The sequence below is a fragment of the Acinonyx jubatus genome, chromosome C1, assembly GCF_027475565.1.
Source record: "Acinonyx jubatus isolate Ajub_Pintada_27869175 chromosome C1, VMU_Ajub_asm_v1.0, whole genome shotgun sequence".
Taxonomy (NCBI): domain Eukaryota; kingdom Metazoa; phylum Chordata; class Mammalia; order Carnivora; family Felidae; genus Acinonyx; species Acinonyx jubatus.
Window position 1 is genome coordinate 165,997,662 of NC_069381.1, and position 144,179 is coordinate 166,141,840.

The window sequence follows — 144,179 nt, forward strand, 5'->3', positions numbered from 1 at the left end:
TGAACATTTATAGTGAGATGGTGTACATTTATAGTGAGAAAAAAATGAGAATATGCAGGCCAAGTCTGTAGCACACTGTAGGTGCTCAATTTAAAAATGGTAGCAACTCCAAATATGATTCTTAATACTGTGAATATCACTACATGTGGCAGTGGTGGTCATTAGTAACAGTAGTAGTAAAAATTGTTCCGTGGCAACTTTCTGAAAATCAGTGGGATATTTTGGGCTATAGAATTATCAGTATTCTGATATTTTCCAGTTACTGCTGTAGTTTTTATATGACCACAAAGGAGATGTGGATTTTTTTTCTGTGTTTGAGGTAGAGATAGGGGAAAAAGAAAAAGGATTATGGAAGCACTGAGAAAGAAGGTCAGGTAATTGAACACGTGCCCTCTGCCATGTGAACTAAAAATCTTAGGATTTTTCAGGCAACTGGGACCTCAGATGCTTGGTGTTGCTAAGAAATGTGATCATTTCCCACCCTGAATACATGTGGAGATTATTTCTTTATTGTAATACTACAGTATTTTAAATATGAAAATGTCATTCAATGTTCTCAGTTATTGACACTGATTGTGAGAGAGCTGAAGATGAGGCAGACTTTAATTTACGTTTTTCTTTCCCCTTTTATCCTCTTTGAGATCCAGATTTATTTTGGCTATACACCTTGAAGTGGGATTGCTGAATCGCATGGTACCGACTTCTCCTTTTGATTTTTTGAGGAACCTCCATGTTGTTTTCCACAATGGCTGTGCTAATTTACATTCCCACCAAGCAGTACAGTTTCCCTTTTCTCCACAACCTCACGACACTTTATCTTTTGTCTTTTTGAGAAGAGCCATTTTAACAGGTGTGAGATAATATCTCATTGTGGTTTTGATTTGCATTTCCCTGATGACTAGCAATGTTGAGCTTCTTTTCACGTACCTGTTGGCCATTTGTATGTCTTCTTTTAAGACATGTCTATTCACATCCTTTGCCCATTTTTAACCGGGTTATTTTCATACATATTTTATAATTCACATGTTGAAATCCTGACCCCCAGTCTGGTGTTAATAGCAGTAGGGCCTTCAAGAGGTGAGTAGGTCATGAGAGTGGAGCCCTCACAAATGCGATTTTGTTGTTTGTCGTTATGCCAATCTCCCTCTTTTTAGAGGACTCTAAGACCTTCACACTGAAATCAACAAAACACAGCTAATATGGAGATTTGCAAATGTTTGATCCTTAGAATAGTGCTGCTATGGAATATTTTTATTGGTCCTTGGATCAAGTGAGGAAGAGAATGTTTTTTCTAAATTAAATTCATCTAAATATTTGCTCCTATATGTTATATTTATCTTATTATTCTTTTGTAAAGCTATGTGACAATATGCTGATGTCATGTTATAATTCTAAGCAGTTAAGTTTAGAATAAGGCAGCAAAATTAAACACTGGGAATTGGCCCTAACAAGTTTTGGAACTTTTACTGGTCTATTAAATTTATAAGACTAGTAACTATTTACCTAATGCGGATAATCAATCATAAAAATGTTGCTACCTTATCAACCATATTAGTTACTTATTGCTGATATAATAAATTGCCACAAATGTAGTGATTTACACCAACAAACATTTATTATCTTCTTGTTCTGTAGGCTAGAAGTCTGACCTGGATCTTGTTGGGCTAACATCAAGGTATGCTTAGATATCATCCTCCTCTACAGGCTCTGGGGGAGAAATCATCCCCTCGCCTTTGCCTTTGCCTGGTTCCAGAGGCCTCCTGCATTCCTTGATTTGTACCTCTTTCCTCCATCCTCAAAGTCACTAACAGCAGATTGAGTCTCATACCGTGTCTTGTTATTCCAACCTCTTCCTTCCTTATGTTTCCTTTTCAGACCCTTTTCTTCTGCCTCGCTCTTTCCCTTTTAATGATCCTTGTGATTACATTGGGCCCACCTAGATAATCCAGGATACTCTCCCTATTTTAAGATCCACTGATTAGCTACCTTATTCATCCACAACCTTAATTTTCCTTTGTCATGTGACCTTAATAGTCATAGGTTCCAAAGATTAGGATACAGACCTCTGTTTTTGTGTGGGATTTGGGGGCCATTATTCTATCAGATTAACAAATTTGGCCTAAACAGCAACTGAGAGAGAAGTATTCATGTGGTTTGATTTTGATTATTTATTTAGGATGAATTATAAGCAGTGAAATTGTTGGATATATGCACATTGTGAAGGTCTTTGAAGCATATTTGGCAAATTGCTGTACAAAAACCACCACAGATTATTACACAGAATATTTTATCAAATTGAAGTTTAGATTCTAAAATGCATTATTATTTTATGCCAGTACTGCCAGTTAAACTATGACACTATTTTTTATCACTTAGAATTTTTACTTGATAGTTATTTAAAGAATTTTCTTAAATGTACTTGGCCTTGGGTATTTATTATGCATCACGACAATAAGAAGAGCTATGGCCAAGCTCATGCAGTCACAGGCAATGCCAGCCACATCAGAAGTGCTTCCTGGCTGAGAGTGATTTAAGACATCATTGATTGGATGGTACATTTTGATTTCAGAGATGTTAAAACGTGCACATTAGAATCAATGAAATGCAATATATATAGAATCAGGAGATCCTATACTATGATGATTTAACATTCTTGATTCCACTCTTCAGTAGTAACTGAGATAGTCTGTGATGGGAAATGATTTTGGCTTTGCTGAGACATATATTGCATGTTTCCTGTTTGGTCACAGACCCAGTACCTCAGTTTGTGAATGAGCGTGGTGGGTTATACACTCGAGTCACAGAGCTGGGAATGCACCCATGCAGCAACTCACACTCTCCCTGCCACTCTACATCTAAATTTAAGAATATGCAAAGATTTCCTGTAACCTTCATGAATGTCAAGTCTGTGGTGGGTACTTAAAAAAAAAAATAGCATATATTTAAAAACTAGCATACTAGCATTACTCAGGGGAAAAACAGCCCTTCAAAAAACCTGCTTGAATAATTGAAAAATAACTACCATTTATTCAGGGCTTACCATGTACTGGGTATTATGCTATGGGCTCTGTCAACATTCCCCCACTTAATTTCCCAGGACTAACAACCTTGCACAGAAGATATAAATATGCCCCTTTTATAGGAGAGCAAATTGAGTCCTGGACTAGGTGAATGATATGTTCTAGGAAATAGGGCCAGGAGGGGCAGAGCTGGGTTTTGAACCCTGGTTTATTTGAATCCGATCACTGTACTATACTGCCTTCAATATTAATTATATTGTTTCTAGGCAAATAAATCACTGCTTGCAACTTACTGACATTACATTAAAGTTGGGGGAATTTTTCTGTCTCTACTGTGATTCATCCTCCTTGTAGGATAATTCTTTTAAGATAACTCAAGAAAACATACTTTATGAAAATAATTAAACTTCAAGGAGTAACATCACAAAATACAGATTTATTGTTTTTTTCCCCTAAATTGAGAATGGCTAAAATCCACTTCCTAAGGACATCACTGCTAACTCCAACTACCATTTGAAAAATATTCATTTTCATCATTGCATCATGACTATACAATGTATGTATATTATATAGTTTTTTAATTAGTAAAGTATTTTTGGTAAGTATTTAAAACTGCTTCTTTGGAAAAGACACAAATTAGGAATAATTATTATACATTGAGATAGAGGGGAAACATATTACTGGTATATTTCAATCTTAATAAATAGATGAACACTTCTAAAATCTAGAAATGTACCTCTCACATAATAAATGGAAGTGAAGGGTGCCTGGGTGGCTCAGTTGGTTAAGCATCCGACTTTGGCTCAGGTCATGATCTCCCAGTTTGTGAGTTCAAGTCCGATGTCAGGCTCTATGCTGACAGCTCAGAGCCTGGAGCCTGCTTCAGATTCTCTGTCTCCCTTTCTCTCTGCCCCTCCCCTGCTCACACTCTGTCTCTGTCTCTGAAAAATAAATAAATGTTAAAAATAAATAAATAAATGGAACTGAAGATATGATTTTTGAAGTAATCTGAAAAAAAAATAGCCTAATCTTTTCCTACATATCATTGGTGTAAAGCAGTTTGAACAATCACTGACATTTACTTTTTAATTTAGTAAGTAGAGTTTCTTTTCTTCTTCTTTCTCCACTTCACCAATTTTCAGCATCCCTACCATTAAGAAGTTCTCGACCTTGAGCTTATATTGGAATCGTCCAGGAGACCTTTAAAAAACTACGGATGTCTGGATCTCACTCCCAGAGCATATGATTTAATTAATCAGGTGTGTGATCTGTGCATCAGGATTAAAAAAAAATATATTTATTTATGTTTTTATTTTGAGAGAGATACAGAGAGAGTGCACAAGCATAAGTGGGGGAGGGACAGAGACAGAGAGGGAGACAGAATCTGAAGCTGTCTCCAGGCTCTGAGCTATCAGTGCAAAGCCTGATGCACGGGCTTAAATTTGTGAACCTCGAAGTCATGACCTAAACCAAAGTTGAACGCTTAATCGACTGAACCACCCAAGTGCCCCTGTGCATCAGGATTTTTAACAGCTCCCAACCATCACAAGATGATTCTAATGTGCAGCCTAAGGTGAGAATCAGTAAGAAAAGGGTTAGATAATAGAAAACACATCTGTGAGTGTGAGAAAGAAGGCTGACTCTAACGGCTTATAGTGATACTTTTGAATTAGTTACAGATTTTGCAGTATATATTATATCTGTTCTCAACATCATAGATAATTGAGACTTAGTTATGTTGCTAAATACTGTAGGCACTTTATGGACCAAGAAATACAACCAGATCATTACCTCATTGTAACTCTGCTCCTAAAATTGTCTTATTTGTTTCTGGAATTCTATAACAAATTTGTGTTTGAATGGTAGCACCAGGAAATTCGATGGTACTACTGTCTTGGGGGAGGGGAGTGGGAGTGTATAGTAATAAGATTTAAAAATTATAACTTACCATCTTGGGCAGTAATCCTGGCCAATATCCTTAAAAGACAATTTGACACACTAATAAAACTTCTGCCAAAATAATCCTTTGCAGAGCCAAAGTAAATTTAGGTACGATAAACTGGCCGCAATGCATAAATTTATGAAACAAACAATTCTAATAGGCTATGTGTACTTCTGATATTGCTGTTTTCTCTAAAAACACACACGGGGAAAAGCAAGATTTTGTACAGCAAGCGGTAGAGATGCAGCTAGGCCCCAAATAATAATAATTTCCATTCACACAGAATTTTATGATTTTTTTCTAAACCTTCTTCACAATAAAGTTCTCTATTTTGTTTCTATGGTGATTTAAAGTCACCTCACTTCATGGTAATGTTCTTTCTTAAATAAATGTTTTTACAACTCAAGCAATGTACTAATGAGGTAATTTAAAAGAAAATTCATGATTGGCTGATTAGAAGCTATCATGATGCTGTCAAGAAGGATAAGGTAAGTCACTATGATGTTTATACCTGGCGTTATCACTGTTTCTAATTAGCATATTTACCTTGGGTTCAGACTCTACATCATTATACATCAATACTCCACTTTACATCGCTCCTTAGTGTTATGTCTTCTAAATAGACAATTGGCAACCGCAATAGCAAACACTCCGTAAGAGGAAAATATGACCTCTTAAGAGGAAAGTGTCATCTACTGGGATTTGATGTCAGCGAATGAATATTCATTCAAATAAACATCTGTTACTTCCACAAGCCACTGCAGTAAATCAGTTTTAAGAAGCTCTACGGAGATGAATATCACATCCCCTTCCCTCACCCCAAATCAATCTCTTTAAAATGGGATCTCCTTTGTTTGGATTTTACATCGCACATATTATATGCCAAAACACATTGTAGCTACTTAGCTTAGGCAATGTGGAGTCTATGCATATGCTCCTGATGTCAGTCCCCGATACTGGTTTTTACTTTGTCCATGTTTGCAGCACCTAAGTTATGTAGTTTATTAAGTTATGTGGTTGTGAATGCTGCGATGTTAATCCTTATTCTTAGTCTTTAACAAACAAGTGTTTCCTCTTTTGGCAAATTAACTATCTGTGCACACATGCACAATATATGTATGTTTGTATTTGTGCTGTTTTACTAATTAGACTAAGTATGTTCAGATTAAGTCATTAATCCATACACTGTTTGTACCAGAGTAGGCAGAAATTGCCTGGTGATGGTGAGAATTTTCTCTAGACAACTCCTCTTAATGACTCACTATTATTTTCATACATGCACATAGTTAAGTGTACAAATATAGTTTATCAGTGTTTTAGTGGGTTTTTTTTTCAGAAACTGAGAGATTTCAGTGTTCTATAAACAATTCCTTTCCTGATGTTAGGCCCAAGAGAGCTCTTTCTCCCGTTCTAAAAGTGACGAGTCTAATTAAAGTTAAAATGTTCTTAAATCTAAATTTGGAGATACTTTTTAACTTAAAAGAAAATGTTAAATTTCAACATGAGATGCTTAGTACTTAAGATTTGGCAATCTCTTCTAATATTGAATTGATGGAGTGCCAAGATTTATTTTCATGATCTCTTGCTTTTTAAGAATTAGTCTACTTTGGGAGACTTTTCTTCTATTAAGAGTCATTGGCCTGCATTTACTGCACTAATAAGGAATAATTTTGAAATAACTTCAGTGATTTTCACAGAAGTTCAGAGACAGAGTGGGATGATACATACATTTCATTTAATAAGTACAATAATTTAAAATTTCAGCCAACATTAGAACAGCCTAAAAGGGATAGTAGAAGAAAGAGATGGGTACGGGAAAGAAAGGGTACGGCATGAAGAAGGAGGATGAACTAGAAGGAGATTGTCAGAAGAAAAATTGCCCGGAAGGACCACAAATAATTTCTGATTTTTATAGGAGCTTCTTACAAGTCTCTTTCTCACTGGGCAGTCTCTGTCAACTCCACTATCCATAGATTGTCCAAAAGTAACCCCCTTGGTATCCTAAAATCATAACACTTCTCCATTCTTCACCGGCTATCAACGTCTCCAGCCTGTCCCAGAGGCCCCAATTCTTACCTTTCTGATTATGGGGCCAATGATGATGCTATTGATTCCTGCTCCTCCCTCCCATCCTGTCACTTGGAATGCCATTTAGTTATTTAGAAGTAGCAGAGCATAACGGTCAAGAGCGTGGGGGTCCGGGCCAGGGTCCATCGTTTAGCAGTCATATGACTTTGGGCAAGTTGCTTTAATCTCTCTGTGCCTTAGTTTCTTCATCTGCAACTTTAATATATGATAACAGTACCTGCCTCATTGGGGCTATTGGGAATATTAAATCAGTCAATGTATATAAAATACAGCATAAAAGACAGTAAGTATTATAGAAGTGTTTATCGTTCAACAAATTTTTAGTGAACTCCAACAGAGTGCTAGGCACTGAGGATACAGCTGTGATGGGAGGGAGTCAGTGAAAGAGACCAATACCTGAAGTACCTTAGCTGGAAGGTTGAACTCTGAGTTATAGTCTCCTAAAACAAAACAAAACAAAACAAAACAAAATGAAACAAAACAAACAAAAGAATAACTTACTACATTGCAAAAATTAATAAAACTGTTGTTTTTTTCACCATGTAATTACCCTAAGATAGAACTTGTTTTTCATGTACTCAACCAGTGCCTACTTCTTCAGAGCCTGCTTCGTGTGTGTGTGTGTGTGTGTGTGAGAGAGAGAGAGAGAGAGAGAGAGAGAGAGAGTGTCTGTGGTGAAGGGCATGCTATCCACATTCAAAAATACCGTTTTCTTATTTGTGCAACAGGTTCGAAATGTTTGTTTGTTGAGTAAGCATATAAATCCCTCCTTTACATCCTCTGGCTTCTGGTAATGTATTTGAAGGCAGTAAAAGCACAATTCCAAGGCATTGCTTATCACATGAAAAGTAGGTGAATGACATTCTGCTGTTATTTTTTAAGCAAGAAATTTCTGCTCTTCGATTTTGAAGCCCTCCCTCTTAAACTATCGTGCTAGATTATAAACTTTATAGCAGAGATGGTATCCTATCTTGTTTGGCACGTAACTTCTAGCACTGTGCTTTGTCCTTTAAAAGGCATATGTTCCATTTGTTAGATGAGTAAAGTTTCAGATATGCAAATGATTGTATCTGCTAAGTTCAGTTTTGTGGGGGTTTTTGTGGGTGTGGTAAAAATGGCCATTGGTAAGTTATGGACTTCTTAAAATTTTTCTAGGGGCAAAAGAAAATTAATTTTAGAATGAATCTGACCAGGAAGTGGGAATCTCACCTGATGTAAACAACCATATTAAAAATAACATTGATTAAGGGTGGCTGGGTGGTTCAGTCGGTTAAGGGTCTGGCTCTTGATTTTGGGTCAGGTTATGATCTCACAGTTGGTGGGGTTGAGCTCTACACTGGGCTTTGCGCTGACAGCATGGAGCCTGCTTGGGCTTTTCTCTCTTCTGCTCTCTATCTGCTCCTCCCCTGTGCACACACCCACGTGTTTCTCAAAATAAATAAATAAACATTAAAAAATAGATACATAAAAATAACATTGGTTATTTTCTTTACAAAATTTTAAACAACTAGAATTTCAGGTATATATTTTCCCAGTGAAATTAATAGTTGCTTTGGATGCATATATATATTCATATAGCCAAAGTAACTGGGGGATGTCCTGGGGTGGATGTGGAGTAGGTGGCTGGTTACTGTAGCCTTTATTTAAGAAAGACGTTCAAATTTTTAAAAGCCAAATTGAATTTTAGCAGTTAATCAATTCGCGTGGATACATATGGCCTTAAATCACTGCTGGCACAAGTCTTGCCATTAAGCACTCTTAGTGTTTTAAAAAGCACTACCAGCTATGTTAGTTAATTTAGTTTGTTCAACAGGACTTATTTATACAATCACGTAAATCATAAAGATTCCAGAATTGGAAAGAATCTCTGGACTCTTTCATTTTGCTGATGAGGAAACTGGCATCTAGAAGGCTGAAGCAATGTAATCAGAACTAAAACCCAAGATGCCAGGTTTCGGGGTCAATGACCACGATGTTCTGATTAAGAGCTAGAGAAAGTTGGACCAAATCTGTAACAGTTTTATTTTTCCATCAGTCCTTTTAAATATCTCCGCCAATGGGTCTGAGATTGAGGTTGATTGATTTTAATCTTTGTTGCTAAAATTTAGCTTTATAGAACATATGACTTGATCTCTTCTATGTAGACATTTCATAAACAGGAAGAAAAATTTTACTGCCCTACTGTATAAGCCAGTACTCCTTCTCTGACCATGGTTCTGTAAGAAGTTTGGTGAGAAAATGTGGTCATTTTTCTCCTGACATGTATTTCAGAGGTTAGGGTCACATGCCAAACACCCTTGATTTATTTGAATGTATGATCTTAGTGTCTTTTAATTTGTCTAAATACTTTTGCATTCCTGTGTGGTTGGCCTATACTACTTTTCCTAAAAATCAGATCCATAAGTATTAGACACTGTAAAAATTTCTGTTCCTTGCTGTTGTTGTTATTCTATCACATTCCCTTCCATTGATTTTGAGTGTGAAGATATGTTGCCCATTCATCCATTCATTCAATTATTCATTCACTTGGGAATTATTTACTAAATATTATATGCTAGGCACTGTATGGGACATAAAAACCAGATATGGTCCCTGCTCTCATTCAGGGAGAGAAACATATTAAAGAAACAATCACACAAATAAATATTTATTTATAAAATGTGATAAGTATTATAGAAAACATATAGGGTATTAGGAGTGATTATAATAGGATTACCAATATTATATCAATGTGTCAGAGAAGATCATTCTCACGCTTATGAACAAGAGAGAGAAAAGGCTGTTACACTTAAAAGAACTTTCTGATGACATCTTTTTGACATCTCTACAGGAGCTGGTGACTGGGGAAACTGGACTATATGTTCTGGTGGATATGACAGTATAGTGGAATAGGGACAAAATTCCAAAGTTCTATCTCCAATTCTGTCAAGAGCTACATTTAAGACTTTAGGGAAATCATATAGTATTTCTGAGTCCAAGTTGGTTATGCTTCTTACCTCCACCAAACACTGAGTATATATTCTTACTAAAAATTAACACTTTTTTTAACCCACTCATATCATTCTGTGATGTTTATTTTATCCGAGTTATCTTGAGACATTATAATCCAGCGAAGTTAAAATATGCACTCTGACATTTTACTAGGTATACCTTTGAGATCGTCGATAAATGATGACAAACTTCTAGAATTTGGACCCCAAAAAAATGAGGAAAACTCACAACATATTTAGTTAATATCCCCATTTAAAATACATTGTTTTTGGGGGCACCTGGGTGGCTCAGTCGGTTAAGCATCTGACTTTGCTCAGGTCATAATCTTGCAGTTCATGAGTTTGAGCCCCACGTGGGGCTCTGTGCTGACAGCTCAGAGCCTGGAGGCTGCTTCAGATTCTGTCTCCCTCTCTCTGCTCCTCCCCTGCTCGTGCTGTCTCTCTGTCTCAAAAAATAAACATTAAAAAAAAAGTTAACAAAAAAATAAAATACATTATTTTTCTTCTTTAGTTATAAAGGCATTCAACTAAAATGTAAACTTATTTATCATGTCAAATTAAACCATTTTTTTGCAGCCCCACATTAAAGCATATCATTTCTTACTGAATCTCTTCCAAATGGGTAACCACTTGTATAATATAAAAAAAAGTAGCCAGAATCACAAGTAAACAGGCCCTTAAACCCAAAATGATTGTTTGCATTTTTCTTCCAAATCTCTTTTATACATTTTCCAGACAATCATATTGCACATTTTGTTTTCTGAAGCATAAAGCATACACTTAAATTGATTTTACACTTGAGATACTGTAAAGCATCTCAGAAAAATTTAAGTGACATAATGTTAAGTAAAAACATCAGTTAAAAAGTTGATGCACAACATCTTTTGTTAGTCTTATTAACTAACCAGGACATGAGCTGATCTCATAGAAAAGGATTAGCACGAAAAGGATATGACGGTAAAAATGATGCAGTGCTCACTATTTTATATTCATGTATATTCCATTGAGTGAATGGACCATAATTTACTAAAGCATAGCCTTACGTTGGACAGTTTGAGTGGTTTCCATTTTTGTATAGTATAAATTACACTGGGATAAACATGGTCAGGCATATGGCATTTTTTAATATTTTGGATTATTTCCTTAGGATAGATTCCCAGAAGTAGAATTACTAGGTTAAAGGGTATGAACATTTTTATGACTCTTGAAATACATTGCCAAATTGCTTTCCAAAAAAAGGTTGTATCAATTTACAATGCCACCAGCAATATAGGAAAGTGCTCTTCTCATAATATTCTCACAGGTATTTGACATCATAGAATTTCTAGATTTGCAAATTTTGTGGACAAGAATGTAGTGCCTCACTTTAATAGACATTTCTTAGTGGTTTTTTTGGTGTGTTTTTAAGGCAACATATTGTTATGAATAACTTCGAATTTCTAACATGTTCTTTAACTGTCTATACTGAGTTGATAATTTTATAAGCCTATACAGAATTATATGTGATTATATTAAACCTTATAGTGCAAACTATTGTGTCTATTTCGTTGTTTCAACTTGGTGCATGTATGAAAATTTTGACAAATTGTAAAACAGTCTGGTTGAATTTTCATTTCTTTTTGCTTATAAATAACAATTTAAAAAACTGTTCATAAAAATATTAAAAAAACTGTTCAAACAGGATTTTCACCAAATATATGCATCCACAATTATTCGTATCTTTTTTTTATTATAAAAGTAGTACCTGCTTATTTAAAAATAATTAGAAAAATAATATAGAATGAAAAAAGTTATTCATAGTTACTCTAAAATATAATCACAGTTAACCTTTTGGAGAGTATTTGTTTCAGATAGTTTTGCCTTGCTAGTTGTAAAGTTGTGGTACAAATGTATTTGATAGGTATTTATTCTGCACTTCCTTTGTCCCAGATACCTTAATAGGCATCGAGTCAGGCTCTGGCCTCACAAAATAGACAACTCCTGCCCTCATTAACATTTTATCATAATTTATTTTTGTATTTTGCATACTCTTCATATATCTTATTTTAATAACTGCAAATTTCATTATGTCATGCGAATCAGTTTAAGTAATCATTTTCCTAGAATTGGACTTTTCCAATTTTTTAATGTTATTTTTTCCACATTTACAATGTTTCCTTAAGATACATGTCTTCAAATGGAGCAAGTTGGTTAAAGGATATGAACACATGTAAGGTTCTTGACACAAACTTCCAGATTGCTTTTCAAAAGGTTAGTACTAACTTTCATTACTGCTGGAAATGGACAAAGAGAACTTTTTTTAATTTTTATGTTTTTACCAATTTGCAATGATTATATCACTAAAATTGTTTTTGTTGATTATTTTTTAATTTTCCCTTTTTGATAACTAGCAAGATTTGAGTTTGTTTGTTTTTTTAATAAGGTTAAATAAATGTAGTTCTTTGAAAATTTTTCGGATCATGCTTTGGTTCTATTTACCATGCTTATATTTTATTTTCATGTGTATGGGCTCTTTAGGGAATAAAGACATGAGACTTTTTGGCATTTACCCTCCATCAGAGTTCTCTCAAAGGAGAAAAGCAGGAAATGATCACTGAGTTTTTGGCCCCTGAAGTCCTTGGAGTCCAAGGAAGGTGTAAACACCTTTCCATTTCCAGGGCCTAACCTCGGGTCTAGCACACCGCAGGCTTTCCATCCATGATGCAATGGACAGAGCGCACAGATGTCAAGCAGAGTATTGGATCCTGGAGGGCCAGAGCCACTGAGACTCACAATGGCAAACAAACATGGCTTCTGAAACTAGGTCTGGGCCAAGAAATGACTTCCCTGTAAACCAATCCATTTGCATGGATAGAAAGAAAAAAAAAATTATAGTCAGAGGACAAAAGGATACAAGTACCTGGGTAGGCTCTGAAACAGCCTGAGAAAAAGAAAGGGGTAAAATGAAGGGATATGGAGTGGAAAGAAATGAACAAAAGCATTCTGAACACAACAAAACGAATTTAGTTTTATCCTATCTCCATTATGTTGTGAGGTACACTGCTGGCCATGGTGTGTGATTGAAAAAGATCAGTTAGCCTCACCAAAGCTTATACAAGTCATCAATTCAGAAACTGCTTAGGTGATGCAAATGATATATTCCTATAAAATTCTTAGTTACACACACATATACTTATGTACACATATAACACTGAGGCTCATGGAAAGGTTCAAGAGAAAGCATCTCCTATACTAAAGGATTCTGGGGCCTGCCTTTTCTGTCCTTATAATGCCAGGTCCCTTTTGGTCACAAAAAGAGAAGGTTATTATGGCAATATCTGTTGCCATTGGATTTGGTATCTTTCTTCTTACCTCTACCTCTCTCAGGGTTGTAAGAAGTTGGCAGGACCCCATACCAACAAGAGAAAAATAGCAGACTGAGAGGAAACAATCCTCTTGTAGTAGCTGGTGTCTGCTTCGTGGTACTGTTTTGAGGGGTCATATGGGAAAATTTTTATTACATACTTTATGGAATAATTTGCATTAGGTCAAATTTATATGCCCTCAGGAGTGCCTATAAAACATGATCCCTAATTTCAAGGGTAGACATGGCAAATACAAGAAGCAGATAAAATAATTACAAACAAAGGTGTCTTGTGAGGAAGAATTGCATGTTAGAAACAATTCATAATTTACAAGTTGCTATCTTACGTTGCAGAACTGTGAGCTGGAAAGAATCACTTGAATGACACGTTTAGTCATTTAGTCGGGTGAATAAAGGCAACTGGGTACCTAATATTTTGGGGGCAGACCACTACTCTCCCTAACATTAAGGAGCCATTCATTCTCTTTATGGTGACTTTAACAATATGGTAAGTAATACTTATTGAACATCTATTACATCCCAGTTACTTTGCCCAAAGCATTATCTGTATTATCATCCATTCATTCCTTCAGGCCCAGTTCACTGTTACCTCTTTTGACCCACCCAAGACTTATAACCCCAGGCTGAATTAATAATTCCATTACCCATTAATTGATAGTAACACTCTACTAATTCTGTTAACCCCTTTAATGGGCTCCATAGCCTACATTTCCAACTCTCCCACTATGTACTGGGCTCCATAAGAGCAGTGCCCATGTTTCATTCCAATTTCCTAGTATCTGGTAGTTCCTAAGTACCATATTCCGTTGAGTGAAAGTGGAGTGGAACTTCATGACTTCAAACACATTGAGGAATCATGGAATTCAAAACAAAATTTTTTTTAAAGTTTATTTATTTTTTGAGAGAGAGAGAGAGAATCCCAAGAATGCTCTGCATGGTCAGCGCAGAGCCCCCTGCAGGGCTCAAACCCACCAACTCTGAGGCCATGGCCTAAGCAGAAATCAAGAGTCAGACACTTAACGGCCTGAGCCACCCAGGTGCCCCAGAACCACGGAGTTGTTAAGCAAGAGAGTTAGAAACTTTGCAAACTACAAGCTTCTTTTCCATGAGAAAAATTAAGTTAGAACAGGTAACTTACCAGAGGTCACATAAACCTGGTAGAATGAGATTAGAATCCAGTTCTCTAGCTTTTCAGCCCCAAATAGATGCCACCAAAACACAACTAAATATCTTTATCTCCCAATCTCTTAGCTCCACCCAAATCCTATCAGCAATGGGCCTTTGGACCTTCAGGCTATTTCTGTGATACATATTTTCTAAAAGAATCCACTTTTACAAACAGTTTTTCTTTCTTTAAAAAAATTTGTTTTAAACGTTTATTTTTGAGAGAGAGAGAGAGAGAGAGAGAGAGAGAGAGAGAATGGAGGAGGGGCAGAGAGAGAGAGAGGGAGACACAGGACCCAAAGCAGGCTCCAGGCTCTGAGCTGTTAGCACAGAGCCCAACATGGGGCTGGGGACTCACAAACCAGGAGATTGTGACCTGAGATCTGAGCCAAAGTCGACGCTTAACGACTGGGCCACCCAGGCGTCCCCAAATATCTTTTCTTTCATGGCTCCCCCTTCCAAACAAAGCCCAAACTCCAAATTGGCTGGCTTGTCCTGTAGCATCAGTATAAAAGTTGGGGGGTACCTTCTGTCTATATTTACACTAACAAGCTCTTTCCACAAGCACCCTTTGATCCACTCAAATCAAAATGCTTGTCAACACACACACCATACTTTTTATCATTTCTTGAGACATGCTGTTCATTCTGACTAGAGTATCCTTCTTCCTTATCAACCTGGGAACTTTGATGATCTCTTCCCTTTCTGGACTGGGAGCTTCTGGCACAGAACAGAGAGAACTGGCTTTACTCTCACACAGCATTTGAATGAGTGGATTTTGTGTCCAGCACCTAGCGGCACAGCTCTCCATAAAGCTCACTGAATGGCTCTGTGTTTGGAAAATTACAGAAATGTAACTTACTCTTCAGAGTTGTAAGCAACCCTTTACCAAAACTTTTCTGTTTGGAGGAAAAATAAGTAAATATGTTGGCTCATTTAGTCTTTATTTCCTCCTTTTTTTTCTTTTTAGTCTGGTTCATCTGTTATGATTGCCATTCTCACCCCCTCTGTGAACTCCACATTCTCCCAGCACCCCTGCCCCTGGACACTTGTGGGAGAGAAATCCACAAATTCCTCTGGGGCTCCATCACTGGAACAACTTCTCAGTAGCTGGAGGAGATCTGGGTTGCAAACAGGAAGTTTTTGTACTTCTGGCTACTTTATGCCTGGGGCAAAAACTGCAGCGTCCACCTGGACACTGTAAAAGAGAATGGTAGAACAAAACTAACCTTCATTATCCCCATCTGAAGTTTTTTTGTGTGGATGTTCTGACCCAGTATCATCCAGGGATTCTTTTTCCAGAACTGTTGTCTAGCATGCACATCAGAATAGCCCCGCAGTAAAGTCAGGTTTGAGCCCCCCTAACTCCCTTTCTTCACTTTAAAAAATCTGGAGCAGGACATTTAAAATAATGGATTTTGGATTTAAAAAATTTTAAAGCAATCCGAAGGATTGTTGCCTTTGGTAGGCTGAGGGCCAAAGAGAAGCAGAGACTGGTCCCCTAATCTCTAAATCCTTTTTTCCTCCTTCAATGCCCTAGACCTCATCTTGCCCCTTTGGCTCCCAGGGGGCAAGAGGCAGTTTTCCTCCGCGGGCGTGCCTGGCCTCATCAACGACACCCATTAGTTTCCAGGTTTCCAGGGCAGAGGGGGACTCCCGACCACGCGTCCAGGGCCCTTCTCCAAGCGTAGGGGCCTCGAGGTCCACGCCGGTCCCAGCGCAGGCAGAGGGGATGTGGCCAGTCCTGGGGATGACCTCAGCCTGCCTGCCCCTAAGGCACCCCGGCCCCAGCCTGCGGGGCGGGTAGCCCAATGGGCAGCCTCGCTCCGGAGGCGGGCTCAGGCCGGAAGCCACCCCGCGGCACAGCGGCCCCGCGAGACGGCGCCCGCGCCCCCGCCCTCTCCGGCACGGGCTCCACGGCCAAGGGCGGCAGGGGCCAGCCCGCTGGGTCCCCGCCGCGCTCTTTGTCCTGGCCGCGCGCGGGCGGACGCGTGCGCCCCCCGGGTGAAGGGAGGCGCGGAGAGAGCGCGCGGGAGCGCGCAGGAAGAGCTCGCGCCCGCCGGGCGTCGGGGGCGCGCGTCCCTCCGCCAGGCAAGCAGCGAGCACGCGCGCCGCCGCCGCGCCCGCCCCTCCCCCGCCCGCGCTCGCCTCGGAACTTGCTGACTGCGCGGCCGGGAGGAGCCGAGCCGGGCGGCGGCGGCGCGAGGCCACAGCGCGCGGGGGTCTCCCGCGTCCCCTCCGCCTCGCCGGGAGCTCGCGCCCTCGCCCAGCCGAGCTCCTACCCCCCCACCTTTTTTCCGAAGGCGCTGGGCGGCGCCACCCTCCGGCCGGAGCCCGGCACTGCACAACCCCCTCCGACTTTCAATGTTCCACACTCCCCGGCCAGAGCCTCCTCGGCTTCTTTTTTTCCCTCCCCCCCCTTTCCCCCCCCCAGCTGCCTCCATTTCCTTAAGGAAGGGTTTTTTTCTCTCTCCCTCCCCCACACCGTAGCGGCGTGCGAGCGGGCCGGGCGGGCGGCCGAGGTAAGGCGGCGGGGCCGGGGGGCCGCGTGGGGGGCGGCCGGGGCGGCGGCGGCGGCGGCGGCGGCGGTGGGGGAGGGGGCGGGGGCGGGCAGCTTTGTTCGCGCCGGGCGCCCGCGCCGCCGGTGTCCGCGAGCCGCGGCGGGGCCGGCCGGGCTGCTCGCATCACTTGGCGCCCGGCGCGGCGAGCGCTGCCCGCGGCCCCCGCGCGGCCCTCCCCACAAAGGGCCGCGGAGCTGCGTGGCCGCCGCCGCCGGCCGCGGCTCGCCTCCGCGGGCGCGGAAATTTGTTGCACTTCTTGGGGCTTTGTTTGTTTGTTTTGCCTCTGATTTTTTTTTTTCGTTATTTTGGACAAAATGTCGGTGCGTGATGTAAAAATTGAGCGAGGAACCTTGATGGCATTGGGAGCTTTGCAGAAGGTGCAGTTTGGATTCTGCTTTTCCCAGGGTGGCAGCTCGGTCTTGGCCGGATGAATCTTCGCTGCTGGCCGTGGAAACGGCTAGAGCAGCTTGTTAGTTGATTTTTAAATTCCTAAGTGTTGTATTTAAAGGCTTACGTGCACAGAGAAGGAATCGCCACCTTAAATAAGCATATGGGCGATTAACAGGGTATGTTTTCCTCTCGGAAAGGGAATTTGGTAGCTTTGACCAATGTCAGTGTGTAAATATTTAGACGTTATTAGTGACTTTTTAACATTTTTCAGCGAGATCTGTTATTTACAGTGTGTCATATGTTATTAATGCTCATTGCCTAAGTTCCCTGGCAAATCTGCTTCATGCCTTCTGAGAAAGTAGACAATTGATAGATTGTCCAAGGGATGGAAAAAAATGTGAGTGGGTTTTCTAACTTGAGTTCGGTAAATCCTTGAACGCTGGCGTTGTGAGACACATCACCTCCCCTGTAACCTTGCTGTGTGATGAGATAAGTGTGAGCACTTTGAAGTGTTTTCATTAAAATGACAATTTTAGGTGAATATTGAGAGAAGAAAATGCTCCTGGTCTATTTCTTGGACTTAACATTTCCCTTCTCTCCTCCTTTTCTCTTTAAAAGTTTTCCAAGAAATAACTTCACCAAGATGTCCAGTGATAGGCAAAGGTCCGATGATGAGAGCCCCAGCACCAGCAGTGGTAGTTCAGATGCGGACCAGCGAGACCCAGCCGCTCCAGAGCCTGAAGAACAAGAAGAAAGAAAACCTTCTGCCACCCAGCAGAAGAAAAACACCAAACTCTCTAGCAAAACCACTGCTAAGTTATCCACTAGTGCTAAAAGGTAATGTGTAAAAGGATTAAGCACATTATCAGGTTGTCTTCCAAATGGTTGGACGCTTTTGTTGGTTTTACATCTGTAGCAGGAGTTCAAAAATATTTACTTCGTGATCACTTTTATTTGCACTCAAATGAGTTGTCATTCTTTAGGTGGCATATAAGCCACCTCCCTAGAATTGTAATTGTACTTTTCAGCAAACTTACTCTCTACTTTGGTAACTTCAGTAAAGAAGTGTCCTTGAGTAGAGATTGGACCAACGTTTTGACAGATTGTTTTAGGAGTTGGCAAGGAAAATTTGGTGAGCCCAAATTAGCTGGTACATTGAGGATGTTCCTTTTTATGAGTCATACTCTTCTTCATTGAAATTGACACTTCTAGAGATCAGCAGCGCCACTCTTCATGAAACTTAATGATTAGAAATAATTATGGTTGCTAGAAAATTTGTAAATTCAAGGCCTTAACAACATTTGAGAGCAGATTTAAAATTGTGCTCCCAATTTGCTTTCAGTTTTACAAATGTGACTAAGTCATTGCATCCCAGGTTATTACTTTTTGTAGTTAACTTATGGTTATGCCTCTATATTATTGTGAGTGTAAATAAAACTGAAACATAGCCATTTACAATTTTGGGTGGCAGTTGGCTATTGAAAACTTTCATTGTGCTGGTGACTCTTCACTCTAAAACTTGTGGATATGTTTGACATGTTATTACTCAACAGCAGAAGAAACATTTTGTTGGGTATATTTGAAAGGTCATTTGTTTCCTGTTGGTTTATATTATCTTTGATGGCAAAAAAAAGATTATGTCAATGGGACTCCATTGGTAGCAATAGGGAGGGGAATATCCATGCATTCTATTAGTTATATGTCATAAATGTTTTAGTATTAGCCAGTATTGACGTTTTGTTGATTTTTATTGATCACAACGAAAGGAAAAAGAAGTATAAAACCTGTTCAAATATTGAGTTCTCTAAGTGATTTAGAAGAACTCTTATTTTTCTGTGGGTTTTCACCTCTACTATATCAATAATCAAGTATTAATAACTTGAGAATATTTTATTAAATAATAGCAGTCTTTTAAATAATTTAGAATCCTCAATTTGCTGTAATCCTGTTGAGGGACATATAATACACATCTTAAGTTTTGAAAGCATTTTACATTTGAATAAAATCAGAGAACTGTTTTCCCCCTCCTCTTAACTCAAGGCTATATATCTTATTATTTCTTTTCCCCCAAATGTATTCAATTTTAGTGTTGTACTTAAGATTAGGGAAAACAGAATTGGTTAAGTAAGGTCAGAGTCCTTTAGAAGTTTTTCACTGGTCAAGATGTGTGTAAATTTCAAACTTTTTTTTGACACAAAATATTGTCAAAACTGTTACTGTGCTCATGTAATAGCTTGCTAATTCTTACCTCTGTAAAAGTGACTTAAAGTCATTGTCAAAAATTCTAGTGCTTTCCCTCCTCCCTTCTTGTCTCATTTGCATATAAGCTTGAAAAGAGAATTTCTTTGGTAAAAAGTGTTTTAAAATAGATTTTATAGCCTTTATTGAGTACTAGTAGAGGACTATTTCTAAGATCTGGTGTGAATGTCATACTTATTTACAGTAGCAAGTGAGAAAAAAAGCTGCAAAGTTTCTGTTAAGGGATTTGGGTTATGCCTCTGAGAACAAAGAGGAAGCAGCCATGTTAGCATTACTGAAGGCAAAGCGAGCCTTGCATTTAACTGCATGGTGGTAGAGGGCAGTGTAATTCCCCGGTTATTCTGTAGACTATCTCAAATCCTTTTTGTCTGTTCTCATTTCACTAACAGAATTCAGAAGGAGCTAGCTGAAATAACTCTCGATCCTCCTCCTAACTGCAGGTAAGAAACAAATTTTGTTTTTATTTCAAAATGTGCAAAAATAACAAGAGATTAATGTATCAGCTTGGGATATGTGTGCTGCAGAAGATACGTTTGCTTCTTCTCAGCTTTGCAAGTGCATGAAACAAAAATTGTCTAAGGTGAATTAAACAAGTTTGGGGGAAAATACTCTTTAGCATGTATCATACATTTGGAATTTATGAATATACTGATTTTGTGCTTCTTACTGAGATTAGTGTGAATGGTGCTGATTTTGTTCTGTTGTAACATTGCTGTAGAGTGTTTATTCAGAACTATATTGCAGAAACTTCGAAAATTTTGCTAAGCTTTAAAGTTAACTGCTTGTGTGCAATCTGAACTGACCTTCCAAATTTAGAAATTGCTGAATGTGGTGTTACAAAATGTAAATGCAGTAAACAAGGGTATAGTTTCTGTTTGATTTATTCAGTAATGTGCCTTAAGGACAAATTTTATGTGCTAAGCTAATGCTTCTAGTTATTTTCTGGAGAATGCATTGTTGGAATTATTTACATTTTAACCGAATGTCTTAATTACTTGGGAAAATTCTTGGTAATTTTGGTCCTCGAAATACATGTGTGAAAAGCAGTATATGAATTGGAATTTGTAGGAAGAACTCATTTCAGTGAAACTCCTGTAGGATAATTTAAGATTGTCAGTTGGCATATGGTGCATTAAAAGTGACTGGTTGATAATTTTTTTTTTTCGTTAAACGTTTTTTCAGTTTGTCTTACCTATTGCTTTGTTTTTCACCAGTGACTATATGGCTTCCAAAATATATCAGAGTTAGAAAGGACAGTTGTGTAGATAATTTGCATAGAGATATGTGCTCCAGGGTGAGAGTAGCAGCTAGAAATCAGGCAGTGTTATGGTCTAATACGAAAATGTTTTCTTGTCTTACCTATATTTTTGTTACAAGTTGTGTTCACTTGTGATGATCTGACCTATCTCCGAAGTCTACTTGAGATATAATTGGGTATAATTCAATTGCCTCTTGTGTGTATTAACCAGATCCTTAGATAAGGTGATCTTCTGATTTATTCAGTGAATTAACAGTTTTGCTCATATTTGTAATTAGCTATGTCAGCTCAAAAGGTAAACATGAATGTAAACTAATTTTAAACAGGTAGTGGTATGTCAGATCTCAAAGTATTAAGAGCTGTGCTGTCCAGTAATGCAGCCACTCGCCACTTGTGGCTAGTGACCGCTTTAATTGTTGTCCAACATGAGATGTGCTGTAAGTGTAAAACACACATCGAATTTTGGAAAACTTTGTATGAAGCAGAGAATGTAAAATACCTTACTGGGTTTTAGAAGTATCTGTTATGTGTTTAAATGATAATATGTTGGATATGATAAGTTTTATGGAATGTTTTAAAATTTTACTTTTTTACCATTTTAATGTGGTTAGAAAATTTAAAATTATGTATGTGGCATGCATTATATTTCTATGGAACAGTGCTGCTTTAGAGAATAAATAAATCCTTCCACCTTTCTCAATGGTTTGTCAAATCTGTAGCCATTTAGCGAGGTCAAGTTAAATTTGCTCTCTGAAGAATTACTTAACTTGCAGAGGGTGTTCTAATATTTCTCATTATAAAAGATACAAAGATCTATCAATTCAGAACTCTTAAATGTTTTAAAATTGCATGTAATGTCAAACATTTTTAAAGGTTTCACAAACTAGCATACGTGCCTAAGTCTAGAGAACCCAGTAGAGAATGTGTTGAATGCCCTTGGAGCAGTAGTGTAATGTTGCAGTTGCTGAAGAAGTATGCTTTACATGTTTAACCCGGGAATGGTTCCACAAGGTCACTGAGGATTATTTTAGAGGAAGTAGAATGTTTCTAGGAGGCAGAAAGTTTAACTTGTTTATTTTTCTCTCTATATACCATATGTTGTTTCAGTCCATGAAATGCTTCACCTTTAGTGATCAGTGAAATAGCGAACAAACGTGTGGGCTTGCAAACAATAACCTGGAATACATCATCTACACTTTCCCTTGTCACAACTTGGGATGGTTGTAAAGTATGCAAATTATATATTTCAGTTCTCTAGTTCTTTAATATATGAGTTTATTTGTGCTGTGTGACTAAAGAGAAAGCAAACAGAAAGTGATGAGTCGTAACTGGGAACTGGCAGAAGTTGTGTCTTACTAGTTTGGGGACGTTCTTATTCAGGCGCCCGATGTGCAAAATAGATCCTTTTGTGTCTTTTATTTTAAGTGTCTTCAGCTTTTTGGGAGGTGGAATATGATCTAGTCCTGTCCTTGAGCAGGAATTTGGAATATTGAGTGTTTAGTGGAGGCATTTCAGGATTTTGACAGCTAAGTCTGAATTTGTATTGTATTTGTATCTTCACGTCTGATATGTGACAGATTGTGGTGTTCTTGTACTTCACAGGTGCATGGGTGAGAATTTTAGCTATAATTTATAGTGATTGTACAGGTTAAATTTATTAATTTCTGTTATAGCTAAAAATGGGATTCTATATTAAATTCTAAAATGTGTGAATTCATATTGCCTGAAATCTATGAAACCTAATACTTTTCTGACTTTGATGTTGGACTTTCATGTGTAGTTAATTAATCAGAATTCCATTATGGTTTCGAAAATAACTTTTACAAGCTTGTCAGTATTTGACGGATTTAATTTTTCCTCAGGGAAGAAATGTAAAGTATATTTGTGTACCTTCAGGAAAAAGTTGATTGAAATACAAGAAAACTCAGCAAAACCAAAATTACTCCAATGAGACTAAGATTTCTCTTAGATCCCTTCCTCCCTTCCTGTGTTTTATTTATAAAATATTTTTTTTGTTATGTTATATATTCCCTTAGTATATAGCTGTGTCTAACATGTGCACACCATAGGTGATCTTAGGATAGACTTAACTGTTGAATTAAGTGTGTGGCTTTAAACATATTTGAATATATTTCGATAGTAACGATATTTCTTTTCCTAATGGTATAAAAGTTTGATAAAATGTTATTTCCAATGATTTGATGGCATTTCAGTTTTTAGGTGTTGGAATGCCTTAGGCCAGAGCATTCAAAACATAGGGATATAATACTTATATAGTGGCTTTAGTATATATTGTTTGCATACTATATTCTAGATTATGGTATACATAGTTGATACGTCAGTGAGAACGGAGGGAGGTTGTGTTTGGGCATTTTCCTGTTTTTGGAGAAAGTGATTGACTAGAATTGTTGAGTAGTGTGCTCTTAAGACGTTTATGTTCCTTCCATCTGTTTCCCAGGGAGTGCCCTTGTCTGATCACAGTAACCCCTTTTACAAGTGGCAGAAGTTTAGGAAGTTGCTGGATTTTTAACTCCACCTCTGATTCTTTCCATTTATGAGAAAGCACAAATGTACGCTCTTAAAATATTCTTTAATATGTTCAGATTGAATCTGTGTTAAAGGTAGATATTCAGGGGCATTTGTAATAGTTTTTAGATGTGGGAAAAGCCTTATTTGGAGGGAGGTGTAATAGTAGCAAGTATTTATTATAATGTGTTCATTTGCAAAACCTGAAAAGTACTATAGTACTTGTAATTTTGCTAACATCCTTCTTTTAAAAACAAAATTAATAAAAGAAGCAGTTAAGTTCTAAACCAGAAGTTGGCAACCCCTGATTTACTCCTATGCCTCGCATTGTCTAATGGTGGGTGAACTCTACCTCCTTTTGAGGGTTACCACCACTTGCCACCATTTTCTAGGGTAGCTTAGAACTTTGCCGCCCATAGGGTGAATCTTCTGATCAGCAGTGTCTGCATCACACGTAAGATTGTCAGAAATGCAGAATCTTGCCTCCCCCCACTGCAGAAGTACTGAGTCAAAAACTGAATTTCAGGAGGATTCCCAGGGGAATTGTTTGTATATTAAGGTTTCTAAAGCATTGGTGGGTCTGGTCCCAGCTCTGCCTCTTATTAGCTGTGTTATCTTAGATCAGTTAGGATGTATTTCTTTCAGTTTTCTTTTTTTCTTTAAAAAATTTTTTTTTAACATTTATTCATTTATGAGAGACAGCACAAGCAGGGTAGGGGCAGAGAGAGAGGAAGACACAGAATTGAAGCAGGCTCCAGGCTCTGAGCTGTCAGCACAGAGCCCATGCAGGACTCGAACTCAAAAGCTGTGAGATCATGACTTGAGCCAAGTCGGATGCTTAACCGACTGTGAGCTGCGCAGGCACCCCTCTCTTTCGGTTTTCTTAAATGTAAAATGGAGATTAAAATAATTCCCCCTCCCATAGGTTTATTGTGAGGATTAAATGTTAATATGTTTTAAAGTTTGGTAATGGTGTAAATTGGGTCAGTAAAGTGGCCACAGAATGATTAAAGGGAAAGAGGCAGTTTAGCCACATGCCCTCATTCTTGCTAGCATTCTCTCCAGTGCATCAACATCCTACTATAGGAGTAATTTTATTTTAATCAATTTAACAGCTATTTATTTGAGAACATATAAGCAAAAATTTATATGTATATAACTAAAAGGAGTTCCTTGGAACTTAAGTAAAAAAGAAAACCTAAGAATATTGGGCAAAGATGAGGAAATAGTGTATCCTATTTAAAGGAATATGCATAAAGTTAATGATAATTCATAGAGAATGCTCTGTCTCTGTAGTAAATGGTAATGAAAAATTTTAAAATAAGGATGTTATTTTTTCTCTTTTAAATATTGTTATTAAAATTTACAATTGAAGTGAGAATGAAATTATATCAATATTTGGAAAATTAGATTCTGAATTGATGTAGTTTACCACTTACCTAAACAGCAATTTTTTTTCCTTGTCTGTGACTTTGGAAGCTTTTTGTAATTGGTATATGAAGGCAGGTAATAATAAAAATAACATATGATATCTATAGCTTAGTTGGTTGCTTACACACCACTTGATTTTAAAGTCCCCACATATAGATAGCTTTTTTTCTTGTTTACTTATACGTTTGGTTTTTGTTATTGTTGATTTTAGTGTGTGCTAGGTAAAGATTCCCTATTTTATAAAACAAAGTTGTATCCCATTTATCCAGTTAATTCCTTTTATTTTCAACTCTTCAAAAACAATCCTAGAACTCCCCTTTTTTTTTTTTTGATAAAAGTTAAATCTTATTTGGAAGCTTGATTTCTAAAACAGATAAATACACAGCTACTCTGATTGAAGGTGTTTGTTTTCCTTACCACCCCACTGGGGTCATTATTATCCACCCCACTATGGATATTATTTACTAAGTTTTGGCATCGGCACAGTCTCTCAAAAACATGAGGATTTTTTGGAGACTTGGGCATTACTCATAATTTTAAGTGATGTTTTATGTTTCTTGAAGCTAATACTAACCAGCATAGCTGAAATACTATAGTATGTTAATGCTATATACTGTGATTATTTGCTTGTCTACCTTCTGTAAGAGTAAGTGTTCCTTTGAAAGGAGGATGGTCTTATACGTTTTTGTAACTCTTGCTTTACACAGTGTTTTGCATGTGAAGATTTGTTAAATTAATAGATAATCGAAATCTGTCAGACCAACAGGAATAGAACTTTCAGGCAAAATAGTGACTTTGGAGAAAATCAATTAAAAATCCCACATACTCTTTACTTTTTTTCATAGTTAGAATTTTTAATATTATTCAAAGGCATTTAGCTACTGCTTCTATTATAAAAGGAAATTGATAATCATAGTAAGCCTAATTTTTTTCTCTCTTATATGCCGGTGCAGCAGGAAGACCCAGTGCTGTTGTGACTAAAAACTTTTTCCAAAAGAATGATGTGATTGAAAACACTATTCTTCCCCCAAAAGGTCACATTTTTATTAGGGACATACAATGTTCAAAGCAGATAATATAGTTAGAAAGTAGGTGAAAACAGTGTGGACGTTTACTGCCAATTGTTGTCTCTTTCTATAGCTAACCAATTGGTATCTCATTCCCTCCTTGAAAGAGTTGCTGTAACAACAGATGGATATGTTTAGCTATGGGAAAATCAGCAACTCTTTCTTGTTTAGAGTGCAGGGGCATTCAGATTGAGAATGGGGAGTTTGATCCTGCCATTCTCATCGTCCCTACAAAACTGAGATTAAAAACATACGATAAAACCACTTAACAGATCTAGAGAAATAGAATTTTTTTTTCTTCTTTTGACAGGGAAGTATATTTGGCATTTTATTAGAATCTGGAAGAAGAAACCTTTTTTAAGTTTTTTTTTTTTATTATTATTTATTCATTTTTAAGAGACGGAGAAAGACAGAGCGTGAGTGGGGGAAGGACAGAGAGAGAGGGAAACAGAATCTGAAGCAGGCTCCAGGCTCTGAGCTGTCAGCCCAGAGCCACACACGGGACTTGAACTTGTGAACCTTGAGATCATGACCTGAGCTGAAGTCGAATGCTTAACTGACTGAGCCACCCAGGCACCTCTAGAAGAAGAAACTCTTTAAACTTCAAATCTTTCTTCTGCTTCTGGATCCATGATTCTCAGTTAGGGGTAAATTTTGCCTCCCTACTCCTCCCTGCCAGTCCTCTGCCCCCCTCCAAAAAAAAAGCCTAAAGAAGAGTTGGCAGTGCCTGGAGACTTTTGCTTTCACAACTGGGGGAAGAGGGAGTTGCTACTGATACTTCGTGAGTAGAGGTCACAGATGCTGCTAAATGTCCTACAGTGTGTAGAACAACCCCTCTACAGCAAAGAATCATCTGGACTAAAAGTCAGTAGTGCTCAGGTTGAGCAATCCTGCTGTAGACCTTTATTCTGATACCTTGCCTCCTGAGTTGTTGCATAGTTTGCTTTTTACCATTTTCCTGTCTTATTAATAATGACTGCTTAGTACATTGTCCTGCACCTTCCTTAGAGCTGATGGCTCTACCTCTGCTCCTCCTGTACTGTGGTTTACATTCATTGTATATTTTTTGACATATGTGTGTGTTTTTTATGTGAAACCACAGGAATGGCTACCTTGAACACCTGCTAAATTATGGTCTGTTGAGGCCAGAAATGCTTTCGGCGGTATTTTTATTTCTTTTCTGTCTTCTACTAGTTAATTATACCCCTGCATGATCTAGCTTTAGGCTGTTGTATCTGTGTTCTACCAGAAATATTGAAGTACAATGCATCAAGGAGAAACACCTTTGGAAAATCATCAAAATTCAGTTTTACATTGAATTACAAACAGGTTGAAAGCCATGCTCTTGATTTGGTTTTTATTTTCATCATTAAGACAGTACAGAGAATATTCACTTCTATTGTTGTTCTAAGTCCACATTCTTTTATTTCCAACCCTTGGGGCCAGATGTGTTTCAGAGTACAGAAAATTTTAGATTTTAGAAAGGGAATATGATGATGTGTTTGCTGTATCTTATGTAACATCCCCAGTGGGATCTTCAAGCACATCATATTTCTACACCAAAAATGTATGAATATTTATACTAAATGGGATAAGTAGAAACTACAAATAGTTTCAGGTTAGTTCATGATTTTTAGGGCTTTGGGATTTCAGAATTGTGGGCAAGCTAGTGTGGTCCTATACTACCTCTATTACAATGACTATTGACTACAGCCAGTTACAGTGAAAAAGTGTTTTAAAGTTGGTCTGCTTTTCCTTACCTGTTTCCTAATAGTTGTTTTTAGTTTTTCACGTTTTATTTTTGGATAATTGCTTTTTGTTGTTTATGTTGTATAACTTGTATGCTTAACTAGAAAAAAATTTAGACTCTTGATTTTTAGAATTCTTTCCCCTTAAGGTGAACTATAAATATCAGTTTCTTTTTAAGTTGTTTGTGTATGTTGGATTCCTCTTCCAGTTTATTATTAAATATTATCTTTTAATCATTTCCTTTTTTCTAAATATACAAAATTATACTGAAAACAAGATGTCCTTTAATATTAAACAGAGAACTTGCCATTTTTATGTATGCATTTTGTCCTGCAGCATTTGAGTATAATTGGACTATAAGAAGATACATTAAATTTTGCTTTGTTCACAAACCTAGGCGGCTTATAACCATAAACATATAAAGGTTTATTTCTCTTGCTCATATGAAGTCCACTGTAGGTTCAGGAGCTCTCCTGGGTAGCTCTTCCATGTGTGGACTCCTGATTTGTGCTGCTTGCATCTTGTGGCTCTGTCATTTGAAACATGTGTCCGGGCAAAGAGCTAGAGGGTCATGTGCCAGCTTTTAAGTGCTCTGGTCTGGAAGGAAGACATGAATTAATCACATGGCCTCAACTAACTGCAAGGGGGCTGGAAAATGTGGGGGGAGCATATGGATATTCAATGAGAAATCAATTTTTCTGCCACAAAGGATGTATATACTTCCAAGAATAGATGGCTTTCATTCTCACTTCAAAAGAGGAGATAATTGGGCATCCAGCCTGACACTGTCCTGGATTCCATAGCATAGTGCCTACTAATACAGTAACTTGTTCAATTCCCAAAAGAAGCCTATAAAGAATCATTCTTGTTAAGATTTCAAAACTGAATCTTAGAATGGTTGAGAAAATTGCTACATGTCACATATGTAGTGCATATATATAATAGATGCAGGGCAAAAATCTGGGTTTACTTTTTGATATAAAAGTAAGCACTTTTGCTTTTGTACAGTGCTGCTTGAGAAATGTAAAAACATACGAGTTGATTGTGGGTCTGTAGGTGCATGCTTAGTTGAAGTGTGTCCCATTTATTCATAGTTTCTTGAAGGATCCAAGAATACACTTCATGTAGGGTTTAGAAACTGGCAAATAAGGTTCAGATGATGAGTTGGAGAAGAAAAGAATTTCCTTGGGGAGCCTGAGTGGCTCAGTTGGTTAAGCATCTGACTCTTGATTTCTGCTCAGGTCACGATCCCGTGGTTCATGATATTGAGCCTGGCATCGGGCTCTTCTCTGACAACATGGAGCCAGAACCTGGCTTGGGATTCTCTCTCCTCCCTTCCCTGCCTACATGTTCACTCTCTCTCAAAATAAACAAACATTAAAAAAAAAAAAAAAGAGTTTCCTTCTTTGGCTTTGGGGTACTAGACTCTTCTTACCCTTTTTTTTTTTTTTTTTTGAATCATTTAAGCAGTTTCTTTCAGGGAGCATTCCCCCAGTTGTCATCTCTCCAGCCCTGTTCTCTTCCCCTGTAAGAAAGAAGGTCAGGGACTGAGTATGATCATAACGGAAAATGCAAATCTTTGTTCTCTACCATGTAGTTCTTTGTGTATGGCTTTCCTGTGAGCAAAGGAATATCTTCAAATCTACCTCTTCTTTTTTCTCTAGGGTATTGTGAAGCAGTCCATGTTTATGAATTGCTTTGAAGTTGGAAAAATATCCCTCTGCAGATAAGAATTACTGGCTTTATGGAGAAAAGTCTGAATCATATAGGATTTTAGGAGAATTTTAATACTGATTTCTCAGCAGCATGTGCACTTACTATTTTTTAATACTGGCACTAGATCTCACTTTTTAACAACTTTGGCTTCATATTAGATTCCTCTTAATTTTGTCTTTTTATAGTTCATTTAATCACTGTTTTCCCTAAATTTGTGAATTTATACAGAAATTTTTCCCAGATAGTATGGGGATTTGCTTTTCCCTTATGAGTCTTTTTAGAAAAGGAGCTGGTCCAATTAGTAAAATAAAATAGACCTGATGTTCTCAGGGTGACCTGCTAGGTTTATATAGTTCATTTTAGATTAATGAAACTAATGAGTTTCATGTATCATTCTGTGTCTTGCATTTTGTCTAAAGGCAGTATTAAAGTTAAATTCTGAAGTTTTGACATATTTTCTCTGTTGACACTTCATTGGTTTTATATATATGGATAAACAGCATAAACTTATTCATAACACCTGTTTTGGATGTGGTGGTCATAGGATATGATTAACCTAAAAAATAACAGCAGTAAGGCAAAATTTCTAGGATCATTACATTTAAAAAAATTTCAGTCCCCTCTTGATCCTCGGTGTATATAGTAATTATTTTAATTTAATGGTTATTTGCAACAAACAATACTGAAGGGAATTGCAATATTTCCATGTTCATTGTCTGTGGTTTAGCCTGCCTGCTTTGGAGGCATTTGGACCAGTTATAGCATTCCAAAGTTTCTTCGCTGCTTCACTGTCCCAGAGCAAATACACTTTGTCATTCTGTTTAACTTCTAGCTTGTCTGGGGAAAAATAAAGACATCTCTTGTCTGAAATTGCTTTTGGGAGTATAGCTCCACATGTTTTGGTCTGAATGAAAGGCCTAGGGAAACATGAATTTTGTTACCTTTTTATTTTATTTTCCTTTACTTATAAATCATCATGATGATCCTCCCTTTACATCCATGCCTCTCACTTTTTATAAACAACATACATTCCCTCTCTGAGAGTGGTTATTTGTAGTTCGTTTTGCCATTTACAATCTTATAGGTCCTTTACAAATGGATCATTTTTTCACATTAAATTTTAGTAGGTCAAGAATCCATTTATTCAGGGTCCCCAAGAGAATCGATCTTGGAAGATTGTGGCTACATATTTTTTACGGCTTCCTATTGCTTTCTGTAGTCTTCTCAATTTAAACAGTAGCAACAACAAAATATAGAGGGCACCATAAGGCCTTGGCTTTATGGTTTTATTTTTGTTACACACTTGTTTCTAAGGGTATTGGTAATATTTGTTGGATTTGTGATATATATGCTCGTAGTAAATTTACCTGCTATCACAGTGAGGAAAAATCTGGCATTTGATGGGTTTGAACATGAACTTAGATGCATGTGTTCCATATGGAATTGAGTGACAGTTTTAATTAGTATACCTTTACATTTTCTTTATTTTATTTACACCAGTGTCTGTTTACAATTTTAAAAGATATTTCTATTTTCCCAGATGCTTATTATCCCAGTATCCGTTAGAGGACTATGCCAAGCATTCATTTTCTTATTTTTTAAACCCTAGAATAAACATGTTGCAAATGATTACTTTCCCTTCCTGCAGAGGTTTCTTAGCTTTTTTTTTTTTTTGTTGTTGTTGTTGTTGTTTGTTTAATTAACTTTTCATTATGGACAATTTTAAGCACATAAGAAAGTAAACACCCTGGTATGATGAATCCCGATGTAGCTAGCCTTCACCCAGTTTTCAGTAGTTCCCAACCCTTGGCCAGTCTTGTTTCATCTATAATCCCATTCATTTTACCTTCCCATATTACATTGAAGCAAATCTCAGACATCATTTCATATGCATTTTTAAAAGACAAGTATTGCACTGTGCATTTTTGAGAGATAGGGACTCTTCACTTAATTCTCATTCTCTTATTTTTGCAATTTAATGAAAGAACTGGGTGGGGTTTCTGAGAGTCTGGATTTTACTTACTGAAATTTGTATGGTGTAGTTTAAAGCTTTCTTTGGGTTCAGTATTTGCTCTAACTTCGGGTCTTGAGTTAGGTCAAGAGGCTTGATCCAATTCAAGTTTGATCTTTCTTTCTTTCTTTCTTTCTTTCTTTCTTTCTTTCTTTCTTTCTTTCTTATTTTTTTGACACAGTTGCCTCATAAGTGTGCTTTTCTGTCAGGAGATTTGTAAGATCTGATTTTCTTGTTGTGATGTTAGCAGCCATTGGAATAGATCTCTGAAGAGAAACTTACCACATCATTTCTTTGTTTACCTAATGGGGTAAGTTACCTAGTGAATGTAGAGTAAATGCTTAATTTTTTCCCTTGTATACGTTTACTAGTTTATTTTTAGTGTTTTTTTCAAAATAATAGTTGGTTTCCCTAGTATCCTTTTCAGAATCATTGCGAACTCATTATTGTGTTCCAGATCATTGCAGTACTTCTGTATATTGCCATTATAATCCTTATACACTGTCTTAATTTTAAGTAAACTTAAGCTTAAATTGCTGTGCCTTAGGAAACTTTGGGTGTATAAAAATTGCATGGGCATATTTGGTGGTAAAAAATAATGCAAATCGATTCAACTTAACCATTGCCCTAGATATTATTTCAAAAGCGGAATGCAGGGGCGCCTGGGTGGCTCATTCGGTTAAGCATCCACTTTGGCTCAGGTCATGATCTCGCGGTCCGTGAGTTTGAGCCCCGCGTCTGGCTCTGTGCTGACAGCTCAGAGCCTGGAGCCTGTTTCGGATTCTGTGTCTCCCTCCCTCTGACCCTCCCCCGTTCATGCTCTGTCTCTCTCTGTCTCAAAAATAAATAAACGTTAAAAAAAATTTAAAAAAAACAACAAAAAAACCGGAATGCATATTTTAGCTATTGTTAAACATGGTGACATTCTCTTAGCCACACTTTATCATTTGTTAATGGGTAATTAGTAAGTCTTAACGTTAGAATGACTGAAATACCCTTATTAGAACAACAGGTCTGTTTTTAAGTTCTGAATTAAAATAAATCAAGCTGGAATGCAAGGACCTTTATTAGAATCAAATTAGTTTATCACAAGAAATGAATTTAAAAATCAACCCTGTTGTAATCTAAAATATGCAGGATAAGCAGCCTTCCTTGTCTACTCACAGTGTTTCTCCTCAGGGACCCCCTTGGCATTTTGGGCTGGATTGTGCTTTTCCTTGGAAGACATTGAGCATCCTTGGATTCTGCTGACTAAATGCTAGTGGGGCCCCTTCTAGGGTTATGGCCACCAGAAACCACCTTCTCCCGTTTCCAAATGTCTTAAGGAGGGGGGAAGGGGTTAATCACTTCTAGTTACAAATTACTGGTCTAGGAGCACCTGGGTGGCTGAGTCCGGAATTGTCTTCTATGTAAAAAATAGTAGAAGTTTTCTTCCTCTACCCTTTTTCTTTTTACAGCTCCCCGGAACTCTGAACTCTCATACTAAATTTGAACTTTGTGCCTGAGTTTAACATATGTGTTAACACACTCTCTTGCAAATAACATATTTGTCTCTGAATATTCTTTTGGTGTTTTTATTGTTCAGTGAATTTTATTTTATTTACAGGAAAACCTGCTTACCTGATGGGATTTTTTCTGCTAGCCTATTGCCTCAAACTGAATGTTTCATTTTCTTTTATTTCTAATCTCTTTCTATTAATCTTTCCTGTTTTTCAGAGATTATCTAAAAGCCTGTTTAATTCTGTCATCTTTTCTCTGTATCACCTACTCTCTGGCCTCCCATTCATCTTTATTGAGCCGTGTATACAGCCACTTTTACACTTTTCTGTTTTGTGTTTCTTTCATCGTTTTGTAATCTGGCTTTTCCTCTTCTGTTTTATTTCAGAAATGTGCTCTGGTAATCTTAGCTGTCAGTGTTTTCTTCATAAGACTTATTTGTAATTTCTTTGTTGTTGTTTTCAGTACACACCTTGCTATGTCTCTTTACTTTTCAACTTCTTTTCTGTTGTTTCTGAAATCTTTCTTTTCCTAATTACTCTTTTTTAAGTATGTAGTATTTCCACCTACATGTGGTATTATTCTTTTTTCACGAGTGTATCTTTTTAATCTCTTCTTATCTCCCCTGGGTACTCATGCCACATTGTGGCAGAGGGCCTTTTGATTACAGAATTTCCTCAGAAATCTCCCGGATTGTCCATCAACCTTTTCTGCATTTGGCTCCTCACTTTATTTTTATCTTCTGTTTTGTATAAAAGCCCTGTGCTCTAGTGACAGTGGGTCTGTTTCCCACCTTCTGGGCATGACATGGGTTTTCTAGGCTCTTCAATCTTTATTTATCTTCTCTCATCCCCTCGATTGGCTTTCATCCTCCGACCAGTAGTGATCCTTGAAGGCCCATTTCAAGTCCTGCATTTTGTGAAGCCTCTCTTTTAAGAGGCCTACGTATTATTATTTATTCTCTGCTACTTACTACGTGTTGTCATTTGCCCTTTCTTTCCAACTGGGCACCAGACCTGAGTATGGGTCTCAGGTTTCTGTGTATTTTCAGCTCTTAGTGTAATATTCTTGCATTACATCTTAGAATAATTTTAATGAACTTGTTGGTTGAAAGTGGTTCTGAAACTAGCCAAATTCTCAAAGTTTGGAACACTATGGGAACCCTGTTTTGACCATACATCCTGGCTTATATCTGTTTTCTTGGTGAATTATTAATAGCATTTCTTTTCACTTTCAGAAATGCCCCAGTCAGTATGCTAAATTATTGGGTCATGCTGTACTTGGGCAAGGGCATTGTTCTGGTTTGGCTTGGTGAAGAAAGATTCTTGTCATCAATTATTCAGAGCAGAGACTTTGATTTAGTAGTTCCAAGGGTGGCCTGAGAATGTGCATTTTAAGAATGTGCACATTTTAAATGTGCATTTCTTAATTAATTTTAATGGCTAGCTATTTTCTTAAGCATCCCCTATACTTCAAATGCCGGTGTCATAATACCAAAGTATTGGCAAAAGTGTATGTAGAGGAGTCTGCTTAAACATTAAGACTCTATGTGTGTGTGTAACTGTGTAACTAATGACTTGAGGACGTGAAATTTTAGTGCAAACAGCTGAAAGCAGAAGTAAATCAGAACTTAGTAAGATGCAACTTTGGAAGAAGATGACTGAGCTAATAACTCCAGAGATATCTCTAAATCTCACTCATATGGTTCTGTTTAAAAAACAAGAAAATAAAATACTTCAACAGCAGTATCTTCAGGTAATTAACAGAAGATGAGTCATTTGAAAACATGAATTAGTTTATTTGTAAAGTGACTTTAAAAAATTCTTACTTTATACTTTTGTTGAATACTTTTCTCTATAGATTTACGGATAAGATGTTTTAAAGTCGTAGACATTTTCTTATCTTTTATTCTAGAGCATAGGAAAACATGAAAAACTACCTTAAGCCGGTTTTGAGGCAGGTATAATCTAAATCCTCAAGCACGACCCAGCACTGCCAAAATGACCGTTGTCCAATTTCATCGAAGACCAACAGTGAAAACAAGTAGAATTCATTTATTAGGCTATACTCCTCAAACAAAGGGAGCTTGTTACAAGACTATGCAGAGTGGTGGCTTCCAGTCCTGTGACATATTACTTCAATAGGCTGCAGAAGAAAAATTATTGAACATTTTGAAATATAGAATACAAAATAAAAGCATTTGGTATATTTTACCCATTCATCAGTTATGGACATTTAGGTCATTTCCACCATTTGACTACTGTGAATGGTGCTGCCGCAAACATTTGTCTACAAGCATTTGTTTGAATACCTGTTTTCAGTTCTTTGGGTATATTTCTAGGAATGGAATTGCCATGTAAGCCTCTGTTTAAGTTTTTGAGAAACTGCCAAACTGCCGTAGCATTTTAGTTTCCCACCAACAGTGTAGAAGGGTTCCAATATCTTTACATTCTGTCACACCTCTTCTGGTTTTTCAACTATATGCATCCTAGTGGTTGTGAAGTGGGATCTCATTGTGGTTTGGATTTTGTTTCCCTGATGACTTGTGGTACTGTGCATTATTTGGTATATTCTAACTGACTCCCAGTTTAAACATTGAAGTAGAAAGGTATTCTCCCTTATAATAATAAAATATGCTTCCTTCCCTTTAGCAAAAAGCCAATTTCTGCTTATTGAAAATACTTGTGAACAGTTCTTTTAATTTGAGGGGAGTAAAGCCAAGGATGCCCCCATTATAGTTTTATAATAACTGACTATAATGTAAAGTTTGAAAAAGAACAGGTATAAATACTGAGAAGGTGGAGACAGATAGAACCTCTACCCACTCCCCACGCAAAATGTCCTTTATATTGTAGAACTTCTTTTTTTTTTGAGAGAGAGAGACGGACAGACAGACAGACGGAGAACGTGAGCGGAGGAGGGGCAGAGAGCGAGAAAGACCAGAGAATCCCAAGCAGGGTCCGCAGGGCCAGCCCAGCATGCAGAGCCCGTACAGAGCCCGACCCAGGGCTCCAACTGACTGCCTCCCAGGCTCCCTTGTCCTTTTTAGTATATCCAGGAACTCCAACTGACTTAGACAAATATAAGTTCAAGTCCCAGCTCCACAATGTAACTGAGATTTTGAGCAAGTTATTTAATAGAAATTAAATGAAGGATTAAGAGAACTCTTGTCAATGTGGGTAATAATCCTACCTCATCTGTTTTTTAGTATTAGATATTACGTACCTGGTGTATGTTGCATGTAATGGTAAATGGCAGTTGTTACATGGAAAAGTAAACCAGCATGTTTATGAAAGGACTTTGAAAAATGAGATATTTAGAGTCAATTATGTACAAAGATTTAAAAAAAATTTTTTTTTTTAATGTTTGTTTATTTTTGACACAAAGACAGAGCGTGAGCAGGGGAGGGGCAGAGAGAGAGGGAGATACAGAATCCGAAGCAGGCTCCAGGCTCTGAGCTGTCAGCACAGAGCCCGATGTGGGGCTCGAACTCATGAACCTTAAGATCATGACCCGAGCCGAAGTCGGATGCTCAACTGACTGAGCCACCCAGGCGCCCCAGTTATGTACAAAGATTTAAAAAATATTTCTAGTCCACACGTAGCAACGATGAGTGGGACCAAATTAAAAAAAAATGACACACTCTAGTCATTGACTTCTGTGGTAAGACTTAAGATTTTTGTGTTCTGTAACCATCTTTTACATTTTTTATTGTCAGCATTTAGCACAGTTCCTGGCGTTATGTATCTTTTAAAGTTCTGTTGAATGGAAGTTCAGATTGAGACTTAGTGTATTAAACAAATACCTTTAAAAATACTCTGTTAAAGTAACTTTCCAAAACATAGAGTTAAGATTACTTATTAAGTGAAATTGGAATAAGCAAATAATGTTTTAAAAAATTGTTAATCACAACTTTTCAATATAATATATGCTCCACGTGGATGAAAATCTTAAGTATATTGTAAAAAGTCAAAGTGTTGGAAAACTTTGGAAACTGGGCATATATATTGTTGGTTGTTCCAGAACATCCGCATTATGCAACTCCAGGGAGTGTCATTTATACTGTATTCTGTTCAACACACCACAGCACAGAGTCTAGTATAAGTGACACCCTTGGAATTGTGCAGTGTGGTGGCCATGTTTAGACCCTAAAGATTAACTTTAGTTTTGAATCCATAAGCAAAATTAAGGACATGATTGAAATTCTAATATGTAAAGTAAGAGTTCTTGTGCTGTGAAAAAGAACAAAACTTTAAACACACAGGAAAAATACTTGCATCAGCATTGTAAAGAATATGTATTATAAGGAGCTCATGTCTATGATAAAGATACCATTCGTAACGATCAGGTGAAAAACAGGAATTCACAGAAGCTCTAAAAGAGGCAAAAACTGGAAGCAACATTGGAGGGGTTGCACTACTTGGACTACTTCAAAAACCTATTGAAAGCTGTGAAGCAGCTCTTCAGAAAAATACTTACGCGTGATATTACAGGAAGTTTAGGGGACCACAGAGTTCTTTCTAAGCTCTGGAGTTTTATAAACAAATTATTACATTTGATGTCAATTAGTACAAAGAAACAAAGTAAAAGATGACACTTTTCCAAGAAAGATATGTGGGAGAGAATTAACTGTATAGCCTCCAGAAAATTGAGAGCTTGCATGTTGAAAGTAGAATTTAAAGAGCTTCTTAAATAGCTGGGGAAAAGAAAAATAAACTTATATTTTGCTTTGAGTCCTGGAAGTCCACCTGCCAGCTCTGAATGTGTAAGGGAACAAGAAGGAGAAATATAATAAAAAAGAGGATTTGGAGGAGGGGTGGGTTGAAAGAGCACCTCAAACACAATGGAAAGAATAGGCAGAAAAGTAGAAAAAAAAGTAGAGATCATGCCTGAAGTGGCTCTGTGAACTCTCAAAACTGAAGGTAAGGATCCTGATATGTAAGGGCCATGAGAAGTCTTTGCAGGGTATTGAAAGAGGAGTTGAGATTTAGAAGTAATGGATTAGCCTGCAGCTTGAGTTGTGATTAAACAGACTTGGGTAACTAATTGACAAATAGATGATTAGCCGGGGGGGGGGGGGGGGGGTGGTGGTGGGGGGGTGGTGATCTGGATGCAGTTCAACTTCAGATCAGTTAATATATTTTCAAATGGGGATGAGGAGATTTGACAGTTTCATTTTTGTAATCTTCCAGTAAGATGATGCTCTCCTTGCTATGAGATATTTAGTTACTAAAGAATAAAACTGTGATGTTTGTCCATGTCTCTATGTTTTAATATTGGAAGTTTACAAGGAAGTTGTTTGTACTTTTCTAGCTGCTGCACATGGAGATTCCAGGGTTTAAATATCATAACAGGCAATACAGTAGAAACCCAGTTGGCATTAGCTGGAAGTATATGTGGCCTTCCACACCTAGCTGGTAGATGGAATTTTAGGAATTGGGTTGACTTAATGGTTGGCTTCTCTAACTACCTCTTGGAATGGATGTTTTCATGAATTTCTTTTAATGAAAATGTGTATCAGTTGTTGGCTACATGATAAAAACCACTAGTACATTAGTAACAGCATAATGTTCTCTGATCTATTTTCAAGAGTAATCTATATCATATTAATTAACATTTATTTCATATCGTTTGCTGCTGTTAGGAAGGCATCCTGAGAGGTTGTATGAAAATGTGTGGAACAGGGACAGGAAACATAGATTGTGTAAAGTGGCACGTACATTTCTTTGTGTTAAAAACGAGTTTAGAGACAACTACAAATGAAGAAAATTTTCTGTTAAGTTTAGGTGCCATGACTTAAAACAGTGCTGTCTAATAAAAACATAATATAAGCCATGTATATAATTTTTTTTATTTTCTAGTAACCATATTAAAAATTAAGAAATATGTGAAGTTAATTTTAATATATTTTCATTAACTCGGATATCCAAAATTACTATTTCAGCATATAACCAAGATAAAATTATTAATGAACTATTTTAACTTTTTTTGGTACAATATCTTTGAAATCTGGTGTACATTTTACACTTGGTGTATTTCAATTTACACTAGTCACTCTGTAAGTGCTTCCTAATAGCCACAGGTAACTAGTGGCTACTGTATCGGATAGCCTGTATTTAGAATGTTTGTCCTGTGTCCATCCACATATTATGGATAAACTTGTCTTTTACTCCCTTTTACCTCTTTTTACTGTACATAGATTTCAAGAACTGGGGCACACCCCTGTTTATAAAAGGAAGATTAATAACCCTTTTTGGCTACAGGTAGATGTGAAAGGTCCAAAAGTTCAGCAGTCAGTACAGAAATGCAAGCTGTTTTCCAGAGGATTTTGTTTTGAAACCCAAATCTCTCTGCCCATGATTCTTCATTATTGGTATCTTATGGTAGTATATGCATGATTGAGAGGGAGTCTCTCTGTTCTTTTTTCATTGGCTTCATTGGTTTTCTAAGCTGAAATGTCATTTGTTATGAGTATGACTTTTTTATATTAAGACCTTCTAAGCAAACATGAGCTAACATATTTATAAATGTTTGATCTTGTTGTAGATAATCTTGCCTTTAGCAGTACTCATGTTTCAGACAACCTTTAAAGAACAGATGTAATTTTCTCTGGACATTTATAGAAGTGCTTTGTAAATAACTTTAATTCTAATTATTTATGTCTTTCTAAGAACTTCTAGGAGGGATGACATTGTTTCAGGTTTTAAAGTTGACTTAATCTCATTATAGTTGGACTTTATTTGATATAAACTATAAATAAGATAGCGTTAGTTCCATTTTTTTGGTTGTGATTTTTATTCACTACTCTAATGCCATAAGGCAATTGTTGTTTTTGAACACTAAATTTTAATGTTAAAAAACTTCCTAAAACAAAATTTATTTGTTTGCACATAGTGCATGATAAAACCAGACTGTATTTTCCAAGACTTCTGGTCTTCTACATTTTTATTGCCATTTACTTTTTACATGAATTATGACAAGTGTCACCTAGTTGCAGGTGTGCATGCCCATTTGAAACAATAGCTATTACTTACCATGTTAGGTACTTTGTTAGGTAATTTACAGGTATTATTTTCACTTCTCTCAGGGAGATATTATTATCATCTTTTTAGAAATCAGAATAGGGGCGCCTGGGTCGCTCAGTCAGTTAAGCGTCAGACTTTGGCTCAGGTCATGATCTCACGGTTCATGAGTTCTAGCCCCGCATTGGGCTCTGTGCTCAGCTCGGAGCCTGGATGGAGCCTGCTTTGGATTCTGTGTCTGCCTCTCTCTCTGCCTCTCCCCTGCTCGTGCTCTCTCTCTTTTCTTTCTCAAAAATAAAAAACATTAAAAAAAATAAGAAATCTTTGAGATTTATTAATCTCAAATCTTATGCAACTTGTCTAAAGACATACTAATTAATGATGGCAACAAGATTCAAACTCAAGTGTGTCTGATCCCAGAGGTCATGCTCTTCATCACACTGCCTTAGATGTTCTGATGGCATCAGGTGTGTGTGGGTAGGGGTGAAAGAGTAAGGATAATCGGTTTAGACGATACTCTGTGACAAGGAATACTTGTCATTTTATGTTTGTGTTGAATGCACATGCTTAGGGCTTGTTTCTTTTTAAAGAGGTGAAGGCATTATAGTCTGTTGTGAAAAAAAGTAATACATATTATGTAGTAAGTGACAACCACCGCCTTTGCTTCTTGGCCTTTTGTCAACTGTAGTTTTGAAGGCTAGTGTTTGTATGTTATACCTTAAGGTAGTCTATATCTTACTGTATAGAAAATGTTTTGAAAGAATTTTAAATAAAACCCAAAGGCTTACATTTGCATATACTTGCATATTGGCAGCCTGTAAGCCAAACTCAGCACTGTGTGTTTGTGTGTGTTATTTTTAAAGATTGACTTTGAATGCCTGTATCAAGACTCATTTGGTTGCAGTAGTAGAAAACTCAAACCAAACTGGCTTAAGAAAAACCTGTTTGTAGGTATAACTGAATAATGGCACAATTGAATAAGTTGTTTCCCATTACTGAAAAGTTCAAGATTGAATTGGCCTTTAAGCATGTCCCTGGCATCTGACTTACCTCTTCCATTTGGTTGACTCCATTATGAGACAGATTTTCTTGTTGGACTCACAAGGTAACTGCTGGTATCACACAGTTACATCCTTCAGGCTCATATGCAGTGTGAAATAGTGTGAGTCCTGGCTCCAGTGTTTTCATCACAACTCTAATTGCATCTCATTAACACTAATTGGATTCATCATTGAATCAGTCACAATGGGGTGAGTGGAGTGGAGTGAAATGTTATGTACATATGGTTCATGCCTAGGTGACTGCTCTGGCCCCGAGACTCTGTCACATTAACTCTACCTGTATAACTCCATATATAGGTTATGAGAAGGGCTGCAAATGTGGAATGGGTTACAAGTCAAGTGAATAGAGCTGAGTAGCAAATGCAATATGCATCTCTTTTGGGGTGGCAGGCATTTTCTGTTTCACTGTAGTCCTCACTTTTCCCAGTACGCTGGCTTACTTAACTAATTTACATTACTTGCTTGGCACTTTAGAGCATTTGAATTTGATTCCCCTGATTTATAGCTTCCTGGTATAAGAACTATTGAAGAACTTGTTGTGGTTATATAAATGTCTATTTCTCTCAATTTAACAGATTTATTTTTATAGTTTCAATCTGTGGATATCTGTGTCTTAGATGTTCTTATAAATATATTTGAGTTGTGGAGCAGCAAAGATGCTTATAGGCAATACCTCTGAGATTTTGGGGATTTGGTTCCAGACTATTGTAATAAAGTAAATATCACAATAAAGTGAGTCAAATGAATTTCTTGGTTTCCCAGTGTGTATAAAAGTTCTGTTTGCACTATTCTGCAATCTCTTAAGTGTACAACAGCACTGTATTAAAAATGTCATACCTTAATTTAAAAATACTTTATGGCTAATGAACGCTGATCATCATCTAAACTTTCAGAGAGTCCTAATTTTTTTGCTGGTGGAGGGTCTTGCCTCCATGTCCATGGTTACTGACTGATCAGGATGGTGGTTGATGAGGGTCGGGGTAGCCATGGTAGTTCTTTTTTTTCTTCTTTCTTTCTTTTTTTAGAGAGAGCATGTGTGCAGGGGTGGGGCAGAGGGAGAAGGAGAGAGAGAATCTCAAGCAGGCTCCACACCCAGGGTGGAGCCCGACTTGGGGCTTCATGAACCATGAGATAATGACCTGAGCCAAAATCAGGAGTTGGATGCTTAACCGACTAAGCTACCCAGGTGCCCCCCCATTGTAGTTTCTTAAAATAAGACAACAGTGAAGTTTGCTGCATTGATTGACTCTTTCACAAGTGATTTCTGTGTGGTATGTGATGCTGTTTGATAGCATTGTACCACAGTAGAACCTCTTTCAAAGTTGGAGTCCATTTTCTCAAACCCAGCATCTACTTTATCAACTAAGTTCATGTAATATTCTAAATCCTTTGCTGTCATTTCAGCAGTCTTCACATCATCTTCACCAGGAATAGATTCCATCTTAAGAAACCACTCTCTTTGCTCATCCACAGGAAGCAACATTTTATCCATTAAAGTTTTATCGTGAGATTGCAGCAATTCAGTCACATCTTCAGGCTCCACTTCTTCTTTTGCTGTTTTTAGCACATCTGCAGTTACTTCTTTCAATGAAATCTTGAAACCCTTCAGAGTCATCCATGAGGGTTGGAATCAACTTCCAAACTCCTGCTAATGTTGATATTTTGACCTTTTCCCATGAATCACAAATGTTCTTGATGACATCTACAATGGTCAGCCCTCTCCAGGAGGTTTCCAAGTTACTTTGACCATATCTATCAGAGGAATCACTATTTATGGCAGCTGTAGCATTCCAAAATGTATTTCTTAAATAGTAAGACCTGGAAATTGAAATGACTCCTTGACCCATGGGCTGCAGAGTGGATATTGTGTTAGCAGGCATGAAAACAATATTAATCTCATTGTACATATCCATCAGAACTCTGGAGTGACTACATGTATTGTCAGTGAGCAGAAGTATTTTGAAAGGAATCTTTTTTTTTTTTTCTGAGCAGTAGGTCTCAACAGTGGGTTTAAAATATTTAGTAAGTAAGCCATGTTACAAACAGATGTACTGTTATCTAGGCTTTGATGTTTCATTTGCCAGGGCACAGACAGAATATATTTAGCATAATTCTTAAGGGTTCTAGGATTTTCAGAATGATAAATGAGCAATGGCTTCACCTTAAGGTTGCCAGCTGCATTAGCTCCTAACAAGAGAGTCAGTCTGTCCTTTGACATTTTGAAGCCAGGCGTTGACTTCTCTTCTCTAGCTATGAAAGTCCTAGATCACATCTTTTTCCAGTAAAAGGTTGTTTCATACAACGTTGAAAATCTGTTTGTTAATGTAGCCAGTGTCATTAATTATTTTAGCTAGATCTCATTTTCATTAATTATCTTAGCTACATCTTCTGGGTAACAGGCTGCAGCTTCTACATCAAGACTTGGTGATTAATTTTCCACTTTTATGTTACAGAGACAGCTTCTTTCCTTAAACCTCACGAGCCGACCTCTGCTAGCTTCCAGTTTTTCTTCTGCAGCTTCTCACCTCTCTCAGCCTTCATAGAATTGAAGAGTGTTAGGGCGTTGCTCTGAATTAAGCTTTGACTTAAGGGAATGTTGTGGCTGGTTTGATCTTCTGTCCAGACCACTAAATCTTTCTCCATATCAGCAATAAGGCTGTTTCGCTTTCTTATCATTTAGTGTGTTTACTGGAGTAGTGAGAGACCTGTGACTCTTCCTTTCACTTAACACTTAGCGACCATTGTAAGATTATTAATTGGCCTAATTTCAATATTGTTGTGTCTCAGGAAATAGGGAGTCTGGGGGAGTGGGAGAGAGACAGGGGAACGGCTGGTCAGTGGAGCAGTTAGAACACACAACATTTATTAAGTTCCTCATATTACGGTTGCAGTTCATGGGATCCCAGAACAATTACAGTAGTGACATCAAAGATCTCTGATGACACATCACTATAATAAGTATAATAATAATGAAAAAGTCTGAAATATTGCAAGACTTACCAAACTGTGGCACAAAGACACGAAGTAAGGAAATGCTGTTGGAAAAATGGCACTGATAGACTTGCTCGAAGCAGGGTTGCCACAAACCTTCAGTTTGTAAAAAAAAAAAAAACAACAACACAAAAAACACACAGCATCTGTGAAGCACAGTAAAGTGAAGTACAATAAAGCAAAGCATAATAAAATGAGGTATGCCTGTATAGAGAATTGAATTCATTAGGTTTTGGGAATGACTTTACCAAAACAAGTTTGCTTGTTGGTTAAACCTGAGCTAGATGTCTTGAACTGCGTCTGACAGGTTTTTAGAAGAGCCTGTGGCCAAAATTTCGGCCTGTGTATATAGTTACAACTAAACCAAGAGCTCTTGGTCTAAATATCCAATCGATGGGCTGAGGGGTAGGTGTCTGGCATAGCTGGAATGGAGAGGGTCTAAGCCTAGTTCTTCTGTAGGAATAAAATCAGGAGACATTTCCAGAGTCCTTCACTCTGAGCTCAACCCTGAACTGAAGAGGGTAGAGAGGCACAAGTCTGTGACACTATTTGGGATTTATGGCAACAGGATGAAATTAACAGAGTGGGAGCTGGAGTGGGAGCTAGAATTGAGCACAACTAATGTAGAAAAAATTTCTCTAACAAGATTCTCTTGAACTGGCATTAGATTCAAAGACTTAGGGTTTGCTCAGAGGCATGTTTTCACTTGTTTTAAAAGCACACCTCTGTATTTACTATATACATATTGATTGTGATTTCAGATTTTATCAGCTTCCACTCTTTGCCTTTGCAGGTTCCATGAAGGCTAATACCTTTGGGTCTAGAAAGGGCAGGTAAAATACAGTATACCTAATTTAATCTGAATTTCAAGTAAATAACAACTTGTTAGTATAAGTATGTCCCAAATATACACAGGATATACTTATACTGAATATTCCTTGTTTATCTTAAATTTCATATTTAACCAGTTATTCTATGTTTTCCTTGAATCAAAGTTTTTATTTTGAGATAATTGTAGATTTGTGTCCAGTTATAAGAAGTGATTCAGGGAGATCATCCTGTATTTTTATTTGCTAAATCAGGCAGCCCTCTCTGGGTCTTTTCATCATAAGGCAACCCAACCTCCAAACATTTGTATTTCACAAATAATACATACTAATTAGAAACCCTTTGGGGACGCTGTAACACTTCATAGGAGACTGATTTGTGAAAGAATAATCTTTGAGGAAAGATCATAATCTTTGAAGAAAGTACTATGAAAAGTACTTAAACATTTCTAAATTTCAGAATAAAATTACTTTTAAAAGCCATGCAGAGTTTAGAGTATTTTATATTTAGTCTCCTTTCTAAAGATAATACATAGGAAAGTATTATGAAACAATGAACTAACTTAGCTTGTGGCATCTCTGAGCATGTAATATTTTGAGCCAGATAGTCTCAGGTCTCTTTCATCCCTCAGTGTTTCAGAATTGTTCTAACTCTCTTGACCCAGATTTGGCAATCTTATCTTTTCCTGCAGTTTGTGGTGATATCAAACTGTGGAATTATAATTTGATTAAATCAGATCCTATATGCCCACCACCCCTTTCAGTAAGATGAGAAAATGAAAAGAAGTGATCCTTCAGTTTTTCAGAGTTCTTGAGTCAAATGGGAGCAGCTTACTTCCTTGCCCTTTTCCTTCATCTGGACAGTGGGTGGTATGGCATGGGGAGAAACATGGCCGACCTGTTTCCCACACAACTGCTTAGTCAATTCCAGCTGTTAGCTCTCCATTGGTAAACAAACCTGATTAGTACTTCTGTTTTGTTTTATAAAGCAAATAGACTGAACTGGGAAAAGAAGAGGAAGTGGAACTAAGTAAAACTGAACTAAATAAAAATTGATCATCTCTTTTTTCCTTTGTGCTTGGAAATACCTGGGCTGATAGCTAGCTGTAGAACATTGTTCTCTAGTGAGGAGATGGAAATTGGAGCTAGAATTAGGTAGGCCACTGGACCTTCCATTGGATCAGTTTTGGTCTCCAGCTTTACTCCTTCTGCAGGAGCAGCACTGCATCAACCTGTTCTTTGCGCCACCACTCAGTGGTAGGCAAGAGCAGGAATGGAGGCCGGTAGAGCAGGTGGTAGCGCTTCAGGGCTTGGTCTACACCAGTGTTGTCCAAAAGAACTTTGAAATTAATTAATTATTTGAAATAATTGTTAGATTATGACCGTGTTTCACCCTGGTAGTCTTTGACAAAGTCTGTCAGTCTCGTGTTTTTCTTTCCTCATCAGCCTAGGCTATAATTTTTAATGGAATAAGATTGGGTCTTGATGCACTAGATACTGTAGTAATGCTAAAGATGGTTATTCTAAATCAGCATTTTTATACGATTTGTGTAAAATGGTAAAAAGGCAAAGGAAGTAGTTATTTCTGCAAGCCAACTCTGATACTGTGTCACCTACCGGCTCCTTTTGAAAGAATATCCTATTTAATCCCTGAGTTTCTAAAGTAATTGTTAATTTAATGCTTAGTGTGATGTTTTTTCTGGGCATGTAATATTTTTGATATTGACAGATTGGGCACATTACAAAACAAGTAACTGAAAAGTAAATGATCTTTTTTATTACTTATCTGTAAAGCTATCTATGAATTACTAAATTATCATATTATATTTGTAGTGTATAGAACTGTTTGGAGTCAGTGAACAAATATAATTTTCTTCCTTCAGTATTTATTTTCTTCTACTAAAGTGTTGATTGTGAAAATTTCATATGGCTCCTGTACTCTAAAGTACATGCTAATACTAATCTCTCCAAGAAATGTACAAAGCATTCTTTTTAAGAATTTGTTAATATCTAGAATTGCAAGGTGGTATTGAAGCACATTGGTGCTTAGCTACTTTATAAGTTTTTTTATCATAAAAGTACAATCTGTTATTTTTCTTGATAAACTATTCCAGTTTAATACATTTGTTTACTCTTTAGTTGTCCTCTCATGTACTTGCATTTTGATTTGTACATGCGGTTACTGTTTTCTATTCTGTTCTAGCCAGATACGTGGTTGTAATGTGATTCCAGCCCCATCCATTTTTGTTTTTAAACCCTAGCTAGATCATGGTAATGTTTTATGAACTAGAAACAGAATAAGATGAAAGCCTGCCAAAGAATTATGTCTACTGTATCTCTGGTATAATAATTAGAAGATACCTATTTGTGGTAGGTAGGCTGTATTCTTTTTAGTTGTGCTTCCCTATATAGTTCTTGTGTTCATTCAAAGAAAACAGTAAGTAGAAGGTACAATTTCAGGTGTGTTAGAACTGGTTGTTAACATGTTACTGTACTACTATTTCTGATTTGTTCTATCATTTATAATATTGAAGGGTTATTTTTTGAGGTAGTTGCTTTTAGTTGATTCCTTTTTAAAATAAGAGTAGTGGTTGATTTTCTTAGCTGTAGAAGTCAAAGAGATAGTCATATATTTCAGTTTTGCCTATGTGCCTTAATCTTTTTGTGTGCTTTTTGCTAATAGGAAAGCAGATTATTTGCAGAAACTATGCAAGTTTTTAATATTTCTATGAGATTGGAAATTCTCCTTGCTATGGTGTAAAAATTCTAGTAGGATTGGCACTGTTTTAGTTAGATTTTGGCAATTGTTTTGTAGCTGCCAAAAAAGGACTCAGAAGTTATATGTGAAGTTGGTTTTACAGTTAGATATAAAAGGGAAACAGTGACTAGTAGAATTTTTCTCAATATCATATTAGACTTTCTCTTTTCTGTGTTTGGATAAACAGTGTTTTCTAGTGGGACTTCAGAATAAAACAGCCTTTGATGTTAGGAAAAAAAAATCCTTTTTGATAAAAAAGAAGTACGATGTTTTATAGTATTGAATATATATACCTCCTGCTGGCAGTTTCGTTGCATCCTTTTTTTTTTTTTATTTTTTTTTATTTTACTCTTACATGGATGTGCTTATTGGCAATATTCAAATAATGTCTCAGACTTTTATGTATGTTTGGAGCACCTCTGCAAAAATGAACCTACTCATTTCCTTGTTAGTGAGTGTTGGGAGTTAAAATTTCCTACTGAAGACTTACTACTGGCTTTAGCTGCACATCAAATGACAGGTAGGGCCATTATGGACTTATCCACTATAAGCCCCTCACTTTGTTAGTAAAATCAAAGAGTGATTTAGTGACTTGGCCACAAGATCCTGACTCATTTTTGATCAGAGCCAGAACAAAAGTCCAGATCTCTAGGCTCCAGTCCAGTGTTATTTCTAGTTCTCCTCAAACAAAATTTTCTTTTAGAAAGATAACCCAAGGACTGCAAAGGAACCATGATATAGAAGTGTCATTTATAACTATATTAGTTGCCACTTAATGTTCTTCCATTTTTCAGCTTTCATCTTAATGTCAGCATTGTGTGAGCTATAACAGTTTAATCACTGAGATCCTCTGGCAAGTAGTGTTATAAAAATTGGATCATACCGTTATTTATTGTTCTTATTTTAGCTTTTGAAATGAACATACCATATATCCTCCTTTTAACTGCTTTTAGGAAGAACATATGATAAAGATTGACCAACATTTTTTCTGATTATTTAATTACACTTTATGGACAATTATTTTTATTTGTTTTTAAATTCGCTGAGTATGGTTTGGTAGGCAAAGTGGACTCCATAGACTCTATCATGTTTTCCTGTCACTTCAGTGTTTTCAGAACTAAACTATCATTTTATGTGGAAGGGCAGCTCTGTTTTGCTTCACTGTTAGGTAGAGAACTCAGTTACTAGGTGGGAGGTGGAAAAATTAATTATTTTCTTTTGAGAAAATGCAATGTGATTGGTCACTGGCTACAGATTTGTTTTACCCCCTGCCAAGCATGACATTTTTGAATAGTATGCATATTCCTTTTTTATGCAGCAGTGCTGTTAGCAACACCAATTAGATTAGTTTTAGCAAATCTGTTATATATAATAGTGTCTGTTGTAAATTTGTAATATAACTTAGGTATTCTATTTTGTTTTATTCAGTTGATAAAAAATCAAGATGGTTGTTAGTTACAGTTGTCATTGGAATCAGTATTGTCTTATGATTTACATTATGTCCTAGGTGTGTGTTAGGTACCTTGCTAGCCCTTAAAAAACAAACATATGGTCAAGGGGTTTGTGTGTGTCTGTGTGTATGTGTATACACAACATATGCACATATACACACATTTTCATGGATTCATGCTTGTGTGTGTAATTGATTCTAAGTCATTTATGTGACACCCACACATTATCAGAGATTTAACAGTTAATGCCACAAAGTAATCTCTGTTATGCCTGAAGCCAGTTTGGAAGATATAACTAGTAAAATGAGTGCAGTATGTTTTATATATACGAATATTTTGTTTTACACACATACCCCCCCCTTCTGTTTCTATGTTATTTATTTGTAAGTAAACCCCTATGTTTTAAATTGAGGTATTAAGCCATTTGATGCATCACACATTAAACTAAAGTTTAATCGTTATAACACATTTGTAGTTATGAATTTAGAGATGTTGGTAAATGTTGACATTTTTCATTGAATATTTCTGAAGTCCCTACTATGCATCAGACAAAACTTGCTGTCATTACTTGGTGTCAGACATGTAACATTGAACAAGTGAGGCTTTGTCTCTTTGCACATTCTCTTCTTTATTTAGGAAGACATACGCGTTAATTTTTTTTTTAATTGCAAAGATGTTAAATGTAACAAAAAACACTAAGTGTTATGATAGTGTACCATAGGGGTTGTATTAGTTATCTACTGCTACTTAATAAATTACCCGACAACGTAGCAGGCTAAAATAGGAAACATCATTATCTTACACTTTCTATGAGTCCAGAATTTGGGAGAGGATTAGCTGAGTGGTTGTGGCTCAAGATCTTCCATCAAGTTGCAGTCATGGTATCAGCAGGCTGTAGTTATCCGCAGACTTGATTAGATTAGAGAATCCATTTTCTCAATGGCTCACTCACATAGCTATTGGCAGGAGGTCTCAGTTCCTCACTGTCTGTTGGCAGGAGGCCTTAGTTTTTCGCCACATAGGCCTCTTCATAGGCTGCTTAAATGTCCTCATAATATAGAGCTAACTGCCTCCAGAGTAAGCACTGAGGCAAGCATTCTGAGAGAGAGTAAGAGAGAGAACTAAACGGAAGCCTGATTGTCATTTGTGATCTAGTCTTGGAAGTCATACAGCATCACTTCTGCTGTATTCTCTTCATCAAGTTCATTCCAAAGTCCCACCCAAATTCCAGAGAGGAGAGATGGACCATGCCTCTTAATAGGGACAAGGTTCTAGGAAACCTTTGCACCACAACTATTGATGTGGTCATTTTTGAAAAATATAATCTGCTGTGGAAGATAGCAAGAGGAGGTGCTGGCAGACCCGTTAATATGCTTCCAGTAGTTCAGGAAAAGATGATGGTGGTGGCAGTGGGGATGGAAAGAAGCAGATACCTGTGAGAGATGTGGCAGAAGATGGACCGAGTCTTGTAATTGGAAAGATGTGGATGGTGAAGGAGATGGTGAAGGAGGTATGTTAGGTATGGCTCCCGCGTGTCTGACACAAGCAGTCAGGGGAAGGTGGTGCTGTATTTGGGATAGGGAAGCCTGAATAAAGGCCAAAGTGGGGATAGAGGTTTTGTTTTGTTTTTGTTTTCAGTGATTGTGGTTGTGGTTGTGGTGGGCTAAGTTAGGGGGAAGATTCTAAGTTCGTTTTTGAATGAATTGAGTTTGAGTTACATGAGAGACATTGACTGAAAATGGAATGTTGCTAGTCTGGCAGTCTGGGCTGGAAATAATTGTTTCAAAAAGTTGGGTATATAGATGGCAATTTTAGATGTAGAGGTATCAGTAAAGTTCACTTAGGTGAATGTAGACAGAGAAGATAAATTTTAGAAAAGAGCTCTGAGGAATAACATCTTCTAATGGTTGATTGGAGGAGGCTACATCAGCATTAAGAGTGACAGAATGGCCTGAGAGGTAGGAGGAAAAACCAAGTCAAGGAAACCTAAGGAAGACAGTGTTTCAAGGGTGTATCAAAGTCAAGCGAGTTGCTCGATGGATTTGGCTTCTTGGAGGTGACTTTAGCAAAAATGTTTTTGAAGAGTTGGTGGTAAAGGCAAATGGGAGTAGCATGAAAAATGAGTGGAAAAAGAGGCAGTGGAGATGCCTGGTGAGGCAGCTCTTAAGAAGTTTAGTCAGTGTGGGAGGAGAGGGACCGAGGCCAGTAGCTGTAGAGGAATATGAAGTAAAGAGATTTTTTTTTTTTATATGCAATTTATCCCTTTTTAAAATGGGAGGGGCTCGACACCTTTAAATGTTTAAGGATCAATAGAGAGAGAAAGATGAGGGCAGAACTGTATATATCTTGTCAATTTAGTTTAAAGGGGCATGCAGAAGGATACTTAAAAATTGGAATAAGGTGTTTATGGCCCAATATTTAAAGCCACTCCTACCTGTGACTGCATTGGGCAGTTTTCAAAATCAGATTTTTACCTAGCTTCACTTTATCATGTAGCTTGTAAGCTTGTATGTGTTCTTCCCAAACTAAATTCTTGGGTTTTTGTTTTTTTTTTTGGTTCCAATAAATCTGGAGCATTTGTCAATAACTGCAGTATTTGTTGAAAAAGATCAGGAATAGATAGTACTTGATGGATTTTTGCAATAAAGATGTACAAATGTAAAACATTATATTGCTATTATTATTTTTTAATATTTTTAAGGTTTATTTATTCTTGAGAGAGAGGGAGAGAGAGCAAGCAGGGGAGAGGCAGAGAGAGAGAGACATAGAATCCAAAGCAGGCTCCAGGCTCCGATCTGTCAGCACAGAGCCTCATGTGAGGTTCAGACTTACAAACCGCGAGATCATGACCTGAGTTAAAGTCAGACGCTCAACCCACTGAGCCACCCAGGTGCCCCTAAAGGATTTTATTTAAAACAAAACAAAACAAAAAAACAAGTGGTGAAACAAATGGTAAAGTGTAATCTTGTGGAAACAAGCTTGTGGCAGTGTTAAAAGACAATGTCCACATTCTTGGAAAAATGAACAATTTCCATTAAATGATAAAGGCAAGACTATGTTTTACTATGCATTTATCATTTCAACAGTTAAGAATTGGTAAAAACAAGCTAATTGGCTTAGAAAGTCCCCAAGAAGTAATAGACATTTAAAAAACAGATGCTACAGATTCCGTCAAAAGTGAATGGTAACAAAAAATTGGCAATTACTTAAAAGAATGCAAAGTAGTCTGAAATGGGTATAATCAGTAAGCGGTCACTTGGTCCTTGCCCCACTTATTAGAGATAAGATTCACAGAGATTGCAGCTAACTATACTGTAAGAGCCCAAAGTAGAAGTTGGGTCCTCTTCTCGCCCTATGGAGAATGTTGTAAAATACCAGGGAGCGTGTTAGAGCTATGAAAACTAGATTGGAGTAATTGCCAGTGAAGATTAAAATTTGTCCAGTTAATCTAGTTTTATCAAGTTACAGAAATTCGTAGGAAGATAAAATATCTACATGCTGTCACTGGCATTCATATGCAGGCTTTGAAATGAGTGGTAGTGAACACTGTAATGTGTTTCGTGTTCGAAGGACTGAATTTTAATCCTAAATTTGCTACTCGTTTAGCTGCACAAACCTTTACCTTCTCAGTCAGAGCTATGACAAAACTCAGCTTTATTAAGCCGCAACTGTGTGACAGGCACAGTGTCATTTTCTTAGTAGTTTCTCATTTAATCCTTACAAGCGTCCCATGAGACTGCCCATGTCAGTTCCATTTTACAGATGAAGCTGGGTGAGTTGACAAGTGATAAAGCTAGAACTCAAGGCTGTTGACCCCCAGACTGATGTTTTTGACATGGCATTAGTATGTCACAAACTTCATGCATTTTGTACCATTTTAACAACTGTTGTGTTATCAGTGTGTCACTATTACTGTTATTTGGTATTTTTCTTTATATATATTTTACTTAAATTTATTTCAGAAGGAAACTGCCTGATAAAACTAAACAACTGGTATGAAAGACTGAAAAGGCAAGGAGCTCTCTCCTTCCTTCCCTAGAAAAAAATAAGAAAAAGTTACTTGAAAGATAGGAAGAACCAAGGGACCGGAGAGAGAAAAATCTCTCTGAGTTGGAGGCCAGAGCCTGGAAATGTCAGAACGTTTCAGAGAAGCAGGTTTGGGACTGGCAATTTGGATCCCATTTGAGAACTGTATCACATACAAGAAGATGGGAATAGAGTCAGGAGCACCTGCATTTGATTTAAAAGAGTGTGGTGGGCGGGGTACGGCGATGGGGTGGTGGTGGGGTGGGGTTTAGGAGACAGAGTTGGGCCAGGAGTGGCACCTGGATTATCAGAATCTGGAACGGAGGGGATGGAACACTTTCTGGGAGAGGGAAGGATGGTAGAGCCTGAAGAGGGGACACAGGGATTGGGAAGTAGGGAAGAAGCATTGGACTGGGAGCTCAGATTAAAGCTAGGCAGTGGCCAGAGCTCTCCAGAGATCGAAGGACTGCTCAGGTGAAGGCTGAGGCCCCGGGGGGATCAGTGGGACAGGGAAGGGCAGGGCCGGTTGGAGAGGTTCCAAAGTGAAAGCTTAGGTGTGGGTACATCTAAGGTTGGGACCCTAGAGGCTGAGTTGGGAGCACAGGGGTGGAGAACCAAGTATGATTCTCTCCAGTATTAAACCAACTGTTTTTCTCCTAAGACTGGACCATGAGTAGTACAGTTCTAGGAAATTTTCTTCAGAAGACCATTTGTATACTGTCTGAAATCATCTTTTTTCAGTGTGGTAGTCATATGTACACCACCCTTTTGGTAAATATGGTTACTTGTAGAGTTGATTCATCTGTCCCTTCTAGCTCTGGCTTTCTCCCTTGACCGGTTTTGTGTAGAGGTTCCTAGTCTCTTGTGTTAACATGTTTTTATTTATAAACAGTGCTAAGTAAAAAAAAAGGCTCAAAACTTTCTTTAATTTAATAATACTTTCCTGTAGCTTGCCTTGGTTTTCAACTCCCAGCTAAAAAGGGGGGCTTTCATAATCAGAGGATAGGAGCAGGGGGAGGGGGGACAGTCTGCCTCTATAAAGAGAGTGACTGACCTGAGACACTGAGTGTCCCACTGCCTCAGGTTTTCTGGGTCACAGGAATCCTCCCTCTCATGTTGTCAACAGTCATCTTCCAGTTCCCTCTCAGTTTGGTTTACTTTTTTCTCCATTTTCTTTCTACAGTATTTACTTTCTGCCTTCTCTTTCTACATGGAAGTTCACCTTAGTTTTTGTTTCTGTCCTTTTATTTTTACCTAGTTCTGTGTAAGGAGACTGCCAAGTTGACTGTGCTTTGGGTTCATTGGTGCCTATTGGACTTCCTTTTGCTTTGCTTTTGGTATTTCATTGGCCATATTTTCTAAAATGGCTGTTCTTGAATAACTAATAAGATTATATTACAGTAGTACTTTATGACACTAAAATATGAAGAATACCATTTATATTTAAAGATTCTGCCTCTCTGGGAAGAGTGTATTCTGGCGTTGTACATGCATACATACATAAATACATATCACATGTAAGCACCCATGTTTACAAATGTGGTTAATATTTTCATCTCTATAGGCACCTGGGTGACTCGGTTGGTTAAGCATCCAACTTTGGCTCAGGTCAGGATTTCATGGTTCGTGAGTTCAAGCCCTGCGTTGGGTTTTGTGCTGACAGCTCAGAGCCTGGAGCCTGCTTTGGATTCTCTGTCTCCCTTTCTCCGTCCCTCCCCCGCTTGTGCTCTGTCTCTTCCTGTCTCTCAAAAATAAGCATTTAAAAAGTGTTTTCATCTGTATACATAATATATTTGACCTATAGGAAGATGTAGTGTGTACTGTACATGTACAGGAGTGTTGTGTATTTATATACATGTGTATATATATATGTGTGTGTATATACATGTATTTCAATGTAGATGTTTAATTCATTATTAGCTTTTGGGCCTAAGGACGCAGAAAGTGTAGGTAGTTAAAACTGTGTGCCTTTCTTATTGCTGACACCTTTACATTTTGTTTCAATTTCTCCCTTTCTCCCTTTTTCTTTCTTTCTCTTTCTTTCTTTCCTTTCTTTCTCCTTTCTCCTTTCTTTCCTTTTCTTTTTCTTTTCTTTTTCTTTTTTTTGAGAGAGAGTGAGAGAGAGAGAGAGTGTGCATGTGTGAGAGGCAGAGAGAGAGGGGGACAGCAGATCCAAAGAGGGCTCTGTACTGACAACAGAGAGCCTGATGTGGGACTTGAACTCATGAACCTGAGCCTTAGTCCACTTAACTAGTTGACCCACCCAGGCACCCTTTGTTTCAGTTTCTAATGTTCGTTATTTTACTAGACCTTTTAATATAAGCAGGTTCTGAAGAGCTTGAATAAGGAAATTATTTTAATCCCAGGAGTTAGTTTAGGTTTTCTCATTCTTGTTTGTCATTCAACCAGGATTCTTCATCTTTGATTTGATACAGTGGTAATATTTCAATAAACGATCATAGTGTTTATCTGTTTGTTTGTTTTCCCTCAGTATCTGGAGGATCTAGAAGAGCTCATGGCTTTTGTATAGGGGAGAATTATTTTCCTGAATCAGTTGTCTAGGCTAGAAGCAGAAGAGATCTAGGTTTCCTGGTCTCGGATTTTTCATTATAAAATGAGGAAGTTGGAAACAAATTCTGAAGTTCCCTTGCTGCTCTAAAATTGATGAGAATATGGGTCTGTGAAATTCTTAGTTGACAGACATTAAATCATGGAGCATGTTCAGCCAGTGCTCAAAATTTTCTGCCCATAAATGTCACTCAGAAGCATATTAACTTTGCATTAATCTCTTTCCCTCCTACCAGTATAAACTTTCAAACTTTGAAAATACAGTGTGCAGTGGCATTCTTAACTTATTGTTTCAAGTTGTTACTTCAGAAAACACAGCATGGATTTTATTTTAATTTTGCATTTTGAAGAAACAATGGCAACCACAGAACTCCGAGGAGTTGGGAACTTCATTTGTAATTAGAGCAAAACTCATTTTCATTGCAGGGCATAACGCACCAGTAATTTTTTTTGGTCTACTTAATTGCTATTAGGTGTTGGGTTTTTTGTTGTTGTTGTTGTTGTTTTGTTTTGTTTTTTTTTTTGGAAGTTGATGTATTACTTTCTTTGGGCTCCTGAACAACATACCCCAAACTGGATGGGTTTAAACATAAATTTATTGTCTCACAGTTCTGGGGGCCCAAAGTTCTCAAAAGCAAGGTATGGGCAGGGCTGTGCTCTCTCTGAAACTAGTCGGGGAGAATCTCTCCTTGCCTCTTCTAACTTTTTGGTGTCTGCTGGCATCCCTTGGCTAATTGATACATCATTCCAGTTTCTGCCTCCTTTGTCGCATGGCCACTTTCTTGAGTGTGTCTGTGTCTCTTTTCTTATAAAGGTGGAAGCTGTATTGGATTAAGGGCCAACTTTACTTACGTATGATCTCAGCAATGATTTCTGTTTGATTCTGTTTCCAAATATGGTCACATTTTGAAGTACTACAGGTTAGGACTTCAACACATCTTTGGGGGGAGGGACAAGACACAATTCAACCCATCACAACTATTAAGATTATGATCATAAATAATAATGTACTAAAACCAAATTATTGTCCTTTTACTTGTCATTTCCTAATTCTTTCAACACTGCCACTACACCTTTCCATCTGTTGAGCAAATGTTACCGAACTTTTTTTTGTTTCTGGTGTCTAAGACCAAATAAAAGCCCTAGTGTAGATGCAGGGGAAATGTTCAAACTAGTTTTCGTATAAGGCTGAAAGAACTTTTGGTGAACAGCTAAAAGTGGATTTCAATGTAATGCATAAAGAAAATATTAGCCATAGGAACTAGAAAAAAATTTTTTTTGAATGTTTACTTATTTTTGAGAGAGAGTGTGTGAGTGGGGTAGGGGCAGAGAGAGAGAGGGAGACACAGAACCTGAAGCAGGCTCCAGGCTCTGAGCTGTCAGCAGAGTCCAATGTGGGGCTCGAACTCACGAACTGTGAGACCATGACCTGAGCCAAAGTCAGACGCTTAACCTACTATGAGCCACCCAGGTGCCCCGGAACTGGCAAATTTTAAATTCACCTTAATATATCCAGGAATTCCTTGATGTTAGTATAAAATCTAACTGGGTAGATTATAATTTTTATTAACTTTTTAGATTTAGAGAATGACAGAAGGCAGAAAAGAAAGGGGGAATTTTATCCTTCCCTGTTTCATAGTATTTTATTTAGAAATGTTTTAGTATTTTAATGTTTCTGAAATTAATGAAAAGATTGTTGCATACTTTGTCAATAGTTTTATAGACAACCATGCATAAAAAAGCAGTAATTATTTGGAGAAAGGTGGATTAATGGGTACAGAAATAAGGAGTAGATAATTGCTTCAGCAGGATACCAATCTTTGTGGTCCAGCCTGTATAATAACATAGTTGCAACTAAAAAACATAAGTCAGGATTGTGGTGCTTTTACTGGCAAACAAGATTATTAATCTCAGTGGAGTGTTGTTTTTTTCTTGATATTATATATCCATTTAAATTATACTTTTCTTAATCTACATTTTAAAAATTATTAAAATAATTGTAAATAATTCTTACAACTTTTTTTTTAGTTGTGTATGTAATGTATTAATACCTGTGGTCATGGAATTGAGTAAAGTGATTAGTGATATTTGAACTGATAGATTCCTTAATATTCTTTTAGACTAATTATTTCTATTGGTTTATATTTCATCTTTTTCAGGAACCATATGTAGGTTGGAAAATGTTTTTGAAATTTTTTTACTTAAATGATTTCCAAGTGCATCTTCAGATTCAGAGTAACAGTCCTGAGAATCCATGACATTAGTGTTGCTTGTATGTGAAACCACCAATTTTTCTCTTTTGATCAGTTGTTTTATTAAGAGTAAAAGCTACCTTACCTCACTTACAACTTTTACAAAGATAAGATAATGTGTGTATCATTTTGGAAATCATTAGGACGCAGTACAGATGGGGTAATATAGCATTAACAATGACATTAGAACTTAAGTGGGAATGTGTATTGAAAGCTTTCAATTAATGTTTGTTATGGTAATACTTTAGGAATCATGGACCTCCTTTTTTTTTTTTTTAGTTTTTTAAAATGTTTTTATTTTTATTTTAAATGTTTTATTTTTTAAATGTATTTTATTTTTGAAGGAGAGAGAGAGAGAGAGAGCATGAGCGGGAGGAGCAGAGAGGGAGACACAGAATTTGAAGCAGGTTCCAGGCTCTAAGCTGTCAGCACAGAGCCCAATGTGGGGCTCGAACCCACAAACTGTGAGATCATGACCTGAGCCGAAGCCGGACGCTCAACCAACTGAGCCACCAGGCGCCCCATGGACCACCTTTTTTAAAAAGAATGTTTGTTATCTGATAGTTGGGAAATTTAAGCATTTCGGTAAGACTCTTGAAAATAAGATTAATTTTGCTAGCTCTTTTCATTTCAGGAAGATTTATCAGATGGTTACAAAAGGAAATCCATTTGATTATCATTATTTGCAGTGGTTCTGTTGCCATGAACATTGAATTGGTGAACACTGAACCATTCCTCCTAGAAAAAATACAGGGTTAGGTTCCTGTGAGCCTCTGGTTACATTTCATTAACATGTCAGTATAGGACGTATATTCCTGGGTTTTTCTTTTTTTTTTTTTTTTTTTAAGGTTGTTTTGTTTTGTTTTGTTTAGAGACAGTGACAACAAGAGGGAGAGAGAGAATCTTAAGCGTGGAGCCTAATGTGGGCTCAATCTCATGACCCATGAGATCATGGCCTCTGCCAAAATCAAGAGTAGGACGCCCAACCAGCCAAGCCACCCAGGCACCCCTATGTTTTTGTTTAAAGACACCATATTTAATACATATTGTTAATTCATTAATATTGAACCCACGGCCAGTAGCACTATATAACTCATGCCTCAATGAAGCCTATTGATAGAACCATGTGTATTTTCTCTTAAGGTGCACCAGAGCTTTCTTCCACTTAGGTACACTAGGCAGCACTTCAGCACTGTGCTTAGGGGCCATTTCAAACAGTGAAAAGCACAAAAATGCGAAAAATGTGGTACTGAGTAGACCTTGAAAAGAATACCAGCTTACAGTATGAGAGCTGAAACAAGAAGGCAGAGTATTGCCTTATTCTACCTCAGCTGGGACTCAAATTTTCTGCCACTCTACATATGGCTCGAATGACTGAAAAAAACACCGCTAGTGTTTATTTGGAGTATATAAATACATTTTGGGGAGTCGGTGAATTCAATTTCAAAATCCGTGAATGAATGAGGATCAACTATATACGGAACAGTGAAAGAATGATTAAGTTAAGTTATTAAGTTGTTATGGTTGGATTCAGATAATTTTTATCTTAATTTCCTAAGTTTATGTTTATGGTAAATAGTACATCCTCCTTGTCTTCTGATTTCTCAGTGTAGCAACAAAATCTCTATTATCAGTGATATTTGTAACGAACAATTTAATGCCTTGCCCTTTTCATTGATGATGAGGAATCTGGAACTTAATCATGAATTACTGTATGGTATGAGAAGGAAGACAGAGGACTTTGATCATTGTAGTGAGCATGCAGCATGTCTTACACTATTTTACTCAGTTATAGTCATGCTCTTTAAGTAACCCCACTCTCCCAACCTCCAGGTATTTCTGGGTGTAAAAATCAGGGACATTCAGTATAGTAAAGGGGTTAAGAGCATGGGCTGTATCTTAGTATCATCTCTTACTTGATGTGTGCATTTAGGTCTATTAAGTTCTTTGTGCTTCAATTTCTTTCTTTCTTTCTAAAAAATTTTTTTTTTGATGTTTATTTTTGAGAGAGAGAGAGAGACAGAGGGCAAGCCGGGGAGGGGCAGAGAGAGAGAGAGAGCAGGAGACACAGAATCCCAAGCAGGCTCCAGGCTCTGAGCTGTCAGCACAGAGCCCAACGTGGGGTCTGAACTCACACAGTGAGATCATGACCTGAGCCGAAGTCGGATGCTCAACCGACTGAGCCACCCAGGTGCCCCATATGTATTTATTTTGAAAGAGAAAGAGCACAGGTCAGGGAGGGGAAGGGAGAGAGGAGAAAATCCCAAGCAGGCTCCCTGTGTTGCCAGTGCAGAGCCTGACATGGGGTTTGATCTCACAAACCGTGAGATCATGACCTGAGCCGAAATCAAAAGTTAGATGTTCAACCAACTGAGCCACCCAGGCACCCCCCAAAGGATTTTTTAAAACATACTTGTTTTATTTATTTTTTTAAATTAGGTTGTCTTTTTATTGTTGAGTTGTAGGAGTTATTTATATGTTCTGGATACAAGTCCCTTATCAGACATATAATTTGCAAATATTTTCTCCCATTCTGTGGGCTATTTTTCATTCTCTTAATAGTATCTTTTGAAGAAGTTTTCAATTTTGGTGTTTGTGCCTATTTACAAAAGCAAAGTCCTAATCCTCTCTCTTTTATTTATTTATTTTTTATTTTTTAACTTGTTTTATTTCTTATTTTTTTAAATTTACATCCAAATTAGTTAGCATATAGTGCAACAATGATTTCAGGAGTAGATTCCTTAGTGCCCCTTACCCATTTAGCCCATCCCCTCTCCCACAACCCATCCAGTAACCCTCAGTTCTCCATATTTATGAGTCTCTTCTGTTTTGTCTCCCTCCCTCTTTTTATATTATTTTTGCTTCCGCTCCCTTATGTTCATCTGTTTTGTCTCTTAAAGTCCTCATGAGTGAAGTCATATGATTTTTGTCTTTCTGTAATTTCACTTAGCATACTACCTTTCAGTTCCATCCACGTAGTTGCAAATGGCAAGATTTCATTCTTTTTGATTGCTGAGTAATACTATGTAGTGTGTGTGTGTATGTATGCATACATATGTATACATATGTGTGTGTGTATGTATGCATACATATGAATGCACACACACACTATATTGTGTGTGTATGTACACACACACACACACACACACCACCGCATCTTCTTTATTCACCCATCGATGGACATTTGGGCTCTTTCCATATTTTGAGTATTGTTGATAGTGCTGCTATAAACATGGGCGTGCATATGTTTCTTCGAAACAGCACACCTGTGTCCCTTGGATAGATACCTAGTAGTGCAATTGCTGGGTTGTAGGGTCGTTCTATTTTTAGTTTTTTGAGGAACCTCCATACTGTTTTCCAGAATGGCTGTACCAGCTTTCATTCCCCAAAACATACTTGTTTTAATATCTTCTTCTATCTTCTTCCAAGATTAGTCTTTTGACTGACTTGTTCTCAGAAAATGGTTGACAGTGTATATATAAGATTGGTTCTTAAAGTGAATTATGGATTAAGACTTCGTTTAGGGAAAAAGTGAGACTATCCTTCCATCCTGCCATCCTGTCATCCACTTGTCTTCTATGAAAAATAATACAGAAAAGTGTTCAAAAAAGAAGATTTAATATTTAGTATTTTAGAAACTGAGTTTCAGTCATCATGGAATGAATGAGCAGTAACCAAGATAGGTAAAGCTACAGTAAAATAGAATTATAGAACTATAAATTACACTTTGCATTTTTTTCAATTTATTTTCAAACTTTATATTTTATATATAATGATTTTGTAAAGAGTAATTGCAACATGCTGCTGGGTAGATATGAGTCAGTGTTCTAGAAATCTGTTTTTCTCTCAGCATTTTATTATGAAAATGTTAAAAACCTACCACAAAACTAAAAATTTTACAGTGACCACCTGTATGTAGTAATTCAAATACAATTTCAAAAATAGGTTTTTGTGATATATAATATTATTTCACAGTAGCTCTATCAATAGAAGTAGAACAGTAGCAGAATAATTCTCATATTCCCATTGGCAGGATAGCCAATTTAGAAAAAATAGTTTTATTAACCAGAGTTTTAGAATCCTGCATAACCATTTTATGTGGCTTCAGTCATTCACACGTGGTCAGGGCTCTTGGGACCGAATGTGGAAGTAATCTTGGAGAATAAAAAATAGCAAATAATTTTTAGGGACAACACTGTTTAGAGGTACACAACCAGACCACTTTGCCCAAGGTACTTGAATTCCTCACCATATTCACTAGCCTAGACACTCTCCTAAATAGAGCAGAAATCCTGTTCTTAATAACATATAGTCAGTGAAGTGAGTTTGTTTTCTGAACATGTTTTCATTTTTATTACCAGCATTTTATTTACAAATGAATAGAATTCATGGCGTCATTATGTTGATTTTGTCATTGAAGATGTTAACTATTTTTTTCCTTGGTATTTGGTGTTAAAATGTGTTTAGCCTTGTTAGGCAAAATAACTTGAATATTTTTCTACCTGATTTATTGTGAAAACAGGTATAATTGCCTGGAATGTATGCGTCTTATGGTACACTTTTTGAACAGTTATCTTAGAGGTACTGTTAATTATGGTTGTTAAATACCACATCACTTTCTGGATTTAAGCAGCTACCATGCTGTGTTATTGAACTTGTCTCAGAAATTATGGAAATACATGGTCATTATATTAAATTAATTCAGGATTTGAATCATATTATTGGCTATTAATAATATTTGAGAATCACATCTACATACATTAGCAGTAGAGATGCATTTTATTGACAATCTGTTAGAGTTAATAAAAAAGAAAAAAAATTTAAATTCACACCTTATCTTCTGTGAGAACAGGTCTAATATCAATGTATAGCCCTTTCTTTTTTGTTTTTAAGACACTGTAAGTTCAGTTTTATATGGAAACAGTTTTCAAAGGAGCAGGAAATGGATTTATGGAAATTTTCACATAAACTTGCACTCACATTTTGTCTGAAATGTGTACAGATTATTTTTAGCGTTCACAAAAATGTTAAAATTTGAATAATACCAAGAAGCAATTTTATTTCATTTAGAGAGTCCATAGAATAGTTAATAAAATGGTGATAGAACTGAAGAGACTTGGGGCGCCTGGGTGGCTCAGTAGGTTAAGCGTCTGACTCCGTTTCAGCTCAGGTCATCACCTCACGGTTCATGTGATTGAGCCCCATGTCCAGCTTTGCACTGACAGTGCAAGCCTGCTCGGGATTCACACTCTCTTTCACACTCTCTGCCCCTCTCCTGCTCGCTCGCTGTCTCTCTCTCTCTCTCTCTCTCAAAGTAAATAAATAACTTACTATTGTTCAAAAAAAGAACTGAAGAGACAACTGAAGGTCTTGTTGTAAGATCAAGTGTGTTGGGATAATGAATACATAAATAGTTCTAATTAAAACATCAGGAAAAACTGAAAAAGCAAACTCAAACCCTTTGAAAGATTAGTCAAAAATTTGGAATATAATGATTTGAGGCTAATATTTGTAGACATTTTCATGGAAACAGAAAAACAAGTTTTTGAGTATTCCAGATATAGAGTACATATTCTATAAATTGTTCTGGTGGATGCTTGGGTGGCTTAGTTAAGTGTCCGACTTGGCCTAGGTCATGACCTTGCAGTCTGTGAGTTCGAGCCATCCATCGGGCTCTATGCTGACAGCTCAGAGCCTGGAATCTGCTTTGGATTCTGTCTCCCTCTCTCTCTGCTCCTCCCCTGCTCACTCCCCCCCCCCCACACCCCCCCCCCCTCAAAAATAAATAAGCATTAAAAAAATTGTTTCGGCATTTTTTTTGGTAATCTGAAAATTTTTTTTTTTTTTTAATTTTAAGAAGACACTGAATAAACCATAGGTAACTGCTTCAGTTAATTTCCCTGAAAAGACAACTATACTCTCTCATGGAGCATTTGGATTTCTGCTGATTTCTGTATGTCTTTTGTTCGAAGGTAGGGAAGAGGGGTGTGTGTGTGTTTTCTGTCAGTCAGTTATTAGATCTTTCAGCCATTTTTTGATAATCCATGGAAATGCCCTCCAAAGGTTGAGAAACAAGAGGATGGAAAAGCTGCATCTAATGAGGACTAGATGGGATTAATTAGTGTTCTTCAAGTTGCAATAATGCCATTAATGTAAATGTTTGTCTCTGGCCTCTTTGTAGTTGAGACACATATGTCTTTTGCGTCAAGCACTGTTGACTGTGTTTAATTAAACCTGTGGTAATGGCATTACTAATGTATTGTACATATATTGTCAATAAACTTCTATTAGTTTGATATTGATTGAAGTCCATGTCTAATTTGAGTCTGTTGACCATATGGCATTTTGTAGAATTTTTATAGTTATTGCGTAGGTAAGGCTGATAACCAGTTACCCAGGCAATTGTTATTTTAAATGTTTCAATTTGAATTTTACTAATCAGTCAAATATCTCTGTCCATGAAGCTAATTATTTATTTGTAAGATTTGTGAATGAGAATTTTGCACAATATTCAAACTTCTAATTTTATCTAGTCTTTCTAATTTACACTTCATTTAGGAATGTTCTTAATATGTCTGTTAAATATTTATTTGGAAATTTTTTTGGTAATCAGTATCTGTGGGGCACCTGGGTGGCTCAGTCAGTTGAACATCCAGTTCTTGATTTTGGCTCAGGTCATGATCTCATCCTTTGTGGGATCCTGCTACACATCAGGCTCTGCTCTGCACTGACAGCACACAGCCTGTCTAGGATTCTCTCCTTCCCTCTCTCCGCCCCTCCCCCGCCCACATGTGCACTCTCTCTCAAAATAAATGAATAAACTTTAAAAAAATAATAAAATGTTATCTGTAACTTTTAAAGTTAAAGGTTATATATTTTGCAATGTATGTGAATTTCAGATTGGTAGCAAATAATTTATGTGTGTGCATGTATGTATAAATTAGATCTTAAAATGAAAGATCGATTGTAACAAAAAGTGTGGACAAGTTTTATAGTCCTAATGCCCTGCTTTTGGTTTTTCTGGATAAGATGCTAGTAGGTATCATGACCAGCCAAACCTCTTGTTTAAAATTGAGAGGCATGGTTAACCATAATTAAAAATGCCAAATAAATTTGAAAGGAGAGCTATTTGACCTATTAAATGAGAAGATTTCACCAGGAATTCCTAGATGTCAAGTCGTTTAATTCTGAACTCTAACTTAAAAAAAATACAAGACTTCATTTGTTTGTAGACTTTAAAAAGTTTTTGTTGCTCATACATCACTGAGGCTAGAAATTTTTTTTTATTTGAAGGTCTGAGGAAAAAAAACTCATATAATTATGAGAAGCAGGAGTACTAGAGAATATTGTATCTTTTATAAGTCTTGTAGATTGACAGTAAAGCCCCAGTTCCTATTATTATTTTTAAATACGCTGTTGAAGCTGAATGTAGTTCAGCTGACTTTTATTTTCTATCTTTCACTCCAGCATCACTATAGCTCTACTTTCTTAGTCATTTCATTCTACAGAAAGAGTATACTCTTTTATTTTGTATGTCAGTATACTTTTAAGTATTTATGCAGCACATAATGCATAGAAAAGAATAAGTGTCACAGGTTATGAACATAATAATAAACATTGATAACTTCTTCACTTTTGAACCAGAACAAATCGTTGAATCTATCTATAATGTTCATCTTTATCCAGTCCTGTGCTTCCCCTCATCCAGATGAGAGCTTTAAAAATTACTTCCTTACTCTTTTAAAAATACAGGTTCTTGGGCACCTGGGTGGCTCAGTTGGTTAAGCATCTGAGTCTTGATTTTGGCTCAGGTCATCATCTCATGATTCATGGGATTGAAGTAGACTTTCTGCAATCTTCTTATCTTTATCATTGTTTTTTAAAAGGTTTTTTAATGAGATATGTTGATGTATAACATATTAGTCAAGTTTATAAAAATGATTTGATATATGTACATATTACAAAATGACACCACAGTAAATCTAGTTAACATTGATAATTGATAACCACATATAATCAAACATCTTTTTTTCTGATGAAAACCTTTAAGTCTCAGCAGCGTTCAATTTGACATATAGTATTGTTAACTGTAGTCACCATGCTGTGTATTACGTACCCAGGGCTTACTTGTTTTACAACTGGACGTTTGTACCTGTTGACCACCTTCACCCATTTAGATCATTCCCCATTCCCCTTGCCTCTGGAAACCACCAGTGTCTTCTCTGTATTTATACACTTGTATATTTATGAATTTGGTGTTTTGGTTTTAAGATGCCACATGTAAGTGAGATCATACGGTATTTGTCCTTCTGTGTCTGTCTTATTTTACTTAGTGTAATGCCCTGACGGGCCATCCATGTTGTTGCACAGGATAAGATTTCATTCTTTTTTATTGGTGATTAATATTCCCTTCCATATATAAACCACATTTTCTTTATCCATCAGTGGACACTTCGTTTGCTTCCATGTTTTGGCTGTTGTAAGTAATGCTGCAATGAACATGAGATTGGATATATCTACTGAAGTTAGTGTTTTCGTTTCCTTCAGATAAATACCCAGAAGTAGAATTGCTGGATCATATGGAAGTTGTATTTTTATTTTTTTGAGTAAGTTCTGTACTATTTTCTGTAGTGGATGCAGCAATTTATATTTCCTCCAATGGTGCACAAGGATTCTCTTTTCCCCACAACCCCAACACTTGTTATTTTTTGTCTTTTTGATAATAACCATTCTAACAGGTGTAAGGTACTCCCTCACTGTTGTTTTGATTTGCTTTTCCCTGATTAGTATATTGAGCTTCTTTACATGTACCTGTTGGCCATCTGTCTTTAGGAAACTGAATTCAGATCCTCTGCCCATTTTTAATCAGATAGTTCTTTTGCTTTTGAGTTGTATGAGTTCTTTATATATTTTGAATATTGACTTCTTCATTAGATAGGTGATTTGCAGATATTTTCTCCCATTCAGTGGTTTGCCTTTTCATTTTGCTGATGGTTTCCTTTGCTGGGTAGAAGCTTTTAAATTTGATTTAGTCCCACTTGTTTATTTTTTTCTATCATTGCTTTTGCTATTGGTGACTGATGTCAAGGAACTTAACTGTGTATGTTTTCTTTTAGGAGTTTTATGGTCTCTGGTCTTACCTTCTTGTCTTTATCCATTTGAGTTGATTTTTGTATATTGTGTGAGATAACGGTATGGTTTCACTCTTCTGCAAGCGTTTGTCCAGTTTCCCCAAGCACCATTTATTGAAGAGACTGTCCTTTTCCCACTGTGTATTCTTGCCTCCTGTGTTGTAAATCAATTGACTAAACCTGGATGGGTTTATTTCTAGACTCTGTTCTGTTCTATTCATTTCATGTTTGTATTTTTATGCCAATACTGTACTGTTTTGATCACTATAGCTTTGTAATAAAGTTCACAATTAGGAAGTGTGATGCCTCCAGCTTTAATCTTTTTTCTCAAGATTGGTTTGGCTATTTGGAGTCTTTAGAAGTTACTCCAGACAAACTTTGGGATTGTTTTATTTCTGTGAAAAATGTCATTGGAATTTTGATAGAGATTGCACTGACTGAGGATTGCTTTGGGCAGTTTGGACATTTTCATAATCTTGAGTCTTGTAATCCATGAGCATGGATTATCTTTCTATTTATTTGTTCTATTTCTTTCATCATGTCTTAATGTTTTTATTTTAAAGGTCTTTCACCTTCCTGGTTAAATTTATTCCTAGATACTCTTTTTGATGGCAGTTGTAAATGGGAATTATTTTCTTCATTTCTCTGCTACATCATTGTTAGTGTATAGAAACTCAACTGAGTTTTGTGTATTTGATTTTTTTTTGTATCCTGCAAATGAATTTACTTACTAGTTCTAACAGTGTTTTGGTGTAATCTTTTGGGTTGTATTTATATGATGTCATGCCATCTGCACAGAGGCAATTTAACTTCTTCCTTTCTGGTTTGGATCCCTTTTATGTCTTAATCTTGCCTAATTGTTCTAGCTAGAATTTTCAATTCTGTATCAAATAAAAGTGGTGGGAGTAGTTATCATCTTATTATCATAGAGGAAAAGTTTTAACCTTTTTTTCATTGAGTATGATGTGCTTGAGATTATTGGCTTTACTATGTTGAGGTACAATCTCTATACCCACTTTCTTGAGAGTTTTTAATCATAAATGGATGTTGAATTTTATCAGATTCTTTTTCTTCAACCATTGAGATGATAATGATTTTTTTTTTTTTAAATTTTAGTGTTTATTTTTTCCAGAGAGAGAGTGAGTCAGAGTGCAAGTGGGGGAGGGTCAGAGAGACCACAGAATCTGAAGCAGAGCTAATAGCACAGAGCCTGATGTGGGGCTCAAACTCACCAACTGTGAGATCATTACCTGAGCTGAAACCCAACAGTCAGCCCAGTAGTCAGATGCTTAACCAACTGAGCCACCCAGGCACCCCAAGGTGATAATGATTTTTATCCTTCATTTTGTTAATGTAGTGTATAACATTGACTGATCGAACCATCCTTGCATTCTTGGAATAGGTCTAATGTGATCATGGTATGTGATTCTTTTAATGTATTGTTGAATTTGATTTCTTCATGTTTTGTTGAGGATTTTTACATCTATATTTATCAGGGTTATTGGCCTGTAATTTTCTTTTATTGTAGTGTCCTTGTCTGGTTTTGATATCAGAGTATGCTGATCTTATAAAATGACTTTGGAAGTGTTACCATCTCTTCTATTTTTTGGAAGAATTTGATAAGGATTGGTATGAATTCTTCTTAAATGTTTGGTACAATTCACCAGTGAAGTCATCTGGTCCTGGACTTGTGTTTGTTGGGAGGTTTTGATTACTAATTCACTGGTAATTGGTCTGTTCACATTTTTTATTTCTTCATGATTACATCTTGGGTAGGTTGTGTGTTTCTGGATATTTATGCACTTCTTTTTGTCCAGTCTGTTGGTGCATAATTGTTAATATTAGCCCATGATCCTTTGTGTTTCTCTGGTATCCATTGTTATATCTGCTGTTTCATTTCTAACTTTGAGTCTTCTCACTTTTTCTTGGTGAGTCTGGCTAATGGTTTGTCTATTTTTTATCTTTTCAAAAAACCAGCTCTTAGTTTCAGTGACTTTTGCTTTATCTTTTAACTTCTGTGTCATTTATTTTTGCTCTGATCATTGTTATTTTCTTCCTTCAACTTTTGGTTTAGTTTGTTCTTTTCCTAGTTTTTTGAGGTATAGTTAGGTTTGTTTAATTGACCTCTTTCTTCTTTTTTTTTAAGTTTTTTTTTTTTTTTAACATTTATTTATTATTGAGAGACAGACACAGAGCGTGAGCAGGGGAGGGGCAGAGAGAGGGGGAGACACAGAATCGGAAGCAGGCTCCAGGCTCCGAGGTGTCAGCACAGAGCCCATCACAGGGCTCGAACTCACAAGCTGTGAGATCATGACCTGAGCCGAAGTGAGACGCTTAACTGACTGAGCCACCCAGGTGCCGCTGACCTCTTTCTTCTTAATGTAGGCACTTAGTGCTATGAACCTCTTTCTTAGAACTGGTGTTGCTGCATTCCATAAGCTTTGGTATATTGTATTTTCATTTTTATTTGTGTCAAGGTATTTTTAAATTTTTAAAAATTTATTCTTTGACCCAGTGGTTGTTCAGTAGCGTATTGTTTAATCTTCACATATTTCTTTTTATAATTGATTTCTGGTGTCATACTATGGTAGTTGGAAAAGATGCTTGATAGGATTTCAGTCAAGTTTATTAAGAGTGGTTTTATGGCCTAACATGATTTATCTTAGAAATGTTCCATGTGTGCTTGAAAAGATATATTTTGTTGCTTTTGGATGAAATGTTCTGTGTATGTCTAAGCCTATCTGGTCTAATCTGTCCTTTAAGGCTGCTGTTTCCTTGTTGATTTTTGGTCTGGATGAACTGCCCATTGATTAAAAGGGAGTATTAAAGTCCTCTACTGTTGTTTTATTTCTATTTCTCCCTTTGTACCTGTTAATATTTGCTTTACATATTTAGGTGCTTATGTTTGGTTTATAAGTATTTACAAATGTTGTTATCTTCTTGTTGGGTTTTCTTTTATCATCTAATGACCTTCTTTGTCTCTCAGTGCATTCTTTGTCTTTAAAGTCTATTTTGTCTGATTGCTTTCCATTTGCATGGATTCTTTTTCCATCCTTTTACTTTCAGTCTCTGTCATTATATTTAAAGTGAATCTTGAGAGTGAATGTATAGGGAGCTGTGGGTTTTTTAGTGCAAAAAGTCTTTGCTTTTTGATTGGAGAATTTGGTCCATATACATTTAAAGTAATTATTGATAGGTATGGACTTACTGCCATTTTGTTAATTGTTTTCTGGATGTTTTGTAAATTCCTTTGTTCTTCTCTTGCTCGCCTCCTGTGATTTATTTCCTGTAGTGATGTGCTGTGTGATTACCATGAAGCTTACATTAAATGACTTCTAACAGTTCATTTTAATAGCAACTTAACTTTGAATGAACTCATTCTAAGTGTGTACATTTTTACTCTCTTTTTCCATGTTTTATGTTTATGTTACCACTACTTAACACCTTTTTGTCTTGTGTATCCATTAACAAAGTGTTATAGTTACCACTACTTTTATTTTTCAAACCTTCAAACTAGATTCCCAAATGATCAACTGACCACCTTTACAACAGTGGAATTTTCTGAATTTTATTTTATATTTGCTTTACAGGAAAGATTTGTACTTTCATATGTGTTTCTGTTACTAATTAGCACCCTCTAGTTTCAGGTTAAAAAAGAAGTCCCTGTAACGTTTTTTTGTAAGGCCAATCTAGTGGTGATGACTCCTTTAGCTTTGACATGTCTGGAAAACTTTCTTTTTGAATTCTGAAGGACAGTTTTTCTGGTAGAGTATTCTTGTTTGGCTCTTTTTTCTTTTCTTTTTTTTCTGTGAGCACTTTGAATTATATCTTTCCAGTCCCTTCTGGCCTGCAAAATATCTGCTAAACAATCCACTTATGGTTTGTATGTTACAAACCAGACTGCTTTTTCTCAGACTGCTTTTAAGATTTTCTCTTTGTCTTTTACTTTTGACCTTTTAATTATGATGTGTCTTGATGTGGGTCTCTTTGGAGTCATCTTATTTGGACCTTTTTGGGCTTCCTGGATCTGGATATCTGTTTCCTTCTCCAGGTTAGTGAGGTTTTCAGTCTTTATTTCTTCACAAAAGTTTTCAGCCTCTGTATTTCTCTCTTCTCTTTCTGAGACTCCATAATGCAAATGTTAGTACACTTGATGTTGTCCAATAAGTTCCTCAAGCTATCTCCACTCTTTTTTCTTTCTTTGTCTTTTTTTTTTTTTTTAAACGGTTGTGGTTGCTCTGATTGGATGAGTCCTACTGCTTTGTCTTTAAGGTGGCTGATCCTAAGGTCAGCTGAATACCCACCATTGTAATTTTCAGTTCAGTTACTATATTCTTGAGCTGTATGATTTGTTTGGTATTTTCCTTTCTTGTTTTTTTATTTGAAAGAGAGAGAGAATCCCAAGCAGGCTCCATGGTCAGCACAGAGCCCAACATAGGGCTTGATCCCATAACCCTGGGATCATTGCCTGAGCCCAAATCCAGAGTTGGACACTCAACCGACTGAACCACCCAGGTGCCTCTGTTTGGTATTTTCTTGTATATTCTCTCTTGGAAGTCTGACTGTCTTTATGTATTGTTCTCTTGACCTCAGTGAGTATCTTTATGACTGCTGTTTTGAACTTTTTATCACTTCTGTTTCATTAAGGTCTCTTTCTAAGGTTTTTATCTTCCCTCATTTGGAAGATATTCCTCTGTTTCTTTATTCTCCTTGACTTTCTGGGTTGGTTTTTATGCATTAGATAAAACAGCTACCGCCCCCCCCCCCCCCCCCCAGTTTTAAAGGAATGGCCTAGTTTAGATGAACCCCATTGTTAAACCTTGCCCCAGCTCTTAGTTGTCTTTCAAATCTTGTGATTGTCCATTCAGCCTGCTTTGTTCTTAGTTGCTTCCAGTAATTCAGGGTGTGTTAACATTTGTCAGTGTTCCAAGGGGGAGGATCTCAGCCAGCACATGGATTCAGGTTGATTAGAAGCTGGGCTTTTAGGTAGTATCTTTTAAAGTATGCAGTTATACCTCTTTTCACGAACCACTGGGAGATAGATGTTCTCTCTGCTCTCTCTATACTGAGCTCTGTGGTGATAGCCAATTAAGAACTTGTTTCTTTGTTTACTGCCATCTGTTGAACCTGTCAACACAAGCCCTGCTGGCCATCAGAGCTGGGCTGTCAAGGGGGTACCAGACATGTGCATAAGCTCCTTTCTAGGAGATACCATGACCTGGAGTGAGGTAAAGGGAGTGCCCACTGGCCTTTGCAGTTTTTTGGAGAATATTTTGGTAGATAGGTGTTAAATTAGATGCCTGCCCCTTAGAAGCTTTCAAGATAAGCACTTAGGCCTCTTTCATGGAAAGACTGGGTATTTCAATCAGCTGCTTCTCTGGGTCCTGTGGTGTAGCCTCCATGAATATGTGTGAGCCTCTTAAGACCTGATTCTTAGTTTGCAGTAACCTTGTGGGTATTGTGGATATATGTCCTGTTGGCTTTCAGAGCTGATGTTTTGTGGGCCCATCTCTTAGGTGCAGGTTTTAAATGTTGTGGTGCCAGATGTGGGGTTCAAACCTTTGATCTTAAGGGAGAAGCAGCCCTTTGTTTCTCAGGGAGAAACTCAGTTGTGAGGTTTCTCCTGATGTGGATTTCCATACCAGGGGGGTAGCAATAGCAAGATCCATGTCTCAGCCTCTTCTACCCATTTCATTGTGGGTTTTTTCTTGTTCACTCAATGTATAGGCATAACTCCGCTAGATTTTAGGTTTGTTTCAGAGAGAACTGGACCATATGTAGCTGTAGTTTCAGTGTGCCCATGGGAGGAGGGGAGTTCAGGATCCTCCTACATTGCTACCTTGAGGAGAAACTCCCTTTTCTCTTAAATCTTGTTTCATGGTTTGAGTCATGGCATGTAAATATATAGTTCAGTAAATTTCACTGCTGTATACCATTTTATTATGTGAATATACCATGATATAGTCTGTAGTAGGGAATATTGGGTGTTCAATATTTTGTCATGAGGAATTTTAATGTGAAGATTATTTAACATGTGTTCCAGTATATGTGAGTGGATTCTTTAGTTGTATATCTAGGAGTGGAATGGGGGTGCGTGGGGGAGGGGCACAGAGTATGTATTATGTTCATCCATACAAGCTAATGCTAAGTAGATGATGCACCATTGTGCGATCCTATCAGCAGAGTGTAGTAATTCCCTTTGCTCTGTATGCTTTTTAACACTGACAATTTTCAGAGCTTTTGATTTTTTCCTAATTCATGTGTGTAAAAATGGTGTCTTGTCATGGCTTAATTTTGCATTTTCCTGGGTGATAATGAGGTTGAACATTTTTTATGTTTATCTTCCATTCCAACTTTTATTTCTGTGCAATGAACTTTGTTTCTGCCAGTCTCTTGTATAGTTAGTCCTTTTTTTAAATTTAATTTAATTTTATTTTTTTAGTTAACCCCTTTTTAAATGTCATGGTTAAGAACTGTTTACCTGCTCTAAGGACTTGAGGATATTATTTTAAATCTGTCAAGAATTGATTCTTTGGACAGTGTAAGTTAGTGGTCCAGTTGTATTTCCCCATCTGAGTGACTGTTCTAGTATTCTAATACTGTTTATTGAATTCTCTTTCCAGTGTCTGCAGTGCCACCTGTGTCATTTCATGGTTCTGTATATGTGTGTTACTTTTTAAAATTATTTTTTATTTTCATTTATTTTATTTTTTCCTCTTTTAATTTTTAATAATTTATTTATTTTTTAACTTACAACCAAGTTAGTTAGCATATAATGCAACAATGATTTCAGGAGTAGATTCCTTAATGCCTCTTACCCATTTAGCCCCTCCCCGCCACCCCACTCCAGCAACCCTCTGTTTGTTCTCTATATTTAAGAGTCTCTTACATTTTGTCCCCCTCTTTGTTTTTACATTATTTTTGCTTCCTTCCCCTTATGTTCATCTGTTTTGTATCTTAAAGTCCTCATATGAGTGAAGTCATATGATACTTGTCTTTCTCTGACTAATTTCACTTAGCATAATACCCTGTAGTTCCTCGCACGTAGTTGCAAACAGCAAGATATCATTCTTTTTGATTGCCGAGTAATACTCCATTGTATTTGTGAGTGAGTGAGTGTGTGTGTGTGTGTGTGTGTGTGTGTGTGTGTGTGTATAGGCTATTGTCAATAGTGCTGCTATAAACATTGGCGTGCATGTGCCCCTTCGAAACAGCATCCCTGTATCCCTTGGGTAAATACCTAGTAGTGCAACTGCTGGGTAGTAGGGTAGTTCTATTTTTAATTTTTTGAGGAACCTCCATACTGTTTTCCAGAGTGGCTGCACCAGTTTGCATTCCCACCAACAGTGCAAAAGGGTTCCTCTTTCTCCCCATCCTCGCCAACATCTGTCATTGCCTGAGTTGTTAATGTTAGCCATTCTGACAGGTGTGAGGTGTGGTATCTCAGGTGTGTGGTTTGATTTGTATTTCCCTGATGATGAGTGATGTGGAACATTTTTTCACGTGTCTGTTAGGCATCTAGATATCTTCTTTGGAGAAGTGTCTATTCATGTCTTTTGTCCCATTTCTTCACTGGATTATTTGTTTTTTTTTGGTGTTGAGTTTGGTAATTTCTTTATAGATTTTGGATACTAACCCTTTATCTGATAATGTCGTTGGCAAGTATCTTTTCCTATTCTGTCGGTTGCCTTTTAGTTTTGCTGATTGTTTCCTTTGCTGTGCAGAGCTTTTTTATTTTGATGAGGTCCCAATAATTCATTTTTGCTTTTGTTTCCCTTGCCTCCGGAGACGTGTTGAGTAAGAAGTTGTTGTGGCTGAAGTCAAAGAGGTTTTTGCCTGCTTTCTCCTCAAGGATTTTGATGGCTTCCTGTCTTGTTTTAGGTCTTTCATCCCGTTTATTTTTGTATATGGTGAAAGTGGTCCAGGTTCATTTTTCTGCATGTCGCTGTCCAGTTTTCCCAGCACCACTTGTTGAAGAAACTGTCTTTATTCCATTGAATATTCTTTCCTGCTTTGTCAAAAGTTAGTTGGCCATAGGTTTATGGGTCCATTTCTGGGTTCTCTATTCTATTCCATTGATCTGTGTGTCTGTTTTTGTGCCACATGTGTGTTTCTATGTTGAGCTCTTCTGTTTTATTGATCAAGTTGTCTGTCCCTGCACAAATACTGCATTATACTGTGTTAATTACCATAGTTCTCATGAGTCTTCATGCCTGGTAGGGCAAGAATCCACATCTCTACCAAGAACTGCTTAACTCATGCATATAATTTGAGAATCATTTTATCAACTCCTTGAAAATTTCTTATTGCAGTTTTGATTGAAATTTTATTAAATATGTTTATCAAATTAGGGAGAAGTAAAATTTTTAAAAATGTTGACTCTTCACTGTACATGAACATAGCACACTAATTTAGGATTTCTTTGATTACAGTTACAATTTGTTCTCTATAAATATTGCATTTCTGTTAGATTTATTGCTAGGTGTTTAATACTTTTGATGGTATTATAAATTACATCATCTAAAAATTTCAGTTCCTGTCCTGCTATATAGAAATTAACTTGATTTTTTTTTCTGTTGTCTTTGTATCTATATCTAGCACCCTTACCTACAGTCTTATCAGATCCAATAATTTGCTTATGTACTTTTTGAGCTTTCTGTGTAGATAGTCCTGTTATATCTGAATGACCGTTTTCCTTATTTTTTTGAAACCCTTTTCCATTCTGTTCTTTTTCTTACTGTACTTTTCAGGTCTACAAGGTCATAGGTGTGCCTCCTGTCTTGTTCCAGATTTTAAAAAAGAATGATACAAATTTTCATCTTTGAATGTGAGGTTTCTTGTGAGTCTTTATATAAGTTAATGAAAGTCCCGTCCCCCTTTTTTTCTAATTTTCTAAGAAAATATTTTTTTTTTGTTACTGGTGTTCCTATGTAAAATATTTATTGGTTATTAAATTTTTCAAATGTTTATCTGCTATCAAGAAATAATAATGGTTTTTCTTTAATCTGTTAATATGAGAATTTAAATTTGTATATTTTTATGATGGCAAAATAACTTACATCACAGTTTGGTTATGGTATATTTTCCTTTTTAATAAAAACACTCTTGTATATGGTCTGTTATTAGGAGTTTTGCATCGGTGTTCATTAATGAGATTAGCTTTTAAGTCTTTTTAAAGCTTTTTTAAATACCAAAGTTATATTGGCCTCAGAAGAGTTTTTTGGAAATTTGAATGATCTGTTAAAATTTGTTAGAACTCTGTAAAATAATACTTGGAACTGGAAGTTTTGCGTTTGTGGTGGTTTGTGGTGGAGAAAAAGGTAGAGGATAACTACCAATCAGTTACTTCATTGATTATAGCAGTATTCTCATAGTAGCTTCCTTTTGGTAACTTACATTTTTCTAAGAGTAGGATCATTTGTCTAAGATTTATGCATGTCTGTTGTTTTGTGCCGTCTCTCATTCAGTATTATGTTAGCTTTGTCTATTTTATGAGTTTTAGCCAAAAAAAAAACCAAAACAAAACAGTTTGGTAAGTTCTTTATAGATTTTGGATACTAACCCTTTATCTGATATGTCCTTTGCAAATATCTTTTCCCATTCTGTCGGTTGCCTTCTAGTTTTCCTGATTGTTTCCTTCGCTGTGCATAAGCTTTTTATTTTGTGTTTTTGTTGATTGTGTGTTTTGTGTTTGTGTTCTGTGTCACTAATTTATACTTTTACCTTTGTAACTTCCTTTCTTATTTATTGTAGCTTTATACTGTAGTTCTTTTTGTAGTTGTAGGGTGTTTAGCTTGCTGATCTTCAGCTTTTTTACTTTAAGCCCCCACACTGTAACTTTACCTGTAATTACTGGTTCCTCTGATACCGTGATTTTAAATGTTTGATGAAATTTGCTTTTTGGCTTAACACATGGTTAGATTTTGTAAGTATTTTCAGTACTTTGGGAAAAATGTGTCTTCTCTAATTGTTAGGTGTAAGGTTCTATATGTCTCCATTATATAAAGTTCTGTATGTCTGCATTAATTGTGTGGTGCAGATATTCTATATTTTCATTTATTTTCCCTGCTTGACTTATCAAAAACAAAACAAGAAGTATAGGAAGGTATGCATTTGTCTCATCTTTCCTGTTAGCGGTGTATCTTGACAATATTTTATTAGGTAAAAGCAAGTTAAAAATGATATGCTTCACAGGCGCCTGGGTGGCTCAGTCGGTTAGGTGTCTGACTTCGGCTCAGGTCAGTGTCTCACGGTTCATGAGTTCGAGCCCCGCGTCAAGCTCGTTGCTAACAGTTCAGAGCCTGGAGTCTGCTTTGGATTCTGTGTCTCCCTCTCTCTATGCCCCACACCTGCTTGCTCTCTGTCTCTCAAAATTGAATAAACATTAAAAAAAATTTTTTTTTAAATGATACACGCCTCAATAAATTGAAACATTTATCTTCATAGCTTTTAAATTGAAACATTTATCTTCATAGCTTTTGTTTTTTTGTCTTTTAAAAATACCATGTTACTGTATGTATATGTAAGTGTGTGTATGCCTGTGAATTCAGTTTGACAATCTCTGAAAAGTGATCTGTTTATATTTATTGTGTTGTAGGGTATGTTTCTGCCATCTACTTAGTGCTTCCTGTTTTTCTTTTTCTGTCCCTGTCTTACTACTTCCTCCCCTTTTTCTTTCTCCCTTTGTAAATTTATTGAAGACTTTTTACTTGTTTATTAGGTTTTTTTACATTTTTTTTTCTATATCCATTTTGGAAGATATACACTATTTCAGTTTTATTATAGTTCTTTTGAAATTTTACCATGCCTACTGAAAGGAGTCCTAAGTTAATATGTTAGTGCCTTCTCCTATAATACAGGACTACGGGACAGTTTAACTTGGTCAGCTTTTTCCCTGATTTAAATGGTTCTAGACTAATGACTTTTTAAATGCTGTTGTTTCTGTCTAAAGCAAAAGCCGACTTGGAAATGCCATGTAACCTGTTCTTATCGTCCAGAAGTTATTTTCTGCTTTGGGCAACCTGTATCAGGCGGGTACCCCATTAGCCAGACCTGGAAACCAAAAACTGTTGATGATCACTCTTCTGAGGTTTTTATTCTTTTGAGGAAGCAGAAGCTTCCAGTGCTACTTGGAGCACATTCTATGCCCAGCTTTCCTTGGGAGATGTCTCTGACAATATGAAGCTTTGTGTTGAAGTAGTATCTGATGAAAGCTAAAGTGAACATCATTATTTTAAAAGAAAAGGAAAACAGAACTTGGCTTTACTTATTCATCTGGTAGCAATTGCGTGAAATAACACATATTCAACATTAATATTTAAGTGGTAACATTTATTTTTCTGGAGAGTCAGCTTCTGCTATCAGCTTCTGCTATCTGATAAAAATGTATATTATTCTTGCATATAAATAGACTACAGAAAAACCGTTTGGCTAATTTATTCAAATGGCTCCTGTCATAGGGAATCTCTCTAGTGTAGATGACGTAGATAAAATAATGAAGTTTCAAAAAAATATCAGAGTGAAACATGGCTGTGCTTTTGAATATGTTCTTTGTATCTTAGCACTTTCTCATTTGTATACATTTTTTTAACTGTAAAGCTTTTTTTTTAAAGCTAATATTTTTCTCAAGAAAAATTCAGTCTGAAAAATAAAGCTTTAAGTGTATCATTATAATTTGAACCTACAAAGAAAATGAGATTGAAAACAAAATTTTTAAATTTACTTCCTTATCCCAACTATAATTCAGAACCATTGAAATTTATGGGCAAGCATAATTTTAGGCTTATCAAACTCTACCTGAAATTTCCTGGAACTAGCATGTCATAATATTATTTTATGCCCCACTCAAGTTATAGTATATACACTCCATTGTACTTCAGTTCTGTTTATATTGATGTTTCATAAGAGGTATTGAGAAGAACAAAATATGGCTTTCAACAGGTGAAATGCTTTGAGTAATAGAAAAAAATAGAAAAAAATTGAACTTAAACACAATTTTGTCATTGTCATGGAGATTTTTCTAAACACATTTAAAGGATATGTGATAACATTTTCACAGAAGAAATTTTGATACTTACAATTTATGAAATGTAGAGAAAAAAGAAAAGTGCTAGTATTTAGATAATTTTAGGTAGATAAATTCTGGGTTATTATTTTTTTTTTTTTTAAGTTTATTTTGAGAAAGCACAAGTGGAGAGGGTCAGAGAGAATCCCAAGCAGGCTTTTCACTGACAATGCAGAGCCTGATGTGGGGCTCGATCCCACAAAGTGTGAGATCATGACCTGGGCCAAAATCAAGAGTTGGATACTTAACTGACTAATAGATAAATTCTATTTAGGTAAATGGCAAAATCTCATTTGAAAAAATTACATAATATCTATAATATAAAAACCATTCATAAACTAAGTAACTTTTAAGTACTTTAGAATTAGTATTCATAATTTTTGATTTGTGTATATTACAGAAAACTGTTTTGTTTCAGTATTTGTATGTATTCTCTTTAAGGAACAACACCATTTTCAGTAGTTTTTAGTGAAACCTAGAAGTAAAAAATTCCTAAGGTACCTATTCTGTGATTTGTATAATGCAATATGTACATGGAAATGTATGCCGGTAGGTATGTAGATACATACAGATAATTTAAGAGTATATAAAATTTAAGAGATAATTTAAGAGTATATATAGTGATCTATATATATTATCTCTTTTTCTGAGGTATTTTAGTCATTATACAGTCCTTATAATGACTTATTTTTCTTTATATGCAACAGTTGTCATTTTATTGAATTTTTTATATGTTTTTAAAGAGTATGAATTAAGTTTTAGATAATTGTTATTGCTAATACAAATCTCACTCCGTACATTTTCAGGGTTCTTGCACTGGGGACATGGGGGCAGGAGGAGGCTTACATAGTAGCCATATAAGCTGGTAATGAATTCTTTTGATCTTTCAGTAGTCAGCTGTCGTAGAGTTCAAGATTGATTTTATATGAAATTGAACTCTTGGTATGTGATAAAGTAAGCCTCTGGTGGTGTAGCTGATATTAACATAGTATATTCATTAAACAGCAGAGATATGATTGTCATTTTTTTGGATGATATCTTTGAAATGTCACATTTTGTAAATTGAAATGGATAGAATGGAGGGACTGGATTGTGTCTGGCATCATTTTGGACATTCTGATTTTTGGAAATGGAAAAAATGAGGGGATTCACACTACCTGATTCTGACACATGCCATATAAAGCTACAGGAATCACAGTAGTATGGTATTGGCAGATGGATAAACGTAGATCAGTGGAACAGAATAGAGAGTCCCCAAATAAATCTACACATAACTGATCTGTTGACTTTTCACAGAAGTGCCAAAATATTCTTGTGGGGAAAGATTTCAACAGATGATGCTAGAATAACTAAATACCTATTTGTAAAATAACAAGCTTTGACCTTTGCCACTCATCATACATAAAAATTAATGCAAAATGGGTAATAGGTCTAGATGTAAAAGTTTAATGTGATAAAACTTCAAGAATAAAACAAAGTTTTTATGTCCTTAGATTAAGCAAAGATTTCTTAGGACACAAAAAGCATGAAATAAAAGAAAATGGGTAAGTTGGACGTCATCAAAATGATTTTGTTGAGAAAATTAAAAGTCAAGTTATAGACAAAATATTTGCAAAACCTGTATCTGTTAAAAGACTTGTATCTAGAACATTCAAAGAACTCTTACATCTTAATTGTGAGAAAAGCAAATTCAAAATGGGCAAAAGATTGAATAGGAGTGTCACCTACAAAGCTTTATAAATTACAGTGATGCTTAACATCATTAGTTGTGAAGGAAATGCAAATTAAAACCACAGTGAGATACAATGACACATAGACTTTAAAACAAGAACAGATCACACCAAATGTTGGGAAGGATGTGGAGCTGACCTACATTGCTGTTGAGGTACAAGGCAAAATGTTACAGTCACTTTGAATAATAGGTTTGCATTTTGTTGTTATCAACATACACTTGCCATATGACCTAGTACGGTGAATTGAATTGTGTTCCTCAAAAGTGTATATTTAAGTCCTACCCTTAAGTACCTCAGAATGTGACCAATGGGGACACCTGGGTGGCTCAGTTAAGCATCTGACTCTTGATTTCAACTCAGGTCATGATCTCACGGCCTTGAGATCAAGCCCCACATTGGGCTCCAGCTGAGCTGTGGAGCTGGTTTAAGAAATTCATATTCATTCTCTCTCTCTCTCTCTCTTTTCTCTCCCCGCCCCCCCCCCCCCAATCCCTCTCCCAAATGCGAGCCACTCCATCTTCTCTCTCAAAAAAATAAAAAGTAGGATCATTGCAGCTGAAGAGAAGCTCATATTGGGGTAGGGAGTTCTTAATCTAGTGTGACTTGTGTTCATAAGAGGAGAGAGCCACAGGAGACAAAGAAGGGAGAGATCGCCACATAAAGACAGACAAAAAGGGAGAATGCCATATGATGATGGAAGGTAGTGGTTAGAATTATGCAGTTGTAGGGCTGCCAAGGATTACTGACAGGACCAGGAGACAAGGAAAGACCAGATTTAGTACTAGACTTCAAGACAGTGTGGCTCTACCTACACCTTGAAACACTTCTTGCCCACACAATTGTAAGGGAGTACATTTCTGTTGTTTTAAGCCACCCATATTGTGATACTTTGTTGTAGTAGCCTTAGGAAGCTAATACACTCAGTAATATCACGTAAGGGCTTTTACTTAAGAGAAATGAAAGCATACTTCCACAGAGATGTACTTGAATATTTATAGCAGTTGTGTGGTCCTAATTGCCCAAAGCTGAAAACAGTCCAGTGTCTACTAGTTTGTTGAACGAATAAATAAATTGTGATGTATCTGTGTGAGTGTATGAACTGCTGATACACACCACAACATGGATGAGTATAAAGGGATTATGCCAGATGAATGAACTCAGTTACAGAATTCTACCTGCTGCATGCTACCAGTGATAGGACGTTCTAGAAAAGACAAAACTGAAATGGCAGAAAGTAGATCAGTAGTTCCGAGGAGCCAAGGGGTGGGGAGAAGAGATTAACCGAGAAGGAACACCACAGAACTCTTCTGAGGTAGTAGAAATGTTTCCTGTCGAGATTGTGGCGATGTTATAAGATTGTATACATTTGTCAAAACTCATCAAATTGTTTACTTCAAAATGGTGAATTTTATTATAAATAAATTATACCTCAACCAAGCTGATTAAAACAGAAGAGTATAATAAATGGTTATATTGAGCATATAATGAACACCCTTTTAGGCTGAATGAAAAAACATTGGTCTTAACATTTACAAACAGTACTTTTGGCTGATAAAATTTAACAGCATCAATTTCAGAATCAAAAGTGCTGCATCTCAGTAACTTAGAAGTGAAGATAATGTACTCTAGAAAAGCCTTCTAGTGACGATCATAACACTAACGTCAAGGAGTTGAATAAAAGTATCTTTTTAATATTTATTAATTTTGAGAGAAAGAGCAGGGGAGGGGCAAAGAGAGGGAGAGAGAGAGAATCTCAAGCAGACTCCACAGTGACAGCACAGAGCCTGACACAGGGCTCGAACTCATGACTGTGAGATTATGACCTGAGCCAAAACCAAGAGACGCTTAACCAACTGAGCCACCCAGGCACCCCAAGGAGTTGAATAAAATTTTAATGAAACAGTGGAAAAAAGCATTATTTGCAAGTTAATTTATTATTATATTGGGTGATTTAAAATATCTGTTGCTAAACTAGTAAATAATTTAAGTGGCCATGTGATGGTTTTCTTGGCATTCCAAAAATTGATACACTTAAATTGGGAAAAACTTTTTTTCTCCTTTTACTGGGAAAATGGCATGCAATATATTTAAGCGTGCATACAACTTCCTGTTCTACCCAGTTGAACACAATTGATACATCCTCTTCTCCTTCCATGGGTTGTTGAACTGTCTCTAGTTCTGCACCTGTTATACTCCATTGCGTTTAACCATTTTCATATCTGTAAACTTAGGTGGCATCTTATTTATCCTTACCCCAGTCTACAGTACCTGGCTTCTGGTGTACATAAAGTAAAAAATTGGTGGATAGGACAAAACAATTTTTATAAAGAATTAATCTTGTGCCATGATGCCTTTTATAATGTTTGACATCTATTCAGCAAGCATCCATTGAGTGTTATGTGGAAAGCATTATACTAGCTGCTTTGGGACATATATAAATGTTGTAACATCTAAACTTTTAAGGTTAGAATAAAATGTAATCTGTGTTTAGCGTAAGGTGTGATACAAAGGATGAGGATAGGTAATCTCACTAGAGCTTTTAGGTAGATCGCAGCTTAAAAAAATACTAGAAAAACTGTTTAGTCTGATGACAAAGGAAATCACTTCAGCAGCTATTATTCAAAATAATCATAGTTTAAATGTCATTTAAGAAAACATTTCCTGGGATTTTTATAAAACCATTCTCCTTACTGTCATATTGTTAAGTTGATCAGAAGAGTTGGACTGTGCAGTAAATGAAATACTCTCTACCTTAGGGGAGCGGAAGACTTGAATTTTCATAAGTAGGCTCTTAGCGGTTCCTTCTGATGCTTCAGCACATTTCCTTTTCTCTAAAGAAGTACAACGAAGATTCAATGGCATTTTTTGTCTGTTTTTTACCTTCGAGTAGGTTTTGGTCCTCATACAGGGTGTCAAATGTGAGACAAAACCTTTACCTCTCCTCATAGGAGCATTGAACAGGAAATACAAGCTTAGTGTGAAATATTTTTTATATAAATGGTCAGTATAGCTCCATACTATTTGTTAAAAATGGATGCCAGAGTTTTCTGTGAATGCTGTGAAATACAAAGATTCTTAATACTGTAATGGCTGATGCTTTCATTCCGTGAACTGAATGGAAACCAAGCCTTGGACCTGAGGCATTGTGGCCCAGGGGAGCCGTGGTGTGCCAGGCGGAGACTTCACATCCCTACCACCACAGAGTGGAGGGTCATACCGGCTTTCCTTTGCACTACTGTTGCCTTAGTACTGTACTGGTGACTGTCCCTTAGGCAGGAGAAAGCAGTTGCAAATGAGAAGTATTTATGAAGCCTTCTGCTACATTGGTCAAAACTAAGTAGTGTTAGTAATTAGAAATTAATATTGGGTTAATATTAGATAATTAGAAAATTAACATTAGTTTACTAGTAAGTAAACTCCAGGCTTTATTCATATTTTATCAGTTTTTCACAAATATCCTTTTTTTTTGATTCCAGGGTCCATCCGAGGATGCCACATTGAATTTAGTTGCCCTGTCTTTTGGTCTAACGTGTTCATTTTAAGCACTTTTTAAGTTTTACAGAATATATGCTGAGGAAACAGATTATGTGCTGAACATCACTCAGTCTTTTCCTATTAACACAAGGCTGTTATTTTGAAACATGTTACTATTCTGTGCCTTCAGGGGTTGTTTACACGTTTCTTGTTTTTCGCCTTGACCGCAAGCTGCTGTGCACTTCTTCTAGTTGGTCTTCTGTCAGTGTGCCCTAACCAAAAAGCCAAATAGCAGTGTGTACCGGATAAGTTCAAAAAGAGGGAGGAGTCCCTTTTAGCATTACAGAGGGCCTTCTGTTTATTAATGAATTCAGGTAAAGGGTATTGAAGGAAGAAGGAGTGATTAGGGAGGGAGAAGAAATGGCTTGAGCAGAGACTTGAGGAATTTTTGCAAGGATTCTAAAGGACTTCCATGACCTTCGGATACAGTTAGTTTTATGCCTACATAGGTGGTGATAAAGTGCCGTTACAAAAAACAAACATTTTCTCTGATTATAAAAGTATAATTAGTGTAGAATATTTGCTAAGACACAAAGGCAAAACAGTACACAATCAGCTGTGAGTTTACTGTAGATATAACCACTGTTAATGTTTTTATTCATATACATATTTTACATAGTTAGGTTACTACTGGTATACAGTTTTGTGACCTTTCTCACCTTAATCTATCATATTTTTCCATGCCACTAAATAACCTTCAACACTTGATTATTAGTTATCATTGTTCTTTGAAAACCACAAATGATTTAACCTAATACCTTTTTGTTGGACATTGAAGTTATTTTGAGTCTCACTACTGTTATATTGCTTTCAGCCTCCTTATACAAAAATCTTCGTCCACATGTGTTTATTCTCTTAGGATAGTTTTTAGGGAAGTTGTTGTACTCCTTTCTCCTCCCACCAGTTGTGGATAAGCATGACTGTCCCTCCTGCACTTTTGTCAAGTGCTATATAATTTTTGGACTTTAGAAGGCCCAGGTTTGTTTTGAAAATTATTTTAACTTCGTTGAGTTTCAGGTGACAATAGGACAGACAAGTACAGTGTCTAGTACTTGAGGAAGCAGAATGATAAATGCAAATCTATAATGCTACAATTGAAGATTCAGAAACTATGAAAGAGGATATGTCTAAGCAATAAATATACATAGGATGGGTGATGATACCTGTGGCATTACATACAGCAAAAAGTAGGAAGCCAAAGGCTGAACTGCATTCAGGGAAAGCCCAGATAATGTGGGATGGAAGTAGAGAAAAGAATCTTTCAAGGTGAGAGGGAATGCTGGAGATTATAGACAATGTGGGTTTACATTAGTAGCAGGTTAAATTTTCTGTAAGGCATATCCTAAAGAGTATTTGTTTTTTGCTTATTGTGTAGCGGCTGCTTTTGTAATATCAAATTTCTGACCCAGTCTCAGTATTCCACTATTATACCAATAAAACTATTCTGTGTCACATAGATTAATGTATTCTTTTCTTAAAAAATACTTTAATGTTTAATTTTCGAGAAAGAGAAAGAGAGGGAGGGGCAGAGAGAGGGAGACACAGAATCCAAAGCAGGCTCCAGGCTCCGAGCTGTCAGCACAGAGGCCAGTATGGGGCTTGAACTCATGAGCCAAGCCATGAGATCATGACCTGAGCTGAAGTTAAACGCTTAACTGACTGAGCCACCCAGGCTCCCCTCGATTAATATGTTCTTGATCTTTCTAGTGAATCTTTGCTTTTTTAGGTGATAAGGTATTACTAAAGTCCTTGAATGGCAAGTACAGGTCTCAAATTGTTCAGTTCTGTTTTAAAAGTATTTTATAGCACAACAATCCTATAGTAACTAGTGATGTTACTGGCGAATGTTGTAGACTTAATAATTATATATTGTATACCATTAATAATTTATTTTCCCATTATGTAGAAATTTCTAAATGTTGAATGTAATGTGAGAGAATTTAATAGATATTTTTAAGTAGGATTTTGAAATAAGATTTTACCTATTTTGATAGCTTTGCTTCGTGTTTATGCTTTTAAGTCTGCTTCTGCTTTATAAGCCGGAAGGGAAATGGCGAGACAGCATAGAGCAGAAAGAGCAAGGATCTTACTTTTTAATGGCAAATACATCATAGGCAAAACTACTAGTGCATTATATGAGTAAGAATATTTTTGAGACCTTCCCTTATGTGACCAATGTTTGGAAAAAAGTTGTATTCTCCTGGTTATCACTGCAGCTTTTTAAGGTGTGGTGATTAGGGAAGTTGTCCAGGGAGGTTGGCATGCACCTGGCTGAGCCCGCCAGAGTAGCATTACCTTAGTAAATTCACTATAATCCAAAAACTGTAATGAGTTTGGCAAAAATTGTTAAAGTCTCTTACATCTGTCTGCCCAGTAGGAGTTAACAGTTACAGAGCCCAGATAGTTATATCATACCTGAGAATTGGAATATGTTCTTATGTTTCCATGCTTTCATTTCCCATTCTTCCTGCGTATCAGATCTCTTTCCCCCAGTTGTTTTGAATCTCAGCTGCACATTATATCACCTGGTAAGTTTTTAAACTTCTCTAAGCTTGGATTACAGCTGTGTTGATTAAATCAGAATCTCCTAGGTAGGGCCTAGGAATCAGTAATTTTTAAAGCTCTGTTCGCAGCCAGAGTTGTGATCCATGGTTTTAGATGTGGTAATGCCATTGGTGAACTTAGTAGCTCTTAAGGGGTTGCTTATTAAAATCACCTGGAAGATTTCTCCACCTTATTCCTTCCTTTTCCCCTTACTACTTGAATGAACCAGTGTTAACTGATGGGAGTATAGCCCATGCCTTAGATGTGTTAGGACAAAAAACCCAAAGGATCAATATGTTAAGTACTGTTTCCTTGTACTCTTTTTGGTAGATACTTTGCTTACATAAGTGACTTTGCATTTTTCTGGTGTTATTTCATATTGATAATTTTATGTTGTTTGTTCACTATTTGCATATTCTCTATGAGGCAGATGTCATACCTGTTCTGTTCATCACTCTGTTTTTAGTACCTGTCCGTGCCCAGCACATAATGGGTACTCCGTAAGTGTTACAAGAATGAATCATTAACACTGAGTTTTGGGAATACCTCACTGTTTTATATCTATGTGCACTACCTGTATTCTTAAGCTTTATAATTACATTATCCACTGAGGAAAAAGATCTTATGTAAAGCCGAACATAAGTAGGAAAATAAGCTTTATTGAATTTTGAAAGTCTTTTTCAGGTTAGGGATTCTGTGTGGACATAAGTTTTGAACAAAGATGCAGGTCACAACACAAACATTTCCTGGTAGAAGTATGCATTTGCATACCTGGCCTTCATATTAAGTGTCAAAGCAAAAACATAGAGAAAAACTAGTGAACAAACAGGTACGTTTAGAGTCTGCGTTTAAACTTCACAGTGAACTAGACTAGAGCTTGGCACATTTATCATCTTGTTAGTTGTATCTTACCCAGTCATAGTCTGTCTTAAAGTATAAGGTGGCAAATAAAAATGAGATGATGCAATCAGATGTGATTGATTGTGATACGAATTCACAGTATATTGGCAAAGTGGCTTAAGTTTTGGATGAGCCCTTAATTTTACAATGTACAAAGAAGGAAGGTACTTGAGAAAGTGTAAGTAATACTAGCTAAGATATCTAAAAGCTCTTATTAAATCTATGTTATTTTAGGGGCGCCTGCGTGGCTCAGTCGGTTAAGTGTCCACCTTCAGCCCAGGTCATAATTTTGCAGTTCATGGGTTCGAGTCCCACGTCGGGCTCTGTGCTGACAGCTCAGAGTCTGGAGCCTGCTTCAGATTCTGTGTCTCTCACTTTCTCTGCCCCTCTCCCGCTTACACTTATGTGTTTCTCTCTCTCTCTCTCTCTCTCTAAGAATAAACATAAAAAAATTTTTTTTAATAAATCTATGTTATTTCAGGATTAGGGGATCTCTGGGACCACAATTCTCCAGTTTTAAGTGTGAGGATAACAAAACCTATCATAAATTCACTCTGCATATTTAAAATCCTTTTTGGTTTAGATGTTCAGTGATACAAAACTCACTGGGATTTTTCCCCTTATTTTTTTAAATTAAATGCTTTTTGAACAAGTAAATAATTAAGAATAGAAAAGAATATACAATGAAAAGTAGGTTCCTTTTTATTCCACAGCATTAGATCCTTCTTAGAGGAAACCACTGTTAGCATTTTCTTGTTTATCTTTCTAGGAGTCTGTTCTTATTGCCAGCATACACATGGCAGAAAGCTTTTGTAGTTTATACCTATGCTCTGCACCTTCCTTTTTTTCTTTTTTTAATTTAACCTATATCTTGGAGACATTTCTAGATTACTTTTTTATTTTCCTCACTGTGAGTTGGTATGATCCCCATATCCTATCCTTACCAGATGAAGTCTTCCTTACTTTCTGATATCCTTGTTCAAACTCAGTTTGTTCTTACATCTCTTCAGGTAATTAATCTCTCCTTTGCTTTGCTTCCATTTACTTTCTTTCTCCTTCTCTTATATACACTTACTACAGGTCTGCCTTTTGTGACACATGATCTCATCTCATGTGTCCCTTATCTCAGTTTGGTCCACCCTACCTGCAAGACCTGAATTCCCACCTAAGTACCAAGGTTTCATAAATGTGTATGTACAGCCCAGGCCTTACCTCTGAGTCTTAGATACATATATCTCCTTGAGATAGCTATTTCTTGTATATCTTTAAGACGTCTTAATCCCAGTATGTCCAAAATGAGCTTCGTTTCCAGGGTCCCTATCTTAGTAAATGGTATCTATATCCATCTCAGTTGTACCCTCCAAAAAACTATGAGCTATTCTTGATATCCCCTTCTCGTGTCCCATATTGCAAAAACATAACTTTAGTTGATTTTTAACTCCAAAATCCCCCCTCAAATCCATCCTTTTCTGTTTGTATCTAGTACTGATTTAGTCCAGCCTGCCATCTTCACCTGGATTACCACAGTAGTCCACCCACAGCCCCTCTGGCCCTCTTCCAGACTATTCTCCACACAGCAATCTGAGGAAGTTTTCCAAAATGTGAATATTAGTATGACCCGCTCCCATGCTTAAAATGTTTATTGGCTTTCTGTTGCTTTTAGGATAAAGCCAAATACCTTTCATAGAGCCTGACAAGGTCCTGCATGGACATTTGTTACTACTTCCCTCTTTAGTTCATCTTTTATTGCACTCTCCCCTGTTCTCTTTGTTTCTAACCATCTTGGGTTTATTTCTAGTCCCTGCTACGCAACCTTGCTCCTTACTGCCTCAGGGCATTTACATTTGTATTTGCTATTCAGTCTTCCCCAGCTCTTCCCTTTTGCCTTCTAGTAAACACCATTAGGTGTTTCAAATATTATCTCAAGCATTGCTTCCTTTGTGAAACTTCCCTGATCTTCCTAACTAGGTCACATTCCCCTGACACTGAGCAAGGTATAACTCTCCTTTGTAGCAAATTTTCTATTTTATTTGTGTGTGTGTGTGTGTGCGCGCGCGCGCGTTTATTTGATTAATATCTTTATCCCCAAGCTAGATGGTAATCTCCATGAAGGCACTGGCCATTGTGTCTTTAGTTTCCAGTGTAGGTGCTCAGCACAAAATAGTAGACACTTAAATCTTTACTGAATGAATGAATTTATTTCTATTTTCTCCATTGAATCTTCTGTAGAAAGTATACAAAGTACTGTAATATGATATTGTAAAATCTCAGAGACATTTTTCAGATTCAGAGTGAATTCATATGCTCAACAAGGCACAGTATGGGTTAATAAGCAGTAACTACCATCATTTTTCACCAGACTTCACAGGTCTTATGTTTACTGGAAAGAGGTCATTCTGGGGGAGGGGATAGGAAGATAATAAGATAATGGTGAACTGCTTAGCAGAAAGCTAGACCAGTCTTTTTAGTTAGTAGAATTATTTCCTTGTATTGTTTCCTAATCCATCTCCCCTCTTCCATTGTTTTGTATCTCTCCCTAGTAAGTTTTGAACTTCTAATTACGCTCAACCTAGAGAAATAGGGCTATTTCCAGAGCACTCAGGAATAGCACCTGTTGACTTAAAACAAATTGTCCGAAGTTTGGAAAGAAATAGAGAGGTGTGGTTAAGCTTGCATTTGTTCTCTAGATATACTTGCTGTGTCTGCCTTCCTACGAACCCAGAGACTTCAGGGGAAGCTTCTTAACTGCTCTGAGCCTTGGCTTTCTCATTTTTGAAGCTGGGGTAGTTACAGTGTCTATCTCATAGTATTACTGTGAGGAGTAAATGAGATACATAGCATTTAACATAGTGACTCCTGGCAACATACAAGTGTTCAGTCAGTGCGGATAGTTGCTGTTGTTGCTGAAGCTGCTATCACAGCATATGTTTTCCCAATACAAAGGTTGCTTCGGTTTCCAGTCTAGTTCACACATGTCCATTTAGTATTTGAGGTACTTTAATGTAGTTAAATTTCTTCTTCATGCTAGAGATACTCCAAAGCCCTGACCACTGTTGATAATCTTGTTAAAGTGAACTCCTCATTGATAATTTAAGATTATCTTTGTTCCCCTTCCTGCAGCTGAAAGGTAATAGAGTACCTGGGAGGGGGAAAAAGGATGATGGGTGTTTGAATTAGCAGTTTGTAGTGGAGGATAGGTATTCTTGGTGGCCTTCAAAAGTTATGGGGGAAGTGGTTTAAATTGACTTTTGTGAGCCAGCATTGAAACCACCATTTATATTACCACAGTTAAAATGTGTTCAAGTTCCTAAGTACCTGATTTTAAAACAAAATTTTGGAAAGCATCCCTTCGTAGGTTGGAAACTTTTTAATAGACCAACACTTAAATACTTTCTACTTCTTGCTTTAATATAGAAACATCTACTTCATCTAAACTTTATGTGTATTTTTTAAATTAATAAACTTTATTTTTAGGGGTTCCTGTGTGGCCCAGTCAGTTAAACGTCTCTTTTTTTTCTTTAAATTTTCTTCAGTTTTGAGAGAGAGCGTGCGAGGGAAGGAGGGGGGCGGGGAGAGAATCCCAAGCAGGTTCTGCACCATGTCAGCACAGAGCCCGATGTGGGGCTCCGACTCACAAACTGCGAGATCATGACCTGACCCGAAGTCGGACAGGTAACCAACTGGGCCACCCAGGCTCTCCAAACATCCGACTCTTTATTTCAGCTTAGGTCATGATCTTGCAGTCATGAGATGGTACCCCGCATCTGTTTTTGTGTTGATCATGCAGAGCCTGCTTAGAATTCTCTTTCCCTCTCTCTCTGCCCCACCCCTGATCTCTCTCAAAATCAATAAACATTTAAAAAATAAACTATTTTTACTAGCAGTTTCAGTTTCATAGCAGAATTGAGCAGAAAGTACAGAGTTCCCATATACCCACTGTCCCCACATGCACAGCCTCCCCACTACCATTCCACAGTGACATGTTTCTTACAGTTGATGAACCTATATTTGCTGCATCATTAATCAAAGTTGATAGTTTGTGTTAGGTTTCACTTCTTGGTGTTCTTCGTTCTATAGGTTTTGACAAATGTGTAATGATCATTGTAGTATCATGGTATCATAGTTATATTGTCCTAAAGATCTCTTCTCTGCCTGTTCATCCTTCCCTCCCCACTAAGCCCTAGCAAGCACTGATCTTTTTACTGTCTTTATAGTTTTGCCTTTTCCAGGGTGTCATATAGTTGGCAATCATACATTACGTCCTTTTCACATTGGCTTCTTCCACTTAGTAATATGCATTTAAGTTTTCTTCATGTCTTTTTATGGCTTGATAGTTCATTTCTTTGGAGCCTTGGATAATGCTCCATCTTCTGGATGAACCACAATTTATCCATTCACCTTGTTGGGTCGTTATGAATAAAGCTACTGTAAACATCTGTGTGCAGGTGTTTGTGTGGACCTAAGTTTTCAATTCATTAAACACCAAGGAACACAATTGCTGGATTGTATAGTAAGAATATGTTTCGTTTTTCAGAAACTGTCAAACTGTCTGCCAAAATGGCTGTACCATTTTGCATTTCTACCATCAGTGAATGAGAGTTCCTGTTGTTCCACATCCTTGCTAGGAATATATTGTTGTCAGTGTTTTAGATTTGAGCCATTCTAATAGGTGTATAGTGTTACCTCATTGCTGGTTTAATTTGCAGTTCTCTCATGACATGTATCTAACACCATAGATTAGGTGGCTTTTTTTTAAGTTATTTATTTTGAAAGAGAGAGCAGGGTAGGGGCAGAGGGAGAGGGAGAGACGATCCCAAGCAGACTCCATGCTCAGTGCAGAGCCCAACACGGAGATCCATGTCACTAACTAAAATTTCGACCTGAGCCGAAATCAAGAGTCAGATGCCTAACTGACTGAGTCACCCAGGTGCTCCTAGACTGGGTGGATTATAAGCAACAGAAATTTATTTCTTAACATTCTGGAGGCTGGGAAGTCCAGAATTTGGTGTCTGGTGAGTACCTGCTTCCAGATGCACAGATAGCGTCTTCTTGTTGTGTCCTTCCATAGCATAAGGGGCAAGGGAGCTCTGGGGTTCTAATTTCATTTAAGAAGGGCACATGCTCATAACCTAATAACTTCTTGATAGCCTGCCTCCTAATACCAACACTGAAGGTTAGGATTTCAACCTGACTTTTGAGGATACACAAACATTCAGTCCATAACAACATATGATATTGAACATCTTTTCATAAATTCATTTCCCATCTGTATATCTCCTTTGGTGAAGGGTCTGTGGAGGTCCTTTGCCCATTTTTTAATTGTGTTGTTCATTTTTTTATTGTTGAGTTTTAGGAGTTCTTTGTATATCTTGGATAACAGTCTTTTATCAGATGTGTCTTTAGCATATATTTTTCCCCCAGTTTTTGGCTTCTCTTTTCATTCTCTTGACATTGTCTTTTGCAGTGCAGAAGGTTTTAATTTTAATGAAGTCCAACTTTCAGTTATTTCTTTCATGAATTGTGCCTTTGCTGTTGTCTCTAAAAACATATTGCCATACCTAAAGTCACCAAGGTTTTTTCCCATGTTATTTTCTAGGAGTTTTTATAGTTTTGCATTTTAGAGTAATTCTTTGATCCATTTTGAGTTAATGTTTGTGAAGGATATAAGGTCTGTGTCTAAATTTTATTTTATTTTTTTTACCTGTGGATGTCCAGTTGTTCTAGCACCATTTTTTTGAGGAGACTGTCTTTATCTTAGCTCCATTCTATTTCCTTTGTCAGAGGTCACTTGACTCTATGTGGGTCTATTTCTGGGCTCTCTCTTCTCTTCTATTGATCTGTTTTTCTGTTCTTTTGTCAATACCACATTGACTTGATTACTGTTGCTTTTATAGTAAGTCTTGAAGTTGGGTAGTGTCTGACATGGTTCTCTTTCAGGATTGTGTCAGCTATTCTGTTGCCTCTCCATATATAAACTTTATAAATCAGTTTGTGGATATCCACAAAATAACTTAGGGGGATTTTGAGTAGGATTGGATTGACCACATAGGTCAAGTTGGGAAGAACTGACATCTTGACATTTGAGTCTTCTTATGCATGAACATAGAGTATCTCTCTTTGTATTTAGTTCCTTTTTAGTTTTATTTATATTTTAATAGATTTCAGTGAGGGTGGATAAGTCCTATTGAAGTTATGCCAATATGGCGTCTTTAATTCAAGGTCTTTCATTATGTAACCCATGCTTCAGTAGAAACTTTGTATTAGTAAGATTTTTTTCATTTTAAATGCATCCTGCACACATAGAAATGTTCATTTTAGCATTTTAATTATTTAAAATGGAACATTTCACCGTTACACCACAGTTTTCATAGTTCTGTCATGTCTTGACTTAAGTCATTGTTATGTCCTTCTCTTTTTGAATTTAGTTCAGCTCAAGGTAGAACTTCCTGCCTTCGGGATAGAAAGCATATGGAACCTTGGCATTTAGTTTGGTAGGGGTTAAAAGGTTGTGTGTGTGGAAAGCATTGTGTTAAAAAAATGCATTTTTGTAAAATGAGTCTATTATTAAATTGAGCATTTGAAACATTGTATTGGGAATTATTCCAGTGCTGGAAAAAGACAGTGTTAATGACCCTTGCAGTAACAGTAATTGTTGAATTAATATTCAAGCAGTGAGAAAATGAATTTTGCTGAGATATCTGCCCTCATGCTGCTAATGTTTAAAATTATATCACTTGTTAACAGTAAGAGCAGCTAGTAACAAAAATTTTAGGCTAAGTTTGTCACTCAATCTAAACTTTCTCCATGCTTTTTACTCTTGTTGTTTTGTGTAGAACGTATACTAGCTTATGGGAAATACAGTATTTAAAAGGAGGGATGGATGTTTGTAGGGGGGAAAAAAAGCAATAGAATAAAGGTACTTTTCATTTTCGTAATAACATTTAAACAAAAAATTGAGCTCTCATTATGGAATTTAACAGTCTTTTCTGTTGTTTTTTTGGTATTTGTGCATAGTGAGGTGTCAGTGAACAATTTTGTTTCTGTTTTCTCATAATTTGACTCAGAACTGGAATAAATTTTACTTTGCTGTTATCAGTGAAGTAAATAAATGAACGCTTCTTTACGGAGGGAGGTAAGGTAAGAAAACATTCCCTTTCCCTTCATTCTCCTCCTTCTCCTTCCCCCTGCTATTAAACTTTCTCTGTGAGATCTCCCTTCTCACCTTGGGCAGATCCCATAGCTCTTCAGTCACTTTGAGTTGCCAAAATACTTATAACTTTTAAGGCATAAAAGTACCATCCACTGAAAGAAGCCTAGTCTACATCTTATAACCTCATGGAGCTTACATTCTGATGAGAGAGACAGTAAGATAAATAAGTAAACTATATGTTAGAGAGTGATAAATTATATGGAGAAGAAAATAGGAATAATAAAATATGTGGAGATGATGTATGACATTTTTAGATAGAGTGGCCAGGAAAGGCCTCACTGAGAAGGTGACTTTGCAATCAGGACCTGCAGAAAGTGATGAATCCAAACCATGTTGCCATCTTGAAGAACATTCTAGGCAGAGATACATCTGTGCAGAAGCCCTGAGGTGGAACCGTACATTGTGTGTTGGAGAAACAGGTTGTTAGAGCCAGTTGAACAGGGAAGAGAGAAACAGATAAGAAGGATGATGGTGATAATGGTGGCAGCAAATTATACAGTGCCTTGTAGGTCAGAAGGCTTTGATCTTAACACAGAACAGGAGGGTGGTAAGCCTTTGGAAAGTTTTGACTAGAATTACATGATCTGACTTACTTTCTGCCTGTTGCCTTGCCAGCTTGTCTTTTGCAAATAGACTACCATGGTGGGAGTAGGGCCAAAGGTGGAAGCAGAGAGGCTATTGTAACTAGCCAGGAGGGGATTCTGGTATTTTGAATCAGGGTCAGGTAGAATTTTGGGTTTGTTTTGAAGATAAAATCAATAGAATTTGCTGATATACTGGATACGAGGTAAAGCGTTGTTAAAGAAGAGGTCTTTGCTTTCGCCATGAGGAACTAGAAGAATGGAGTTAGCATTTAACTGAAATAGGGAGGATTGTAGGAGGAGTTAGAACATGAACTCATTTGGGGACATGTTAAATGAGGCAGTTTTCAAAATTATTAGATTCAAAATATTATAAAGACTGTTTAGTAAGCATTTCAATGTGTAGTTCTGAAATTCAGCATAAAAACATAGGCCGGAGATACAGATTTGGAAATTAAGAGCCTGCTGGTGCTTTTGGAAGCCATAAAATTGCATGAGATCAACAAAAGGGTAGATATGAGAAGAAAAGACAAGAGGTCCAGGAACTGAGTTCTGAAGGACTGACTCTATTTATAGATTAGGGAGATAAGGAATAGCACTAGTAGTTGAGAAGAAAGGACCAGGAGAGTTAGGAGGAAGACCAGTATGTTATTCTAGTAACAAAACAGAAGTTTATATCCAGTAGAAAAAAGTGATCGAATGTGTCAGCATGTTGCTGGGGCAGTCAAATAAGCTGAGTATTGAGAAATGAGCATTAGGTCTAGTGATGAGGTCACTGGTGACCTTTGATAAGTGCTGTTTCAGTGTAGTGATAAGGAGTAAAAAGCCTGTTAAGAGATCTTTGAGATGGGAGCTAGGAGGGGTAGAGTAATAGAGGTTTATTTTTTAATAAAGATTGGGGAAATGTTATCGTGATATTCTTGTGAACATCATTCCCCAGAGAGGGAAACACAAATGATCTAGAATGGCATGTGGAACGACTGGAATGTTACCCTTGTGTAAAACAGAGAGAATGGAACTAACTAGTTAGTGAAAAGGTATGAATAGCACCTGTCTTGAGATTGTCAGCATTTATCACTCATTTTCTCCTCAGCTGTGAAGCCTCAGTGGCAGACCAGAAGGCAGCCTGTAAAAAATGCTTTGCTTGAATTTGGGTGGAGCCAGTTCTTGTATCCAACACCTTCCTCCCCCCCACCCCCACTAAGAATGTCTTGATTTGCAGGTGGCACCTTCTAAGAAGGCAAAGGGTGTCCTTATTCCAAATAAGGCAGCCAGCACTAGGGCTGGATTTTAGCCATTGCTTGCCTTAGGCTCAGTATTCTTGGAGCATTAAAGGAATCATACTACCATAAGCTTTGGCCTTGCCCAGTCTTCTCTAAGACAACATGGGAAGTCACATTTAATATTCTGCTGTAATAAACATTTCCTTTGCCCTGGGACAAAACAGTATAAGTGAGAAGAAAGCAAATTTAAGAACCAATACGAGTTAGGTGTAGGAATCCCAGCTCTTACTGCCAACTGGCAGAGGGGGGTTTAAGATGTACCATTTACTTTCTGTGTCTTGGTTTTTTCAAGTATAACGAGATGGGATTGGCTTCAACCAGATTCTTCTCAGTCTGAAATTCTGTGATTCATTAAAAAGTATAGTAACCCCACTCTAACTTCTTTGTATTCTCTGAAGCATAACATAGTTCTTCTAAGAACTAAGAAATATTACTGAGGAACTTTGTATTATGGTTTGTTTTTTATTATTGTTTTTGTTTTTTAGTTTTTTGGATAGCAGCTCCCTTTGGGTTCTTACACAAATAGATATTAGCAAAATTTGACCGGAAATTAAATTAGAAATATAATACAGCACACTGTTGAAGACAATACAGACTAGTTCACAGACTTTGTCCAAGTTCTTTCTGAGTCATTTTGTGACTGTGGGACATATGGAAAGTTGTTTAACTCTCAGAACCTTTGTTTCTCATCTAAAAATAGTAATGTACTAATAGTACCTACTTCATAGATTTGTAAGGAGAATTAAATGAGTTATGCCGTGATGCTTTGAACAATGCCTGGCTTGCAATACGGATGGAGTAAATCTTAACTAATGTTAATATTATTATGATGATGATGATGATGATGATGATGATGACTACTACTATTATTAACATTACCAGTGTGTGACATGTATAGTTTAGAATCATTTTAGTGAAGCAGCTCTACCATAAAAGTTTCTGACACTATAATTTCATTTTATGATGATTACCTTAAGCCACCAAGGGAAAAATTAACTTGGAAAAGGAAATGCTGTTGAATCAGGTTAAACCCTTTTTTGTTTGTTTACAAAATTAGTGCTCAATATTATGTTTTTAGTTACAATGAAAATTCACTTAGGGAATATACTTGATTCTCAAATGATGACAGGACAGTGAGCCATTACTGTAATTAGTTTCAGTTGCTGTGTACACTTAAGACGTATAAAACAGTATTTATGTTAAAAAATATTTTTCCCTAAATGGGCCAAAATAGTGAGATTTTATTGTTCATGCACCTGCCTTAAATACAGGTTTTTAAAGCATGCTGCAAATATTTTGATTATACCATGAAGTTTTCTACATCCTTTCTGTATGGACTATTTTTTAGAGCATAGGTTTGATTTGATAGCATCACCTACCTGATGTTTACAGTTCAGTTTGTTTTGCAGAATTAATAATACACAGTTAAGTTATTTTGACTATACCTGAAAGTCCTATTATAATTAATACAATAGGTTGATTATCAAGTGGTTGATTTATCAATGCTGGTTTACCCTTATTTTAAATCAAACATGCAGATCATTTGTAAACTAATAGGTCAGTTGAAAAGAAGAAATGCTCTAGATGTATTGTACATTAGTTCACAAAGTCAAGATAATTTATGATGTAAAGGTTAGGGAAAAATGGAAGTCTATAAGGTAAATTTGAAGAGAATTTAAGGAATATTGGGTATGCTTTACCAGCAAATAATTGTGAGTTTAGATTTTATTTGAATTATCTTTCTTGTTTGTATTTTATAAATGAAATGATGTTGTTGAGCATAATGCAGTGTACCTGGGAATTAGTAGCATCGAGCATTCAGACTTTGCTTTTTTAACATTCCCTAAATGTGGGACTAAAAGGAACCAGGGCTCCTTGAGGAAATGGCTGATTCCAAGCCTGGGATCCTGGAACAGTTGTTGTGCCATGTTATGACGTGAAAGTAAGGAAGTATTTATAAAAATACAGCAACTTCTCACAAGAATAGAGGGGCCATTTTGAAGGGGCACCCACTAGCCAAATTTGGGATAATTTGAGCATCAAAACAATTAAAGGCAGTAATGAATTATATAAATCATTAAGAAAAAAAAAAGAGAATCCATGAGACCATGTGAATAATACACACATTCATACAAACGGGAGAAGAGAGGAATCAAGGGCCAGCTGGTAAATGTAGAGTAAATGCTGAAGTTGGAAAATTATTATTTTTATCACCATCATAGTAAAGTTTAGTTCAGTCAAGAATCACAAATGGATGTTAAATGTAGGGGAGAAATTTGGTTGAAGAGCAAAGGTTGCTTATTGTAGGAAAAAGATAGTAAGTAAGCAGTAGGAAAATCAGATATCACTTGAGCCAGGTAATGAAAATTAACAACACCGGTTAGGGACAGGTGAATGAATACCTTGGTACTCTGAGAACCCATCACTTCTGCACTGTTGTGGCCAGGAATGCCCTGTCTGCATCTAACCATGAAACATCAGGTAACTCCAAAAAGATGAGCATGCTATTGAAAGAAGTAGGAGATGATGGGAAGGAGGATGACTGTATTCATTAACAAAAATGTTAATGTTATAAAAGTCAAGGCCAAAAAGTTCCATGTTAAAGGAAACTAAAGACACAGGCCATAGATGATCTTAAGAGTAGATTCTGTATCTGGACAAGAATTAAATTTTTTTAAAAGGCATTATTATTGGGTCAGTTGACAACATTATTTTGCAGGTAATTGGTTAAAGTGTTTTTTTTTTTTTTTTTTTTTTAATTTACAGAAATTGTGGCTGTACTCTGATTATATTGGAGGGTAATATAGGAAATGTGAAAACTTAAGTATTTATGGGGAAAGGGCCAGATGCATTCAGCTTACTCTCAAATAGCTCAGAAAAAAAAAGCCTTGGGTGTCAGTGTGTATGTGCACATACATACATACAGAGAGAGGGAAACAGAGAGGGTGTGGGAGGGAGGGAGAAGATGAAAAAGCTAGTGGGGTACAATGCTAACAGGTAGTTTCTGGGTTAAGTTATACAGGTGTTCTTTGGTTTTGCAGTTTTTCTGGAAATTTGAAATGTTTGCAAATAAGTTTGTACATATATGTATACACACATTGGGACTTAGTTCTTTTACTTTTCATATTTATCGCTTATTGCTCTAGGCTGCTAATTTACCTTTAATACTTAATTGGTTTAAGATGTTAACATTTATTGCTTATAGATATACACATTGATTTTTAATTTCTTTTAAATAGTGCTGGGCCTAAAGGAGATAACATTTATGAATGGAGATCGACTATACTTGGTCCACCAGGTTCTGTATATGAAGGTGGTGTGTTTTTTCTGGATATCACTTTTTCATCCGATTATCCATTTAAGCCACCAAAGGTAAGAACCTACAAGTCCATTCTTTAATCTTTAGCCTTCTCTAAAATTCTAGAGGTTAAATATGTACTGATGTAATCATTTTCATGGCATTGCTTTTCATGAATTGGTATGGAAACTCTCTTATAACCAAGAATTTTGAAACTGACAGAAATTGCTTTCTGCCTTATACAGATAACTTTATAGTCAGCAGAAAGAGTTTGTTAATTGTAAATAAAAATATGCCACTTTGCACACCAATAAAGGAGATAAATTTTAGATTTATGTTATAAGGGAAAATATCCTAAGAAGCTTCCTGGAGATACCGGTCGGGATTAAAAGTAAAGCTGTTTGACAACTTGCAGAAATAAGAAGTAAGTTGAATTTTGTGCTCAATACCATCTCTTCACAGCAAAACTAGAAAACCGCAGCAAAGAAGAAGGAAACTATTATTTAAAAAGCTTGCTTTGTGCCCTCTGTAGGTAGGATGTAGTAATGAGAATGAGGGTGGGCTGGGTGGCTTAAGCCTTAGTTGTCTCTCAGTATGAATTTAGATGGGTAACACAAGGGTTGAGTTGTGCCTTGGCAATTATTTTTCAAGTCTTAAATATAACAGTTACCTGAATGGTTTCCTCCTCTTCTCATTATAAAATGGTCAAGCCAGCAGGTAAAAACTGCCAATATTAAGCCTGAACATAATTAGGTCTAGTTACAGAGACTTCTGACATGTCAGGGAAAAGTATATTGTTATCAGGCCTTTAACTATGATGAAATGTTTTTCTTTTCAACATAGTTTCTTATGTCCGCTACACTATTTAAAACACATATAGCAATTTAATGCTTGTGTGCACATGCATGCTTGGTGAGGGTGGGAGAAGAGAGAGAGTAAAAATTAAGGATTTTTTTTTTAAACCCAGGGTTATTTCTCCATTATCTAATAATGTAACAACAGTTCCACCTAGTGGTATCTACCTCAAAGTACAGACACCAAGGTTCCCTATCACCTAGAGGTATTTGCTGTCTACTGGAATTACCAGTGTTTTGAATACTATACTATCTCATCTGAATTTAAGATCTGTAAATGATTGTCTTATTTAATGTTCCCAAGTATGTAGAGTATGTCTTGCTAGATCAAATAAAGGAACAAAGCCCCCATGTTAATAATACTACAAATTGTATTCACATTCAGAATGATACATGTTAAATGCTGGTATATCATTAAGTGCTCAATTTGCATTCAGTGGTTAAGTTTTCTGTATTACAGAAAACAAAACCTTAGCAAAATAGCTCATGGCTGTATTTATAAATAGTGATACTTCTACATGCCTCATTTTTCTTGAAATTGGTTTTTATATGGTAGCAAAATTAGCAGAAAAAAGTTTGCAAGGTTTATTTTCTACAAAACTATATTTGTATATCAGGGAAAGGAAAAGAGTTCTATTTTTCTTTTTCTAACAGGTTTCAAACTATAGTTCTGTATATGATTTATCAATTGTTTTGGTTAATATAGTGGTTATGTTTTATTTTAGCATGTTACTTCTTTTTGCTGAAGTCTCAGTATTTTAATTTTCTAACCTTTCCATGTTGATTCATTTTTCTTGCCTGAGATATCTTACACAGTATTATGAAGCATTATTTGGATCTGTAGTTGGACAAGTGAAAAAGAAATAATACCTCTGCTCTTATCTTGGTGTTAGGTACAATTATTTCTATACAGTTCTGATTATTGTTGAAGTTCAGATAAAGTATTGAACTTCTCCGGAATAGTACAAGTTTAATTATCTTCTGTTCATTGATTATTAATAGCTGAAAGGATTCAAAGTTATTTATTGCATCATGTTTGTAAACTACACATATCTATTGAGTAGTCAGCTGTCAATGATCTAAACATATTATTCCCATATTTGAGAACAGAATTGTCTGATAGAAATACAATGCAAGCTACATGTGTAGTTTTAAATACTCGACAAGATGCATTAAAAAAAATAGAGGGACGCCTGGGTTGCTCAGTTGATTGAGCATCTGACTCTTTGTTTTGGCTCAGGTCATAGTCCCAGGGTCCCGGGGTCCTGGGATTGGGCCCTGGTGAGCCATGCTCATTGTGGAGCCTGATTAAGATACTCTCTCCCTCCCTCTGCCCCTCTTCCCTGCTCACGCCCACTCTCTCCAAAATTTAAAAAAAAAAAAAAAAAAGTAGAGAGAGAGTGAAATTAATCTTAATAACATTTAACCCAGTATACCAAAGATACTGTCATTTGAACATGAAATCAATGTAAGAGTATTGTTAATGCGATGTTTTACATTCTCTTTTTGGTACTGTCTTTGAAATCCGATCTGGTATGTATTGTACATTTTTAGCCCACTTCAACTAGCCCACATTTTAAGATCCATATAACTAGTATGTGTACTTTATTAGACAGGTTCTAGAAGTACAGTCTCTTCCTTCTCCCTTACTAGACCACTGCTGTCTTTCTTGTTTTTAATTAATTATGCATCATTATCAGAAATACACTTTTGAGGGCTTTTAATATTTTCTTTCTAGACTCCATGTGGGTGATCATAGTACGCTGCTAGTTCTAAGACATCAGGAACTGTTTTGTTTTGTTTTGTTTTGTTTTGTTTTGTTTTTCTCTGCAACTCCAAATTAAGAATTAACCACCCTGTTAATGTTTGTGACTGTTTTTGAAACTTGCCAGTATTTATTCCTATGATTTATTCTCTTTTTTCATATATCTCCGAGATATATTAGTTTCCTTTATTCAGTACCTTAAGTACCTTGCTTGTTTTATTTTTTTCTCTTAGTCTAATAAGACATTGAACTAGCTGGAGAAATGAAAAGCTGAAAAATAGACTGGTGATTTCATCAGCCTTCCTTTAAATCTTTGTCCAGTATTTTCTGATACATGACAGGATATTAGCAGAGTTGATACTTATCTTTTCTACTAAGAAACTGATGTAACTTTTGTCTTATGGTGAAAAAAAAATTCTTCACCAGTTCCTTCTTTTCCTTTGGCAGTAAAACACTTCTCACTTGCCATGTTTAAACAGAGGGCTGTATGTGCACGTGTGTACATGTGTGTGTATATGGTACATATATGGTCATAGGTACCTATAATTATTGTATCATTCATTTAGAGAAAACCATCCAAATCAGCTACTCACTTTGGTGTGAAATCAAGGAAGTTCCTGCTGTACTGGGTAAAAGAAATGTCTTTCAACTGAATTAAATAAATAGAAACCATTTACTTTTGATATTACTTCCACCTAGTGTTTAATTAGCTCTTCAGTCAAATTATTTTCTATTTAGTATCTGTGTTACCCTTCACTTTTGTTGGTGAGAGTTTTAGTTGGTAATAAAGCATTCATTTTCTTTGTTTTTAATGGAACTGTCCTTAGGTTACTTTCCGCACCAGAATCTATCACTGCAACATCAACAGTCAGGGAGTCATCTGTCTGGACATCCTTAAAGACAACTGGAGTCCTGCTTTGACTATTTCAAAGGTTTTGCTGTCGATTTGTTCGCTTTTGACAGATTGCAACCCTGGTAAGCAAATCTTTATTAACACATACAGTGAGGCTACAAAAACCAACGTGTTTTCTTGGTTACCTTAACTGAGTTGAGAAAGTAAGTGCTACTGGTGGAAAGATTAGCCTAAAGCATTTTGCAAGGAAATGATCAATGCCATTTCAGTTAGATAGACCAGAAGTTTCACAATAACTTTCTTGAGTTTATTAATGGCGTGCTACCTATAGTTACTTTCTTTCTGTCCTTGATGGACTTTTTCTGAATTAATGTAGCTCTGCAGATCATATTTGCCAGGAGTAAAATAATGACTCGGACACCAGTGCATCCTTTCCTTGCTCCTTCCATGCTGCCATGTGCTTTAAAAGCTACCAATGAGTAATGAAGAGCTTCTTGTTCTCCCTTCTTGGCTTACAGTTGGTTGTTTTAGGTGTAGTAATAGTGGATATTAAAATGATAGTTGATGAGAGAGTTGGACTAGGATTATGATTATAGAAATGCAAAGTCATTAATATATAATCCATAACATTTTTAAGAAATGCATAGGGGTACCTGGGTGGCTCAGTCCGTTGAGCGTCCCACTTCGGCTCAGGTTATGATCTCACGGTCTATGAGTTTGAGCTCCACGTCGGGCTCTGTGCTGACAACTCAGATCCTGGATCCTGCTTCAGATTCTGTGTCTCCCTCTCTCTCTGACCCTCCCCCGTTCATGCTGTCTCTCTCTGTCTCAAAAATAAATAAACATTAAAAAAAAAAAAAAAGGAAATGCATAATTGCCATGCATTAACATGTGTAGTTGACTTGAGAAAGTGACGTTTAATCCTGAGATCTTGCATATGTTATCTGTCTAACTAAGTGGTCATTTTTAAAGAAGTAGAATTACTCTTTCTAAATATTGGGCTAATCACCAAAGGCTTTTACTGTTGTCTGAAACCCAACAGTTATACATATGCCAAAGGTAGAAAAACAGGATTAAAAAGAGTAAGGCAGCTCTAAATGAGCTGATACAGAAAGCTTTCTAAGATATATTAAGTAGAAGAGCAAGGCACCGAAGAAAAGTATGTATGCATAACAGTCCTGTTCTAAATGCGTGTACGTGTGCATACTGTCCCTGAATAGAGATGCTGTTAGCAGGTGACATCGTTTGCTAGGTAGAGAAGCTTCTTGAGTAATTGGGAGTCGGGAGGGAAGAGGGCTTTACTTTTCACTGGCTTTCTTTTGGTGCACTTCAAATATTATGCTGTGTGTACATATTTACCTTTTTGAAAAACAAATTCAGAGTAGAAGTTTACAGCTCAGATTCAGTTTTTAGTTTAGAATTCTGTTTAAAACAAAATGACAAGTTTTTAAATGGAGATAAGGATAAGGATTTGAATCCTACTGTTGCAGAATGAAGGAAACATTCTGAGTAGCACTGTGTTATAAGATTTGAGTTTTTATTTAAGAATTACATTGAAAAAAAATTTTTTTAATGTTTATTTTTTGAGAGAGAGGGAGTGAGTGAGTGGGGGAAGGGCAGAGAGAGAGGGAGACACAGAATCTGAAGCAGGCTCCAGGTTTCAAGCTGTCAGCACAGAGCCTAATGCGGGGCTTGAATTTACGAACCACGAGATCATGACCTGAGCTGAAGTTGGATGCTTAACCCAGGCGTCCCTATAAATTTCATTTTTAAATATCCATAAGAAGGTAGAAATATAATCATCTTAGCATTACTGAATAAAATGCCAAGAGTGAAAAATAGTTTTTATATTTTATTAAAGGCATACATTTAAAATCAAATTTAGTAACTTAACATGCATTGTTTTTAGTTAAAAGGGCTTTTTTAATTTGAATATTAAAATATACAGCTGATTATGTGATGTTAAGTATTTTAATTTTGAAAATTTAGCCATTATATATCTGTCGAGGTGCTGCCTTGAAAATTAGTGTTTTGATTTAATCGACTCTTAAAACTGTGACATTAAGACTCCATATAATATAATATATCTTTTAATGTTCTTTCTACTTTTTCAGCGGATCCTCTGGTTGGAAGCATAGCCACTCAGTATTTGACCAACAGAGCAGAACATGACAGGATAGCCAGACAGTGGACCAAGAGATACGCCACATAATTCACATAATTTGTATGCAGTGTGAAGGAGCAGAGGGCCTCTTCTCACTGTGCTGCAAATCTTTATAGCCTTTACAATACGGACTTCTGTGTATATGTTATACTGATTCTACTCTCTGCTTTTATCCTTTGGAGACTGGGAGCCTCCCCAAAAAGGTAAATGCTATCAAGAGTAGAACTTTGTAGCTGTAGATTAGTTATGTTTAAAACGCCTACTTGCAAGTCTTGCTTCTTTGGGATATCAAAATGTATTTTGTGATGTACTAAGGATACTGGTCCTGAAGTCTACCAAATATTATAGTGCATTTTAGCCTAATTCATTATCTGTATGAAGTTATAAAAGTAGCCGTAGATGACTAGGAATTATGTCATTTGTATTAAACCCAGATCTATTTCTGAGTATGTGGTTCATGCTGTTGTGAAAAATGTTTTACCTTTTACCTTTGTCAGTTTGTAATGAGAGGATTTCCTTTTACCCTTTGTAGCTCAGAGAGCACCTGATGTATCATCTCAAACACAATAAACATGCTCCTGAAGGCATAGTTTCCTGTCGTAATATTTTAAGTCAATCTTGTTAGAAGGTGTGTCTGAGATGATTGTTGATGAAATAAAAATGCGGATATGAAGATTGACTACTAAGGACCAGTACAAATAAATGAATTGTTAAATTGAAAACATTTGAAATCTTGTTAAATGTGTAGAGTTTTTTTTCCCTTTAAGTACCGATGAGAGAATATAATGAGCTTAAAGATGCAACACTGGGTTTTAAACCATTGATCTCAAAACACATGAAGCTCTACTTTGATAAGACCATATTTGAGCACAAGATAATATGAAATCCTGCCTCAGGAATCTGGTATTATCTTATAGAACATTTTGTTTCCAAATTGGTGATTAACATCCACCATTGGACAATATTGTCAAATAACTTTAATCTGATACTGCTGCTGTGTCGGTGTATTTTTTACTTCACTTCCAATCCTGTCTAGCTTTTTTGTGGTGTATGGTGTGCATTACCATTCTTTTTGTGGCACTTAGCCAGCAGATAGAGCTAGAGGCAGAGTTGAACATAGAAACCATTGTCCACCCTGAAGGTGGACTAGAACTCTGGATTAGTGTGCAGATGCAGCATTATTTCTCAATTGGAAAAAACAAAACCAAACCAATTTTAAGGGTTTTACAGATCATATAAATTCCTTCTTTTTGGTTACAATTATTAAATGTTAGATTTCTTATAGGAGTTAATTACTTTGCAATAGTCAAGTTTGGTAAATAGTATAGATGTGCCTTTTTTATTTTTTTTATTTATTTTTTTTTTTTTACTACAATAGTTGTTGAGATAATTTTCTGGTCTTGTAGCCAAGGTTGTGCAATATGGAACAGATGTCTTTTCCAGTCCTAAATATGGAGCCTCTTAGAGTACCATTTTAAAACTTATAGAATGGAGTTATTAGCATAAAAATACATTGCTTCAGGATCATAAAGTAAAACATTTATAGTTGCATACACCCTTACTAAGAATAGTGGACCTCCAACTTGTGTATTGGTCAACAGAAGTCTTAAATTAGTATAAAAATAAAAGTACATTTATATGCCTATTTTTCACTTACCCCCCCCCCCCCCCCCCCAATATCTCCATATTACAAAGGAACACTAAGCAAATAGGTAGTGTTTTGAAGGATTCAGGCTTGGATCTATGAAAACCTCTGAGCCTTGACTATTTTAGGTGGTAATAATCTATAATGGAGTTCAAGTCAATGTGATGAGAGCCAGGGACCTTTTATGTAAGCTGTAAGGTTTTCTGTGTAGGTGTGTCGCAGAAGGTTATTTTTTCCCCTCTTCCGGTAATGTACATTCTGCATCCTAGAGTAATGAACTTCTGTCTTGATGCTAGAAAGGCTTTCATCATACTGAATATTAGGATGTTTGGGATGCTGTCATTGGACTTCCTTTATTTGTTAGCACCCTAATTACTACCACCAACCTATTTTGCTATTTGTAGGCTCTACCCCATACTCACTGGGGACAGAGAAGAGGGAACTGGTTCCCTAAAAATATTTGTGGCTCTTTCACAAGCTACCTTTGTGGCCTTGAATAAAACACTCCCAACTTCTTTTGAGTTTTATTTTGTTCATCTATGAAACGAAAGTTGAATTTGATTATTTTCTTCAAACTCAGTAGTTCTAATCCTGTAACATTGTTACACTTGTTCTGCTTTCTCTTTCAGGAAACAGGCTACAATTTCCAATGGACTGAAAAATAACAATTATCGTTTGGTTTCTTCCTATCAAGTTCCCTTAAAATTCTGAATTTTTTACCTTGTTTTCTATTTCTGGAAAACCGTAGATCCGCTTTTTAGTCACATAAGTATTCATCTATGTATACTACAAACAGGGTAGGTTTTATTCCCATGAAACTTTGCTCTAAGATGTAAACTGTGGTATTTTAGGACCCAGATTTTTTTCTTATCCATTAAGAACAGTTTTTACAAGTAAAAGTCCAAATGTCACTTTGTAAGTGTTCAAGAGTAGGCAAGGCACTGAGCATCCCATTGAGCCTGGAGTGTTCTGATTATGGTCATGTGCCCTCAGAGGAGCCATGTGGTATATACCACTGCAGGCCAGCACCGCTTAGTTACTGATGCATCTTATCTCCTTTAATATCCCCTAAAGAGCTTTAGGACAGGAGACACTCCAGTGATCTTTGGTTGACGGAGTGAAACTGATGCATAGACTGGTTAAATAACTTGCCCAGATTACACAGCTAATATGATGAGGAAGTACAGTCTCCATTCTTCACCATGTTTCAGTGCATAACATCACAGCTCATGTTGATTGTATATATGTATATATGTAAAATTAGATATACATAGGTTGATAACTTCTGAAAATGACTATGGGATAAAGTAAAATTTGCATTGTATCAAATTCTTATTTTAATACTCTATTTTAAAGTTTCAAATGTGACCTTACAAAATAAGATTTTATTGATTGATTCCAGTGAATATGAGGCATGTTTATTTATCTTCTACTTTAGACATTTGTCATAGGAATACTTTTAACATTACTAATTTCCCTTTTTTAAATTGGGAACACGAGGGGTGCCTGGGTGGCTTAGTCAGTTAAGTGTGCGGCTTCAACTCAGTTCATGATCTCACGGTTCGTGAGTTTGAGGCTGCTTCGGATTCTGTGTCTACTTCTCTTTTTGCCCCTTCACTGCTCATGCTCATGCTCATGCTCTGTCTCTGTCTCTCAAAAAGTGAATAAACATTAAAATTTTTTTTTTTTTTTAAATTGCGAACACGAGCTAAAGTTATCCTTTTTGAGAAAGAGTACACACGAGTGGGGGAGAGGGAGAGAGAATCTTCACTTGATCTTAGCCAAAAGTCTGAGAAGTGATAGGGGGAGAGAGAATCTTAAGCAGGGTCAATATCAGGACTCTGGGGTCATGACCTGAGCTGAAATCAGAACGCTTAACCAACTGAGCAACCCAGCTGCCCCTAAATAATGTTACCTTAATTTTTTTTTTTTTTAACCATTCATCACATAAAACCACATCAGGAAATTTATATTGATAAGTCTGTCAAACATTTAATAATTACCTGTTTTAAAATAACAAAGATGTATTATTTGTCTAGACATTAGACATTGCCTTTTTTTTTTTTAAGGCAGGAAATCTTAAGTCGTCACAGGGATAAAATTCTTTAGGCACTAGTGGTTTGAATTGACCCATGTGTATATGCTACTCTTTCTAATAAGATCTTTGAGGTGTTGCCCACTAATTTGTCCAAGTACATTCTTAGAACAATACAAGAATGACTATAATGTAAAATTTAATTCAACTGTAGTCCTATGACTTTGTATATTAAGCTGTGTTATGTTAATGCAGTACATTAACACATTGTCACTTGACATTTATATTGTGATCTTTAGACAGAATTATGGCATGATATGAAAACATTATTTTTATAAAACCACTGCAGATTATTTTGAAGCTGAGATAATGAGTCTATAATAATTACATTATCCACTTATTGAAAGTTAGCATTCCTTATTGAGATGAGTATATAAATAAATAGTTTTGTTTCATGTCTAAATAAATTACTGTCTTTCAAGTTATATTAGTAAGACCATTCAGATGCTAAATTTGGGGGAAAAAAAAGGCAATAGATTACTCAGATACAGGTACAAGGACAGTGTAAACATCCCTTGACATTACTTATCATTAATTTGGTTGTATGTGAGAAAGAGTGATTCGACTATGATTAGGCAGCAGAGCTCTGTGTCCTAGCCCTGGATATATTCAGAAACGAGCAGCACAGTGACCTAGGAACAGAATTGTTCAACAAATCTAGATATTACCAATGAGTATATTTGGAGAAATTTAAATTCAATTTAAATCTATCGCTTCTCAGCCTTTTGGCTATGATCAAGTGTAAATTCAATTTAAATCTTCCACAGCTATAGGTTACCTTGTTGAAATCCAGTAAGCTAAAGCCAATTATGCCAACCTACCCAGCACAAAACATGAAAAGCAGGTTTTTTCCTACCCTAAGTCCTCCATCCCTAAAGTTTATCTCAAGTCCACATCCTTTCATGAAGCCTTTCTGTTTTACTATCATATACTTTTAGTCTGTCTGTTTCAGAGAGCCCATGTGCATAGATCTCAGATATAATAAAAGGAAGTCAAGCATATGTGTATTTCCAAGTGCCAGGTGCCTTCCTCGGGAAGAATCCTTCTTTTTCTTCCCTTTTTTTTTTTCTTCCAATTGGGGGGGGGGGGGGGTAGGTGGAGGTTGGTTATGCTGTACAACCCCTTAACTGACCTCCAGGTCATTCTACAGATTTTGATTGTTTACTGATTGAAGATCCTTTCGGGCACTATGATGCATACAGAGATGAATACCTTGTCACATCCTTAAATAGTTCATCATTTTCCTGCCCAGATAAGATTTTTGCCTCATCTTAGCAAAGGAGAACACATCTTTGCTAATGTGTTTCCATTTTCTGTTGAATGAGAAATTGAACAGATGTCCCTGCTGATTTAGTTATGAAAATATTAGTATAATCGGTAAGTTTTACCCAATCTATATGATATTAAACATACTTAATACTTTTTGATGCTTTTAAACGAATTACTGTCTTTCAAACTACTCTTAGTACCCAGTGTCTGCAGCATGCATTTTGGCATTTTTATTACATTCAGTTTAACACCTTATACACATTTCTGGATAGCGAGCTTTTGGAAGATAATAGCTATACTCTTTGTCTCTGTTATCTCAGCCTAATATCTAACATGATATATATTTGCTGGATGAATTAATATTATGGGTATAAATCTTTTCCAGAAGGTTATCCAAAGACCACGTGAAGCAAATCAGTCATGTCTTCTTTAATTCCCCCTTATACTGATTCAGTGCTTAGTATGTAGTAGATGTTGGACATAGTCCTGTCAACTTGAAATAGAAGTTTCAGTGGGTTGTTGCCATAACCCATAACGTGTTTATAATGGAGAATGAATTAATCTTGTAATTTTAAGAGACCTTAAGTATACCAAAATGCTTTTTGTCCTGTAAAGTTTACATAATTTTCCATTGCCATAACTCTCTTCTTAACTGATCTATTTCTTCTATTCTCTTTTATTGGTAAAAAGAAAAAAGATACAAAGGAATACCTGCTTACAGTATTCTTTGAGGAGACTGTAAGAGGAAAATGAAAAGTTAGAGCCTTTGAGAAAAGTTCTGTTAAGAGAAATATTTCAGGGGAAAGGAATTAGTATACTATATAGTATAGAGGGGGCAGTCCTTGAGCGTTGAAAGGTGGTTATTGAAATACAGTCTCTGTCTTTTTGTTTCTTTTTCTTCCTCACTTCTAGCTTCTGTGAGATAAGGGGATAGAATAAAGAATCAAAGGGTCCATTTTTTTTTCTTTATTGCCCCGTTATTTTTGCACCAATAGATATACTTGAAAGGTGACTGGGTAGAAGCTCCCTAATTCCAGAAATGTAATTCCAGCAACTTCTCGCACACCGTAACATGAGTATTTCACGGATCGGCTGAGCGAACTCAGGCTGGCTGCCTGTTGCTCCAGGCCCACCTCAGACCAGGAGGGGAAAATGGTAAACTGTGGAGAAATGGGTTATGGAGAGGTATTGGGCACCAAGAGATGTCCCGACAATCAGAGTGTTGTGACAGATCTTTACATGAGCATTTCATGTTTTCATCTACAAAGTGAGGAAGAAGAGTAATTATGAAGAACATGAGGGAGTGAGGGAATAAAGCTACATGTCGAGTACCCCTGTTCTGACTCCTTAATCATGTTTTCAGAGCACTTTTGCCATCTGCTGAACTGTGGCGACTCAGCTCCCAAATGGTAAAAGTCATTTTAAACATACATGTGAGATGATGTTCTTTTTAATGACACGTTTCATTTGTGTTTGTATGTGGTCTGTCTGTCTTGATCATGAGCCCCTAGAAATCAAGGATCCAGTCAACTTAGTTAATAAGTTACTAGTTGTATACTCTCCTAAATTTGTTTTAGGTGCTCAGGATTAGCAGTGAACAAAGCACATGAAAATCCCTGTCTTTATGGTGTTTACTTGACATTGCAAGGAAACAAAGTTTTAAAAACAAAAACCATGATGGTAAGTGTTATGGAGAAAATTAGAGCAGGGAAGTAAAAGAGGGAGGGTGTTGTTGGGCAGGGGAAAGGGAAGGTTGCAGTGCAGTCATAAAATGGGTAGTCAGAGAAGATCTGATCCAAAAGATGAATCAGGAGCTAAAGATGGGGATAAGCCACATGGTGGAAGAGTATTTCAGGCAAAGGGAATAGCAAATGAAAAACCCTGTGTTGAGAGCATGCCCAGTGCATGCACAAAGCCCGCAAAAGTTGGGAAGGTGGAGAAGAAAGAGGAAGCAACTAGGAAAAGCTTGGAAGGCAAGGTCAGGACCATGACAGCTGGACCGACCACATAAGGTCTTGTAGTCCGTTGTAAGGAGTTTGGGTAGTATTCTAAATAAGATGGGAAGCCATTGGAAGGTTTTTTTTTTTTTTTTTTTAGCCAAAAAGTGGTAAGATAAGATGTGTTTTATTAGAATCTCTGATTACTGTTAGGGAAGGGCCTTGGTGGAGGAGAGTAGGAGGGGGGAGAGCAGGGTAAGGGCTAGTGATGACTCCTACCTGAATAGCATTAGTGGGTGCTAATAATACATGGTAAGAAGTGATCAGATTCTGATCGAAGGTAGAGCTAACAAGATTGGCTAGTGATGCATTTAACTAAGTGGTGTGGAAAAGGAATCAACATTTGGCACCTAAGCAAATTAAGAAGGCTGGAGTTGGAATCAACTAAAATGAGGAATCTGGAGGTGGAGCAGGATTGGGGAAAAATGAGAGCTGTTTTTTGACAGGTTAAGTTTGAAATGCCTCTTCAGTATGCATATGGAGGTGTCAGAGCAGCAGATACACCAGTCTGGAATTCGGGAATAGTTCTGTGCCAGGCATGTACATTTGGGACTCAAGAGTGGATAGGTGATACAGCTGTGAGACTGTATGAGATCACTGAGGAAGTCAGTGCTGCTAGAGAAGAAAGAAGTCTGGGCACTCCAACATTAAGCTGAGGAGATGAGGAGGAATCAACAAAAGTGCAGGAAGAAGAAAGAAAGAAAAGGAAAATCCCAGGAACGTGTGGGTACCTGGAAAGGAAGTGAGGAGTATCATGGAGGTGGGAGTGATCTACTGGATACAGGACAACTTCTAAGTCAAATAAGCTGAGGACTGAAAAATGCCCATTTTATTTAGCAGTCAATGGGTGGTGGGCATTGGTGACTTTCACTAGCACAGTTTTATTGGAGTGGTGAGGGCAAATGCTCAATTGGAGGGGGTGCCACAGGTAATGAAAGAGAAATTGGAGACCCCAATGTTGCAGTAAAGTAGAGAAATAGGGGATAGTTGGGAGTTTTGGGTTTTGTTTTTTTAACATAGGAAAAACTGTTCATGGGAAAATTGAAGCGGGGGGAAACAAATGAGTGGGGCAGAGGGGCAATGTCCTGGAGAAGATCATCCACTATACTGTTTGCCGAGGGTGTTTCCAAAGTTCCCTGCACTTGCCTTGGACATTTCTCTCTGACTAGACTCGAGAACTCTTTGGGAAATAGTACCCCCACTTACAGCAGTCCAGGTCTTCACCAAATTCCTGAATTATCCTAGGTAGGCAGGAGGGAATGGGATCTAACACAGGAAGTGGTTGTCTTTTGCTGGGAACTGCAAAATGTCATCCCATCCATAGTTCACAGGAAAATCGGCAAAGGACAAGCGGATAGGTCCAGGCTGGAGGGTAGAGATGGAGAAGGAAGCTTTCTTGTTGCTTTTATACCTCCATGAAATAGGAGGTGGTTATTGGCTGAAACTGAGCTGGGAGAGGACCAGAGCTAATGTGCTTGTGTGACTCCTCTGTGCCCTGGAGAATACATGTATGATTAAGTGATTTTTTTTTATCTAGGTGGGCCTTCAATTTCATAGTTACATGTTAATAATGAAGCAATTTTAATTCCAGTAGCATTTGGAATGGCTCTTTTTATCCAAATATGGTCAGCAATTGTTAGTTGGTTTCAGTCTTAAGCACCTTAATATTTTCTTTCCTTTGATCTTCCTTGTCATTGAAGGATCTACCTTGACACCAACTTTAACTAGAGGAATTTTAAGTATTCATTGAATGCTAAACTGCTATAAATGGGAACAGGAGAAATTTAGGTCTCTTAGGGAGCTCATCATAGTCTAGTCGAGAAAAGGGATGTCCTAGGTAAGTACAGAGAGCTTTGGAAGCACCTCTAGATGATGTGGCAGAAGACTTTTCTGCATTGGGCAGAGCAAAATGGCTTATCGAAGGTCCTTTCTTGCTTACTCAGATGAGTCTAGGAAATTGAGCATTCTTTACCCCAAGTCTGCTTTGTGGATGTGATGGTCAAAGAAAGACATAGTCACACCAACCCCCGTTACCCTGACTTCCAACCTAGTCCCACAGTAAACAGTTCCTGAGTAGTTGCAGGCCTTCATCCTGTTGGGCCCCATCTTACCCAGGAAGTAGGGAATTTGAAGAGCAGGTTTCATTTCCAGAGAACCCATAGGGCAGTGAGCCATGACCAAGGCCCCCACCTGGTGCGCTTTCCTTTCCCTGCTACAGTCCTGACTTTCTGCTCCCCAAGGTTCATACATAAGAAAGGGGACATAGCTTATTTTCTCTGAAAACCCAGTCAGGCCTGATCCATGATCGATTCAACCACTTAATTTTGCCTAGAGTCAAGAGTTAACAAATACTTACAAGTTAACTTTTTTTCTTTTCCTGATTGAGTCTTGCTGAACACTACCTTTGCTGTGATTATTATTGTACATTTAAACCCAGCTGTATTTATGATCTGAAATTAAAGAAATAGGGTATGCCTCTTCTTTCTCAAGTTCATCATAACAATATCCTTTAGAATATTTCACATGTACTCTACAGGCTAATTGCCTTTTCTTTTTCCCTTATTTCTGAAGAACGTGTTTTCATGGTCTGTTTTCCTTTCCAGTTCTAGCCTCTTTTTCTTTTTTTTAAATTTTAATTTCTAAGTGCTTCGATTTAGCCACGTGTTCTAGTCCTTGTCTTAATCAGGCCCTCACAGTTATCCCTTATCTCTAGGAGCCTTTTAAGTTAACCTCTTGTCCATGCAAAGGACTCTCGTCTCTTCTTCACACCCCTATCACATTAATCTTCCCAGAGTAAGCTCTTTATCAGGATACTCCTTGCTTATAAGACGCGTTTGAGTGGTTGCCCATTGTTTACAGAATAAAGTCCAAACCCCTTAGAACCCTGGCTTTGTGTCATGACCTCCATGTGCTCCCGTGATGAGTCCAGCAGCATCTATTTCAATAGCAGCTTCAGATGCCCTCGTTCTGTAGTGAAATGCCAGGGTCGCTCTTGCCAATGGCAACGGTTCCATCTATCACTTAAAAATATTTTCTCAGAGAAATAGCATTAGTGACTTATTGAGAACACTTCCTTAATCCTCTGACTCTTCAAGGCTTTCTGCTCCTAGGACCACAACTCGTTTGATGCTCTGACATTTTTACAATTTCTTTTCCAAGTAGCGGTTCAAAGTATTGATGCATGCAACCTTGTTGCTGGCCATGTGAGGTTTCAAGCATCAGCAAATGGATTGCTTCAGATACACCGCGAGGCACACCAGTATTTGAAATCCGAATTGAAATACTTGGTGCTTCAAGACAGATGGTGCATTGCTTCTGTGCCTAAGAGCATTTGGCAGTGCTGAAATTGAGCCTTCTGTTCAGTCCAGAATAATTCAGTGATGAGTGGGCAACTTTGTACTTTTTTTTTTTTCTGGATTTGAATATTTGGAAATGTTTTTTTAGCTTACATGTTAACTGTAAGCACCTTCATGAAATGACATTACAGGTGTAGTAAGTACATAACCAGTGGATAAGCACCGTGTATCAGTTTGGCATATGGCTCCAACTTGTTTTTATTTTCATTACAGTGATAATGTTTCTACTAAGATTAACAAGTATTTGGCCACATTTAAACACAGGCATATAAAACTTTGCAGATTTAAAGTTAACTGTTAGCTAAGCTAATGTTAGTTAAGATCAAAAGGGAAGCTTTCCAAATGTTGCTGAAGGGAGTTTAAAGGAACAGAGGTTTTTTAAGTCTCATATTGGTCATCTGTCCTCGGTTTCCGTTTATTCCCCCTGGTTAACACCTCTTCTCAGGCACCTCACTAAGACAGCATTTCCTTATTTAAGGCCTGGCTGGAAGACTGCATTGAAAAACATCTCTAAAGCCCTATATTTTGTTACTTAAAATTAGAAATCGTTTTGTATTCTTTCTGATGTGCAGCTTGTTAGAGCCTTCTTGGTGATTAGCTAGAAATGTACTTTTTCTCTTCATAACTCTTTCATAACTCTGTAGTTATCATTTGGGGAATGCTGGGTGTTAAATATAGGATGCCAGAAGCTCACAAGATAACACTCCAGTGGGGATCTCAAGAAAAATAGCAAAGCACCCTATTCTGCACTCGGTCATGGGTTACAGTGTTGATGGAGGACAATGATGGTTGATTTAGAAGAGGGTGCTGCTATACCGCAGAGAAAATGTCCAGACCATTTTAAACTTTGGGGAAAGGTATACTCTTCTGAGCTTGGGTTAAAATATTGTATTGCCTGCTCTCATAATGCTGGAAGGATAAAGAGATCAATAAAAAGTTTCTTCAGATTCTGTAAATCAGACTTGTCTCTGTTTTCTCTACATTTCCTGGGACGCCAAGACCATAAAGGCTGGTGGATTCTGGTGGTGGGGCTATTAGTATTGGATCTATAATGTTACTGTAAATTCTTTTTCTGACATTAAATGTGTTGTGTACACTTACCCTGACCACAGCTCTCGGTCTTTTCACATCTCATACCCATGGACCAATCTCTTATAGTAAGTTGCCTCTGCTTTAGCATGCACACTTTGCAGATGTCTGGAAGACCCCCTTCCTGTCTACCACAGAGTGGCATATGCATAGTTTGGGAACACGGAACTAGAAGAGTGATTTAGGACACACACACACCCCCTCCCCACAATGACTGATGACCTCTCTGAAAATCACTGGACTCTGCTTATTCAACACAGTAGGGATTGTAAACCTTAGCTCCAAAGTTGGGGTCCTGCCCAGGAGTCTTTAAAATCACCTTTTCCAAAACAAAACTGTATCCTCAAGTGGAATCCATATTACATATATATGAAAACTAATTACCAAGCGTTGTAGCCTGGCATTTTGACACTTTCTCTTGAAAGAAATGGATATGGAGGTCACAACTTTTAAATACAACTTTTAAAGTTGTATTACCAATTAGTGTAATTAGAAGTCACTGATTTATCACAATAGTTTGCTTGTGGGTAAAACACCCAATAATTATTTCAGTTCGTACTGTGGGTCTTAGGGATACTGAACTCTGCAGCCAAAAGTTTAATTAACCTCCACCCTGTGGTAGAGTAAGCTTTCAAATTTCTTAATGTCTTGCTCTGTAGGTGTTCCTTTTTTTTTTTTTTTAATGTCTCTGGGCCTGAATTTTCTTAATTCTATAATTGAACGAAAGACAATAACACTGCAGAAACATTTAGTGATGGGGAAAAATGAGTGGTAAAACACTGGGCATCATAAAAGCAATCTGGAAAGACTTTTTTAAAGCAGCAAAACAAGACAATTGCAAATTGTATGAATAATTACATGTTTGAGTGCAGCATGAAGCTTCACTATTAGAACATTGTTTTTGCTTGTGCTAATAGGTTGTGTCGCATCTTTTTTTGTTGTTTTTTGTTTGTTTTTGTCTCTGGGCTCTGAAGATGGAAGTTTGCTATTAATTGCCAAGAAGGACATAAGTGAGTATATTTCTTCTTTTAAATTTAACACCACCAATAACAGATACAGATTTACTAAAGAATGTTTGATTATAATTAAGATTGAGTCTTAAGCTGCCTTAAGATTCTTCTAGGATTTTACATGTCAGATCTGGTCTAGTCTAATCATTTCTAGATGATTCTTCCGATTCTCAGACATCCACGAAAGAGTGAAGAAGTTAAAGAATTTAAAAGCATTCTGGGTGTGGTGGGAACAAACTCATGCACATTCTTCTCCAGAGAAAAATCACACATTTCCTGATCCTGGAGGTTTCTTTTAGTTCCATGCTATTTCCTCCAGACCAACAGTAAGATGTTTCCACCCATTTTCCTTTCTTTTCTTTCTTTCTTTTTTCTTTTCAGAAGAGGTGTGGTGAAGTGTCTCCCAGAACCAGAGGCTAAGCACACAGCAGTTTAAAAAAAAAAAAAATTTTTTTTCCAGCTTTCAGAACTCTTCCTCTTCAGCCTTTCCTGTTCATTGGAATAATGAAGCCCTTAAACAGTGGTGTAAAGAAGTCCCATCCAGTGTTTGGAGCTCTGTAGAAAACAAGGAAATGGGCCGGTGTAGATGAAACCGTCCTTTCCACATTCACTAAAGGGGGAGGAGGGGACAACATTTACATGTAACTAGTACTGTAGCAGACATAATGTGATTGTGACAACCTTCCAATGAATATTTGTGATCTTAATTTAAATACATGTTAGAGTATGTAGGTGCCAAGTTGACTTTCTCCTAAGGCCACTCAACATGTATTTCCTGTAGCCTTTGGAAAGGACAGACCTGAAATGCAAAGCCATAATTTGCTGATGGTGCTACATATTTGTGAAAGCTCAGGGTAATAGAAACATTTTATTTTATATTTTTGTTGCAAAGTAAATGCAGTATATTTAGATGAGTGTGTTTAGATAAATGCTTAGTGATATGCCAAAAAGCTTACACGTATATTTGCTTAAAGGAAATTTTCCTCTGGATTTAATAAAATGCTCACCGCAAAGAAGTACAGAAATTAATTCAAGGGACATCACGAAAAACCTAGAAAGTCTACTCCCCCCACATTTACCTTCTCCCCTGCCTTGCCAGCTCTTCCCTGCATTCACTGTAGAAGGAAAAGAGCAGGTGAATACACAGTTACACATCCTCGCTGTTTTAAACTGAGTCAGAGGGAGGGTTTGGGGGATATCCCACAACAACAACACCAACCAGATCTTTGCCACCCCCTCATATCATCCCGTAAACTTTTCAGTTTCTTGAGAATCGGTCAGTGTTTTTACTTTGGCAACAAAAATCTTAGTCTACAAGAAGTGTACCTTTATTTTTTAATTCACTTATATTTTTTCTTGATGCTTTACATAAAGACCAAAAGAAGAGCTTTTGCTTTTCTCGGGTCCCACCAGCACTGTGAAGTTATTTGGGGCTCTGCAGTGTCCCATAGCGCACCATAAATCTCCACTAGATGTCAGTGTGTCACTACACGAAACTGGTTCCGCGTGCTTTTCTAGATCCATTCTTGAAACATACGGGGTAGGTGAACTCATTTTTAATTTTCAATGAGAATGATACAGAGAACTTTTAGCATATAGGTTAGTAATAAGTTATATTTGTCCTAATCAATATTAATAAAAAATGAACCCTTTTGTCTGAGGATTGCAGCATTCTTCACTTGTATTCTGATGTTGCCATAATAGCCTCAAAGAGATAGATTGCAAATATTCATTTTACATTTTCCAGTAGAGTAATTTGAAGTGCAAGAGGACAAAATGGCCCAAGACCACATATTCGGCATCTCGCGGACCCAGGCTGGTATTTCTGCAAACACAGAACCTACTCTACCTAAATAGTGCTGTTTAGGTATGGAAGTGTACGTACGTGCAGATTCCCCTTCGTCTATCGTTTGTATTAACTACCTTGCCTATAAAACAGGTTCAAGAGGAGTGAAATAGGAAAGAATCATTGTGGTTATCGGTTAAGTTAGTATGGGGGTGTTAGAGATGTAGTTTTAAGATTTTAGCAGGATAATACAAAGACGATGTGCTGAACCAAGACAATAACAACTATATTTTCCATATACTGTTTTAGAGATGATGAACTCACCTCATGTGAGAGTCGTCTTAGTTCACGTACTCAAGTGGAGAGGGAAAGAAAGGCAGTTGTAATTTAGTTTTCAAGTTTTAAACTCTTGGGTATTTGGGGATCATGAGGCATAGTGTAGGTTTTACACTGTATAATATCCTTCAAAAGGAGTCTACATATAATCCTGTATATTAGTATTTAAAGTGATTTTCCCCAAATTGTATAAATAGGCAGATTATAACTATGTAAATATTATGTTTGTAGATAAAGATTTAAAGAATACACAGAAAAGATGTTAGGGTGGTGGATTTGTGGGTGAGTTTAATCTTCCCCTTTACGTGGTAATATTGTTTTTATAATAAATAAAGAGAAAAAATGATTTCTCCCTTATTGTCCATCTTTTAAAAATTGGCCACAATCTCCATTTCATAAAGGCTTGTTTCATATCAGTGAGGTATGTTGTAAACAACTGAAATTCAAGAAGATTTGGTTTGGTTTATTTACTTCAAATATGTCAGTTAAATCAGAAACCAAGCTTAAACTGGCAGTACAGGGTCATATTTTCAAACTTTACTGTGAATTTTAATTGAAAATAAATGATTGTCCAAACCCCAGGAGGCTGTTTGCTCTAGTTTTTAGTGCATTGTCAATGTTAACTAAATATTGATGCAGAAGTGTCTGTTAACTGTAGCTCCCCTCAGTCTGTGTTTTCATTTTAAAAGCTTCAAGATTAAAAGAGTTACAGTAAAGTTAGAGAAACTTTTAAAATTAAAAATCCTAAGAGCTATTGATTTTGCATACGTGAACCAATGTTTTGATTCAGAACTTCTATATATCAAATCATGCGTGGATCAAACTCAGATATAACATAACTTCACATGTGTGAAAAAAACTTGCACTTTTGTGATATGGATCATTTCAAGTAATAACACAGTAGCCACCATTGAATTATATATCAAATTCATGGACAATAATAAAACTTACACAGCTGATCAGTGATTATCAGTTGGAAAAGTTGGGCATGTGCATCAGAATTGCCTAGAAAGGTTTTTTTAAACTGTGTGTATTTCCTGGCCACTGTCTCCATCCTGTAACTGTGATATTTGGAAACCTGGATTTCCAGATTTGGCAATGGGGTAGGTGGATGGAGGAAGCAAATGTGCGATTCCAGGACTCCTCAGGGTGCTGCAAAGTACCGGTGCAGATACTATTTACTGATGCAAAGTCACCCACCCCAGGTGTGTACTCAGTTTAATTCTTGGACTGCTCGAGCACGAAAATGTTACAAGCCTAAAACACAGCGAACACTGGGCTTGCGGTCTAGTTGCAACAAATCTAGGTGATTGATTAGTAGAGGTGACTGGAGTCCCATTTGGGGGTGAATTCTCTGTTTAATATAAAGGAATCCAAGTGAAGACCGAGACCAGCTCAGCTCATCTCTGGCCTGATCTGTGGCGTATCAAAACTATACTTTTCACAAAATCTTTATTTTCTCTACAGTTTCTCGCTGTGCCTAGAATCTTACCATTAGAGATTCATTCTTTGGCTTAAAATATAGTCACCTCCAGAAACCTTTTCTTTTTAATACTGATATTTACAGGAATCTGTAACACATTGAGTTTTATCAGTGAGTATACACTAAAGCTCATTGGCTTAGAAAAATAACTCCTCATCCCTGTCCACCCTTGGCTAAGCAAGTTGTTGGGTAACTGGAGATCCTGATGGAGGAGAGAGTGAAAGAAGCCCAGAGCCCTGTGGCTACTGCTTAAGAGCAGGCAGGGCTGATTAAAACCTCCTGAGAACAGAGGAGGTTGCCAACTAAAATGCAGATTCTTGATTTTGTAGGGTTGGGGCAGGTGTTTCTGCATTTCTAAAAGCTCCCAGGTGATGTCCATGCTGCTGTCAGTGGAGGAACTTAAACTCCTTCACCTGTTTGTCTGTAGCAAGTCCTTTCATGCAGCTTGTGGGGGTCCATTAGAGCAGAAGTTCTTGCACTTGAGTGCAACCAAGAATCACGTGGAGAGATTGCTGGGCCCCACCACAGAGATTCTAATTGAGTAGTTTGGACCACAGATTTGTCTTTCTGACTTCTGATGCCAAGAACAGACTTGGGGTAGCGGTGCTTTCGACAACATGTTCACAAGGCATGTCTGCAACTCTCACCGAGCTGGAACCCCAGCATGTGCTGAAATTCTGAGTTGTGGGTGCCTCCTGACATGCTGCAAAGGTGAGCCCAGTATTCTTATTTTTGCCAAAACAATATCAGCTAGGAGATGTCATTTAAGCTCTCATGATGTTTTTTTGTCTTTGTAAGCTTAGCCACACACAGTAAGATCAAGGTTTTGTATTGATGCCTTTCATACTAATTTATAGGAGGATAAACAACATAATTTCAGTAGGCACAGACCTCAAAATTATTTATGTCACAGATTTCTGGCCGTGGTGGGTTGAATTTCTTAAAATCTCCAACTTGCTTAAGGATATTCAACGGGAATTAGGAATGATACTGTTTCAATTTTTTTTTTTAATGTTTATTTTTGAAAGAGACAGAGACAGAGTGTGAGCGGGGGAGGGGCAGAGAGAGAAGGAGACACAGAATCCAAAGCAGGCTCCAGGCTCTGAGCTGTCCGCACAGAGCCCTACACAGAGCTCAAACTTAACGCAAGATCGTGACCTGAGCTGAAGCCGGATGCTTAACCAACTGAGCCACCCAGGCGTCCCCAATACTATGTTAAATGTTGCAGGCTTGTCTTGGAAAACCTCTTCAAAACTTCGACAGAAATATTTTAAGAACTTGAGAATTCTTAAATTTTTTTCACTTTCAAAGTTCGTATCTCCTTAGAACAATGCGTATTCTATTTTTGATAAGTTAAAAGATAAATAGGCTAAATATAAAAGTATTATAACTTAAAGTAAGTTCCCTTGAAAGGAATTTCGGCCGTAATCATTACTGCAACAACCTAAAGTACAGAACTGTTACTCAGATTTTTGTTTTCTAACTAGCGGCTCCCTTTCCATTTAAATCGGCTCTCTTCAGTCTCTCTGAATGTGCTATCATCATCATTATGAGGAATGTGGTTACAGCTCCTTACTCTTCACAGAGCAGTATTTGAAAATAATTGCTTCTGCTTAAGCGTTATCACAATTTAATTTGTCTCAAAGATTAAATATGGTAAATGTAATGTTTAAAAATACATTTTAAAACATGTTCAGTATGGAGATCATACCTTTTTCATTTTCAAATTCATTTTATTCCTTTCATGAATGTACAGCCATTCAATTTGAGCTACTGTGTGCTGTGGTTTGTGGAATTTCTCCATGGGCACGAACTTAAGAACGTTAGCTTTCCTTATTGGGAACTGGTGAGAACTGTTAATAACAAAACATCGCATGCCACACCTGGGTGTTAGAAGCAGAACTAGTTAAGAAACCCTGATTTCCTAACAACTACTATATGAGACTGCAATAATAAGATCCATCAAATATTGCTTGTTAGAGGCTGGTTGCTTAGCAGTGCTATCTGAACAAATCAATCCAGAGCACATTTCTTTTCCCTACATATTTCTAGAATCCTATAGGTCATCTACTATGGTGAATGGATTTCTTCAATAACTTGCAACGCTAACAGTTCAGTTACATACTGTTCTATTAGTATAAAAGATTTTCACATGGGAAACTGTCTCCACCTCACCAACCCACTTAGGCCAGTTTCCTTTGTTATATGTTTTTTAAATTTATTTTTAATTTATTTTTTAATGTTTTATTTATTTTTGAGAGAGACAGAGTGCGAACAGGGAAGGGGCAGAGAGAGGGAGACACAGAATCTGCAATAGGCTCCAGGCTCTGAGCTATCAGCCCAGAGCCCGACGCGGGGCTCGAACTCACAAGCCATGAGATCGTGACCTGAGCCAAAGTCGGATGCTCAACCGACTGAGCCACCGAGGTGCCCCTCATTTGTGGTTTATATGGTTTATAAAACCAGGCTCTTTTCTTAGGAGAAATCAGCTTAGTCTGCAATTAGGATATTTTCTCATTTGGGTATCTAGCTAGCTGACTGTCTGTCTTCCCCACCTGAGCATCTCAAGCAGGTGACCAGAAGGACAATGCCTTCTTACTCCTTCATTGCATGCCCAGGGTCTAGCATGCTGATAGTAGCTCAAGAAATACTTACCAGTTACTTGCTATTAAAGATGGCCTTATACATAACAGACATGATTCCCCTAAGTCCTTGGCCTTGGGGGCCCATCAGAAGATGTGTCAACAGATATTTTGTGCTTTGGTCCCTCAAATGTCTCTAGTTAATAAAGGAGATGTTGCTTGGAAAGTTCCTTCTGTTGAAATGCAGCTACCTGGACTTTTTCTGATGAACTTCTCAGCGTAGGCCTGAGAAACCACTGGCCGTGGCCGTGGCTACTGCCGCTGCCACCCCACCCCTGTGTGGTGGGTGCCAGCAGTTCACACAAAGGCTGTGTCCTCTGTGGAGGTGGGAGCTATCAAGGCTGGCAGAGCCCAATTTCTCCTCCATATCATGAACCCATGCTTCTCCTTTTCTATTCCCGATGAACTCAGCAGCACCCCACCCTTCCCTGTAGCTTGGGACTGTTGAAAATCTTGTTTGTCTCATGCTAGACTACAAATAGGCTCCTTGGAAACAGAGTTGTCATTTTTCTATATTCAGTGTCTAACCTGATGACTGTCACATTTTCGTGCCTTTAATACATTCTTGTGGATGAAGCATAATTGAGGGGGTAGTTTTTCGACTTCAATGCTAGGAACTTGAGGTTTTGGTTTTGTTCCTTCTCCTGGTAAAATTGACCCCCCCCCCCCCCCAGCCCATCATCAGAGGGGCTAGCTGATGAGGCACACTGTTCCGGATGCTTCTGAAGCTGCTTTAGGAGTTGTTTCTTACCATTCTCAGCCCAACCCAGGCTCAGCATTTTCTCCTTCCTCTTTCAGGGAGGTGTGTGCTCATCAACCAGGTGGTGTCCTACCTAACTGTGTTCTAGATCCTCTGCCCAGCCAGCCATGTGTATCCCACTCGCTGGCATAATTTCCTGTGGGAGAGGGGGTGGGGATTTTTGACTAAAAAAGTGCTCATTCTTACCTTAAAATGTGACATTAAGGAAGTAGAAGCAAATGTTTTGCATCAATTTTATTTCTACATTTAGTATTGTTGCTATTTGGGAGAGGGTTGTAGATCTAAATTGCTGTGAGTTTTATGAATTTAAAATAAAAAGATGTTAACTAGGTCTTGCATTCATACAGTCTGGAGCCATTTGTACAGTTTTGATTTCTTTTTGCTTTTGATGGGACAACTTTTAGACCTTGGGAACATTGCTGGCTTTTCCACAACCTCATTTTCATGAAGACAACACCTTCCCTTTCTCTGAGTGTCCTGGTACCTTTTTCACGGTATAATTCACTTATCTGGATTGATTAAATCTTTTAGTTTTATGTTGAGTAGACAGAAAGAATGAGTTGATAGTTACCTTAAAGCTTTTAACAAGATTTTGTTTTGTTTTTTCACTTTATGAGAAGTAAACAAAATTTGATGAGCTAAAACAAATTTCAGTATTACGTAGTAAGACTGGCCAGATAGTGTGGCAGTTAACAACATGAGCTCTCTACCTCACGTTTGCTCTTTAACCTTGGGTAAATTACTGAACCTCTCTGTGGCTTAAATATTTCATCTGTAAAACGTAATAACTAGTGCTTCTTTCATAGGGTTGCTGTAAGGATCGGATGAGACCAGGGCTGCAAAGAGTGTAGCACAACTCTGCATTAGCCAGGCACAGAGTAGGTGCTCTGTCAATGCCAGTTATGGCTTTTGGATGTACACAGTATCAAACAGCTCCTGATAATCTTTGTTTCCAGCAAAGGAACCCTATTGCCTAGACAGTCTGACTAGCCTTGCTCTTTCTCTGGCTCTAATCTTGTGATTAACTATACCTACTTCACCCTCTTACAGGGGACTTATTTCTTTAGTTGGCATAAGCGTTTCCAACCATAAATGACCTTTTAAAAATGCCATGGAAGAATAATAAAGCGGTAGGGAATTTGTGCCCTAGAAAAGCCTCCTTATCATGATATTACAGAAGCATCAATGCTTCTACCAGAGTCCCAGGATACATTCTTGTAGTAGCCTCACGAAGCTGTCTTTGATTTGGCAAATGTTTGAATAAATCTCTTAATCATTGTTAAGTCCATTTATGATGGACCAGTCTCTGGGGCCCACACATGCCGCTTTTCTCTCCCTGCCAGTTTTAAGCTAGCCACTGCTGGGTTTATAACTGTGCTCTCAGTCATTGACATTCAAGACTTCACAATTAGGTTCCAGGAACGGGCAGCAGCGAGATGAAAGCAACAACATTCTTCTTGGATTTCGTTCCAATCATCACTTTATATTTTGTGTAATTGTACTTTTTTATATCTAGGTCTACCTGTATATGAATTTTGAAAACCAATTGATTGGTTTCTGAAAATCGCTTATTTAACAAATGTTTATTGGTTTCCTAACATGTAATTCGTGGTGTTTAGCTTTCAGAAACTATTTGGAGAAACCAAGGTAGGGAGATAGAGTAGCTATGTTCCAAGGTAGGTCATTTGAAATGTTTTTCATTCACTCATTCATTCATTCATTCATTCATGTATCTAAAAATTTTCTTTTTTTTTTTAATTTAAATCCAAGTCAGTTAACATATAATGTAACGATGATTTCAGGAATAGAATTTAGTGACTCATCACTTACATATAACACCCAATGCTCATCCCAACAAGTGCCCTCCTTAATGCCCATCACCCATTTAGCCCATCCCTCATCCACCTCCCCTCCAGCAACCCTCAGTCTGTTCTCTGTATTTAAGAGTCTCTTATGGTTTGCCTCCCTCTCTGTTTTTATCTTATTTTTCCTTCCCTTCCCCTTTGTTCATCTGCTTTGTTTCTTAAATTCCACATAGTTATTCTTAAATAGGTAATTCAGGTTTTCCTTCTTGAAAAGAAATCTTTTTTCTCTGGAAAGGTCTCTTGATTTTTTGTTTTCTAGGTCTATTTCTAATTAGCATAGATGGTCTTTGTATCTTAATTCCGTTTGTTAACTACACTCAAGGGAAACTCCTTTACGCAAATTGAAACCATGGCTTTATCTGTGACCCAGGAGATTCATTTGTCTTTCCTAAGAGGTTAGCCCCAGGGAGAGATGGGAGTAGGCTGTTTTACTTGGGCAGCCCTAGGAGTCTCAAGAGGGCAGAGGCAGGTATTGGTGATATACATTAAAGATGACAACCATCTTCAGCACTCCACCAGAGCTTGTGTTAAAAGGTCACTCGTTAACCCCTAGAGAAAGGGTCCAGATGAGGAAGGGACTCCATTGTAGGGAGTAATCCACCTGTACAGCGTCACAGTTTTGCCTGTAGCACTGTGGGGCACATAGCTGCCTTGTTATCCTCGGGAAGTCTGGGCAGCACTGAATGATCAAAAGCTTTGTGACATTCTGAGAGCATGAGACATCCCTCTCCTAGAGAGGAGTAGAAGGGGAAGGACATTCTAGATAAAGGATGCACCAAGTATAAACATCTGCGATAGAGCAGGTGGGAGTCGGTAAGGTTTTCAGGAGCAGAGCTGGTAGACTTGGTGGCTAATTGGATAAGACACTTGAAAAAGGGGGTGAAATTTTAAAAACCACCCTGAACCTTCTAGTGTGGGTGACTTACTACACAGTCATATGGTTAATCAAGACAGGAAATGCTACTGAGAAAGGGAGTAAGAAAGGGTGAGAACTCACTACTTCTGTGCCTTGTCGTCTCCATATGAGATTTCTTTGATTGCTTAAAACACACAGACACACACACAGCGTAAGAGATTTTATGGAGACTAATTTGCCCAAGGTGGGAACCTTCAAGGGGCAGAAGCAGGATGCAAACTCAGGATGCTGTAACTGCAAAGCCCGTGGCCTTTTGTTACACCATAGTAAATAGGAACACAAGCCACCCTATCTTAGAAAGGATGTTTCTTGTGCTGCTAGGACTGTGCCCCAATTCTAAAAATGATCCTATGGGGGCGCCTGGGTGGCTCAGTCGGTTAAGCATCTGACTTCGGCTCAGGTCATGATCTTGCAGTCCGTGGGTTCGAGCCCCGCGTCGGGCTCTGTGCTGACAGCTCAGAGCCTGGAGCCTGTTTCAGATTCTGTGTCTCCCTCTTTCTCTGACCCTCCCCTGTTCATGCTCTCTCTCTGTCTCAAAAATAAATAAATGTTAAAATAAATAAATAAAATAAAAAATAAAAATGATCCTATGTACTGAAGTGCCAGGAAACCAATCATTCTTCCTCAATTTGCATCAAATGCTAACTCTTTAGTTAGAGAAACTTATCCACACAATTGAATCACTAAAAATACAGCGCTGAAGTCCTTCCTTACATAGTACAGCATGCTCTTTCTCTCAACATGATTACCTGCCTTAGAGCCCAGATTGACTCAGGTCTGGAACAATACTGGGGTAGAGAGGGGGCAGACCCAGCAACATTATTTCCGTTTCTCATTGTAGAGAGCGTAAGACCTTTGCTGTCTGAGATCCAAAGCAGTGTTTCTTAAAGTATGGTCCCACAAGTCAAAATAATTGGTCAAGACGTTTGTAGACATGCCATTGTTGCAATATAGTGTCATTGGCAGTGGAGGCATTACTCCCAGGATAACTGGCAAGAGCATTCCCTTCTAAATGTTTTTCTACAACCATCTGTTGTTCATTTTCTTATAGATATTCTGAGATAGATAGAGACACAAAAAGCCATCATTTTTATCTGCTTATGATCATCGCTGCAGTCAAGATACGTATATTATAACAATGGCCTTCTAAAAAGCTATCACTTGATGGTTAAGAGTTTCTGTGCTTTAGTGAGAGGAGTATTTCATATTGTGTTCGATTCTCATGGCATTATTCTTTTTAAATTTCTGTAGTTGTAATCTGCAGTGGTTGTTGTTGGAGTTAGCCAAAGATAGTGCTATGCAATGCTACGCCAATGTAATGCTCAATGAAGCTGGAAGCAAAAATGGGTCCCATAGGGAACATGGTATGTCATCATTACCTTGATTTCTTGAACAGTGTCATCTGACACCGAAAGTGACCACGAGAAAGCAAAGTGTTTCTGTGAACAGCTTTGTGGCTCCAAAATTCCATTATTTCTGTATTATAAAGTGATCAAAAAATAATTTGCTGCACCTGTCCATGTTATTAAAGGTGTGAGATGTTGATTGAAGACCCTCAGCCAAAAACATGTTGTGCCCAAAAAACTATACTTAGTACTAATAGGGAGTCCTTTGCAAGGATACTTGACTGATCATCTATCTGAGCCGTACACAGAGCAGATCTGCTCTACACACTGGGGAGACCAAGTCCTGCCCTCCCAACATAGCACGTGTTGTTCTTTGTGATTATGATGGTTAACTTGGGAGTCTTAGCCAAAGCATTGTGACATGGAATTGGCATAAAATTTCAAAGAAATGAGAATCCAATTTGATTTTTATGAACGGTTCTACTGGAAACATATCACTGAAAATCTGAGAAACTTGGACAACTTGGCCTTTGAGTCTACAACATTAAACCATCATGGGTTGCTCTGTTACAGGTTACTTGTGCTGAATTTACTGCCCCTTCTCTGAAGTGGTCTAGAGACTGAGGTATATGGATATGAAAAGATAAGGATTCATGAGCAAATTAATGACACACAGAAGTGATGAAGACATTCAAGTGAGGGATGGAGGTGGAGAGAAAAGCTCTGTTAGACTAATCAAGAAGGCTTAAGGGAAGAAAGGCTATTGAACTGAATCTTGTATAGAAATTAAACAGGGAGGGGCGCCTGCATGGCTCAGTCACTTCAGCGTCCGACTTCAGCTCAGGTCATGATCTCGCAGTGCGTGAGTTCGAGCCCTGCGCTGGGCTCTGTGCTGACAGCTCAGAGCCTGGAGCCTGCTTCAATTCTGTCTTCCTCTCTCTCTGCCCCTCCTCTGCTTTCTCTCTCTCTCTCTGTCTCTGTCTCTGTCTCTGTCTGTCTCTCTCAAAAATAATACATAAACATTAAAAAAAAGAGAAAGAGATTTAACAGGGAGAAGAAGATGGGAGGGGACAATGGTAATACCTCTGACAATAAAAAAGTGCATTTGGTAGGTGATGTGCTGAGAAATAGTTTTAGGAGAATAGTTGCATTGAGAAGGAATGAGAAATGAGTTTGGAAAAGTGAGTTCTTGAAAACTAGTAGGTTCCTTGAGACTTAGGAGACCCATCCAACACCTTCTGCCCTGGGGTCTTCAAAATCTAAGTTTCTGAGAATAAAAGAAACAAGGTACCAATAAAAGCCCCTTGTAACATCCGTGAACTCACCTCCTACAAAAGTTCCGTGTTGGGGACAATGGCAGTGGGAACTCGCATTGCAACTGTCTCCAGGATACTATGAAGGTGCACACATGGGCTTTGTCTTTTCATAATGTCAGCTTTATTCGATCACAAAGCAAGGTTATCATAATTGTAAGGCAGGCTCAGGATTGCAAACTCAATGACTTTTCAGTGTGCATTTAAATTGGCTTCAGGGATGCCTGGGTGGCTTGGTATATTAAGTGTCCTAGTCTTCATTTTGGCTCAGGTCATGATCTCAGGATTGGTAAGTTCGAGCCCCACATCATACTCTGCACTGACAGTGTGGAGCCTGCTTGAGATTGTCTCTCTGTTCCTTCCCTGCTTGTGTGCTTGCTTGCTTGCTCTCTTTCTCTATCAAAATAAATAAATAAAGTGGCTTCATACATGTCATACAAAGCAAAGCTCAATACAAAGTTACACAACCAACAAGATATAACCAGGGATAGGAAGTTAACAAACCAAATATGAAGTCAGTCCATGAGCGCAAGACTGAAATGGGGTCTCTGGTCTGGGTCAGCTCTTGGCACTTACCGTTTCTTATGTTCACACAATGAAGGGTCTGTTGTGGTCAGAGATCACTTGGGCAGGGCCTTCAGTGGCAGTTGCTTTTGTGATATGGTCACAAGTGACAGGGTCAGCATCTGGAGAGTCTGATAGTTTGCTGCAAAAGTTCTCCCTTAAAAAGTTAAAAGAGTTTAATCAGTCTTGGCCTCTTGTAGGCCTCTGGTTTTGCTGATTGTCAGTTCTGAGTGTCTTCAGCCTGGGCTGGTTTTGGACATATCTGGTCTTAGCTGCAATGTCCTTGGCTGTTTGCATCGCTGCTTGACAGGGGCCACTGCTTGGCATGAGTGACTCCATCTTGCTGTCTACAACAGCAAAGTAAATACCCTAAAAGAGCACAGTCACATCAGGCATTTCTTCTTTGGCCTTCCACCACCCAAGGGGTTCACCGATGCCTTTCAGCTTCTCCCAGGTATTGCTGGCTTCCCCTTCCTCCTTCAATCTGACCTTTACTCATTCCATCCAGAGGGGAGAAAACAAAAAAATCTCTCCCTTCATCCAGTGCAGAGCAGCTCCCCTTCCTTCACATCATGTTTCCTGCTGGCACCAAGCTCCGAGCCAAGGGGGGAAGGAGCACACAAGCAAGACTTCTAACTGAACGAAGACCATCTCTCCCTAGGAGGATTTCTGGTGCCAGCTGTTCAAGTCCTAGTAAAAAATTAACCTCACTATGTCTACAGTGACAAATGAGAAATAAAGCAAGAAATATTTTCTCCATTTCTTCCTCAGTTGCTCCTGAACCTCAAGCTCTCTGCATCCACTAACTTGGACACTCTTCCTACTTTCTCTTTCTACATGCAGTCATTTTATTTCAGAGTGATCAGAGTTCCCCCTCCCTCCTGCCTCCCTCTTTCCTCCCCTCCCTCCCTCTACCCTCTCCCTTTCCTTTGTCCTTTCCTCTGTTCTGATAAGAGAGCTGGAAGTCCCCTGCCAGGAAGAGTCACTTAAGACTTTGTGTCCTTTACAGTGCTCCCTGGCAGCAACAAATATTCATTACTTGTTAACGACTTCTTGCCTAACATGATGTGGGTTTTATATTCACATGCATCCTCTTATTTAATTATCTCTATAATCACACGAGAAGTATAATTATCCCCATTTGTATATATATGAGAACAGTGTTTTCATGAATTACCTGTTCTAAGACTGTACAGCAAATTCAAGACAAAGTAAGGATTTGAACCTGACTTTATCTCCAGGGATTGGAAAGTAAGTTAGTTTGGTTCCTCACTACTTTCTACTATTTCAGCTTCTCTCCCAATTTGTTCCTGGGTCTTTGGCTTGAGTGAAAAAAGAATTGCAGCTATGTTAATGTGAGCACAACCACTAGCATGGCATCTCTTAAGTTACTATGAAAATTTAAATCTTTGAACATGCCTCATATTAATCATCCTTTTTATGCAGTTCTGTGTACAGAAAGCACGCAAAACACCTAACCAGTTTATCTTTGTTTTTCCATTTCCTAAGGATTTTTAGAGCATATCTTATATTACTCAAGTAGTTCAGACTCCTTCCTCTCTGTTTTCACATCCATTCTCAATATATCCTTAAAACCCTACAGTAGTAGGTCCTCCAGAGAAACAGAACCGGTAGGATGTATGGAAATACAAAGATTGATAGATAAAAAAGGAGAGAGGTTTATTTTAAGGAATTGGCTCACATGATTTTATGGAGGCTGGCAAAGGCAAAATCTGTAAAGTATGCTGGCAGGCTGGAGACCCAGGGAGGAATTGCCTCTTCCTAAAATATTTCATTTCATTTCATTTCATTTCATTTCATTTATTTATACATACATACATACATACATACATACATACATACATCCAAGTTAGTATATAGTGCAATGATGATTTCAGGAGTAGATTCCAGTGATTCATCTCCTACATATAAGACCCAGTTCTCATCCCAACAAGTGTCCTCCTTAACCCTTGCCCATTTAACCCATCTCTCCACCCACAATCCCTCCAGCAACCTTCAGTTTGTTCTTTGTATTTAAGAGTCTCTTATGTTTTGTCCCCCGCCTTGTTTTTATATTATTTTTGCTTCCCTTCCCTTCCCCCCTCCAGAAAATTGCCTAATTTTATGTGGCTTACTTTTCTATGTTCTTGTTTTGAAACTCTTCTGTAGATTTCTAAAATGCTTACTATAATTTAATGCATAGCTAACTAATCAGTTTCAATTTTTTCCTCAAAGTCAGCACTGCTGAACTGTCTTCCATTCCAATCTGAAGCCTCTACTATTGTTTATTAATTTCTTTCCTGTTCATTTTATCCAAACTCATTTTTCAGAACGCTTATTACTAGATTATGGGACTTCCTCATTTGATTCTACTGTTTTCTTATTTCTTCTCTCTTATTTTCAGGGTTTTTCTGCTTTTTTGTTTTTGTTTTCTAAGGGGTATCCTCAACATTACCTGCCAATCTATTGTGGAATCTTTTATATCTGTTATATTTTTTTATTTTCGAGAGCTCTTTCTTATTCTGTGAATGTTCCTTTTTCTGGTATCCTCTTTATGAATGCAATATCTTCTCTCTCTCTCAATTGTTTTTCAGCTTACTGCATTGTCCTGATCCTTCCAAAACTCTCCTGTTCCTATCCATCTTCCTTGGTTTCTAAGATTTCCTTAAATGCCAGGTGATTCTTGATTCTTCACATTTAAGAGTCAGTCTCTACAAAGCGGGTTGGAAGTTCTGTGTGCATGGTTGTGCTTCCTCACCGTGTGGGTTTCACCAGAGGATGATAAGGATTTAGTGGTAAAAACACTAAAGGGCCAGTCTACATAGGATGTTTTGGGGGTTGGGGAGGTATAGTTTACTAACAAAAGGAATCTTCCAGTCTTCAGTCTCAGAGTATCATCTTGCTTGCCAGCATCTGAGTGGAGTGGCGTGAGGTGATGTTGCAAAGGGATGAGGAATGGACTATTACTGCTGTTATGCGGATACTTGGTTCATTATCCCTGTTTCCCATAGATATCTCACCCATTCTTTAGAAGCTGTCCTGGAAGCACTGATAGTGTGAGAATAGTGGAAGGTTCTACAGGGTGGGGGTTGGGAGTCTAGGTGTCTAATTGCCAATTAGACAAACTTAAATTTTACTCAGTTCTCCATGCCCATGCTCCTGCCTTCAGAGGTACCAGGTGGTTCCAGTTCTGAGGCGACAAAAATAGGGAAATAGAATTTAATTTTCCTCTTAAGTTTTCTAATTTATGTTTTATGGTGAATGGAAAAAAATATAACACTCCTTGGTGTGGTTTTAAGTGTACATAGAAGAAATATTTAAGACCATTATAAACAGGAAGAGCGAGCAATGTTATAGGGAGGTAACTTTTTTTATACTTCACTTGGACTGGTAAACTGTGATGTTAGTTGTAGATAACATATATCTAAAACAATCACTAAAATGATGTGCAAAGAGATAAATTCAAAAGCACAATTGATGAATAAAAATAAAATTAAAAAATGTTCAAGTAACTCATTGGAAGGCAAGAAAAGGAAAACCAAGAATTAAAAACAGAACAAACAAAATGAAAAATAAAATGATAGACTTATGCCTTGACTTATTAAAAAACACACTAAATAAAAGCTCTATACCAATTAAAAAACTGAGATTGGCAGAATGGATGAAAAAAAAACAAGACCCAACTACTTAGCCTGTAAGAAACTACTTAAAATGTAATTATATAGTCAGGTTGAAAGTGAAAGGATGGAAAAATATACATGATGCTAACTTTCATCAGAGGAAAGCAGGAGTGACTATATTAATATCAGACAGACTTCAGAGCAAAGAACATTATAAGATACAGAGAGGCACTTTTTTTTTAAGTTTTATTTATTTATTTTGACAGAGCAAGTGGGGGAGGGGCAGAAAGAAGAAGAGAGAGAAAGAATCCCAAGCAGGCTCTGCTCGGTCAGCATGAAGCCTGATGTGGAGCTCAAACCCATGAACTGTGAAGTTGTCACCTGAGCCAAAACCAAGAGTCAGATGCTTAACCAACCTAGCCACCCAGGAGCCCCTGGAGAAGGACATTCTATAATGTTATGTCAATCTACCCTAAAGACATAGTAATCCTAAATATATATCCACTAAACAATAGAGATGGAAAATATATGAAGCAAAAATTGGTAGAACTGAAAAGAAAAATCCACAAATATAGTTGGAGACTTTATTCCCCCTTTCTTACCAATTGTTAGAGCTAGAAAGATCAGTAAGGATATGAGAAAAACTCAACACCATCAAACAATGTCTAATTGACATTTATAGAACACTCTATCCAATAATAACAGGACACATATTCTTTTTAGGTATTCATAGAACATATACCAAGATGAAGCAAATCCTGAGCCATAAAATGAAATCAACTTTTAATGAATTGAAATCATATAGCATGTGTTCTCTTGACCACAATCACAACAGTATTGAACTAGAGGTGAACAAAAGAGAGATAGGAACATTTACAAATACTCATAAATGAAATAATATACTTCTAAATAATCTATGTATCAAAGAGGAAGTCCTAGGAGAAATTTAAAAAAATATATTAAACTGAGTGAAAATAAACATGCAATATATCAGAACTTCTGGGACACAGCTGAAGCAATGCTGAAGGGAAAATTTATAGCACTAAATATTTATATTAGACTATATTAAAGGAAAAATATTAAATCAGTTATATAAATGCCCACCTCAAGAAACTGAAATGAAATGAAAGCAAAATAACCCCAAAGGAAGAAGAAAGGAAATAAAGCAGAAATCAATAGTATTGAGAAGAGAAAACAATAGAGAAAATCAATGCAAATAAAATAGCTGGTCCCTAGAAAAGTTCAGTAGCATTTACAAACCTCTAGCAAGACTGACCAAAAAAATAAAGACACAAATGACCCATATTAGGAGGACTGGAACAAGAGGTATCACTATCCATCCTACAGATCTCGAAAGTACAGTAAGAGGACACTATCAATAACACTACATACAGACCTAAATTCGCCAAGCTAAATGAAGTGTACACTTTTTTTTTTAAAAAAAAACAAGCTACTACAACTCACCCAATGAGAAATAGATAACTTTAATAGTTCTATGACTGGGGCGCCTGGGTGGCTCAGTCGGTTAAGCCTCCGACTTAGGCTCAGGTCATGATCTCACGGTTCGTGAGTTTGAGCCCCGCGTCGGGCTCTGTGCTGACAGCTCAGAGCCTGGAGCCTGTTTCAGATTCTGTGTCTCCCTCTCTCTCTCTCTCTCTCTGACCCTCCCCCATTCATGCTCTGTCTCTCTCTGTCTCAAAAATAAATAAACATTAAAAAAATTAAAAAAAAATAGTTCTATGACTATTAAGAAAATTGAATCCGTAATTAACATATTCTCAAAAAAGAAATCTTTAGGCCCAGATATTTTCATAAGAAAATTCCACCAAATGTTTAAAAAAGAATTCATGCCAATTCTACACAATGTCTTCCAGTAAAGAGGACTTTATTTATAAAAAGCTTCCAATTTATATAAAGCTAAAAATAGCCTGATACTAAAACCAGTGACAGAACAACAACAACAAAACTACAGATGAATATCCTTCACGGATATGGACCCCAAAATGCTTAACAATAACTATGAAATGGAATTAAGCAGTATCTGCAAAGGATACATGACCAAATGGATTTCGTTCCAGGTATACAAGCCTGCTTCAATATCTGAAAATCAATCAGTGTAACCCACTATATTGATAGACTAAAGAAAAAATAGGTCATATCCTATCCATTGATGCAGAAAAATCACTGGACAAAATTTAACAAATACTCATGATTAAAAATCTCAAAAAAATTGAGGAGAACTTCCTTAGCCTGATAAGGTCATCTATAAAATACCTACACTTAACATCATTTAAAAAATTTTTTTAATATTTATTTTTGAGAGAGAGAGAGAGAGAGAGAGATCGTGAATGGGGGAGGAGCAGAGAGAGACGGAGACACAGAATCCAAAATAGGCTCCAGGCTCTGAGCTGTCAACACAAAGCCCCAGGTGGGGCTCGACCTCATGAACCATGAGATCATGACCTGAGCTGAAGTTGGATCTTCAGCTGACTGAGCCACCCAGGCGCCCCACTTACTGTCATTTTTAGTGGTGAAACACTGAATGCTTTCCCTCTAAGAGCAAAGCAAAGATGTCCACATTCACCATCCCTATTAAACATGACATTGGAACGTCCAGTCTGTGCATTAAGGCAAGAAAAGGAAATTAAAGGAATACAAATTGGAAAGGAATAAACCTGTCCATATTTGCAGATGGCACGGTGGTTTGTGTAAAAAATCCCAAGGAATCTCCAGAAAACCTCTAGAACTAATAAGTGAGTTCAGTATGGCCACAAGATAGAAGACCAGCAAACACAAATAAATAGCGTTTCTATGTACTAATAATGAGCTCATGGACATTGAAATTAAAAATGCAGTATTATTTAAAACTACTCAAAAAAAAACCCACTTAAATCTAACAAAACATGTGGGACCTGGGTCTTAAAAACTTACAACACCAATGAAAGAAATCAAAGATCTAGATCACTGCAGAGACATACCATTTTAATAGATTGGCAGACTTTGTATACCAAGCCAAGGTCTATTCTCTCCAAATCGATATATGAGTTTTAACTCAATGATCAAAATTGCAGTAAGACTATTTGTAGATAGAGAAAAGGTTGGTTTCGAATATGTATGGAAAAGTGAAGGAGCTAAAATAGCTAAAACCATTTTGAAAAAGAATAAAATGAGAAGAATTCGTGTACCCGATTTCAAGACATCATATAGCTGCAGTAATCAAGACTGTGGGGTAGTCACAGAGGACTAGAACCTAGAAATAGATTCACATAAATATGCACAACTAATTTTGGACAAATGTGCAAAAGCAGTTCAACGGAGGAAAGACAATATTGTTAAAAAATGGTGCTAGAACAACTCAACATCTATAGGCCAAAAATTGAAATTTGAATTCACTATTTATACAAAACCTTTTTTACACTTTATACAAATATTAACTAAATTGGAGTATGTACTTAAAGGTAAACCATACAACTCTAAAACTTTTAGGTAAAAAATAAATACTAGCAAATCTTTGGGACCTACAACTAGGTAAAGTGTGCTTAAACTCGGCAGCAAAATCACAATCCCTAAAAAGAATTATACTTCATCAAAATTCAAAAATAAAACGTTTGATCTGGGAAAGACCCTGTGAAGAGGTTAAAAAGAAAATGACAGGGGCGCCTGGGTGGCTCAGTCGGTTGGGTGTCCAACTTCGGCTGAGGTCATGATCTCACGGTTCATGGGTTCGAGCCCCGCATTGGGCTCTGTGCTGACAGCTCAGAGCCTGGAGCCTGCTTCAGATTCTGTGTCTCCCTCTCTCTCTGACCCTCCCCCACTCATGCTCTGTCTCTCTCTGTCTCAAAAATAAATAAACATTAAAAAAAAATTAAAAAAAAAAGAAAATGACAGACTGGGAGAAAGTATTTACAAATATATCTGACAAAAAATTAATGTGTGGAATATATTAAAAACTCTCAAAAGCCAACCTTTGAAAAAATCCAGTATGGAAATTAACAGAAGATGTGAAGAAACATTTCATCGAAGAGGCTATACGGATGGCAAATTAGCAGGGGAAAGGTGTTCAACTGTCTAACTATTTGAGAAATGCAAACTAAGACCACAATGAGCTATCAATATACACCTAATGGAACAGCTAAAAGAAAACAGTGACCGTATCAAATGACTCAAGGAGACTGGGAAACTGAATTCCTCCTCCATTGCTGAGGGCAATGTAAAATGGTACAGCCACTCTGGGAAGCAAGTTGCATTTTGTTAACAACAACAAACTAAACATGCAACTACAATATGACCGAGCAATTGGACTCCTGGACATTTGTCCCAGAGAAAGGAAGAATTCTGATCATGTGAAAACCTGTACACAAATAATTATAGCAACCTTATTGGTAACAGCCCCAAACGAGAAGCAACCTAGATGTCCTGCAACAAGTGAATGTTTAAATAACCTGTGGTGTGTCTGTGTGATGGGATATTACTTGGCAATAAAAAGGAATGAACTAGTGATAGAGACAACAACTGGGATGAATCTCCAGAGAATTATGCCAAGTGAAAAAGAACTGATTCCCCCAAAGTTACATAGTGCATAATTCCATTTATACAACATTCTTGAAATGATAAAATTATAGAAATGGAAAATAAATTAGTGGTTGCCAGGGGTTAAGAAGGCAGTGGGGGTTGGAGAGAACTGGGTGTGGCTTTAAAAGGGCAACATGAGTGATGCTTTTGGTGATGAAAATATTCTATATCTTGAGTGTAGGTCAATGTCTTGGTTGTGATTTTGCACAATACTTTTGCACTATGTTGCTCTTAGGGGACCCTGGGTACAGGGTGTACAGAAGCTCCTGTATTCTTACAACTGAATTTTGATGTACAAGAATCTCAAAATAAAAAGCTTAATTTTTGTAAATTAAAAAGCTAAGTTCAAGAGACTATGTAGATTTAACGTAGAAATATATTTATTATGTTGTTTTCAAGGGTCAGCACCCGTATGAGTGAGCGGTCACGCGTTTCTGTCCCAAAGAGAACATCTCTCTCTTTCATATTGCTTCTTGGACACATCTTCTTCCCCATATCTTTGCCCAAACAGACCCTAGTCACTTCTGATAATTAAATATGCTAAAATATTCAATAATATTTTTCAGTTTTTCAAATGTTCTATTTACAGCATGCATTGATTTAGGCTATCTCTTACCCTCATCAGGATGTAGTACAGATTTGATGCCAAGTTTTCCAGAAACTATCTGTTTGTAGTTTAAAGACTAAGTATTTTACATATTTACTTATTTAAGAACTTTTTATAGAATTTAACACCTGGAAAAGTAGCTGTACTCAGGTTCTCCAGAGACACAGAAATAGGACGTGTGTGTATGTATGTTTGTAGGTAAGTATATAGGTGTTTATTTGTTATAGGGAATTAATTTACTTGATTATGGAGGCTGAGATGTCCAGGACCAAGTGTACTTCCAGTCTGAATCTGAAGGTCTGTGCACCAGGAATGCCGATGGTAAAACTATAACTGAGGCCAGATTTCTTCTGCTCACCACAGAACCAACCAATGAGCCAACAGACAAGGAAGAAGCAACTTAATTTGGAAAGCTAACAAACCGAGGGGATGGCTGACTGTGGTCTCAAAGAACCATCTGCCCTCTGCATGAAATCCAAGCTTCTTTTATGTTAGCAGAAGGAGAAGGAGGGGGTTGGAATGAAAAGGTGACTGACGTCTGTAGACATCTGAGGAAAGTTATGCAACTTTGTCCTCTGTCATTTGGTCTTTGTGTGTAGGAATCTGGTTGTGTCATCCCCATAAATCTTAAGCATAGCATAGTTGTCTCTGTACATACTTCCTTATCTCCTTGAGCAGGGTAGGTTTTGGGTAGAGAGTGGTTTTTGCAAATCTCATCTGTAACATGTCTATGTGCAGGGCTAATCAGTAGTTTTTAAGTTATGGGTCACAGCGGCAAGGGAAATAGAAGCAATAAGGAGTCAGATATGCCACATTTCTCTCAGTAACTTCCAGTCTGAGCTTGGGTGTGAAGGTAGAAGGCTAATAATGTCCCAGCTCAAAGAAGGCAGAATTCTTTCTTACTCAGCCTTTTATTATACCTGGCCTTCAAGTGATTGGTTGAGGACCACCCAGATTGAGAAGGGTAATTTGCTTTACTCATTCGACACATTCAGATATATATATTTTTAATTTTTTTAATGTTTATTTATTTTTGAGAGAGAGAGAGCATGAGCAAGGGAGGGGCAGAGAGAAGGGGAGACACAGAATCCAAAGCAGGTTCCAGGCTCTGAGTTAACAGCTCACAGGGCTTGACCCAGGACTCGATCTCACAGGGCTACGAGATCATGACCTGAGCTGAAGTCAGACGCTTAACTGACTGAGCCACCCAGGTGCCCCTCAGATATATTTTTTTAAAGTTTATTTATTTATTTTGAGGGGGCCTGGGCATGAGCGGGGGAGACGAGAGAGAAAAGGAGAGAGAGAGAGAATCCCAAGCATGGCCCATACTGTCAGCACAGGGCTGGATGTGGGGCTCGAACTCACGAACCATGAGATCATGACCTGAGCCTAAACCAAAAGTCCCATGCTTAACCGACTGAGCCACCCAGGCACCCCTCAGATTCAGATATTAATGTCATCCAGAAACACCCTCACAGACCTACACAGAATAATATTAAATCAAGTATCTGGGTACCCCATGGGCCAGTCAAGTTGACATGCAAAATTAAGCTTATATTGACCTTTGAAATAGAGTGAATGGTATGAATATCAAAAGAGGCACATCAATAGTAGAAAGTTTTTATCGGGTCATGAAAGAAAAGTCAGGCATTCCAGTGCATTTCTCTTAGGGCAGCAGCCAGGGAAAGCACTTCCTTGTCTGTGTTCACCCATGCCGGACCTCCCTACCTTGCTGTTCTCATATGCTCTTCTCCAGTCCTGTGACCTCACTTTCCCCAGGTCTCACCCAACACCTGTTGTCTTTTCCTTTCTAAACGTATTTTCTAGCTTCTCCTGCATACTCAGGATCTTTTCCAGGACTTCTCAGAGATTTGCATTTTGCGAGACTCCCAGCGTAACAAAAGCGAAGCAACTGTACTGCCAAGTCAGGAGTACAGAAACAATGGTATATGTTAAATATGTATGTTTAAAAATTTTTTTCGAGTTTATTTTGAGAGAGACAGAGGAAGCACATGTGCGAGCATGCAGAGAGACCGAGAGGGAGAGAGAGAATCCCAAGCAGGCTCCACATGCTGTCAGTATGGAGTCTGACATCAGTCTCGAAGCCATGAACCCGAGATTATGACTTGAGCTGAAATCGAGAGTTGGATGCTTAACCAACTGAGCCACCCAGGCGCCCCTAAATGTGTATATTCAACAAATGAACGTTTAAACACATCACCTTACAGTGGACCTAATTCCTCTGTCAGTTGTACCCATCTCTCCCTGTGGCTTATGGGTGTCGTGCTGCTGGGAAGCTAAATGGCTAACCTCTAACAGCATAGTTCTTTGTGAAGGTTGAGCTGAGTACAAATGGTCCTGGTCTCATTTCACCTCTATTCAAGATTTCCTACACCTTCCCTACTTTTTTTCACTCCCTAATTTTTCTCAACTTTTTTACCTTTAGACATCTGATGAGCAGTTAGTATTCCTCCAGTGGACCTTCCTAACCACTCACGCAGTTCATCCCAGAGCGTGAGGGCCCAAAACATCCTGGCTCTTCTGGCAAGCATAGGCCCCAACTCGGGTTTGCAGACCTCGTCAAACTGTGGGCAAAATGGTTTTAGAATTTCATTACTTTAATGTTACGCCTTTTACAAATAACTTCTCCCCTCTGAACTACAGCAGTATTTCCTTTTATAGGAGAAAATTGAAACTTCAGTGTTGGTCACAGTTACATGAAATTCACATTCACATTCAATGTGACAAGTATTTCTTTAAATGAAAAATTTCACAGATGGTTTTATTGATTTAAAAAAGCCACATGTAAAATACTTTCTTTTAATCAGATACTTATTTTTTAGGTTTAAAATTTATTTAAGTGGTCTTTTAAAAAAAATTTTTTTTAACGTTTATTTATTTTTGAGACAGAGAGAGACAGAGCATGAACGGGGGAGGTCAGAGAGAGGGAGACACAGAATCTGAAGCAGGCTCCAGGCTCTGAGCTGTCAGCACAGAGCCCAACGCGGGGCTCGAACTCACAGACCGTGAGATCGTGACCTGAGCCGAAGTCGGCCGCCCAACCGACTGAGCCACCCAGGTGCCCCTAAGTGGTCTTTTAATGTGTACTATTTTTTAGGTTTCAAATTTACATAGTTTTGAATGGGGACTATATCCCCATGGTGTAAACTACGAAGATCTCCTTCCTGCCTTGGCTTCCAATTCACCCAGTTCCCCTCTGTGAATGTAATTTTTCCCGCTTCTTGTCTATCCTTCAGAGAGTGTATGCATGTAAAGGAAGACCTATATTTTAATACGAGTGGTAGTATGCTCTCTGCCCCCCACATGCCCAAATTTCTTAGAGATTGTTCCATGGCAAGATAAAGATCTATTTCATTCTTTACGAATGTGCCATGATTTATGTAAACGACTCTACCGATCATCAGTAAAGCTATCACAAATAATTGTACAGGCTGTAGAATCTGTAGGTTCTATACTGTGGAATAATTCCGTAGAAATTCACCCATTTTTTTTTCTTAATAGGCGGTTCTCTCAACAGTAGAATTTTCATGTACTTGATAAATGCACAAGGAAAAAGTGGTTTTAAATAATCTAATTTAAATTGATAATATTCTATGAATTTATGAGGAAGTAGATCCTAAGACCTGGAAATTAGATGTGTGCTTGTTTTTGTCTTGTTTTTACTTTTTCCTTTCCTTTTTTTTCTTTTTATATTCTCTTTGTTTTTCTCCTCCCTCTCTTCCTTTCTTCTTTGCTTCCTCCCTCCTTCTTTCCTTCCCTCTCTTCTTCCTTTATTTCTCCTTTTCATTTTACAATATCACAACAGCTACCATTTGGTTTTTATTAATGGGCCGATTGAGAGCTATGTAACCACTAGGTGGTGGTACAAGAACACAGGGAGAAGTAATTTTGTAAACAGACGAGGAATTAGTTTTGATTTCCTGCTCAGTTTTTAAATTGCTATACACTTGGGCCCTTAAATGCCTCCTAAGGGATGTCATTGTG

General features: G+C 37.3%; 1 protein-coding gene across 4 annotated transcripts; it reads left to right on the top strand.

The window, feature by feature from the left end:
- The first annotated feature begins 16,512 nt into the window (after positions 1–16,512).
- On the top strand, positions 16,513–106,492 carry UBE2E3 (ubiquitin conjugating enzyme E2 E3). 4 transcript variants are annotated; one of them, XM_053215398.1, is made up of 7 exons: positions 16,524–16,659; positions 17,059–17,090; positions 18,138–18,356; positions 20,168–20,218; positions 100,209–100,341; positions 103,714–103,861; positions 105,854–106,492. In XM_053215398.1, exons 3-7 carry the CDS (start codon positions 18,163–18,165, stop codon positions 105,949–105,951), a joined length of 624 nt encoding a protein of 207 aa, XP_053071373.1. In that variant the 5' UTR covers positions 16,524–16,659; positions 17,059–17,090; positions 18,138–18,162; the 3' UTR covers positions 105,952–106,492. The 4 variants fall into 4 exon arrangements, with proteins under 4 accessions (XP_026911172.1, XP_053071373.1, XP_014942340.1 ...); XM_027055371.2 differs by lacking the exon at positions 17,059–17,090 and having other exon boundaries at positions 16,513–16,659; XM_015086854.3 differs by lacking the exons at positions 16,524–16,659; positions 17,059–17,090 and adding an exon at positions 17,271–17,506.
- Positions 106,493–144,179: the final 37,687 nt, after the last annotated feature.

Coding starts and splice junctions, on each gene's coding strand:
- UBE2E3 (XM_027055371.2), top strand. CDS start 18,163: ATGTCCAGTGATAGGCAAAGGTCCGATGATGAGAGCCCCAGCACCAGC. Junction 20,219..100,208: donor GATCCTCCTCCTAACTGCAG/GTAAGAAACAAA, acceptor TCTTTTAAATAG/TGCTGGGCCTAAAGGAGATA. Junction 100,342..103,713: donor ATCCATTTAAGCCACCAAAG/GTAAGAACCTAC, acceptor AACTGTCCTTAG/GTTACTTTCCGCACCAGAAT.